This window comes from Ambystoma mexicanum, chromosome 3q, assembly GCF_040938575.1.
Source record: "Ambystoma mexicanum isolate Mex_15411 chromosome 3q, UKY_AmexF1_1, whole genome shotgun sequence".
In the NCBI taxonomy this organism is placed as follows: domain Eukaryota; kingdom Metazoa; phylum Chordata; class Amphibia; order Caudata; family Ambystomatidae; genus Ambystoma; species Ambystoma mexicanum.
Window position 1 is genome coordinate 1,162,656,674 of NC_090926.1, and position 144,179 is coordinate 1,162,800,852.

Genomic DNA, 144,179 nt, shown 5'->3' on the forward strand with positions numbered 1-144,179 from the left:
AGGCTGTTCCAGAGGGAGGCACCTGCAGAGGAGAGAGATCTAACCGCACTTTCCGCTTGGAGAAGCATCTAACGCTCAGAGAGTTAGGGAGCTGAGAAAAGGGCTCTAGAAGGAAGGTATTTAGGAAGAGAGAATTGGATATAGTGAGGGCCCTGGCCCCAGAAAGCCTTGTGAATGATGCAGAGGGTCTTGAACTTGATCCTTGCAGCCACCAGGGGGCAGTGGAGAGATTTCAGGGCTGGAGAGATGCGGCCCCTACGCCTGAGGCCAAGGATAAGTCTTGCAGTCCTGTTCTGGATTAGTTGCAGAGGACGAACAGTAGAGTTAGCAGACTGAGAAGGAAGCTGCTGCAGTAATCCAGCCTGGAGAGAACCAGGGCTCTGGAGGCAGTGAGCTTCGGGGGGTAAGGTGAGAAAAGGTAGAATACCTCTGAGGAGGTGGAGCTTGGAGTTAGCCTTCTTGGCAAGGTCAGAGATGGGAGGAGAGAAGAGAGTGGAGTCAAAGATGACACCAAGGTTTTTTGCCTCACAGGAAGGTGAGGGTAGAAGGCTCAAGGAGGATGGCCAGAGTGAGAGAGGGAAAGCGGGAGCAGGGGTCCCAATGAGAAGGATCTCAGTTTTACTGGTATTAAGGAAGAGATCGTTGGAGACGCACAACTCTTGAATCACGGATAGACAGTCAGGAATGAGTGAGTAAGTTGAGGAGGCTGAGGGAAGCCTGAATTAGAGCTGAGTGTCATCCACATAACACTGAAAGATAGAACAGAAGGTGATCAGGTGGGCAAAAGGGGCCAGATAGACATTCAAAAGCCAGAATGACAGGTTAGAGCTTTCGGGGTCACCATATGTGGAGAGAGAGGTGGTCGAGAGAAAGGACCCAGGTTGGACCTGGGAGGTCGGTCCACGAGGAAGGAGATTAGCCACCCCATGGCCTGATCCGTGGTGCCCAGTTTCTCGCAAAGTTGATTGATCAGGATGGTGTGATTGACCATGTCGAAAGCAGGGGAAAGGTCAAGCAGGACTGAGGGAGAGCTGGAATTAAGATTACCTATGATCACCCTGATCCCACGCTGGTTAATCTTGGCATGCTGACAAACACTTTTGTTACAGTGGCTAATAGCCTGGCACCTTCTAAAAACCTGAGACGCAGAGCACGTCTCTCTGAGCCCTAGTTTTCTGCCATGCTGCGCTCCCTTCCCCTTTTGTATAGCCAAGCGGAATGCAAATGGCATTTGAAATAAAGTTGCAACGACAAAAAAGTCTTACTAGCTGGCCTCGACCACTTACCATAAAGCGATCCAGGCTGCAAAATTTGTTTATATTTCCTCTCGTATTTTTTGTAAGCCTCATTGTCATGATTCCTGCTCCTCATGTCCCCAGCCCTCCAAGATGTCAGGCTGGAGCCAGGCCACGATCACCTACATGGCCCTCAAGGGCCTCAAGGGCCTCTCCATCCCTCCAAAGACCCACTTAGAGTCAGACTTGATGCTTGTGGCACCAGACTCCCTCACTCCCATAGGATAACATTGGGGATTGGACTTGTAGTGCATTGATGGGGACAAGATGGATGCCCCCACATATTTCGGTTCCCTGAACTGCATGTGCAGTCTAGTCTTTTGGGTGTGGTTCAGCCCAGAGACACCTGGAATACCCAGAGACTATTTAAGCCACGCCCAGGCTGAGAAACATGCTTTGTGTTTTCTGCACCTGCAGCGTGACACTCACCGTGTTCGGATCGGTCTCCAGTAGGCCTGCATCTTTCTTCTGCGCTCAGCTCCTGCAAGAACAAGAACACCGTTAGGAACAGCCTTACCTTGCGGCGCTTCTGCCCATCATTCATCGCTCCTTCTGTTCTGCGGGCATCTTCAGCGGGGTCATTCCCATCCCGGCATGCCGCTTCCTAAGGAAAAGGAAAAAGAACAGAAAAAAGGCATTAGTAAGCATTCAGCAAATCTTCGCTTATTTTTAAAGACTGTACAAGCTTCAAACGCTTACCTGAATCCCAGCCGCTCTGGGGGAACTCTGTCTCCGGAACTTCTCATCCACCTGCAAGAGGGAAAAGACACTCCAGGTTAGCGTGGAAACATCTAGAGGCGCCGCATACCGCGCTTACTCACGGCATTTCTTCTTCATAACCGGCATTCACGCTGAAAACGTCGCAGCACCTAAAAGACACAGAAAAATAACTCAGTTTAATACAAATACGAAAGGGTCGCATCACGCATCACGCTCTCACTCACCTTCAGCGCTACTCATCTCAGCAGCACGTCGCCATCCCCGTATGCCGGCCATCATCTAAGGAAGGAAAGGAACGAAGTTAGAGAACTGTTCAAAAGACTCATTATACTTACCTGTCGGACTATTGCCAGTGAAGTAACTAGGCAGCAACGAGCCCGCATCAATCAACGCGCTCCTGCGCTGAAAGCAGGATGGAGAGCACACTTTCCAAGAAAACAAGGTGAGCTGTGGATCAAAGGTAAGGGTTGGACCCCGGGGAACAAGGGGTTCAAGCACACAGAGACAATAGGGAGTTAAACTCTACCAATCCTGTGTTTCAGGCCCAGTCTCCAGTCGAGTAGACTCCAGGGAAGGGTTCGAGGTCGTAAGAGGTAAGAACAGGCTGAGTGACGTCCCTGTGGATACCAGCTGAGCGTTACAGAACACAAAGCCTCACATCAAAATCCACCTGGGCGTCATGGAAACGTCAGAAACCGACCAGTTAGCCCACATGTTGGGGCAGATACGTTCCGAAGTACATGCAGCCAGGCAGGAGACCAACACCCTGAGAAGAGAGCTGATAGTAGCCAAAGAACGCACTGATGATTTAAACCGGCAACTTCTCCAGACAAAAGCAGGGCATGCACCATTGCTGGGAAGCGTGCCCTCGATACCAACACCATCAGCCAATCCCATTCAGCTAACCCTTCCTAGGGCAGTTCCCTTGACCCCGCCCAAATGATTTAGGGGGGATCTCAAGAGGTTTGCAACGTTCATGAACCAGTGCCACCTGCATTTCCTTTGTAGACCTGGGGCCTTTCCGAATGACCAATCACAGGTCGCTTTTGTGCTATCCTACCTGAGTGGTAGTGCCGCGGACTGGTCTGTACCCTTTGTGGCCCAAGACGATCCTTTGCTGCATGACTTCAGGGGCTTTCAGCAGGAGATGGAAAAGCTGTTCTCCCGTTGTACTCATGGGCAGGCATTAGACAACGAACTTCTGTCCCTACGCCAAGGGAATCAAGACCTATTAACATACATAGCCACGTTCAATAGACTCGTAGTTGAAGCAGAATGGCCAGTGGAGAGCAAAAGAATTGGCCTTTCCCGAGACTTGCGCCCACACATGTTATCGCCAAGAGAAACAATTAATAGACACCAGAACCTCCACGCTTGCGACTGTGGCAATCGGCACCCTACCAAGTGAATACCAGGACTTTGAAGATGTCTTTCAGAAAGAACAGGCTAATACCCTGCCACCGCATAGACCATAAGATTGCCAAATCGACCTGATACCTGGTGCACAAATCCCTTGTGGGCGAATTTACGCACTCACGGAACCAGAAAACCAGCACCTGAAGGCCTATCTTGACCAATACCTGGCCAACGGGTTCATCCGTACCTCGAAGTTTCCAGCAGCCAGTCCTCTATTCTTCGTACCGAAAAAGTAGGGGGACTTGAGAACGTGCATCGACTATCGCGCACTGAACCAGATAACCGTAAAAAACCGCTACCCCCTGCCACTGATCCCTGAATTGCTTGATCAAGTCAAAGATGCCCAAATCTACACAAAACTAGACCTGAGGGGGGCATATCACCTTGTTCGCGTAAAACAGGGGGACGAATGGAAAACCGCTTTTCGCACCAAATACGGCTAGTACAAATATCAAGTAATGCCATTTGGCTTTTGCAACGTGCCTGCAGCATTTCAATACTTCATGAACGATGTCCTACGGGAATTGATTGATGTCTGTGCTCTAGTGTACATCGACGATATTCTAGTATATTCCACATCAAAGCAGGACCACGTTAAACACGTCCGATCCGTATTGGAGAAACTCCATCAACACCAGCTCTACACCAAGCTCGAAAAGTGCTCATTCCACGTCTCCGAGGTGGAATTCCTGGGCTTTATTCTCAGCCCGAATGGAATCGGAATGGATGTACACAAGGTAGATGCTATCCTGAACTGGCCATCCCCAAATTCATTCAAGGGGGTTCAAAGTATGCTGGGTTTTGCAAACTTCTACCGCCGGTTCATCCCAGGATGTTCGCAAATCGTGCATCCCATCACGTTATTGCTAAGGAAAAGCAACAAAAAGTTCAAGTGGACAACAGAAGCCGAGGAAGCTTTCCGGGAACTCAAAGCAAGATTCACATCTGCCCCAATCTTACGCCACCCTCGCCCTGATCTCCCATACCTGGTGGAAACGGACGCCTCAAGCATGGCTATGGGAGCCGTCCTCTCACAAAAGGACCCCGAAACGGGCCAGTTACACCCTGTTCCCTTCTGGCAAGTAAATTCACACCCCCTGAACACAATTACGCTATCACAGACAAAGAACTCCTGGCCATTAAGTCAGCCTTTAAGGTATGGCGGCACTACCTCTTGGGCGCCAGACACACAATTACCGTAATAACTGACCACCGGAACCTCCAGTACCTAAAAACGGCCCAATCCTCACGACAACTACGTTGGGCTCTTTTTTTTGCTGAATATGACTACGTGATTACATTTCGACCAGGGGTGAAAAACGGGGAGGCCGATGCCCTTTCCCGTATGGGGGTGGAAGAGCAAGGGTATCAGAACCCTGACCCAGTAGCAATCATCCCGAGTGACAAGCTCCTAGGAATCACAGCAACCATAACTCAGAAAGAATTACATGAAGAAATCCAAAACCTGATGAGTCCGGAGCAATTACAAGCGTGGAGTGCACAAGGAGAACATTACATGATAAAAGATCAGTTGCCCTACTTCAGGAATCGTTTATTCTTACCAAACCAAGAACTACAAGAACAAGTCATGTCCGGTTATCATGATTCCTTTTATCGAGGCCCACCCCAGAATCGCTAAAACCCTAGCCAAGGTAAAACGAAATTATTGGTGGCCCACGTGGCGTAAAGACATTATCCAATTCATCCTATCTTGTGGAGTGTGTGCTCAAAACAAGTCATCCAAGCAGAAACCGACTGGGCTATTGTAAAGGACTGGTGGGGGGTGTCTGTACTTCTGCTCTCTATATGGTAGAGGGGAGGCACAGAGGACCCCAGCCTAGATTCTCTATTCGGTAGCTATGGTCGAGCAATCAAGGCCTAGCTTCTCCGGAGGGGATGCAGGCTGGTTCTTAAGTACAGTGTAGTCCCCAAGCCCCCACAAAGGAATGTCCACACACTGTATTGGTTAGAACACAGTCTTTATATAATCAATATTCAAGGTTATGTACACTTATCATAATAACTCACTTTGTACTTAGGAAAATCAACAATGGCAAATATATACAATTCTAAAGTGGTACCACCCTTTGTATTAGATCTCATTAAAGTGCATGAACAATACTGTAACAATGTCACACAGATCAATAGAGTGAAACCAGCAATAGAGAGAGGAGAGAAAATAAGATGGTTGAGCAATAGGCAGAATACTGGCCCCTACCACTAGACACAGTTCTGTGTGGAGAACCCCCACCTGGGCAACCTGTAAAATAAAGATATAGCACAAGCCCAGTCCATATATTGTTCTGCAAGTCTTATTCCCTCCTATAATGTTTTTACCCCCCCAATGTACCTGGTGGAGTAGAGTTCTTCGAAGAGGTGTCGACAGATCCTTCTTGAGCGACCCCTTTTCAAGCGGGAGTCACGGATCGTCGAGAGGCGTCGAGAAGCGTCGAGGAACTCGGCGTTCGGCGAATCAACGGCCCTTCTTGAATGCCTTCCCTTTCAAGCGGGAGACACGGGGCGTCGAACGTCCGACAACAAACAGGGTAGAACGGCGTCGATGAGGCGGCAGCTTCGATCCAAGCGGTGCTCGTCGACAACGGAGCGTCGGCGTCCTGCAAGGCAGAGGCGTGCGGGGCACCTCGATGACAATTGTTCTGGACCGCAAAGATTGTGGAGACGGGGGCCCAGCAAGGGCGTCGAGTCGTTCGAGTCTTTGTGGTCTTCGGGTGGCGGGAAACCCACCGGTAGGTTTCTCCTCGGCGCGTTGGTCGTCCTCGACTTTCTCCGGCAGGATAAAATGGTCGACGGTGCGGACGAGGGAGTCCTTCGATTCAAATGTTCTTAGGCAAGGAGCGGACGGCTCCGGTTGTCAGCGGCACGGCGTCAAGTGGTTCCCACGGCTAGGCAACACAACTTCGACGGGCCTCCAGCGGTTACACAAACCTGCGAACCCTGGTCGACGGCAATGGACTTCGACGGCGGCGATGTCCGGGTGCTTCACTTCCATCTCCTCGGCGGTCCCGTCTCGGGTCGGCAGCCTTTCGAGGGTCTGACTTCCAGGGCGCTTCGGCGAAGATGGAGCGGTGCTCGATGGTCCCTCGGAGCACGGGAAGAGGGCGCCTTACCAGGTCCTCTCTCGGGTCAGTCTTCGACGATTTCGGCAGCCTTCGGATCGGTCGAAGCAAATGCAACAGCAAGTCTTCTTCTTCCAGTTGGACGTCGAGGATCAGCAGTTCCAGTTACTCTTAGAGTGGAGACTCAACTCCAGAACGCTTCTGAACAATTACCAGTGGTGAGAGGTCCCCAGATATACTATTCTGTCTCTCATCCACACTGCTGGCACACACTCAGCAGCCAATCATACAGAAGGGCATTCATGCAGTCAGTCAGCCAATCAATCAGGCACACAGTGCATTCACGCCACACTCCTCCCTTTCAGACACTCACAACAAGGAATGTGGATTGGGACAAGTACCCAGCCATTCAACACTACACACTGCATTCAGGCCAGTTTCGGGCAGGACTGTCTCAGTCTTTGTCTCTCATGCCAGAAACCAGACAACCACAACAAGGAGTGTATATTGGTCATACACTCCATTCACCCAGGTCCCACCCACAGGAGGTACCCACAACATACAGTCACTGGGAAGGCTCCAGTCAGTCTAGCTGGGCCTTCACAACAACACCATATATGGAACTTCCACCCAACAGCCAGTCAGGGGGAAGGGACAGAGTCAGGGCTTCCCAGGACTTTGGGAAACAAGGTAACAGGCAATAGAAAGCAAGAGGCCACAGGGGCCATCTTGTTTCCTATCAGGAATGAACTTATCCCAATGGCAGGGCCTGGGTATCCCAAAATGGAGGACACCCAGAGCACCTGTCAAATTCAGCATGGAGCTGCCACCAGCCCATACCCTGCTCTGTGGGCCACCCACAGGTGCCCAAAAACATACACTAGGGGCACAGGGTTGTACCCCTACCCATGGGTGCCATAAGGGTATCCCATGGGTCTGTTCACCAAACCAAAAGAGAGAGCTGCACTGCCAGGAGTCCCACATGGACTCCTGGGCAGAAAACATGACAGAACACACGATAAAGAGCAGTAAAGGACAAGGATTCAGAGGCCCTGTCCCTCTGATGCATTTCCAGCATCACAGCTATTACAACCATTGGAAATCCCACCAGCACCCTGGCACACCTTGTCCCTCGATTTTATTACTGACTTACCACCCAGTCAAGGGTTTAACACTATTCTTGTGGTCATGGACCTATTTTCAAAAATGGCATATTTCATTCCTCTTAAGGGGCTCCCAAATGCTTCCACTCTGGCAAAGGTATTTCTTGAAGGCATCGTACGGCTCCATGGTTTCCTTCAGTTTTAGTCTCAGACTGAGGTACTCAATTCGTATCTAACTTCTGGAGAAAATGCTGCTCTATGGCCCAGATCGACATACGGCTATCCACCAGTCACCATCCCCAAACGGATGGTCAAACTGAGAGGACAAATCAGATGCTCGAGCAGTATCTGTGTTGCATGTTACACCAAGCTGAAGGAAGCTGGTTCAACCTATTATGGATAGCTGAATATGCTTATAATAATTCCCTACACACCAGCACTGGGCGACACCCTTTTATACCATGTATGGCAGGCACCCACGTACTTCTGAGTTGGACGTTCCTACAACCCTGGAAATGCCAGCAGTCAAAACCTTGCACACAACCATTTCTCAAACCTTTAAAAGGGCAGCTGAACACCTACTTCAAGCTAAGAATCGCCAAAGAAGTTTGCTGATCAACACCGAACAAAGGCCCCCAACTACCAAGTGGGAGACAAAGTCTGGGTGGCGTCTAAACACGTGTCCATTAAAGGAACCTGAACTTTACATCCAAGATACCTGTGTCCATTCACCGTCACCTCTGTGATAAATCCTGTGGCGGTCAGACTAGCTTTGCCGTCAAATATGCAGACTCATCCTGTGTTCCACTTGTCTCTCCTTAAACCTGTTCAACCTGGGACCCGGGTAGCAATGCCACCACAGCCAGAAGTAGTCGCCGGGGAGCCAAAAATCGAAGTCAAAGACATCCTGGATTCAAAGTACGTCAGATCCAAATTATACTACTTAGTAGACTGGAAGGGTTATGGTCCACAAGACAGGACATGGGAGCCTTGTGAGTACATCCATGCACCTCGCGTGCTTAGAAGATTTCATCAAAACCATCCAAACAAACCAGGACCAGACAGAAGAGCCACCTTGAGAGGGGCCTTGCGGGGAGTGCTGTCATGATTCCTGCCCCTCATGTCCCCAGCCCTCCAAGATGTCAATCTGGAGCCAGACCACGATCACCTACATGGCCCTCAAAGGCCACTCCATCGCTCCAAAGACCCACTTGGAGACAGACTTGGCGCTTGTGGCACCAGACTCACTCGCTCCCATAAGATAACATTGGGGATTGGACTTGTAGTGCATTGATGGGAACAAGATGGATGCCCCCACATATTTCGGTTCCCTAAACTGCATGTGCAGTCTAGTCTTTTGGGTGTGGTTCCGCCCTGAGACAGCTGGGATACCCAGAGACTATTTAAGCCACGCCCAGGCTGAGAAACATGCTTTGTGTTTTCTGCACCTGCAGCGTGACACTCACCGTGTTCGGATCGGTCTCCAGTAGGCCTGCATCTTTCTTCTGAGCTCAGCTCCTGCAAGAACAAGAACACCGTTAGGAACAGCCTTACCTTGCAGCGCTTCTGCCCATCATTCATCGCTCCTTCTGTTCTGTGGGCATCTTCGGCAGTGTCATTCCCATCCCGGCACGCCGCTTCCTAATGAAAAGGGAAAAGAACAGAAAAAAGGCATTAGTAAGCATTCAGCAAATCTTCGCTTATTTTTAAAGACTGTACGAGCTTCAAACGCTTACCCGAATCCGAGCCGCTCTGGGGGAACTCTGTCTCTGGAACTTCTCATCCATCTGCAAGAGGGAAAAGACACTCCAGGTTAGCGTGGAAACATCTAGAAGTGCTGCATACCGCACTTACTCAATGCATTTCTTCTTCATAACCGGCATCCACGCTGAAAACGTCGCGGCAACTAAAAGACACAGAAAAAGAACTCAGTTTAATACAAATACGAAAGGGTTGCATCGCGCATCGCGCTCTCACTCACCTTCAGTACTACTCATCTCAGCAGCACGTTGCCATCCCCGGACGACGGTCATCATCTAAGGAAGGAAAGGAACGAAGTTAGAGAACTTTTTTAAAAGACTCATTATACTTACTTGTCGGACTCTTGCCAGTGAAGTAACTAGGCAGCAATGAGCCCGCATCAATCAACGCGCCCCTGCGCTGAAAGCAGGATGGAGAGCACACTTTCCAAGAAAACAAGGTGAGCTGTGGATCAAAGGGAAGGGTTGGACCCCGGGGAGGAAGGGGTTCAAGCACACAGACAATAGGGAGTTAAACTCTACCAATCCTGTGTTTCAGGCCCAGTCTCCAGTCGAGGTGACTCCAGGGAAGGGTTCGAGGTTGTAAGAGGTCAGAACAGGCTGAATGACGTCCCTGTGGAAACCAGGTGAGCGTTACACTCGTCCATTCCTTACTTTTCAGTCATCCAAACTTCAAATCTCTTCCTTAATTTTTTCTTGAGTTTTCTTTTACTCGTCTGTCCTATTTGGCCTCCCTAAAGCTCATCTTGCCCCACTCAAATCAGTGTTCAACTCTTCTATTCGTCTTTTGTGTCTTCTCTCACCGTGGGACTCTATGAATGCATCTCTTAAAACACTTGGCTGGTTATCTTTTCACTCTCAAATTAAATTTAACTTTCTTTGTCTTGCATTTAAATCTCTTCATGGTCTTGCTCCCGACTATCTTGCTGCACTAATATCTTTCTATGTACCTCCATGCTCTCTTTGCTCTTCTTCTCACTTTTTGCTCTTAGCTCCTCGTCCCCCGTGTGCTCAGTCCCGCTTTCGTTCCTTTGAGCGTCTTGCTCCTCTCCATTGGAACATTCTCCCGCTTTCTCTTTGATCCATTTCTACCTACTCTTTGTTTCGTGGTTCTTTGGAATGCCATTTACTCCAAAACATTTGAGTGATTATTCTTTGGATTTTATTGTTCATACATTTATTTTTGTAACTGTTTTTATCCTATGTAAAGTTCTTTGGCATATGGAGCTAAATAAAATATAAATAAAATACAAGTACAAAAAGAGGGTGCAGATTAAGCTATGGTCACTGAAATAGGACTGCTTAGACGCTGACAGAATTAGAATCTGTGGCCTCACACATGGTGTTACGAGAGTAGCAGTTTCAATGTTTTTTTTTCCTACTGCTATTTAATATATAGAAAAAATAGAGTTCACTTTTCTCACCTCCGTGCCTTTAATAGATTCCTTATTCTCTGCCGTAAACGTCTAGAAACAATTGACATTACGTTCTATGAAAACGTGGTTGCAGGTAAAAGACTGCATCTTGGCAGAAATCTACTTGTCCTATTGTAGCAAAGCCCCTCAACTCTCACACCAGAAAAAATACAATCCACTAGGGAAAAAGGCCCAGCACACCTCTTGCAAGGAAAACACAGTTTTATTTCCAAATATATAGAAATGTACTAGCAAAGGACTCTGCTGCCATGGAACGTTCTGTTGAAATCATTACGAACAATGAAGGCATACAGAGTCATCAGTGATGTAAATTACTTAATGTACAAATTCACGTGGCTGGTTGGTTGAGACCCTATACACAGGCTATTGCTCCATAAGGGATGCCAGGGCATTGGTCCCAGCCCCGTCGGTCCATCTTCTTCTATGTGGCCTCCTCTCTGCACGTCATCAGGCATAAAGCTGCAACTAATTGGCAATTATGTGAAGAAAAAAAACACTGTCTCTATCTCTAACCTGATCTGCACCTGGTACCGCAGGCATGGGCCAAGAGGATACTTTGAGGCCATTGCATGTAAGAAATTACAGCTCGATTCCAGACACGTTGGCGCCCAACCAAAGTTCCCCACACTCGTTTTAGCTATGTTGTTTTACACCCCCCCCCGCACCTCGCAGCACAAACCACACGACCTATGGTGAAGGCAACTGATCCCTGTTTTCAGATCTTGTCCGATCGATTGGAAGTTTAACAGTTTTATGGTTGGTGGTCTGGGACTTGCTGCTATCTCGGAATGCTGGAGGTCTTGGGACTGGGGCTTTCAGTGCTATTACTTAGACCTTGGACAGGAAGGGTCAGAGGCTCGTGCCCTCCTTCTCGTGGGATCGCTTTTCACAGTGAGCTCTCAACACCCTTGTTGTTTTGCAGGGAGCATTCCTTCTGGGAAACGAAATGTTGGCAACATGAGACAATGAAGGGTCTATGAATCTCTGCAGCTCTGGCCTTTCTCACCGATGCCCAAGCAACAACCTATAAAGCATGAAAAAGAAAGGGAGTGTCGCTATGCCAAAAAAAGAGAGCTAAAATGGGGGTCATTTAAATCCTGGATCTCCCCTGAATAGCTCTATATACGAGCAATAAATGCTAGGTTCAATTATTGGAAAGAAGAAAAATATATATAAATACTTTTAATGCAATGTACAATCGTGAGACATTTTTCACATAACAGACATTTTTTTAAAATATATATAGTATAATGTGTATCAAGCATTTAGACAAGTGAACAATCAACAATGAACTAGCAAAAAAGCAACAACACACAATACTTTTTCGTTTATTTTTATTTTTTTTTTTTAACATAAAAAGCAAGTTTGTGCGGGTTGACATACACCGAACTTCGATCTGTTATCTAATCACAGAAGGAAATGCACTAGGGTCAAGAACCGGTGGAGTCAAAAGAGTAACAATTATGTAAACCAATGAGAATTTGAAAGGCTGAAAAGATATAACCGGAAACCCGGATGAGTTGGGCAGCAAAGTGGTAGGGCTTGGATATGTCTGTCTGTCCTACCAGGGTCTCGGGAAAAATTCTATCCGAGATACACACTCTTTAGTTATGCTGCTCTAATCAAGGAGTCTATCCTTAATATTCCCAGTGTACGAACCTGAAAAAATAAGATTTGGACAAAAATGGCCTGGGGTTATTGTTCAGATATGTAGTCTGTTTTCAAGATTTAGCCAACGCAGTGGGGGAAACTGTTTCAATGAGGCGAAAGGATGTGTTGGTAGAAAGGAAAAAAGTCCCAACACTCCCCTCACGTTCTAGCGTTTCGGCGGAGGCTGGTCCCGAAAGGATAAAGGATCAGTTTTAATGTTCCGCCTTCTTCAGGGCTGATGAGTTCTGTAGGAAGAATGAAGAAAAAGAAAGAATTTTGAGTTTAAAGCTAAAAAGGACAGACTATAGACAGGTGAGGTGAGAATTCCCTATCATGAGTGTCCTAATGACTAAGTATGAAGATTATTTAATAAATTAAAAAGATATTTAAAGTGCAGTCGTGAAGGTTGCACTTGGCATAAAATCTCCACAGTCAAAGAAATAAAATGATAATACAACTATTAGAAAATCACCAAACACTTCCACATGTGTCTGCCTAAGACAGGGAAGTTGTGGAAAAGAAGTAATGTGATTCTAATCCAGCATGCTCCCAAATAATGGTGCCCCACAAACCAGGAATTCCCTGCTAGTGCCAAACATGTAATAAAATAAACTGAATACCTGGATGGTAGAAAGAAAAAAACATCCAATATAGACGGCGGAGCCATGGAGCTTCCGGGAGGGAGCGTGAACAGCTACGCTGTCCGGTTCCAGGCGGGTCTGTTTTAGTAAGCCGCAGTCAGCCGCGGGCGAAGCAGCCGTCAGCTGGGAAAAAGCAAGGGGAAAGAAGCAAAAGGTAAGGAAGGGTAAGGGGGGAAGGGTGGGGTGGGGGGGAGAAAGGAAGGGGGCAGAGAAAAGAAGGGGGAGTGGGTGATTGAAGCGTAGCCACAAGGAGAGTTATGCACCGGAGTGGACAGCGTCTTACCTGTGAGTCTAGTGTATCGAGTACGCTTCGAAGGTGAAAAGCTAACTCCGAAAGATGCAGTGTGGTGCCTGTCGGTACCGGAAGTCGTGGAACTGAAATGTGAGCACTCAAAAGTGGGCGGGCCCAAGATGGAGGAAAACGTGTCAAGACACGATTGGTAGTAGATGCCGGGCCCCCACAGCTCGGCATGGCTCAAGCAATGAGTCGGCGCAATGCTACCCCAAGTGAAGCCGTAATATGGCTAGATTACCAAGGACACTAATGAGGTGTGTCCGTGGGCGGGATGGCATCATGACCCAGGGCGTATAGCAGCGCAGGGAATCTGCCTGCAGTCCCACACGGGGGGAAGAAGAAAAAGAGGACTGATTCGAACCCCACATGTGGATATCAAATGGTCATAAGATGGTCTGATATTAAATAATTAATTAACCCACAAGGAAAGGACTATATGCAGTGTGCATATAGGTCAAAGGAACCGTCAATGGAAGGCAATGGGCGTGGATAAATAAGGCTAAGTTTAGAATGTGTCTGTTTTTAGAACTGAGGATTATTAAGTTCATTTAAACCATGTTCGTAAGAGTCCAGACGATGGATCCATCTGGCTTCTAGTGTGAGCAGTCTGGTTTGTACGTTGGGACCAGATTCGACCTTTTCTAGTACCCACCACAGGAGGTCATCTGGTGTGTGTCGATGCTCTAGGTAATGTGTCACCAACGGTGAAGTAGTGAGCTTGCAGCGAATCCTAGAGCGATGTTCAGATATGCGGGTCCCCACTCTACGTGTGGTCTGACCTACATACCTGAAACCACATGGGCATTGAACACAGTAGACTACCTGGTTGCTCTTACAATTCGTGTGGTGTTTCAAAGTCCATGGTCTCCCATTAATCAGGAAGGACTTGGTCTTTACTGTGAATTTGCATACTGAGCATGATCCACATGGGAAATGCCCAGTAATTTTGCGTAAATTCCATGGTCCAGTGGTAAGAACATCCCGTGTGTGCATGGAATGCACTAAATGTTCTTTAATATTCCTCCCTCTCTTAGAGGAAAATCTGGGAAGCGGTTCCTCTGGTAACAGTAGCCTCACTATGGGCCAGAATTTTTGAATGGACCTTTTAATTCGAAATGAGTTAGGTCCATGTGTGGTGACACATGTGATCCTGTCTTCAGTTGTTTGTTCTCGTAATGGCTCAGGTGTCACGAGGCTGTCTCGATTGGTGAACCTGGCTCTTTTCTGGGCATTAGATACCAGTTTTTTGGGATATCCTCTCTGATGAAGTCTTTCCGTCAGTTGACCCGAGTGTGTGTAATAATCTAGTAACGAAGTACAGTTCCTTCTAATGCGAAGGAACTGTCCATATGGTAAATTCTGTTGAACATGATGAGGGTGGTCACTTCTGAAGTGGAGCAGAGTATTTCGGTCTGTTGGTTTCCTGTAGAGGTTACATGCAAGTTTGTTAGTGATATTGGATATTTCTAAATCCAAAAAATGGATAGTCTGGCGATCAGATTCCATTGTGAATCGAATATTGTTATCACAGGCGTTAAGCCATAGTAAAAAGTCCCCTAGGGAAGATTCATCCCCTGACCACAGAAAAATGATGTCATCAATATATCTCTGCCAGTTGTGTATGTGTACCAACCATGGATTAATTTGGTTGTACACATATTTATCTTCGAAGGATGCCATGAATAGGATGGCCAAACTAGGGGCAAATGTTGCCCCCATAGCCGTGCCCTTGATTTGTAGGAAAAATTGTTTGTTGAACATAAAGAAATTTTTACTCAAGGCTAATGTCAGAAGTTCAATGATAAATTCAGCCGGGACCCTAGATTGTGTGCCCCTATGTGTCAGGTGTTCGTAAATACAATCAATGGCAGCCTCTTGGGGTATGGACGTATAGAGAGATTTGATGTCAAGGGTGACTAGATATTGAGAGGTGGGATCAAATGGGAGGCCTTCAAATACTTGGATGGTATGGGTTGTGTCACGAAGGTATGATCTGGTACCTATACTAATGGGTTTCAAAAAATAGTCAATAAATCTACCGATGGGTTCCAATATCGAGCCACATCCCGACACGATAGGGCGCCCTGGTGGGTTCCGGGTATCTTTATGTATTTTAGGAAGCGCGTACAGACATGGAATCCGTTCCTGGGAGGAGGTCAGAAAGGATGCTTCTTTAGGTGTGATCCACTCTCGATCACTCGCGTAAGCTACCATCTCTGCAATCTCTGTTGTAATTTCACGAGTGGGATCTACTTTAAGTGGACGGTAGCTGGTCTTGTCTTCGAGTAGATCCATAATCATGTGACAGTATTGTTCATTAGTCATGATTACGATACCACCCCCCAAGCAACAACCTATTCCCGCCTCCATAAACTTTATTTCTATGTGTGTGGCTCGGGCATGCGGCCCTTTCTTCAATGCAAAACTAGGCCTCAATTCCAATATGGCCGCTACTATCTAAAATGGCGGTTGATTCCCCATGTATACTAGGGCAACAGCATGCACCACCCTCCCTGCACTATGACCCCTAGCGACACACCGCAATTGCTAAAAAGGTCCATGCATGGAAAAGTGGGTAGGCAAATGTATTTAAATGGCTGCTGATAGGTTTTTGTTGTATTTTTTGGGGGGTGAATGTTTTAAATTGTCTCATATTTGCACTGTGGTGACATCTGTCTTTTAAAAATTGCCATATTTTATTGTAAAGCTTATGTTATGATCATGGTAAATGTGAATATGCAGCCTTCTGTTTTCTCTAGTATAAGGTGCAGTGTTGAGACGCCACGTGTTTTTTAATAACGGTCGTATTTTAATACAAATGGGTTTGACGAAACGGAATGTGTTAACACTTTTAATGGTGAAAGCTAAATTACGTTTCTAACAACAAGCGGTCACTGGGATGACCAGAATGTGGCCCTGCTGTACTAACCTACCTGTGGCTGGGCCACATTCCATTAATTTGCGTCTCATAGGGCCTCATTACGAGGTTGGAGGTAGCCTTGCCGGTAAAACCGGCAAGAAAGTCCAGCACCCGCGAATGGGCATTTACCGGGGTATTCCGGCCCCGCCTGACCCGATAATTGCCCTTTCGCGGGTGCTGGAGCCAGTAGATCCCCATTCCCATTTGAGCCCAATAGGGCTCAATGGGAATCGGGAGGCCTGAAGCACCGGCACGGTTCATTACCGTGCCGGTGCTACAGGCTTGCTGTGCTCGCGGATGCCTTTCATTCCGCCAGGTCAGACCTGGCGGAATGAAAGGCACCCGCGAGCACAACTCAGAGTTTACCGGTCCGAATACAATGGTACCGGTATGCTTACTGGTACCGTTGTATCCAGACCGGCAACCTTGTAATGATGCATATAGTCTTCTTGTGCTCCGATGCTTCCTTAAGTGGCAATGCAGGTACACAAAACATTCATGTCCACTCAAAAGTTACCTTGTTTTCCAAAACATGACTAGGTTTGCAAGTACCCAGTGCACATCATTAGTGGAATTCTAGTTATTGACTAGCAAAATAGGTAATTGATCACCTAAGCTGGCAAGGGAGTTCACCAAGTTTCCCATTAAGTGCTGAGGATGACTATGCTCGTCCGATTTGCAAAGACATGCATAATAGCCCAGCAGTTAAGGGGTTAATGCGACCTTGGGACAGACAGCTCAAGCGCATGCACTCACGACTATAACACTCTATAGAACATGTGTTCGATATCGCAGTCGGCCCATGAAACACTACAATCCACACTATGGACTGAGGGAGAGCCAAGAGCTATGTGGGAATACACATTCCAGTGAATCTACATTGCAGTGCCCCCTGGCGGTGGTGCGTTCTCCAAGCGGCAAGAACCTACCTAACACTGTGTGCCTCTCCAGCCATGTGTCTACTAACTCTCCTTCTCCTGGGAGCCAACGCTCAACTTCAATATGCCATCTGACCCGCCAAAGCCTTTGGCACTATCTACCTTCCCCTCACATGAGAAAGGCATAATCTAGAACTATGATAGAACAGGTCTGTTCCATGGGGTATAAGCGGCGCCACAAAAGAGCAGGCCAGCCTTCCAGGATCCATGGTGTTTACTTTATGGTGAGGCCTCAGCAACGGTGTGGGAAGTGAATGCCAAAGTCTGTCCTTTGTTTCTAGTAGGCAAGCAGTATCATATATCCGTTGCTTCCCAAATCTGGGGCCGCTCTCAATAAATATCTTAATAACACTAATAATGATGTCTGCATCTGCACCTACTCCCAGAAATGTAGGACTATATCTAATATTGCTACTGATGAACCGAGGAGCCTGGACCCGGGTCCAATTGCTGCAGACTCCCATAACATAGAAACGCAGAGACGGGAAAACAGTAATAGAAAGTGGCAGGAAACCAGCAGGGCCCTATAATTCCCTGTAATATAAGTCACGAGCCCACCTCAGGTTACACTAGCCAATATGCTAATCGCTCAAGGGAGAAGATGGCTAAGCGGAAAACTAACCTTAAGAATTGAAGGCAGGTTTGGAAATGTGGCTTGATCCTGCCTGTAAATCCCAGGAGACCAGGAAATGCTGCTGCAACGTATGTTGAACCCTCTCTATAATAAGGAACGGGTAAACTACAGAACGAGCAGGCAGGTGCCAGGCTTTGCTTTATGCAGAGAAGCAGACATTAACTCTTTGAGGTTCACTTGAAGTCAAGTCCGTGCTTGCAGCCGCGATAACGTAAAATAGAAGTCTGTGAAATGTTCCTGTATCACTTTCAGAAATCTCTGACAACAAGGTAAAGTAGTCATTAGCTTGATGGCAACAACTGCACATAAAAGATCATGTGAGCACTGCAGCCTGCCGTTCCACAGACAGGCACAATGCCACGTGACCCACGCTGGCTCTCTGTAAACATAGAAGAAGGACGGGACGCAAAGAATAAGTTAAGACGGTTTAACAAAGGAACGTTTTCCACCGCTGCTTGGATCTTCAAAGTTTCTTCTTGTGGCAACCAAAACGCCTACTTGCCGCCTCCGCCTCCATGGCACAAATAAGTGCCCCTCAAAACACTCGTTGCTGTCTGTAGTTCACAGACAATATATCTTATCATAATGTTAACTCTCTAGGAACACTCGTTCTGGCTTCTTTCCCGCAGATCAATGAACGATTCCCGTATCAATCTTTTTTACAAATCCTTTTCCCAATAGGCCTTCCAGGCAAAAAACCTTAACCTGTTCCGCGCCACTGTAATGTCTCTCTTGAACGGATGTGTATTCTGGTTTTGCCACTTTCTGCACCATATTTACTATTGCACATCACCTGGTGTCAAAATATCCTGCAGTAATGTTCTCTCTCCCACTCCCTCGCTTCCTTCTCTATCACTCTGTCTCCGAGTGTGGAGAGACCCATTAACCTGCTCACTTGGCTCTGCTAAAAGCAGTATAGCACACCGCAGCACCTCTTAGTACGGATGCCTGGAAATTTGGAACCCCATCCTATGTCGACTACATTGGCTTCCTTTTGAGGCCAGGATACTGTTTAAGACGGCATGTGTAATCTACAAAGTAATCATGAGAAGCACATCAGTGTACCTGGCAGATAAACTATGCATATTCGGTGGCACACACGCCTCACACAGCAACTCCAAGTCCAACCAGCGCTAATCACAACTCACCACGCAAAAAATAGAACCATCAAATAAGCCTTCTCTTGCCAAGCGCCCACCCTCTGCTCGGAATGCTCGCACAACACTCCAGTTTCACAAATTTCTCAAAATGTTTCTTTTTCAACAACTCCTGACTAAAGTCTAATGCCAGTGGACACACGGACAGACGCACAGAGCGTAACTCACAGTACTGCACTACTGATAAAAGATGGCAGCCCAAACTGTGGCTACCCACACCCTGTACAGCGCTCCACTGCTCTCGAGCTATAGCTGCACTTTAAACAATAAAACAATAAAATGAACATGACAGTGTGCCCTCATTACTCCGGCTTTCATGAAATAAGGCGCATTCCCATTTGAAAATGCAATCTCTCTGTGTGTTACTTCCTTTGAAAGCAGGCAGTTCCTTCTTTCCTTGCACATGGATCTGGTCCTTACCAGATTTCACCTTACACTACCATGTACATTTGACTTTGTTTGGAAACAGAGGATGGCGTTCAGATCAGTGTATACGATATCCTCTTGTCTGCCTTTGATCTCTGACACTGGTCGGCATCACTGTGTCATTCCTTCCAGACTCTTGGACTTTGGCCAATGTGGTAATCCCTAAAGAATTGCTATAAGGCTTTGTTGTTATTGTATGCAATTTTATTACACACCCTTCCATACAGGACAGAAATACACAATAAGTAACTTTCATACTTACAAATAAAGGATAAAAGTACAATATATTCAAAAACAGCCATCTTAAAACATGGCTCGTCGCGTACGAAGAAGATTATGGTGCTCCAAGCACATACATGCTATGATTGGAGGAGCAGATCTACCCTATAAATTGTGGACCCAAAACATATTTAGCTGGCAGAGAAGCAAGATCGCAAGTAAAGTTCCCTATAGTTTCATCTATAGTTCCTGAAGTCTAGGGCACTGGGTTAACACGTGACGGGTGATTTCAAGGGCACTAGTACTTCCACACACTCTACAGCACCCCCATCCTATGTGAAAATCAATTTATAATACACCCTAACCCAGCGGCACCCCCTAAAAATACACAGCAAGAAATGCTGCAAAATGGCAGTGTAGAGGAGCAGGTGTTTTCCCTCCCTCTCACCGCCGTCCTATTGGAATCATCCGAAGAACAGCCCTATGTGGGACCCCATGTGTTGTCCCTATACCGCATCAAGAGTATGAGAGATGATATGCACTCAAGCAACCATACCGAAAGTACCCTCGTACTGAAAGAGTGGAAGGATTTCAGCATGCACCATTGGACATCATAGAGCGTTGAGTGAAATCTGATGAGGGCAGAGTGATGTCATGAAGAAGATATACGAGGGCGTACTGAAACGATATGAAAATACTTAAGAGTAACAATGTAACTGCAGTAACAAGAGAAACAGGTACGAAATAATGAAGTAATCATGAATGCAAAAGACGATAAAGTAACTTGCTGACCAATACATGTAAATACGAAGTAACGCAAGGTAGATGAGACATATAGAAGCTTGCTATAGAGATAAATATCACGTGGCATGGATGGCCATAATAGGAAGATGGACGTTGGCTTGTGCTAAGACTCAATCCAGCTACATCAAAGACAGACCAGGGATGCTGAGTCAGGAGACGTTGGAGAAGTAGCTTTGTGTGCATAATAAAGAGCAGGGAGTGATGGAAGTTTGATCTATAATATGGATGTCATCTGCATAGCCAAGCCATGGCACATGTGTTGTTCCTAGCCTTAAGGGCAACAGGCATATCGGCGACATATAGGTCAAGAAGCATGGGTGCTCGTACCCACCAGTGTTCTGTGTAATTAATAATATGCCTGAGGTATTAAGTCAAATGTTAACAGAAGGGCCTGTGTACATTTGACTTATCATGTTTAGAAGACCAGCAGGCATACCCCAGTAATTATGTTCACACCCCAAAAACTCACCTTCAATTAAAAGCAGCAGTGTAGTCAGTGAACACAACATAAAGAGGGGGAGACACACCCTATTGTGCATGGCGTGCCACCAGCTCTATAGTAAGACGTTGATGATCCCAGTGTTTGGAAGGGATGAAGCCGCTTCTGCTGAGGAGCCCATTCATTTTGAGGACTCTCAGAAGAATAGTGGCAAGTCCTGTGTTAGGTGTATCTATAATGATCCGGATTCGTGCAATCTCCTTCTTCTCCTAAGGACAGGTATCATTAAAGATTCTTTCTACGGTGGTGGAACATAGTTACAGTCCCTGAGGTTTTAAATAGTTGATCCAAAATGGAGTCATTGCCCTTCAGTGCCTTCAACAGGAATTGCCAGTGCACAGCCAGAGAGAGGCGTCATGGGATTCCAACCAATTTATATATTTTGCTTTTGCTCCACATTTGCTGTGTGACTTTAGGACATATTGTCACACAAATACACTGTCTCTTATTTCCTATATGAAATAACTATGAGCTTCATCGACTTAATCTTAATCCTTTTCAATGGCTCCTGGCTTCCGAGCACTGTGTCTTGCAGCCTGTACTTTGTACTGCAGTATTCAGCAATTATTCGCTCTTCAATAATGGTTCAAAGCCTGGCTGAGGTTTGTATTAATAGAACCGAATCACAAAACAAATAATTCAAAACATTCTTGGTGGGACAAGGGTCCCAAGATGCATCACTCTTACTCTTTTTACCATGTTCAGAATGAGTCAAGTCTTTTTTCGTGGGGCAATGGACTACAGATGCCAGCATGCATCAGTCTTTTTTCCCCCCACAATAATTCTCTGATTTGCCTTAGGTTTTACCACCATTATAATGATTTAACCCCTTCTGATGAAGACCATGGGCTACATATCCAAGCAAGCACCAGACTTTCACTCACAAAATTCATAAATCACTCGCCATCGTGACGTTTCTATGATAATGCATTTTAACATTTGGTTGCACATAAGTGCTCTTTGGAATTTAGCTTTACACATTAAAAGACTTTTTGGGCCTCTTCACAAGTTTGGGGGTATCCCAGCGGTAAATGCGCCAGGATACCACCCAACGCTATTAGCTCTCCCGCAACTCAGTCCAGCGCAATTTGCACTAGATCCCGAGTTGCTGTGTGGCCATAATTCCCTATTCCTATTGGGTCCATTAGGACCAACGGGGCTTTCTCGGCGCTATGAGCGCCGGCGCAATTAGTGCCACAGTAACAGTGCCTAAAATGAGCAGCAAAGAGGAGGTTTTCACCTCCTGCAAAAGGCTGGATGTAAACCTCCCACTTTCCGCCCAAACTCTGGATTGGGCGGAGCAGTAATGCAGCGTTACTAGCATGACCGCCGCATGTTTAACGCCCAAACGTATGTGTATTTGTATGAGTATGCTCTTGGGTGAATCTGTGTGATTGTGTCCATGATTACAGCACTTTTTTTGACAGTGTCTTTTGATTAACTGTCCCACTTTTCTATTGCTCATTATTAATTATTTGCTCTACAATTTACATATTATTTCTATGTTCACATTTGTGTGTGCGTGTGTGTGTTTTTATCTAACGGAATTTTAAAAGGTTATCATGGCACAGATGTAACACCTGTGTACTGCAATAACACTGCAAGGCTTCAACTATCTGATTGTTGTTTCTCTTGATCAGAGGGTGCATGTGAATGGTTGAGTCTATATTAAATAGTGAGGGATAGTGTCTGTGTACACATCAGAGAGTTGGTCGATCTGTGAGGGTGTGTGCCATTAATACTCGCTGCATCTGACTGTCCCTTTGATTGGTTGTGCCTTAGCTAAAGATGGCTGTGATTGGTTGCGTTTTAGGTAAAGATGGGTGTGATTGGTTGTGTCTATTTTAAATTGTGAGGGATTGTGTCTGTGTACACATCGGAGTTGGTCGTTCTGTGAGTGTATGTGCAATTGATATTCACTGCATCTGACTGTCCCTTTGATTGGTTGTGTCTTAGCTAAAGATGGCTGTGATTGGTTCTGTTTTAGGTAAAGATGGCTGTGATTGGTTCTGTTTTAGGTAAAGATGGCTGCGATTGGTTCTGTCTTAGGTAAAGATGGGTGTGATTGGTTGTGTCAATTACATTGTGAGGGATTGTGTCTGTGTGCACACCAGAGAGTTGGTCTATCTGTGAGGGTATGTGCCATTGATGTTCACTGCATCTGAAGGTCCCTTTGATTGGTTGTGCCTTGGTGAAACCTGGCTGTGATTGATGGCTTCTGCTTCTAGCATTAATGCATGTAATGTGTTTGCGAATGCATCTGTTTGCACATGGTTGATTGTGCCTCTGTGAGGATGTTGGCTTGATGCATGTGTCTCCATCTGAGAGCCACACTTCCATGGGCATTAGCGTGAGCATTCGGACACATGCACAGTGCCCCGCATTTGCTCTTACTGGACCTGGCAGCCAGCGACTGAGCTCCAGGCCTTTGCCCTACTCTGTAAACTCTCTCGGCGCGAGAGGCCGCCTTCCCGGACACCAAAAGGCTCTGTTCCGTTCCTTTCATGGGTTCCTGCTCAGGGAATGTTTTCAGAACAGGGAGGATGAAAGCGAGGCGGGAGTGAAAGCAGCGCTCAGAGCAGGCTTTATTTAATCAGCAGCTGGGGCCAAATAAACCCAGGCTTGGCTTCAGAACTGACGGGAACGAGAGAAGGAGGCTCAGGTGAGACGAGGATAGGCGGGAAATGAGACAATCATTGGCAATGCCAACAGTTTGGGCTTCTGTGTAGGCATGGCGAAGGCACTTGCCAGCAACTTCCTGGTAGTATTAACTACCCATTGTTGGTAGCAGGTGCAAAATGGTGCGAATACCTGGGCATCTAATAGCACTGACTGACAAAAGCTTGAAACTAATGCACAAGCCACAAATGCTGGCTTTGACAATTATGGTTTTAAACAGGACTTCAGCGCCGTTGCCAATGCTTGTTTTTAACAGGACTACAGTGAAGGAAAGCATAGGGCTTATAAATCGAGTGGCTGAAAGTCACTCTAGTAAGACATTTTTATTACACCAGTAGCCTGTTTACAGCTCCAATGAAAACATTAACTCTCAGAAAACTGATTTGAACAACATTGGCAGGCACTTCGAGTGCACATTTTGATGGCAAGGCTTGATTAAAGCGAGATCAAAGGGTTCCTGTGAGGAGGTGTTTTGGGTGGGCAGAGGCAGGAATGGGTGGGAATGGCCAGATGAAGCATGGCCAAGGGCAGCCAATGTGTGGGCACATAATCTAAGAATAACAGCAGGCTCTGTTCTCTCCCTTATGTCATTACTCCATGTCCGCACTCCCATGCAAAGGTTTCGGCTTATACAGTCCAAACTAAAAGCGTTGCTGAGGAAGACACGCCCTGGAGAAGAATTGGGAAAGGGCAATGCAGCTGTGAAATAGATGGACTGATTGGATGTTATGAAGTAAATGGAGGGTGAAAGAGGAGTAAGAAAGGGTGGCAGGGAGATGGCGAGAGGCAAGACACAGCATTACATTAGCAAAGGATGTCCAGAGAGCAAGGACCCGCAGCAGGCAAGAGGTGATGGCTATATTACAGAAAGGTTCCTCCCAGCAGACAAATAAGAAACCACCCATGGTACTGCCCGCACTACAGTCGCAATGCAAAAGGGGCCCAACGCATGGGCGGAAGCTGGTGGTGGGAATCCATTGCCAACCGTGGAATTTCACCACCTGGCCGAGTGCATCACCACCAGCGCAGCACGCCACCAGTCGAAATGATGGGCACACATGCACGTGCGTTGCATCTGATAGAATGTCACCAGCAGTGTGCACAGATGGTAAAGCTGGCATACCGGTGGCTGTTAAACGATGCACACAATTCAGATGTGGACTATTAGAATGGGGGGAACCCCAAAAAAGTACACCATCAAGTGGAGTACAGCTTGCCAGCCAAAGCATAGAGCCGATAGTGAACGCTGTCCAACACCACCACAAAGCTACAGTACTCCACTGTGCCCAACACAAGCACACAGCTACAGTCCTCTACTTTGCCCAACACCACCACACAGCTACAGTACTCCACTGTGCCCAACACAAGCACAAAGCTACGGTACTCTACTTTGCCCAACACCACCACACAGCTACAGTACTCCACTGTGCCCAACACCAGCACACAGCTACAGTACTCTACTTCGCCCAACACCACCACACAGCTACAGTACTCCACTGTGCCCAACACAAGCACACAGCTACGGTACTCTACTTTGCCCAACACCACCACACAGCTACAGTACTCCAATGTTCCCAACAATACCGCACAGCTACAGTACTCCACTGTGCCCAACCCCACCACACAGTTCCAGTACTCGCTCCGAACTCTCCTTTTGTTCCCCCTTCCATGCACTTCTCCCCCTCCTCCTCTACCCTGCACTTTCGCGTTCTCAATGTCACTGCGCCTAGTAATATCGCTGTTTTGTGCTCCCCTGTGCCCCTTTCCCTTGTCTTGTCGCGCTCTGAAACATGTGTGTATGAGCGGGATATAAATAACATATCAATATCAATATCAATAACTCCACTGTGCCAACAGCACCACACAGTTCCAGTACTCCATTGTGCCCAACACCACCACACAGCAACAGTACACCACTGTGCCCAACTGTCACGCCACTTACCTGGAGACCGGGGTCCTCTGCTCCGACTCGCTCTCCTCCCTCTTGGCGGATCTACCCGCGCTTCCGCTTGCGGGGATCCGCCATGGGGAGAGCTTCTGGGGTTCCCGTCGGGAGTCCTCTGCGCATGCGCGGGAGACCACGGTCTCGATTCCGCGCATGCGCAGTTGATTGGGCTCTCTCCTCAGCAAGGGCTCGCGTTCAGAGCCTCGCTTTGGATGTGCCGGCACCCAGTAACGAGGCGGCTTGCGTTTCAAGCCTCTCTTGGGTGCCGGCCATCCTATAAAGCGAGCCTCGATCAGGAGCAAGTCGCGTCTCAACGCGGTTTGCCCTGATCGTGGTCACGCTCGTTACGCTACTTACCTGTTCTGGCTCTGCTCAGTCTCCAGCTTCAGCCTGCATCCTTCCCTGGGTTCTTGCCCCTGCAGCCTTTCTGGTCCTTCTCCCTTTGGGGTCTTGGGGATCCTGTTGGGCTTTTGAGTTCTCCCTGGGGTTCTGTTTAGTTTTCCCTGGGTTCCCCTTCTCAGTCCTTTCCAGTCCTGTTCTTGGGTTGGCTTTCCAGTCCTGTTCCGGGGTTGGTTTCCCAGTCCTGTTCCTGGTTTGGTTTCCCAGTTCAGTTCCTGGGTTGGGTTCCCAGTCCTGTTCTGGGGGTCAGGTTCCCACACTCTGCCTGAGTCATCGCCTGTTTCCTTTGAAGCATTGAGTCTCCCAGCTGCTTTCAGTCGGATCAACCATCTGCCTGCGATCCCTGTTCCTCCAGTGTTTGCGGAAGTTCGACTCTACCACCAACTTCGGACTTCGCAGTCTTTGGACTTACTACATCTGCCTCTCCTGTCAGTGCTTGCACTGTCCTGACGCCACGCAAATCAGGAGAGTGCGTCCCGTGGCGTTGGGAGTAGGTCCATCTTCCACCCTGTTTAAACCTAGGGTGGCGGAGAGGCCGGTTCCTTGCGTCATACGCTCATCGTCAGTCTGGCTGCCACGTCAAGATCTTCTTCCAAGTCTTCAGGTACGCTTCACTCACGAGATACCCAGCTTAAGAGATTGAGACGCCTACCTTCGGATTTGGAGATGGAAGACGGTCAAGACATCAGAGAAGAACTTCAAGCTCTTCGTGCTGAGATGACGGCTTTACGTCAGGAAAATCAGACTTTACGTCAAATGGTATCGCAGGGGGCTATGAGTGCATCGCAAGGAGAGAGTTCACTGGCACATACTACTCCGATCAAGTTCGATGGAGACCCCCGACGTGTAGCAGAATTCTGCAATCATTGCCGAGTCCATTTTCTCTTCAGACCATCTCATTTTACCAGCGACAAGGCCAAGATTGGATATATCCTGGGGAATCTATCTGGAAACGCTCTTGCTTGGGCCACTCCATTGGTGGCCACCAATAGTCCAATTTTGAATGACTTCATGGCCTTTGAAAAGGCTTTCTTGGAGGTGTTTCGATCACCAAACCTGGCTTCCGTAGCCCAGAACCAGTTGATGGACATGAGCCAAGGAAGTGCTGACATAATAACTTACATAAGCCGCTTCCGTCAACTGGCGACCGACTCCCAATGGCCAGAAGTAACACAAAGTACCTTGTTTCATCGAGGGTTGAGAGATGAATACAAGGACGAGTTACTCCATATTCCCGAGCCCGAGACCCTCCAACGTCTAATTGAACAAGTGCTCCGGATAGACCAGAGACTTACGGAGCGAAGGGCAGAGAGACGTCGGTCTGAGAAGTTTCATTCCAAGATGCCTAACTTACCAGTCGGATCTTTTGGTTCTCCAGAGTCTGGTTCTGAACCTATGCAATTAGGGGCCATGAGAGGACCTCTATTTGAAGAAGAAAGGAGAAGAAGAAGAACCTTGGGCTTATGTCTCTATTGTGGAGCGGCTGGGCATTATCTGGGTTCATGCCCTCTACGACCTCAGAAGAAAAAGGCGGAAAACTAGGAGACCTGTTGCGTAATGGAAGGGCAGCAACAGGTCCAGCCTCTCTCTCAGGCCTTTCCGCATTTTGTTTTTCTTCTCACCCCATGCAACCAGCTGTCTTATTGACCCTGAAGATCTGGAAGTTCACGGACTGCTGGATAGCGGAGCTTCTGGTAATTACATCGACAAATCATTTGCCAACAGCAACGGTATACCCCTGCTCTCCAAACAGGCAGCCCTACCGGTTGAAGTCATCGATGGTTCACCTCTGTCCTCTGGACCCGTCCGTCTTCATACTGTGGGACTGGTACTGAAGATTGATGATCACTTAGAGACTCTGGCCTTGGACGTGATCAAGTCACCCATCTACAAGTTGGTTTTGGGATTACCATGGTTGCAATGCCACAATCCGGTGATTAACTGGAGAGCCTGTACCTTGTCTTTCTCTTCCACCTTCTGTTCCCTGAACTGCAACCTGCCAACCGTGACTCTTGTTTCTTCTACACCTTTGGATTCAATTGGCAGAAGTCCGAGACTTTGTTCCATATCTCATGTTCCTCAGGAATATGCCGATTTTGGTCATGTGTTCTCAGAACCAGGAAATATACCATTGCCCCCACATCGCTCTTTTGATTGTTCAATTGATTTGTTGCCAGACGTTGAAATTCCTCATGGACGGCTGTATGCGTTAACCCAGGAAGAGAGGCAAGTGCTACAAGACTACTTATCGGAATGTTTAAGTAAGGGATATATTGCCCCTTCGAAGTCACCTGCAGGCCTTCCATTATTTTTCATAAAGAAAAAGGAAGGCACTTTACGACCCTGCATAGACTATCGTCAATTGAACGATATAACTATTAAGGACCGCTATCCCTTACCCTTGATTCGTAACATCCTGGAAACCCTCCACACAGCTCGGATCTTCACTAAGCTTGACTTACGAGGGGCTTACCATTTGGTTCGCATTAAAGATGGAGACGAATGGAAAACCGCATTTAAGACCCCCTTGGGACACTTTGAGTACAGGGTGATGCCTTTCGGTCTAAGTAATGCTCCAGCTGTCTTCCAGAGATTCATGGATAAAATCTTCAGTGATTTAATAGGAATTTCGGTTTGGATCTACTTAGACGATATTTTGATTTTTTCAAGATCTCTTGAGGAACATGTGAGACACGTTCGTGAAGTCCTTCTCCGTTTATCCTCTAACCAGCTGTTCGCCAAGGCGGAGAAATGTTCTTTGCATCAACACAGCATAGAATTCCTGGGATATGTGATCAATCATACCGGTATTGAGATGGATCCCAAGAAGGTCCAGGCCGTCCTAGATTGGAAGCAGCCACATGATGTAAAGTCTCTGCAGCGCTTCTTGGGTTTTGCCAATTTTTATAGGCGCTTTATTCCTCATTTTTCCCAAACCACAGCGCCACTCACAAGGTTGACCAGCAACAAGACTGTTTTCAAGTGGGATTCTCTAGCTTCACAGGCCTTTGCCACCTTAAAGACGGCTTTCACCACCGCCCCTATTTTGCGTCACCCCCAGGACGAATTGCCCTATATTGTGGAGGCAGACGCTTCCGATTTCGCCATTGGAGCGGTCCTTCTGCAGTGTGATCCTAAGACCTCTGTTGAACATCCAGTAGCCTATTATTCACGAAAATTGAATTCCAGCGAAAGGAACTATGCGGTTATTGAGCGGGAATTGCTTGCCATAAAGATGGCTTTTGAAGAATGGAGGCATCTCCTGCTTGGGCCACGCTTTTCTGTAGAGGTCCGTACAGATCACCGGAACTTGCAGTATTTACGTTCCTTACAGTGCCGTACGCCTCGCCAGGCTAGATGGGCTTTCTTTTTTTCTCTGTTTCAGTTCCATGTTACTTACATCCCTGGTACTGCCAATCTGAAGGCAGATGCGTTATCTCGTTCTCTGGAGAGGGTGGAGAGAGAGGTTGGTGGGAGTTCCCCATTGATTTCTCCACACCATTTCTTGCTGGCATTGTCTCCTCACCTGCAAGCCATTTTTGATGCTACCCAAGCGGATCCAGAACGAGCGAACCTACTGCAGCAATCATTGGTGTCAGAACGAGACGGTTTGCTGTTTTTCCAGAAGAGGTTGTACATTCCGGTATGGCCAATCCGTGATGGCATACTACATGGTTTTCATGACTCCTTGATTGGGGGACATCGAGGAATTAAAGCTACGCAGGAACTAGTGTCCCGACAGTTCTGGTGGCCGGGTTGGGCCAGTTCTGTCAAGAAGTATGTGGAGAGCTGCCCCGTCTGTGCCCAGACGAAAGTACCGAGAAGAAAGCCTCTAGGACTGCTTCTTCCTACGGAATTGTCACCGTACCCGTGGCACACCATAGCCACAGACTTTATTGTAGACCTACCTCCCTCCGACGGATGTACCTGCATAATGGTGGTAATTGACTGCTTTACTAAATACGCTCATTTCATTCCCTTTAGCAAGATACCCACGGCTTCTCAGATGGCATCAGCCTTCCTGCAGGAAGTATACCGCTTACATGGCCTTCCAGAAAAGATTATTTCTGATCGGGGATCGCAGTTTGTGTCGTCTTTCTGGAGTAGGGTGTGTGGCCATCTTGGCATTCACAGGGCCATGAGCTCTGGTTATCATCCGCAGACCAATGGCCTAACCGACGGACCAATCAGACCCTAGAGGGGTATCTTCGCTGCTTTGCCAACGCTACTCAGTCCAACTGGAAGGCGTGTCTGGATTTTGCCGAAGTTTCATACAATAATTCCATCCATTCCTCTACTGGAATCAGTCCGTTCTACTGTTCTTCTGGCCATCATCCGAAACTGATGCCCTTCCATCCTGTACCCACTAGTAAGGTTCCGTCTGCTGATGACCTGGTGTCTTCCATTCAGAGACAACATGAAGTGGCATGTAAGACTTTGGAGTATACAAGGAGTCGTATGAAGGTTCAGGCTGACAGAAGGCGATGTGTGGAACCAGATCTCCAGGTGGGGGATAAGGTCTGGTTATCATCTAGGAATTTGCCACTTAACAATTTGCCGGTTAAGCTGGCTCCACGTTATTTCGGCCCGTTTAGAATAACCAAGCGCCTGTCCTCCGTAGCTTTTCGCCTTGAGCTCCCACGTTATTGGCATATTCACCCAGTCTTCCATGTTTCCCTTCTGAAACCTCACGTCAATGACACCTTTGGTCGTTCCCCCCTTCGTCCAGCCCCAGTTTTAGTTCAGGGTGTCCCCGAATTTGAGGTTCAGGAGATTTGTGATGCCCGCTATCGTAGAGGGGTACTGCACTTTCTAGTGGATTGGAAGGGATACTCAGCTTGTGACCGCACTTGGGAACCGCAACAGCACGTACACACACCTCGTCTAGTGCGTGCTTTTTACGAGAAGTTCCCTTGGAAGCCTGGGGCCCGGGGTCTTCCTGGGAGGGGGTCATAGTGTCACGCCACTTACCTGGAGATCGGGGTCCTCTGCTCCGACTCGCTCTCCTCCGTCTTGGCGGATCTACCCGCGCTTCTGCTTGCGGGGATCTGCCATGGGGAGAGCTTCTGGGGTTCCCGTCGGGAGTCCTCTGCGCATGCGCGGGAGACCACGGTCTTGATTCCGCGCATGCGCAGTTGATTGGGCTCTCTCCTCAGCAAGGGCTCGCGTTCAGAGCCTCGCTTTGGATGTGCCGGCACCCAGTAACGAGGCGGCTTGCGTTTCAAGCCTCTCTTGGGTGCCGGCCATCCTATAAAGCGAGCCTCGATCAGGAGCAAGTCGCGTCTCAACGCGGTTTGCCCTGATCGGGGTCACGCTTGTTACGCTACTTACCTGTTCTGGCTCTGCTCAGTCTCCAGCTTCAGCCTGCATCCTTCCCTGGGTTCTTGCCCCTGCAGCCTTTCTGGTCCTTCTCCCTTTGGGGTCTTGGGGATCCTGTTGGGCTTCTGAGTTCTCCCTGGGGTTCTGTTTAGTTTTCCCTGGGTTCCCCTTCTCAGTCCTTTCCAGTCCTGTTCTTGGGTTGGCTTTCCAGTCCTGTCCCGGGGTTGGTTTCCCAGTCCTGTTCCTGGTTTGGTTTCCCAGTTCAGTTCCTGGGTTGGGTTCCGAGTCCTGTTCTGGCGGTCAGGTTCCCACACTCTGCCTGAGTCATCGCCTGTTTCCTTTGAAGCATTGAGTCTCCCAGCTGCTTTCAGTCGGATCTACCATCTGCCTGTGATCCCTGTTCCTCCAGTGTTTGCGGAAGTTCGACTCTACCACCAACTTCGGACTTCGCAGTCTTTGGACTTACTACATCTGCCTCTCCTGTCAGTGCTTGCACTGTCCTGACGCCACGCAAATCAGGAGAGTGCGTCCCGTGGCATTGGGAGTAGGTCCATCTTCCACCCTGTTTAAACCTAGGGTGGCGGAGAGGCCGGTTCCTCGCGTCATACGCTCATCGTCAGTCTGGCTGCCACGTCAAGATCTTCTTCCAAGTCTTCAGGTACGCTTCACTCACGAGATACCCAGCTTAACACCAACAACACCACAAAGCTGCAGTACTCCACTGTCCCCAACACCACCACACAACTACAGTACTCCACTATGCCCAACACCACCACACAGTTCCAGTACTCCACCGTGCCCAACACCACCACACAGCTACAGTACACCACCGTGCCCAACAACACCACACAGCTACAGTACTCCACTGAGCCCGACACCACCACAAAGTTGCAGTACTCCACTGAGCCCAACACCACCACAGAGTTGCAGTACTCCACTGTGCCCAACACCACCACACAGCTACAGTACTCCACTGTGCCCAACACCACCACACAGCTACTGTGCTCCACCGTGCTCAACACCACCACACAGTTCCAGTGCTCCACTGTGCCCAACACCACCGCACAGCTACAGTACTCCACCATGCCCAACAACACCGCACAGCTGCAGTACTCCACTGTGCCCAAAACCACCACACAGTTGCAGTACTCCACTGTGCCCAACACCACCACACAGCGACAGTACACCACTGTGCCCAACAACACCACAAAGCTGCAGTACTCCACTGTGCCCAACACCACCACACAGTTCCAGTACTCCACCGTGCCCAACACCACCACACAGCTACAGTACACCACCGTGTCCAACAACACCACACAGCTACAGTAGTCCACTGTGCCCAACACCACCACACAGCTACTGTACTCCACTGTGCCCAACACCAGCACACAGTTCCAGTACTCCACCGTGCCCAACACCACCACACAGCTACAGTACTCCACCATGCCCAACAACACCGCACAGTTCCAGTACTCCACTTTGCCCAACACCACCACACTGCTCCAGTACACCACTGTGCCCAACACCACCACAAAGCTGCAGTACTCCACTGTGCCCAGCACCACCACAGAGCTACAGTACTCCACTGTGCCCAACAACACCACACGGCTACAGTACTCCACTGTCCCTAACACCACCACACAGTTCCAGTACTCCACTGTGCCCAGCACACCACACAGCTACAGTGCTCCACTGTGCCCAAAACTACCACACAGCTACAGTACTACACTGTGGCCAACACGACCACAAAGCTCCAGTACTCCACTGTGGCCAGCACCACCACACAGCTGCAGTACTCCACGGTGCCCAACACCACCAGACAGCTACAGTACTTCACGGTGGCCAGCACCACCACACAGCTGCAGTGCTCCACGGTGCCCAACACCACCAGACAGCTACAGGACTCCACTGTGCCCAACACCACCACAAAGCTGAAGTACTCCACTGTGCCCAGCACCACCACAGAGCTACAGTACTCCACTGTGACAACAACACCACACGGCTACAGTACTCCACTGTGCCCAACACCACCACACAGTTCCAGTACTCCACTGTGCTCAGCACACCACACAGCTACAGTGCTCCACTGTGCCCAACACCACCACACAGCTCCAGTACTCCTCTGTGCCCAAAACTACCACACAGCTACAGTACTCCACTGTGCCCAAAACTACCACACAGCTACAGTACTCCACTGTGCCCAACACCACCACACAGCTCCAGTACTCCACTGTGCCCAACATATCACACAGCTACAGTACTACACTGTGCCCAACACCACCACACAGTTCCAGTACTCCACTGTGCCCAATACCACCACACAGTTCTGGTACTCTACTGTGCCCAACACCACCACACAGCTCCAGTACTCCACTGTGCCCAACACCACCACACAGCTCCAGTACTCCACTTTGTCTAAAACTACCACACAGCTACAGTACTACACTGTGGGCAACACGGTCACAAAGCTCCAGTACTCCACTGTGCCCAGCACCACCACACAGCTACAGTACTCCACTGTGCCCAACACTACCTCACAATTCCAGTTCTCCACCGTGCCCAACACCACCACACAGCTACAGTACTCCACCATGCCCGACAACACCACACAGCTGCAGAAGTCCACTGTGCCCAACACCAGCACACAGTTCCAGTACTCCACTGTGCCCAACACCAGCACACTGTTCCAATACTCCACCGTGCCCAACATCACCGCACAGCTACAGTAGTCCACCATGCCCAACAACACCGCACAGCTGCAGTACTCCGCTGTGCCAAACACCACCACACAGTTCCAGTACTCCACTTTGCCCAACACCACCACACAGCTCGAGTACATCACTGTGCACAGCACAACCACGAAGCTACAGTAATGCACTATGCCCAACACCACCACACAGCTGTAGTTCTCCACTGTGCCCAACACCACCACACTAAAGTACTCCACTTTGCCCAACACCACCACACCGCTACAGTACTCCACTGTGCCCAACACCACCACACAGCTACAGTTCTCCACTCTGCCCAACACCACCACACAGCTACAGTACTCCACTATGCCCAAAACCACCACACAGTTCCAGTACTCCACTGTGCCCAACACACCATACAGCTACAGTACTCCACTGTGCCCAACACCACCACACAGCTGCAGTTCTCCACTGTGCCCAACACCACCACACAGCTACAGTACTCCATTGTGCCCAACACCACCACACAGCTCCAGTACTCCACTGTGCCCAACACCACCACACAGCTCCAGTACTCCACTGTGCCCAGCACCACCACACAGCTACAGTACTCCACTGTGCCCAATACCACCACACAGCTCCAGTACTCCACTGTTCCCAAAATAACACAGCTACAGTACTACACTGTGCCCAACACCCCCACACAGTTCCAGTACTCCACTGTGCCCAACACCACCACAAAGTTCTGGTACTCTACTGTGCCCAACACCACCACACAGCGACAGTACACCACCGTGCCCAACAACACCACACAGTTACAGTACTCCACTGTGCCCAACACCACCACACAGCTACAGTACTCCACCATGCCCTACACCACCACACAGCTACAGTACTCCACTGTGCCCAACACCACCACACAGTTCCAGTACTCCACCTTGCCCAATGCCACAACACAGCTCCAGTACTCCACTGTGCCCAACACCACCATACAGCTCCAGTACTCCACTGTGCCCAAAACTACCACACAGCTACAGTACTACACTGTGGCCAACACGACCACAAAGCTCCAGTACTCCACTGTGGCCAGCACCACCACACAGCTGCAGTACTCCACGGTGCCCAACACCACCAGACAGCTACAGTCTTCACTGTGGCGAGCACCACCACACAGCTACAGTGCTCCACGGTGCCCAACACCACCAGACAGCTACAGGACTCCACTGTACCCAAAACTACCACACAGCTACAGTACTACACTGTGCCCAACAGCACCACACAGTTCCAGTAATCCACTGTGCCCAAAACTACCACACAGCTACAGTACTACACTGTGCCCAACAGCACCACACAGTTCCAGTAATCCACTGTGCTCAACACCACCACACAGTTCCAGTACTCTACTGTTCCCAACACCAACACACAGTGACAGTACACCACCGTGCCCAACAACACCACACAGCTACAGTACTCCACTGTGCCCAAAGCCACCACACAGTTCCAGTACTCCACTGTGTTCAACACCACCACACAATTCCAGTACTCCACTGTGCCCAGAACACCACACAGCTACAGTGCTCCACTGTGCCCAACACCACCACACAGCTCCAGTACTCCACTGTGCCCAAAACTACCACACAGCTACAGTACTACACTGTGCCCAACAGCACCACAGAGTTCCAGTAATCCACTGTGCTCAACACCACCACACAGTTCCAGTACTCTACTGTTCCCAACACCAACACACAGTGACAGTACACCACCGTGCCCAACAACACAACACAGCTACAGTACTCCACTGTGCCCAACACCACCACACAGTTCCAGTACTCCACTGTGCCTAACACCACCACACAATTCCAGTACTCCACTGTGCCCAACACCACCACACAGCTACAGTACACCACCGTGCCCAACAACACCACACAGCTACAATACTCCACTGTGCCAAACACCACCACACAGTTCCAGTACTCCACTGTGCACAACACCACCACACAGCTCCAGTACTCCACTGTGCCCAACACCACCACACAGCTCCAGTACTCCACTGTGCCTAGCACCACCACACAGCTACAGTACTCCACTGTACCCAGCACCACCACACAGCTCCAGTACTCCACTGTGCCCAAAATATCACACAGCTACAGTACTACACTGTGTCCAACACCACCACACAGTTCCAGTACTCCACTGTGCCCAATACCACCACACAGTTCTGGTACTCTACTGTGCCCAACACCACCGCACAGCTACAGTACTCCACCGTGCCCAACACCACCACACAGCTACAGTACTCCACTGTGCCCAACACCACCACACAGATCCAGTACTCCACCGTGCCCAATGCCACCACACAGCTACAGTACTACACTGTGGGCAACATGGCCACAAAGCTCCAGTACTCCACTGTGCCCAGCACCACCACACAGCTACAGTACTCCACTGTGCCCAACACTACCTCACAATTCTAGTACTCCGCCGTGCCCAACACCACCACACAGCTACAGTACTCCACCATGCCCGACAACACCATACAGCTTCAGAAGTCCACTGCGCCCAACACCAGCACACAGTTCCAGGACTCCACTGTGCCCAAAACCAGCACACAGCTCCAGTACTCCACTGTGCCCAAACCCCACACAACTGCAGTACTCCACTGTGCCCAACACCACCACACAGCTTCAGTACTCCACTTTGCCCAACAACACCAAACAGCTACAATACTCCACTGTGCCCAACAGCACCACACAGCTACAGTACACCACTTTGCCCAACACCACCACAAAGCTGCAGTACTCCACTGTGCCCAACACCACCACACAGCTACAGTACTCCACTCTGCCCAACAACACCACACAGATACAGTACTCCACTGTGCCCAACACCACCACACAGTTCCATTACTCCACTGTGCCCAGCACCACCACACAGCTACAGGACTCCACTGTGTCCAACACCACCACACAGCTGCAGTACTCCACTGTGCCCAAAAAAACACAGATACAGTACTCCACCGTGCCCAACACCACCACACAGTTCTAGTACTCCACTGTGCCCAGCACAACCACACAGCTCCAGTACTCCACTGTGCCCAGCACCACCACACAGCTACAGGACTCCACTGTGTCCAACACAGCCCCAGTACTCCACTGTGCCCAAAAAACACAGATACAGTACTCCACTGTGCCCAACACCACCACACAGTTCTAGTACTCCACTGTGCCCAGCACAACCACACAGCACCAGTACTCCACTGTGCCCAACACCACCACACAGCTCCAGTACTCCATTATGCCCAACACCACCACACAGCTACAGTACTCCACTGTGCACAACACCACCATACAGCTCCAGCCCTCCACTGTGCCCAACACCACCACTGTACCCAATCCTGCACAGCTACAGTACTCTGCTGTGCCCAGTACCACCACACAGCTAGAGTACTCCACTGTGCCCAACACCACCACACAGCTCCAGTACTCCACTGTGCCCGAAACTACCACACAGTTCCATTATTACTCCACTGTGTCCAACACCACCATACAGTTCCAGTACTCCACTGTGCCCAACACCACCACACAGCTACAGTACACCACTGTGCCCAACAACACCACACAGCTGCAGTACTCCACTGTGCCCAACACCACCACACAGCTACAGTACTCCACTGTGCCCAACACCATCACACAGCTCCAGTAATCCACTGTGCCCAGCACCACCACACAGATACAGTACTCCACTGTGCCCAACACCACCACACAGCTCCAGCCCTCGCCTGTGCCCAACACCACCACTGTACACAACACCGCACAGCTACAGTACTCTACTGTGCCCAGTACCACCACACAGCTAGAGTACTCCACTGTGCCCAACACCACCACACAGCTCCAGTACTCCACTGTGCACAACACTACCATACAGTTCCAGTATTCCACTGTGCCCAACACCACCATACAGTTCCAGTACTCCACTGTGCAAAGCTACAGTACACCACCGTGCCCAACAACACAACACAGCTGCAATACTCCACTGTGCCCAAAACCACCACACAGCTACAGTACTCCACTGTGCCCCTCACCACCACACAGTTCCAGTACTCCACTGTGCCCAACACCACCACAGAGTTCCACTACTCCCCTTTTTCCAACAACACCACCACACGGCTACAGAACTCCACTGTGCCTAACACCACACAGCTGTGCCCAACACCACCACACAGCTACAGTTCTCCACTCTGCCCAACACCACCACACAGCTACAGTACTCCACTATGCCCACAACCACCACACAGTTCCAGTACTCCACTGTGCCCAACACACCATACAGCTACAGTACTCCACTGTGCCCAACACCACCACACAGCTGCAGTTCTCCACTGTGCCCAATACCACCACACAGCTACAGTACTCCACTGTGCCCAACACCACCACACAGCTCCAGTACTCCACTGTGCCCAGGACCACCACACAGCTACAGTACTCCACTGTGCCCAATACCACCACACAGCTCCAGTACTCCACTGTTCCCAAAATAACACAGCTACAGTACTACACTGTGCCCAACACCCCCACACAGTTCCAGTACTCCACTGTGCCCAACACCACCACAAAGTTCTGGTACTCTACTGTGCCCAACACCACCACACAGCGACAGTACACCACCGTGCCCAACAACACCACACAGTTACAGTACTCCACTGTGCCCAACACCACCACACAGCTACAGTACTCCACCGTGCCCCACACCACCACACAGCTACAGTACTCCACTGTGCCCAACACCACCACACAGTTCCAGTACTCCACCTTGCCCAATGCCACAACACAGCTCCAGTACTCCACTGTGCCCAACACCACCACACAGCTCCAGTACTCCACTGTGCCCAAAACAACCACACAGCTACAGTACTACACTGTGGCCAACACGACCACAAAGCTCCAGTACTCCACTGTGGCCAGCACCACCACACAGCTGCAGTACTCCACAGTGCCCAACACCAACAGACAGCTACAGTCTTCACTGTGGCGAGCACCACCACACAGCTACAGTGCTCCACGGTGCCCAACACCACCAGACAGCTACAGGACTCCACTGTGCCCAAAACTACCACACAGCTACAGTACTACACTGTGCCCAACAGCACCGCACAGTTCCAGTAATCCACTGTGCCCAAAACTACCACACAGCTACAGTACTACACTGTGCCCAACAGCACCACACAGTTCCAGTAATCCACTGTGCTCAACACCACCACACAGTTCCAGTACTCTACTGTTCCCAACACCAACACACAGTGACAGTACACCACCGTGCCCAACAACACCACACAGCTACAGTACTCCACTGTGCCCAAAACCACCACACAGTTCCAGTACTCCACTGTGCCCAACACCACCACACAATTCCAGTACTCTACTGTGCCCAGAACACCACACAGCTACAGTGCTCCACTGTGCCCAACACCACCACACAGCTCCAGTACTCCACTGTGCCCAAAACTACCACACAGCTACAGTACTACACTGTGCCCAAGAGCACCACACAGTTCCAGTAATCCACTGTGCTCAACACCACCACACAGTTCCAGTACTCTACTGTTCCCAACACCAACACACAGTGACAGTACACCACCGTGCCCAACAACACCACACAGCTACAGTACTCCACTGTGCCCAACACCACCACACAGTTCCAGTACTCCACTGTGCCTAACACCACCACACAATTCCAGTACTCCACTGTGCCCAACACCACCACACAGCTACAGTACACCACCGTGCCCAACAACACCACACAGCTACAATACTCCACTGTGCCAAACACCACCACACAGTTCCAGTACTCCACTGTGCACAACACCACCACACAGCTCCAGTACTCCACTGTGCCCAACACCACCACACAGCTCCAGTACTCCACTGTGCCTAGCAACACCACACAGCTACAGTACTCCACTGTACCCAGCACCACCACACAGCTCCAGTACTCCACTGTGCCCAAAATATCACACAGCTACAGTACTACACTGTGTCCAACACCACCACACAGTTCCAGTACTCCACTGTGCCCAATACCACCACACAGTTCTGGTACTCTACTGTGCCCAACACCACCGCACAGCTACAGTACTCCACCGTGCCCAACACCACCACACAGCTACAGTACTCCACTGTGCCCAACACCACCACACAGATCCAGTACTCCACCGTGCCCAATGCCACCACACAGCTACAGTACTACACTGTGGGCAACATGGCCACAAAGCTCCAGTACTCCACTGTGCCCAGCACCACCACACAGCTACAGTACTCCACTGTGCCCAACACTACCTCACAATTCTAGTACTCCGCCGTGCCCAACACCACCACACAGCTACAGTACTCCACCATGCCCGACAACACCATACAGCTTCAGAAGTCCACTGCGCCCAACACCAGCACACAGTTCCAGGACTCCACTGTGCCCAAAACCAGCACACAGCTCCAGTACTCCACTGTGCCCAAACCCCACAAAGCTCCAGTACTCCACTGTGCCCAGCACCACCACACAGCTACAGTACTCCACTGTGCCCAACACTACCTCACAATTCTAGTACTCCGCCGTGCCCAACACCACCACACAGCTACAGTACTCCACCATGCCCGACAACACCATACAGCTTCAGAAGTCCACTGTGCCCAATACCACCACACAGTTCTGGTACTCTACTGTGCCCAACACCACCGCACTGCTACAGTACTCCACCGTGCCCAACACCACCACACAGCTACAGTACTCCACTGTGCTCAACACCACCACACAGATCCAGTACTCCACCGTGCCCAATGCCACCACACAGCTACAGTACTACACTGTGGGCAACATGGCCACAAAGCTCCAGTACTCCACTGTGCCCAGCACCACCACACAGCTACAGTACTCCACTGTGCCCAACACTACCTCACAATTCTAGTACTCCGCCGTGCCCAACACCACCACACAGCTACAGTACTCCACCATGCCCGACAACACCATACAGCTTCAGAAGTCCACTGCGCCCAACACCAGCACACAGTTCCAGGACTCCACTGTGCCCAAAACCAGCACACAGCTCCAGTACTCCACTGTGCCCAAACCCCACACAACTGCAGTACTCCACTGTGCCCAACACCACCACACAGCTACAGTACTCCACTTTGCCCAACAACACCAAACAGCTACAATACTCCACTGTGCCCAACAGCACCACACAGCTACAGTACACCACTTTGCCCAACACCACCACAAAGCTGCAGTACTCCACTGTGCCCAACACCACCACACAGCTACAGTACTCCACTCTGCCCAACAACACCACACAGATACAGTACTCCACTGTGCCCAACACCACCACACAGTTCCATTACTCAACTGTGCCCAGCACCACCACACAGCTACAGGACTCCACTGTGTCCAACACCACCACACAGCTGCAGTACTCCACTGTGCCCAAAAAAACACAGATACAGTACTCCATCGTGCCCAACACCACCACACAGTTCTAGTACTCCACTGTGCCCAGCACAACCACACAGCTCCAGTACTCCACTGTGCCCAGCACCACCACACAGCTACAGGACTCCACTGTGTCCAACACAGCTGCAGTACTCCACTGTGCCCAAAAAACACAGATACAGTACTCCACTGTGCCCAACACCACCACACAGTTCTAGTACTCCACTGTGCCCAGCACAACCACACAGCTCCAGTACTCCACTGTGCCCAACACCACCACACAGCTCCAGTACTCCATTATGCCGAGCACCACCACACAGCTACAGTACTCCACTGTGCACAACACCGCCATACAGCTCCAGCCCTCCACTGTGCCCAACACCACCACTGTACCCAACCCTGCACAGTTACAGTACTCTGCTGTGCCCAGTACCACCACACAGCTAGAGTACTCCACTGTGCCCAACACCACCACACAGCTCCAGTACTCCACTGTGCCCGAAACTACCACACAGTTCCATTACTACTCCACTGTGTCCAACACCACCATACAGTTCCAGTACTCCACTGTGCCCAACACCACCACACAGCTACAGTACACCACCGTGCCCAACAACACCACACAGCTGCAGTACTCTACTGTGCCCAACACCACCACACAGCTACAGTACTCCACTGTGCCCAACACCATCACACAGCTGCAGTACTCCACTGTGCCCAACACCACCACACAGCTACAGTACTCTACTGTGCCCAGTACCACCACACAGCTAGAGTACTCCACTGTGCCCAACACCACCACACAGCTCCAGTACTCCACTGTGCACAACACTACCACACAGTTCCAGTATTCCACTGTGCCCAACACCACCATACAGTTCCAGTACTCCACTGTGCAAAGCTACAGTACACCACCGTGCCCAACAACACAACACAGATGCAGTACTCCACTGTGCCCAAAACCACCACACAGCTACAGTACTCCACTGTGCCCCTCACCACCACACAGTTCCAGTACTCCACTGTGCCCAACACCACCACAGAGTTCCAGTACTCCCCTTTTTCCAACAACACCACCACACAGCTACAGTACTCCACTGTGCCTAACACCACACAGCTGTGCCTAACACCACCACACAGTTCCAGTACTCCACTGTCCCCAACAGCACCACACAGCGACAGTACTCCACTTTGCCCAGCAACACCACACAGCTACAATACTACACTGTGCCCAACAGCACCACACAGCTACAGTACTCCCCTTTGCCCAACACCACCACAAAGCTGCAGTACTCCACTGTTCCCAACACCACCACACAGCTACAGTACTCCACTGTGCCAAACACCACCACACAGCTGCAGTATTCCACTGTGCCCAGCACCGCCACACAGATCCAGTACTCCATTGTGCCCAGCACCACCACACAGCTACAGTACTCCACTGTGCCCAACACCACCACAGAGATCCAGCCCTCCACTGTGCCCAACACCACCACTGTACCCAACTCTGCACAGCTACAGTACTCTACTGTGCCGAATACCACCACACTGCTAGAGTACTCCACTGTGCCCAACACCACCACACAGCTGCAGTACTCCACTGTGCCCAACACCACCACACAGCTACAGTACTCCACTGTGCCCGACACACCACACAGTTCCATTACTACTCCACTGTGTCCAACACCACCATACAGTTCCAGTACTCCACTGTGCCCAACACCACCACACAGCTACAGTACACCACCGTGCCCAACACCACCACACAGCTACAGTACACCACCGTGCCCAACAACACCACACAGCTGCAGTACTCCACTGTGCCCAACACCACCACACAGCTACAGTACACCACTGTGCCCGACACCACCACACAGTTCCAGTACTCCACTGTGTCGAACGCCACCATACAGTTCCAGTACTCCACTGTGCAAAGCTACAGTACACCACCGTGCCTAACACCACACAGCTGTGCCTAACACCACCACACAGCTCCAGTACTCCACTGTACCCAACAGCACCACACAGCGACAGTACTCCACTTTTCCCAACAACACCACACAGCTACAATACTCCCCTGTGCCCAACAGCACCACACAGCTCCAGTACTCCACTGTGCCCAACACCACCACACAGCTCCAGTACTCCACTGTGCCAAACACCACCACACAGCTCCAGTACTCCACTGTGCCCAACACCACCACACAGCTCCAGATATTCACTGTGCCCAGCACAACCACAAAGCTACTGTACTCCACTGTGCCCAACACCAGCACACAGCTGCAGTATTCCCCTGTGCCCAACACCACCACACAGCTACAGTACTCCACTCTGCCCAACACCACCACACAGCTACAGTACTCCACTCTGCCCAAAACCACCACATAGTTCCAGTACTCCATGGTACCCAACACACCACACAGCTACAGTACTCCACTGTGCCCAGCACCTCCACACAGCTACAGTACTCGACTGTGCCCAACACCACCACAGAGCTACAGGACTCTACTGTGCCCAACACCACTACACGGCTGCAGTACTCCACTGATCCCAACACCACCACACAGCTACAGTACTACACTGGGCCCAACAGCACCACACAGTTCCAGTACTCCACTATGCCCAGCACCACCACACATCTACAGTACTCCACTGTGCCCAACACCACCACACAGCTCGAGTACTCCACTGTGCCAAAAACTACCACACCACTATAGTACTACACTGTGCCCAACACCACCACAAAGCTCCAGTACTCCACTGTGCCCAGCACCACCACACAGCTACAATACTCCACTGTGCCCAACACCACCACTATAAATCAACACCGCACAGATGCAGTACTCCACTGTGACCAGCACAACCACACAGCTAGAGTACTCCACTGTGCCTTACACCACCACACAGCTGCAGTACTCCACTGTGACCAGCACCACCACACAGCTACAGTACTCCACTTTGCCCAACAAAACCACACAGCTACAGTAGTCCACTGTGCGCAACAGCACCACAGAGCTACATTACTCCACTGTGCCACACACCAACACAAAGCTGCAGTACTCCACTGTGCCCAACACGACCACACAGGTATAGCGCTCCATTGTGTCAAACACCACCACGCCACACAGCTGCAGTACTCCACTGTGCCCAACACCACCACACAGCTACAGGACTCCACTGTGCCCAACACCACCACAAAACTGCAGTACACCACTGTTCCCAACACCACCACACAGATACAGTACTCCACTGTGCCCAACACCACCATACAGTTCCAGTACTCCACTGTGCCCGACACCACCACACAGCTGCAGTACTCCACTGTGCCCAACACCACCAAACAGTTCCAGTACTCCACTGTGCCCAACACCACCACACAGCTCCAGTACTCCACTGTGCCCAACACCATCAAACAGTTCCAGTACTCCACTGTGCCCAAACCTACCACACAGCTACAGTACTACACTGTGGCCAATAAGACCACAAAGCTCCAGTAATCCACTGTGCCCAGCAGAACCACAAAGCTACAGTACTCCACTTTGCATAACACCACCACACAGCTGCAGTACTCCACTGTGCCCAACACCACCACACAGCTACAGTACTCCACTCTGCCCAACACCACCACACAGCTACAGTACTCCCCTGTGCCCAAAACCACCACATAGTTCCAGTACTCCACGGTGCCCAACACACCACACAGCTACAGTACTCCACTGTGCCCAGCATCTCCACACAGCTACAGTACTTCACTGTGCCCAGCACTACCACACAGCTACAGTACTCCACTGTGCCCAACAACACCACACGGCTGCAGTACTCCACTGATCCCAATACCACCACACAGCTGCAGTACTCCACTGTCCCCAACAACACCACACAGCTACAGTACTCCACTGTGCCCGAAACTACCACACAGTTCCATTACTACTCCACTGTGTCCAACACCACCATACAGTTCCAGTACTCCACTGTGCCCAACACCACCACACAGCTACAGTACTCTACTTTGCCCAACACCACCACAAAGTTCTGGTACTCTACTGTGCCCAACACCACCACACAGCGACAGTACACCACCGTGACCAACAACACCACACAGCGACAGTACACCACCGTGCCCAACAACACCACACAGCGACAGTACACCACCGTGCCCAACAACACCACACAGCTACAGTACTCCACTGTGCCCAACACCACCACACAGCTACAGTACTCCACCGTGCCCTACACCACCACACAGCTACAGTACTCCACTGTGCTCAACACCACGACACAGTTCCAGTACTCCACCGTGCCCAACAACACCATACAGTTCCTGTACTCCACTGTGCCCAACACGACCACACACCTACAGTACACCACCATGCCCAACAACACCACACAGCTGCAGTACTCCACTGTGCCCAACACCACCACACAGCTACAGTACTCCACTGTGCCCAACGCCATCACACAGCTCCAGTACTCCACTGTGGCCAGCACCACCACACAGATACAGTACTCCACTGTGCCCAACACCACCACACAGCTCCAGCCCTTGCCTGTGCCCAACACCACCACTGTACACAACACCGCACAGCTACAGTACTCTACTGTGCCCAGTACCACCACACAGCTAGAGTACTCCACTGTGCCCAACACCACCACACAGCTCCAGTACTCCACTGTGTCCAACACTATCACACAGTTCCAGTATTCCACTGTGCCCAACACCACCATACAGTTCCAGTACTCCACTGTGCAAAGCTACAGTACACCACTCTGCCCAACAACACCACACAGATACAGTACTCCACTGTGCCCAACACCACCACACAGTTCCATTACTCAACTGTGCCCAGCACCACCACACAGCTACAGGACTCCACTGTGTCCAACACCACCACACAGCTGCAGTACTCCACTGTGCCCAAAAAAACACAGATACAGTACTCCATCGTGCCCAACACCACCACACAGTTCTAGTACTCCACTGTGCCCAGCACAACCACACAGCTCCAGTACTCCACTGTGCCTAGCACCACCACACAGCTACAGGACTCCACTGTGTCCAACACAGCTGCAGTACTCCACTGTGCCCAAAAAACACAGATACAGTACTCCACTGTGCCCAACACCACCACACAGTTCTAGTACTCCAGTGTGCCCAGCACAACCACACAGCTCCAGTACTCCACTGTGCCCAACACCACCACACAGCTCCAGTACTCCATTATGCCGAGCACCACCACACAGCTACAGTACTCCACTGTGCACAACACCGCCATACAGCTCCAGCCCTCCACTGTGCCCAACACCACCACTGTACCCAACCCTGCACAGTTACAGTACTCTGCTGTGCCCAGTACCACCACACAGCTAGAGTACTCCACTGTACCCAACACCACCACACAGCTCCAGTACTCCACTGTGCCCGAAACTACCACACAGTTCCATTACTACTCCACTGTGTCCAACACCACCATACAGTTCCAGTACTCCACTGTGCCCAACACCACCACACAGCTACAGTACACCACCGTGCCCAACAACACCACACAGCTGCAGTACTCTACTGTGCCCAACACCACCACACAGCTACAGTACTCCACTGTGCCCAACACCATCACACAGCTGCAGTACTCCACTGTGCCCAACACCACCACACAGCTACAGTACTCTACTGTGCCCAGTACCACCACACAGCTAGAGTACTCCACTGTGCCCAACACCACCACACAGCTCCAGTACTCCACTGTGCACAACACTACCACACAGTTCCAGTATTCCACTGTGCCCAACACCACCATACAGTTCCAGTACTCCACTGTGCAAAGCTACAGTACACCACCGTGCCCAACAACACAACACAGATGCAGTACTCCACTGTGCCCAAAACCACCACACAGCTACAGTACTCCACTGTGCCCCTCACCACCACACAGTTCCAGTACTCCACTGTGCCCAACACCACCACAGAGTTCCAGTACTCCCCTTTTTCCAACAACACCACCACACAGCTACAGTACTCCACTGTGCCTAACACCACACAGCTGTGCCTAACACCACCACACAGTTCCAGTACTCCACTGTCCCCAACAGCACCACACAGCGACAGTACTCCACTTTGCCCAGCAACACCACACAGCTACAATACTACACTGTGCCCAACAGCACCACACAGCTACAGTACTCCCCTTTGCCCAACACCACCACAAAGCTGCAGTACTCCACTGTTCCCAACACCACCACACAGCTACAGTACTCCACTGTGCCAAACACCACCACACAGCTGCAGTATTCCACTGTGCCCAGCACCGCCACACAGATCCAGTACTCCATTGTGCCCAGCACCACCACACAGCTACAGTACTCCACTGTGCCCAACACCACCACAGAGATCCAGCCCTCCACTGTGCCCAACACCACCACTGTACCCAACCCTGCACAGCTACAGTACTCTACTGTGCCGAATACCACCACACAGCTAGAGTACTCCACTGTGCCCAACACCACCACACAGCTGCAGTACTCCACTGTGCCCAACACCACCACACAGCTACAGTACTCCACTGTGCCCGACACACCACACAGTTCCATTACTACTCCACTGTGTCCAACACCACCATACAGTTCCAGTACTCCACTGTGCCCAACACCACCACACAGCTACAGTACACCACCGTGCCCAACACCACCACACAGCTACAGTACACCACCGTGCCCAACAACACTACACAGCTGCAGTACTCCACTGTGCCCAACACCACCACACAGCTACAGTACACCACTGTGCCCGACACCACCACACAGTTCCAGTACTCCACTGTGTCGAACGCCACCATACAGTTCCAGTACTCCACTGTGCAAAGCTACAGTACACCACCGTGCCTAACAACACCACACAGCTGTGCCTAACACCACCACACAGCTCCAGTACTCCACTGTACCCAACAGCACCACACAGCGACAGTACTCCACTTTTCCCAACAACACCACACAGCTACAATACTCCCCTGTGCCCAACAGCACCACACAGCTCCAGTACTCCACTGTGCCCAACACCACCACACAGCTCCAGTACTCCACTGTGCCAAACACCACCACACAGCTCCAGTACTCCACTGTGCCCAACACCACCACACAGCTTCAGATATTCACTGTGCCCAGCACAACCACAAAGCTACTGTACTCCACTGTGCCCAACACCAGCACACAGCTGCAGTATTCCCCTGTGCCCAACACCACCACACAGCTACAGTACTCCACTCTGCCCAACACCACCACACAGCTACAGTACTCCACTCTGCCCAAAACCACCACATAGTTCCAGTACTCCATGGTACCCAACACACCACACAGCTACAGTACTCCACTGTGCCCAGCACCTCCACACAGCTACAGTACTCGACTGTGCCCAACACCACCACAGAGCTACAGGACTCTACTGTGCCCAACACCACCACACGGCTGCAGTACTCCACTGATCCCAACACCACCACACAGCTACAGTACTACACTGGGCCCAACAGCACCACACAGTTCCAGTACTCCACTATGCCCAGCACCACCACACAGCTACAGTACTCCACTGTGCCCAACACCACCACACAGCTCGAGTACTCCACTGTGCCAAAAACTACCACACCACTATAGTACTACACTGTGCCCAACACCACCACAAAGCTCCAGTACTCCACTGTGCCCAGCACCACCACACAGCTACAATACTCCACTGTGCCCAACACCACCACTATAAATCAACACCGCACAGATGCAGTACTCCACTGTGACCAGCACAACCACACAGCTAGAGTACTCCACTGTGCCTTACACCACCACACAGCTGCAGTACTCCACTGTGACCAGCACCACCACACAGCTACAGTACTCCACTTTGCCCAACAAAACCACACAGCTACAGTAGTCCACTGTGCGCAACAGCACCACAGAGCTACATTACTCCACTGTGCCACACACCAACACAAAGCTGCAGTACTCCACTGTGCCCAACACGACCACACAGGTATAGCGCTCCATTGTGTCAAACACCACCACGCCACACAGCTGCAGTACTCCACTGTGCCCAACACCACCACACAGCTACAGGACTCCACTGTGCCCAACACCACCACAAAACTGCAGTACACCACTGTTCCCAACACCACCACACAGATACAGTACTCCACTGTGCCCAACACCACCATACAGTTCCAGTACTCCACTGTGCCCGACACCACCACACAGCTGCAGTACTCCACTGTGCCCAACACCACCAAACAGTTCCAGTACTCCACTGTGCCCAACACCACCACACAGCTCCAGTACTCCACTGTGCCCAACACCATCAAACAGTTCCAGTACTCCACTGTGCCCAAACCTACCACACAGCTACAGTACTACACTGTGGCCAATAAGACCACAAAGCTCCAGTAATCCACTGTGCCCAGCAGAACCACAAAGCTACAGTACTCCACTTTGCATAACACCACCACACAGCTGCAGTACTCCACTGTGCCCAACACCACCACACAGCTACAGTACTCCACTCTGCCCAACACCACCACACAGCTACAGTACTCCCCTGTGCCCAAAACCACCACATAGTTCCAGTACTCCACGGTGCCCAACACACCACACAGCTACAGTACTCCACTGTGCCCAGCATCTCCACACAGCTACAGTACTTCACTGTGCCCAGCACTACCACACAGCTACAGTACTCCACTGTGCCCAACAACACCACAGGGCTGCAGTACTCCACTGATCCCAATACCACCACACAGCTGCAGTACTCCACTGTCCCCAACAACACCACACAGCTACAGTACTCCACTGTGCCCGAAACTACCACACAGTTCCATTACTACTCCACTGTGTCCAACACCACCATACAGTTCCAGTACTCCACTGTGCCCAACACCACCACACAGCTACAGTACTCTACTTTGCCCAACACCACCACAAAGTTCTGGTACTCTACTGTGCCCAACACCACCACACAGCGACAGTACACCACCGTGACCAACAACACCACACAGCGACAGTACACCACCGTGCCCAACAACACCACACAGCGACAGTACACCACCGTGCCCAACAACACCACACAGCTACAGTACTCCACTGTGCCCAACACCACCACACAGCTACAGTACTCCACCGTGCCCTACACCACCACACAGCTACAGTACTCCACTGTGCTCAACACCACGACACAGTTCCAGTACTCCACCGTGCCCAACAACACCATACAGTTCCTGTACTCCACTGTGCCCAACACGACCACACACCTACAGTACACCACCATGCCCAACAACACCACACAGCTGCAGTACTCCACTGTGCCCAACACCACCACACAGCTACAGTACTCCACTGTGCCCAACGCCATCACACAGCTCCAGTACTCCACTGTGGCCAGCACCACCACACAGATACAGTACTCCACTGTGCCCAACACCACCACACAGCTCCAGCCCTTGCCTGTGCCCAACACCACCACTGTACACAACACCGCACAGCTACAGTACTCTACTGTGCCCAGTACCACCACACAGCTAGAGTACTCCACTGTGCCCAACACCACCACACAGCTCCAGTACTCCACTGTGTCCAACACTATCACACAGTTCCAGTATTCCACTGTGCCCAACACCACCATACAGTTCCAGTACTCCACTGTGCAAAGCTACAGTACACCACCGTGCCCAACACCACACAGCTGCAGTACTCCACTGTGCCCAAAACCACCACACAGCTACAGTACTCCACTGTGCCCAAAACCACCACACAGTTCCAGTACTCCACTTTTTCCAACAACACCACACAGCTACAGTACTCCACTGTGCCTAACACCACACAGCTGTGCCTAACACCGCCACACAGCTCCAGTACTCCACTGTCCCCAACAGCACCACACAGCGACAGTACTCCACTTTGCCCAACAACACCACACAGCTACAATACTACACTGTGCCCAACAGCACCACACAGATAAGTGCCCCCTTTGCCCAACACCACCACAAAGCTGCAGTACTCCACTGTGCCCAACACCACCACACAGCTACAGTACTCCACTGTGCCAAACACCACCACACAGCTGCAGTACTCCACTGTGCCAAACACCACCACACAGCTACAGTACTCCACTCTGCCCAACACCACCACACAGATACAGTACTCCACTGTGCCCAACACCACCACACAGCTGCAATACTCCACTGTGCCCAGCACCGCCACACAGATCCAGTACTCCATTGTGCCCAGCACCACCACACAGCTACAGTACTCCACTGTGCCCAACACCACCACAGAGATCCAGCCCTCCACTGTGCCCAACACCACCACTGTACCCAACCCTGCACAGCTACAGTACTCTACTGTGCCGAATACCACCACACAGCTAGAGTACTCCACTGTGCCCAACACCACCACACAGCTGCAGTACTCCACTGTGCCCAACACCACCACACAGCTACAGTACTCCACTGTGCCCGACACACCACACAGTTCCATTACTACTCCACTGTGTCCAACACCACCATACAGTTCCAGTACTCCACTGTGCCCAACACCACCACACAGCTACAGTACACCACCGTGCCCAACACCACCACACAGCTACAGTACACCACCGTGCCCAACAACACCACACAGCTGCAGTACTCCACTGTGCCCAACACCACCACACAGCTACAGTACACCACTGTGCCCGACACCACCACACAGTTCCAGTACTCCACTGTGTCGAACGCCACCATACAGTTCCAGTACTCCACTGTGCAAAGCTACAGTACACCACCGTGCCTAACAACACCACACAGCTGTGCCTAACACCACCACACAGCTCCAGTACTCCACTGTACCCAACAGCACCACACAGCGACAGTACTCCACTTTTCCCAACAACACCACACAGCTACAATACTCCCCTGTGCCCAACAGCACCACACAGCTCCAGTACTCCACTGTGCCCAACACCACCACACAGCTCCAGTACTCCACTGTGCCAAACACCACCACACAGCTCCAGTACTCCACTGTGCCCAACACCACCACACAGCTCCAGATATTCACTGTGCCCAGCACAACCACAAAGCTACTGTACTCCACTGTGCCCAACACCAGCACACAGCTGCAGTATTCCCCTGTGCCCAACACCACCACACAGCTACAGTACTCCACTCTGCCCAACACCACCACACAGCTACAGTACTCCACTCTGCCCAAAACCACCACATAGTTCCAGTACTCCATGGTACCCAACACACCACACAGCTACAGTACTCCACTGTGCCCAGCACCTCCACACAGCTACAGTACTCGACTGTGCCCAACACCACCACAGAGCTACAGGACTCTACTGTGCCCAACACCACCACACGGCTGCAGTACTCCACTGATCCCAACACCACCACACAGCTACAGTACTACACTGGGCCCAACAGCACCACACAGTTCCAGTACTCCACTATGCCCAGCACCACCACACAGCTACAGTACTCCACTGTGCCCAACACCACCACACAGCTCGAGTACTCCACTGTGCCAAAAACTACCACACCACTATAGTACTACACTGTGCCCAACACCACCACAAAGCTCCAGTACTCCACTGTGCCCAGCACCACCACACAGCTACAATACTCCACTGTGCCCAACACCACCACTATAAATCAACACCGCACAGATGCAGTACTCCACTGTGACCAGCACAACCACACAGCTAGAGTACTCCACTGTGCCTTACACCACCACACAGCTGCAGTACTCCACTGTGACCAGCACCACCACACAGCTACAGTACTCCACTTTGCCCAACAAAACCACACAGCTACAGTAGTCCACTGTGCGCAACAGCACCACAGAGCTACATTACTCCACTGTGCCACACACCAACACAAAGCTGCAGTACTCCACTGTGCCCAACACGACCACACAGGTATAGCGCTCCATTGTGTCAAACACCACCACGCCACACAGCTGCAGTACTCCACTGTGCCCAACACCACCACACAGCTACAGGACTCCACTGTGCCCAACACCACCACAAAACTGCAGTACACCACTGTTCCCAACACCACCACACAGATACAGTACTCCACTGTGCCCAACACCACCATACAGTTCCAGTACTCCACTGTGCCCGACACCACCACACAGCTGCAGTACTCCACTGTGCCCAACACCACCAAACAGTTCCAGTACTCCACTGTGCCCAAACCTACCACACAGCTACAGTACTACACTGTGGCCAATAAGACCACAAAGCTCCAGTAATCCACTGTGCCCAGCAGAACCACAAAGCTACAGTACTCCACTTTGCATAACACCACCACACAGCTGCAGTACTCCACTGTGCCCAACACCACCACACAGCTACAGTACTCCACTCTGCCCAACACCACCACACAGCTACAGTACTCCCCTGTGCCCAAAACCACCACATAGTTCCAGTACTCCACGGTGCCCAACACACCACACAGCTACAGTACTCCACTGTGCCCAGCATCTCCACACAGCTACAGTACTTCACTGTTCCCAGCACTACCACACAGCTACAGTACTCCACTGTGCCCAACAACACCACACGGCTGCAGTACTCCACTGATCCCAATACCACCACACAGCTGCAGTACTCCACTGTCCCCAACAACACCACACAGCTACAGTACTCCACTGTGCCCGAAACTACCACACAGTTCCATTACTACTCCACTGTGTCCAACACCACCATACAGTTCCAGTACTCCACTGTGCCCAACACCACCACCCAGCTACAGTACTCTACTTTGCCCAACACCACCACAAAGTTCTGGTACTCTACTGTGCCCAACACCACCACACAGCGACAGTACACCACCGTGACCAACAACACCACACAGCGACAGTACACCACCGTGCCCAACAACACCACACAGCGACAGTACACCACCGTGCCCAACAACACCACACAGCTACAGTACTCCACTGTGCCCAACACCACCACACAGCTACAGTACTCCACCGTGCCCTACACCACCACACAGCTACAGTACTCCACTGTGCTCAACACCACGACACAGTTCCAGTACTCCACCGTGCCCAACAACACCATACAGTTCCTGTACTCCACTGTGCCCAACACGACCACACACCTACAGTACACCACCATGCCCAACAACACCACACAGCTGCAGTACTCCACTGTGCCCAACACCACCACACAGCTACAGTACTCCACTGTGCCCAACGCCATCACACAGCTCCAGTACTCCACTGTGGCCAGCACCACCACACAGATACAGTACTCCACTGTGCCCAACACCACCACACAGCTCCAGCCCTTGCCTGTGCCCAACACCACCACTGTACACAACACCGCACAGCTACAGTACTCTACTGTGCCCAGTACCACCACACAGCTAGAGTACTCCACTGTGCCCAACACCACCACACAGCTCCAGTACTCCACTGTGTCCAACACTATCACACAGTTCCAGTATTCCACTGTGCCCAACACCACCATACAGTTCCAGTACTCCACTGTGCAAAGCTACAGTACACCACCGTGCCCAACACCACACAGCTGCAGTACTCCACTGTGCCCAAAACCACCACACAGCTACAGTACTCCACTGTGCCCAAAACCACCACACAGTTCCAGTACTCCACTTTTTCCAACAACACCACACAGCTACAGTACTCCACTGTGCCTAACACCACACAGCTGTGCCTAACACCGCCACACAGCTCCAGTACTCCACTGTCCCCAACAGCACCACACAGCGACAGTACTCCACTTTGCCCAACAACACCACACAGCTACAATACTACACTGTGCCCAACAGCACCACACAGCTAAGTGCCCCCTTTGCCCAACACCACCACAAAGCTGCAGTACTCCACTGTGCCCAACACCACCACACAGCTACAGTACTCCACTGTGCCAAACACCACCACACAGCTGCAGTACTCCACTGTGCCAAACACCACCACACAGCTACAGTACTCCACTCTGCCCAACACCACCACACAGATACAGTACTCCACTGTGCCCAACACCACCACACAGCTGCAGTACTCCACTGTGCCCAGCACTACCACACAGCTCCAGTACTCCACTGTGCCCAACACCACCACACAGCTCCAGTACTCCATTGTGCCCAGCACCACCCCACAGCTACAGTACTCCACTGTGCCCAACACCACCACACAGCTCCAGCCCTTCACTGTGCCCAACACCACCACTGTACCCAACCCTGCACAGCTACAGTACTCTACTGTGCCCAGTACCACCACACAGATAGAGTACTCCACTGTGCCCAAAACCACCACACAGCTACAGTACTCCACTGTGCCCAACACCACCACACAGCGCCAGTACTCCACTGTGCCCGAAACTACCACACAGTTCCATTACTACTCCACTGTGTCCAACAAGACCATACAGTTCCAGTACTCCACTGTGCCCAACACCACCACACAGCTACAGTACACCACCGTGCCCAACAACACCACACAGCTGCAGTACTCCACTGTGCCCAACACCACCACACAGCTACAGTACTCCACTGTGCCCGACACCACCACACAGTTCCAGTACTCCACTGTGTCAAACACCACCACACAGTTCCTGTACTCCACTGTGCCCATCACCACCCCACAGCTGCAGTGCTCCACTGTGCACAACACCACCACACAGTTCCAGTACTCCACTGTGCCCAACACCACCACACAGCTCCAGTACTCCACTGTGCCCAACACCACCACACAGCTCCAGATCCTCACTGTGCCCAGCACAACCACAAAGGTACAGTACTCCACTGTGCCCAACACCACCACACAGCTGCAGTACTCCACTTTGCACAACACCACCACACAGCTGCAGTACTCCACTGTGCCCAACACCACCACACAGCAACAGTACTCCACTGTGCCCAACACCACCACACAGCTGCAATACTCCACTGTGCCCAGCACCGCCACACAGATCCAGTACTCCATTGTGCCCAGCACCACCACACAGCTACAGTACTCCACTGTGCCCAACACCACCACAGAGATCCAGCCCTCCACTGTGCCCAACACCACCACTGTACCCAACCCTGCACAGCTACAGTACTCTACTGTGCCGAATACCACCACACAGCTAGAGTACTCCACTGTGCCCAACACCACCACACAGCTGCAGTACTCCACTGTGCCCAACACCACCACACAGCTACAGTACTCCACTGTGCCCGACACACCACACAGTTCCATTACTACTCCACTGTGTCCAACACCACCATACAGTTCCAGTACTCCACTGTGCCCAACACCACCACACAGCTACAGTACACCACCGTGCCCAACACCACCACACAGCTACAGTACACCACCGTGCCCAACAACACCACACAGCTGCAGTACTCCACTGTGCCCAACACCACCACACAGCTACAGTACACCACTGTGCCCGACACCACCACACAGTTCCAGTACTCCACTGTGTCGAACGCCACCATACAGTTCCAGTACTCCACTGTGCAAAGCTACAGTACACCACCGTGCCTAACAACACCACACAGCTGTGCCTAACACCACCACACAGCTCCAGTACTCCACTGTACCCAACAGCACCACACAGCGACAGTACTCCACTTTTCCCAACAACACCACACAGCTACAATACTCCCCTGTGCCCAACAGCACCACACAGCTCCAGTACTCCACTGTGCCCAACACCACCACACAGCTCCAGTACTCCACTGTGCCAAACACCACCACACAGCTCCAGTACTCCACTGTGCCCAACACCACCACACAGCTCCAGATATTCACTGTGCCCAGCACAACCACAAAGCTACTGTACTCCACTGTGCCCAACACCAGCACACAGCTGCAGTATTCCCCTGTGCCCAACACCACCACACAGCTACAGTACTCCACTCTGCCCAACACCACCACACAGCTACAGTACTCCACTCTGCCCAAAACCACCACATAGTTCCAGTACTCCATGGTACCCAACACACCACACAGCTACAGTACTCCACTGTGCCCAGCACCTCCACACAGCTACAGTACTCGACTGTGCCCAACACCACCACAGAGCTACAGGACTCTACTGTGCCCAACACCACCACACGGCTGCAGTACTCCACTGATCCCAACACCACCACACAGCTACAGTACTACACTGGGCCCAACAGCACCACACAGTTCCAGTACTCCACTATGCCCAGCACCACCACACAGCTACAGTACTCCACTGTGCCCAACACCACCACACAGCTCGAGTACTCCACTGTGCCAAAAACTACCACACCACTATAGTACTACACTGTGCCCAACACCACCACAAAGCTCCAGTACTCCACTGTGCCCAGCACCACCACACAGCTACAATACTCCACTGTGCCCAACACCACCACTATAAATCAACACCGCACAGATGCAGTACTCCACTGTGACCAGCACAACCACACAGCTAGAGTACTCCACTGTGCCTTACACCACCACACAGCTGCAGTACTCCACTGTGACCAGCACCACCACACAGCTACAGTACTCCACTTTGCCCAACAAAACCACACAGCTACAGTAGTCCACTGTGCGCAACAGCACCACAGAGCTACATTACTCCACTGTGCCACACACCAACACAAAGCTGCAGTACTCCACTGTGCCCAACACGACCACACAGGTATAGCGCTCCATTGTGTCAAACACCACCACGCCACACAGCTGCAGTACTCCACTGTGCCCAACACCACCACACAGCTACAGGACTCCACTGTGCCCAACACCACCACAAAACTGCAGTACACCACTGTTCCCAACACCACCACACAGATACAGTACTCCACTGTGCCCAACACCACCATACAGTTCCAGTACTCCACTGTGCCCGACACCACCACACAGCTGCAGTACTCCACTGTGCCCAACACCACCAAACAGTTCCAGTACTCCACTGTGCCCAAACCTACCACACAGCTACAGTACTACACTGTGGCCAATAAGACCACAAAGCTCCAGTAATCCACTGTGCCCAGCAGAACCACAAAGCTACAGTACTCCACTTTGCATAACACCACCACACAGCTGCAGTACTCCACTGTGCCCAACACCACCACACAGCTACAGTACTCCACTCTGCCCAACACCACCACACAGCTACAGTACTCCCCTGTGCCCAAAACCACCACATAGTTCCAGTACTCCACGGTGCCCAACACACCACACAGCTACAGTACTCCACTGTGCCCAGCATCTCCACACAGCTACAGTACTTCACTGTTCCCAGCACTACCACACAGCTACAGTACTCCACTGTGCCCAACAACACCACACGGCTGCAGTACTCCACTGATCCCAATACCACCACACAGCTGCAGTACTCCACTGTCCCCAACAACACCACACAGCTACAGTACTCCACTGTGCCCGAAACTACCACACAGTTCCATTACTACTCCACTGTGTCCAACACCACCATACAGTTCCAGTACTCCACTGTGCCCAACACCACCACCCAGCTACAGTACTCTACTTTGCCCAACACCACCACAAAGTTCTGGTACTCTACTGTGCCCAACACCACCACACAGCGACAGTACACCACCGTGACCAACAACACCACACAGCGACAGTACACCACCGTGCCCAACAACACCACACAGCGACAGTACACCACCGTGCCCAACAACACCACACAGCTACAGTACTCCACTGTGCCCAACACCACCACACAGCTACAGTACTCCACCGTGCCCTACACCACCACACAGCTACAGTACTCCACTGTGCTCAACACCACGACACAGTTCCAGTACTCCACCGTGCCCAACAACACCATACAGTTCCTGTACTCCACTGTGCCCAACACGACCACACACCTACAGTACACCACCATGCCCAACAACACCACACAGCTGCAGTACTCCACTGTGCCCAACACCACCACACAGCTACAGTACTCCACTGTGCCCAACGCCATCACACAGCTCCAGTACTCCACTGTGGCCAGCACCACCACACAGATACAGTACTCCACTGTGCCCAACACCACCACACAGCTCCAGCCCTTGCCTGTGCCCAACACCACCACTGTACACAACACCGCACAGCTACAGTACTCTACTGTGCCCAGTACCACCACACAGCTAGAGTACTCCACTGTGCCCAACACCACCACACAGCTCCAGTACTCCACTGTGTCCAACACTATCACACAGTTCCAGTATTCCACTGTGCCCAACACCACCATACAGTTCCAGTACTCCACTGTGCAAAGCTACAGTACACCACCGTGCCCAACACCACACAGCTGCAGTACTCCACTGTGCCCAAAACCACCACACAGCTACAGTACTCCACTGTGCCCAAAACCACCACACAGTTCCAGTACTCCACTTTTTCCAACAACACCACACAGCTACAGTACTCCACTGTGCCTAACACCACACAGCTGTGCCTAACACCGCCACACAGCTCCAGTACTCCACTGTCCCCAACAGCACCACACAGCGACAGTACTCCACTTTGCCCAACAACACCACACAGCTACAATACTACACTGTGCCCAACAGCACCACACAGCTAAGTGCCCCCTTTGCCCAACACCACCACAAAGCTGCAGTACTCCACTGTGCCCAACACCACCACACAGCTACAGTACTCCACTGTGCCAAACACCACCACACAGCTGCAGTACTCCACTGTGCCAAACACCACCACACAGCTACAGTACTCCACTCTGCCCAACACCACCACACAGATACAGTACTCCACTGTGCCCAACACCACCACACAGCTGCAGTACTCCACTGTGCCCAGCACTACCACACAGCTCCAGTACTCCACTGTGCCCAACACCACCACACAGCTCCAGTACTCCATTGTGCCCAGCACCACCCCACAGCTACAGTACTCCACTGTGCCCAACACCACCACACAGCTCCAGCCCTTCACTGTGCCCAACACCACCACTGTACCCAACCCTGCACAGCTACAGTACTCTACTGTGCCCAGTACCACCACACAGATAGAGTACTCCACTGTGCCCAAAACCACCACACAGCTACAGTACTCCACTGTGCCCAACACCACCACACAGCGCCAGTACTCCACTGTGCCCGAAACTACCACACAGTTCCATTACTACTCCACTGTGTCCAACAAGACCATACAGTTCCAGTACTCCACTGTGCCCAACACCACCACACAGCTACAGTACACCACCGTGCCCAACAACACCACACAGCTGCAGTACTCCACTGTGCCCAACACCACCACACAGCTACAGTACTCCACTGTGCCCGACACCACCACACAGTTCCAGTACTCCACTGTGTCAAACACCACCACACAGTTCCTGTACTCCACTGTGCCCATCACCACCCCACAGCTGCAGTGCTCCACTGTGCACAACACCACCACACAGTTCCAGTACTCCACTGTGCCCAACACCACCACACAGCTCCAGTACTCCACTGTGCCCAACACCACCACACAGCTCCAGATCCTCACTGTGCCCAGCACAACCACAAAGGTACAGTACTCCACTGTGCCCAACACCACCACACAGCTGCAGTACTCCACTTTGCACAACACCACCACACAGCTGCAGTACTCCACTGTGCCCAACACCACCACACAGCAACAGTACTCCACTGTGCCCAACACCACCACACAGCAACAGTACTCCACTCTGCCCAACACCACCACACAGCTACTGTACTCCACTGTGCCCAAAACCACCACATAGTTCCAGTACTCCACGGTACCCAACACACCCCACTGCTACATTACTCCACTGTGCCCAGCACCTCCACACAGCTACAGTACTTCACTGTGCCCAGCACCACCACACAGCTACAGTACTCCACTGTGCCCAACACCACCACATAGCTACAGGACTCTACTGCGCCCAAAACCACCACACGGCTGCAGTACTCCACTGATCCCAACACCACACACAGCTGCAGTACTCCACTGTAACCAACAACACCACACAGCTACAGTACTCCACTGGGCCCAACAGCACCACACAGTTCCAGTACTCCATTGTGCCCAGCACCACCACACAGCTACAGTACTCCACTGTGCCCAACCCCACCACACAGCTCGGGTACTCCACTGTGCCCAACACCACCACACAGCTCCAGTACTCTACTGTGCCCAACACTACCATACAGGTCAAGTATTCCACTGTGCCCAACATCACCATACAGTTCCAGTACTCCACTGTGCAAAGCTACAGTACACCACCGTGCCCAACAACACCACACAGCTACAGTACTCCACTGTGCCCAACACCACCACACAGTTCCAGTACTCCACTGTGGCCAACACCACCACAGAGTACCAGTACTCCACTTTGTCCAACAACACCACACAGCTACAGTACTCCACTGTGCCTAACACCACACAGCTGTGCCTAACACCACCACACAGCTCCAGTACTCCACTGTGCCCAACAGCACCACACAGCGACAGTACTCCACTTTGCCCAACACCACCACAAAGCTGCAGCACTCCACTGTGCCCAACACCACCACACAGATACAGTACTCCACTGTGCCCAACACCACCACACAGTTCCAGTAATCCACTGTGCCCAGCACCACCACACAGCTACAGGACTCCACTGTGCCCAACACCACCACACAGCTGCAGTACTCCACTGTGCCCAAAAAAAGCACACAGATACAGTACTCCACAGTGCCCAACACCACCACACAGTTCCAGTACTCCACTGTGCCCAGCACAACCACACAGCTCCAGTACTCCATTCACCCAGCACCACCACACAGCTACAGTACTCCACTGTGCCCAACACCACCACACAGATACAGTACTCCACTGTGCCCAACACCACCACACAGCTGCAGTACTCCACTGTGCCCAACACCACCACACAGCTCCAGTACTTCACTATGCCCAGCACAACCACAAAGCTACAGTACTCCACTGTGCCCAACACCACCACACAGCTACAGGACTCCACTGTGCCCAACACCACCACACAGCTGCAGTACTCCACTGTGCCCAACACCACCACACAGCTACAGTACTCCACTGTGCCCAAAAACACCACACAGCTAGAGTACTCCACTGTGCCCAAAACTACCACACAGCTGCAGTACTCCACTGTGCCCAACACCACCACACAGCTACAGTACTCCACTGTGCCCAAAAACACCACACAGCTAGAGTACTCCACTGTGCCCAAAACTACCACACAGCTACGGTACTCCATTGTGCCCAGCACAACCACAAAGCTACAGTACTCCACTGTGCCCAACACCACCACACAGCTGCAGTACTCCACTTTGCACAACACCACCACACAGCTGCAGTACTCCACTGTGCCCAACACCACCACACAGCTGCAGTACTCCACTTTGCACAACACCACCACACAGCTGCAGTACTCCACGGTGCCCAAAACACCACACAGCTACACTACTCCACTGTGCCCAGCATCTCCACACAGCTACAGTACTTCACTGTGCCCAGCACCACCACACGGCTGCAGTACTCCACTGATCCCAACACCACCACACAGCTGCAGTACTCCACTGTACCCAACAACACCACACAGCTACAGTACTCCACTGGGCCCAACAGCACCACACAGTTCCAGTACTCCACTGTGCTCAGCACCACCACACAGCTACAGTACTCCACTGTGCCCAACACCACCACACAGCTTCTGTACTCCACTGTGCCCAAAACTACCACACCGCTACAGTACTACACTGTGCTCAACACCACCACAAAGCTCCAGTACTCCACTGTGCCCAGCACCACCACACAGCTACAATACTCCACTGTGCCCAACACCACCACACAGCTCCCGTACTCCACTGTGCCCAACACCACCACTATACCCAACAACACCGCACAGCTGCAGTACTCCACTGTGACCAGCACCACCACACAGCTAGAGTACTCCACTGTGCCTTACACCACCACACAGCTACAGTACTCCCCTGTGCCCAAAACCACCACATAGTTCCAGTACTCCACTGTGCCCAACACCACCACTTAGCTCCAGTACTCCACTGTGCCCAACACCATCAAACAGTTCCAGTACTCCACTGTGCCCAAACCTACCACACAGTTACAGTACTACACTGTGGCCAACAAGACCACAAGGCTCCAGTACTCCACTGTGCCCAGCAGAACCACAAAGCTACAGTACTCCACTGTGCCCAACACCACCACACAGCTGCAGTACTCCACTTTGCATAACACCACCACACAGCTGCAGTACTCCACTGTGCCCAACACCACCACACAGCTACAGTACTCCACTCTGCCCAACACCACCACACAGCTACAGTACTCCCCTGTGCCCAAAACCACCACATAGTTCCACTACTCCACGGTGCCCAACACACCACACAGCTACAGTACTTCACTGTGCCCAGCATCTCCACACAGCTACAGTACTTCACTGTGCCCAGCATCTCCACACAGCTACAGTACTTCACTGTACCCAGCACTACCACACAGCTACAGTACTCCACTGTGCCCAACAACACCACACGGCTGCAGTACTCCACTGATCCCAATACCACCACACAGCTGCAGTACTCCACTGTCCCCAACAACACCACACAGCTACAGTACTCCACTGTGCCCGAAACTACCACACAGTTCCATTACTACTCCACTGTGTCCAACACCACCATACAGTTCCAGTACTCCACTGTGCCCAACACCACCACACAGCTACAGTACTCCACTTTGCCCAACACCACCACAAAGTTCTGGTACTCTACTGTGCCCAACACCACCACACAGCGACAGTACACCACCGTGACCAACAACACCACACAGCGACAGTACACCACCGTGCCCAACAACACCACACAGCGACAGTACACCACCGTGCCCAACAACACCACACAGCTACAGTACTCCACTGTGCCCAACACCACCACACAGCTACAGTACTCCACCGTGCCCTACACCACCACACAGCTACAGTACTCCACTGTGCTCAACACCACGACACAGTTCCAGTACTCCACCGTGCCCAACACCACCATACAGTTCCAGTACTCCACTGTGCCCAACACCACCACATAGCTACAGTACACCACCGTGCCCAACAACACCACACAGCTGCAGTACTCCACTGTGCCCAACACCACCACACAGCTACAGTACTCCACTGTGCCCAACACCATCACACAGCTCCAGTACTCCACTGTGCCCAGCACCACCACACAGATACAGTACTCCACTGTGCCCAACACCACCACACAGCTCCAGCCCTTGCCTGTGCCCAACACCACCACTGTACACAACACCGCACAGCTACAATACTCCACTGTGCCCAACACCACCACACAGCTCCAGTACTCCACTGTGTCCAACACTACCACACAGTTCCAGTAGTCCACTGTGCCCAACACCACCATACAGTTCCAGTACTCCACTGTGCAAAGCTACAGTACACCACCGTGCCCAACACCACACAGCTGCAGTACTCCACTGTGCCCAAAACCACCACACAGCTACAGTACTCCACTGTGCCCCTCACCACCACACAGTTCCAGTACTCCACTTTTTCCAACAACACCACACAGCTACAGTACTCCACTGTGCCTAACACCACACAGCTGTGCCTAACACCGCCACACAGCTCCAGTACTCCACTGTCCCCAACAGCACCACACAGCGACAGTACTCCACTTTGCCCAACAACACCACACAGCTACAATACTACACTGTGCCCAACAGCACCACACAGCTAAGTACTCCCCTTTGCCCAACACCACCACAAAGCTGCAGTACTCCACTGTGCCCAACACCACCACACAGCTACAGTACTCCACTGTGCCAAACACCACCACACAGCTGCAGTACTCCACTGTGCCAAACACCACCACACAGCTACAGTACTCCACTCTGCCCAACAACACCACACAGATACAGTACTCCACTGTGCCCAACACCACCACACAGCTGCAGTACTCCACTGTGCCCAGCACCACCACACAGCTACAGTACTACACTGGGCCCAACAGCACCACACAGTTCCAGTACTCCACTGTGCCCAGCACCACCACACAGCTACAGTACTCCACTGTGCCCACCACCACCACACAGCTCGAGTACTCCACTGTGCCAAAAACTACCCCACCACTATAGTACTACACTGTGCCCAACACCACCACAAAGCTCCAGTACTCCACTGTGCCCAGCACCACCACACAGCTACAATACTCCACTGTGCCCAACACCACCACACAGCTCCCGTACTCCACTGTGCCCAACACCACCACTATAAATCAACACCGCACAGATGCAGTACTCCACTGTGACCAGCACAACCACACAGCTACAGTACTCCACTGTGCGCAACAGCACCACAGAGCTACATTACTCCACTGTGCCACACACCAACACAAAGCTGCAGTACTCCACTGTGCCCAACACGACCACACAGGTATAGCGCTCCACTGTGTCAAACACCACCACGCCACACAGCTGCAGTACTCCACTGTGCCCAACACCACCACACAGCTACAGGACTCCACTGTGCCCAACACCACCACAAAACTGCAGTACACCACTGTTCCCAACACCACCACACAGATACAGTACTCCACTGTGCCCAACACCACCATACAGTTCCAGTACTCCACTGTGCCCGACACCACCACACAGCTGCAGTACTCCACTGTGCCCAACACCACCACACAACTACAGTACTCCACTGTAACCAACACCACCACACAGCTGCAGTACTCCACTGATCCCAACACCACACACAGCTGCAGTACTCCACTGTAACCAACAACACCACACAGCTACAGTACTCCACTGGGCCCAACAGCACCACACAGTTCCAGTACTCCATTGTGCCCAGCACCACCACACAACTACAGTACTCCACTGTGCCCAACACCACCACACAGCTCGAGTACTCCACTGTGCCCAGCACCACCACACAGCTAAAGTACTCCACTGTGCACCACCACCACCACACAGCTCCAGCCCTCGCCTGTGCCCAACACCACCACTGTACACAACACCGCACAGCTACAGTACTCTACTGTGCCCAGTACCACCACACAGCTAGAGTACTCCACTGTGCCCAACACCACCACACAGCTCCAGTACTCTACTGTGCCCAACACTACCACACAGGTCCAGTATTCCACTGTGCCCAACATCACCATACAGTTCCAGTAATCCACTGTGCAAAGCTACAGTACACCACTGTGCCCAACAACACCACACAGCTGCAGTACTCCACTGTGCCCAAAACCACCACACAGCTACAGTACTCCACTGTGCCCAACACCACCACAGAGTACCAGTACTCGACTGTGCCCAACAACACCACACAGCTACAATACTCCACTGTGCCCAACAGCACCACACAGCTACAGTACTCCACTTTGCCCAACACCACCACAAAGCTGCAGCACTCCACTGTGCCCAACACCACCACACAGATACAGTACTCCACTGTGCCCAACACCACCACACAGTTCCAGTACTCCACTGTGCCCAGCACCACCACACAGCTACAGGACTCCACTGTGCCCAACACCACCACACAGCTGCAGTACTCCACTTTGCATAACACCACCACACAGCTGCAGTATTCCACTGTGCCCAGCACCGCCACACAGATCCAGTACTCCATTGTGCCCAGCACCACCACACAGCTACAGTACTCCACTGTGAACAACACCACCGCAGAGATCCAGCCCTCCACTGTGCCCAACACCACCACTGTACCCAACCCTGCACAGCTACAGTACTCTACTGTGCCGAATACCACCACACAGCTAGAGTACTCCACTGTGCCCAACACCACCACACAGCTGCAGTACTCCACTGTGCCCAACACCACCACACAGTTCCAGTAGTCCACTGTGCCCAACACCACCATACAGTTCCAGTACTCCACTGTGCAAAGCTACAGTACACAGCTCCAGTACTCCACTGTGTCCAACACTACCACACAGTTCCAGTAGTCCACTGTGCCCAACACCACCATACAGTTCCAGTACTCCACTGTGCAAAGCTACAGTACACCACCGTGCCCAACACCACACAGCTGCAGTACTCCACTGTGCCCAAAACCACCACACAGCTACAGTACTCCACTGTGCCCCTCACCACCACACAGTTCCAGTACTCCACTTTTTCCAACAACACCACACAGCTACAGTACTCCACTGTGCCTAACACCACACAGCTGTGCCTAACACCGCCACACAGCTCCAGTACTCCACTGTCCCCAACAGCACCACACAGCGACAGTACTCCACTTTGCCCAACAACACCACACAGCTACAATACTACACTGTGCCCAACAGCACCACACAGCTAAGTACTCCCCTTTGCCCAACACCACCACAAAGCTGCAGTACTCCACTGTGCCCAACACCACCACACAGCTACAGTACTCCACTGTGCCAAACACCACCACACAGCTGCAGTACTCCACTGTGCCAAACACCACCACACAGCTACAGTACTCCACTCTGCCCAACAACACCACACAGATACAGTACTCCACTGTGCCCAACACCACCACACAGCTGCAGTACTCCACTGTGCCCAGCACCACCACACAGCTACAGTACTACACTGGGCCCAACAGCACCACACAGTTCCAGTACTCCACTGTGCCCAGCACCACCACACAGCTACAGTACTCCACTGTGCCCACCACCACCACACAGCTCGAGTACTCCACTGTGCCAAAAACTACCCCACCACTATAGTACTACACTGTGCCCAACACCACCACAAAGCTCCAGTACTCCACTGTGCCCAGCACCACCACACAGCTACAATACTCCACTGTGCCCAACACCACCACACAGCTCCCGTACTCCACTGTGCCCAACACCACCACTATAAATCAACACCGCACAGATGCAGTACTCCACTGTGACCAGCACAACCACACAGCTACAGTACTCCACTGTGCGCAACAGCACCACAGAGCTACATTACTCCACTGTGCCACACACCAACACAAAGCTGCAGTACTCCACTGTGCCCAACACGACCACACAGGTATAGCGCTCCACTGTGTCAAACACCACCACGCCACACAGCTGCAGTACTCCACTGTGCCCAACACCACCACACAGCTACAGGACTCCACTGTGCCCAACACCACCACAAAACTGCAGTACACCACTGTTCCCAACACCACCACACAGATACAGTACTCCACTGTGCCCAACACCACCATACAGTTCCAGTACTCCACTGTGCCCGACACCACCACACAGCTGCAGTACTCCACTGTGCCCAACACCACCACACAACTACAGTACTCCACTGTAACCAACACCACCACACAGCTGCAGTACTCCACTGATCCCAACACCACACACAGCTGCAGTACTCCACTGTAACCAACAACACCACACAGCTACAGTACTCCACTGGGCCCAACAGCACCACACAGTTCCAGTACTCCATTGTGCCCAGCACCACCACACAACTACAGTACTCCACTGTGCCCAACACCACCACACAGCTCGAGTACTCCACTGTGCCCAGCACCACCACACAGCTAAAGTACTCCACTGTGCACCACCACCACCACACAGCTCCAGCCCTCGCCTGTGCCCAACACCACCACTGTACACAACACCGCACAGCTACAGTACTCTACTGTGCCCAGTACCACCACACAGCTAGAGTACTCCACTGTGCCCAACACCACCACACAGCTCCAGTACTCTACTGTGCCCAACACTACCACACAGGTCCAGTATTCCACTGTGCCCAACATCACCATACAGTTCCAGTAATCCACTGTGCAAAGCTACAGTACACCACTGTGCCCAACAACACCACACAGCTGCAGTACTCCACTGTGCCCAAAACCACCACACAGCTACAGTACTCCACTGTGCCCAACACCACCACAGAGTACCAGTACTCGACTGTGCCCAACAACACCACACAGCTACAATACTCCACTGTGCCCAACAGCACCACACAGCTACAGTACTCCACTTTGCCCAACACCACCACAAAGCTGCAGCACTCCACTGTGCCCAACACCACCACACAGATACAGTACTCCACTGTGCCCAACACCACCACACAGTTCCAGTACTCCACTGTGCCCAGCACCACCACACAGCTACAGGACTCCACTGTGCCCAACACCACCACACAGCTGCAGTACTCCACTTTGCATAACACCACCACACAGCTGCAGTATTCCACTGTGCCCAGCACCGCCACACAGATCCAGTACTCCATTGTGCCCAGCACCACCACACAGCTACAGTACTCCACTGTGAACAACACCACCGCAGAGATCCAGCCCTCCACTGTGCCCAACACCACCACTGTACCCAACCCTGCACAGCTACAGTACTCTACTGTGCCGAATACCACCACACAGCTAGAGTACTCCACTGTGCCCAACACCACCACACAGCTGCAGTACTCCACTGTGCCCAACACCACCACACAGCTACAGTACTCCACTGTGCCCGACACACCACACAGTTCCATTACTACTCCACTGTGTCCAACACCACCATACAGTTCCAGTACTCCACTGTGCCCAACACCACCACACAGCTACAGTACACCACCGTGCCCAACACCACCACACAGCTACAGTACACCACCGTGCCCAACAACACCACACAGCTGCAGTACTCCACTGTGCCCAACACCACCACACAGCTACAGTACACCACTGTGCCCGACACCACCACACAGTTCCAGTACTCCACTGTGTCGAACGCCACCATACAGTTCCAGTACTCCACTGTGCAAAGCTACAGTACACCACCGTGCCTAACAACACCACACAGCTGTGCCTAACACCACCACACAGCTCCAGTACTCCACTGTACCCAACAGCACCACACAGCGACAGTACTCCACTTTTCCCAACAACACCACACAGCTACAATACTCCCCTGTGCCCAACAGCACCACACAGCTCCAGTACTCCACTGTGCCCAACACCACCACACAGCTCCAGTACTCCACTGTGCCAAACACCACCACACAGCTCCAGTACTCCACTGTGCCCAACACCACCACACAGCTCCAGATATTCACTGTGCCCAGCACAACCACAAAGCTACTGTACTCCACTGTGCCCAACACCAGCACACAGCTGCAGTATTCCCCTGTGCCCAACACCACCACACAGCTACAGTACTCCACTCTGCCCAACACCACCACACAGCTACAGTACTCCACTCTGCCCAAAACCACCACATAGTTCCAGTACTCCATGGTACCCAACACACCACACAGCTACAGTACTCCACTGTGCCCAGCACCTCCACACAGCTACAGTACTTCACTGTGCCCAGCACCACCACACAGTTACAGTACTCGACTGTGCCCAACACCACCACAGAGCTACAGGACTCTACTGTGCCCAACACCACCACACGGCTGCAGTACTCCACTGATCCCAACACCACCACACAGCTACAGTACTACACTGGGCCCAACAGCACCACACAGTTCCAGTACTCCACTATGCCCAGCACCACCACACAGCTACAGTACTCCACTGTGCCCAACACCACCACACAGCTCGAGTACTCCACTGTGCCAAAAACTACCACACCACTATAGTACTACACTGTGCCCAACACCACCACAAAGCTCCAGTACTCCACTGTGCCCAGCACCACCACACAGCTACAATACTCCACTGTGCCCAACACCACCACTATAAATCAACACCGCACAGATGCAGTACTCCACTGTGACCAGCACAACCACACAGCTAGAGTACTCCACTGTGCCTTACACCACCACACAGCTGCAGTACTCCACTGTGACCAGCACCACCACACAGCTACAGTACTCCACTTTGCCCAACAAAACCACACAGCTACAGTAGTCCACTGTGCGCAACAGCACCACAGAGCTACATTACTCCACTGTGCCACACACCAACACAAAGCTGCACTACTCCACTGTGCCCAACACGACCACACAGGTATAGCGCTCCATTGTGTCAAACACCACCACGCCACACAGCTGCAGTACTCCACTGTGCCCAACACCACCACACAGCTACAGGACTCCACTGTGCCCAACACCACCACAAAACTGCAGTACACCACTGTTCCCAACACCACCACACAGATACAGTACTCCACTGTGCCCAACACCACCATACAGTTCCAGTACTCCACTGTGCCCGACACCACCACACAGCTGCAGTACTCCACTGTGCCCAACACCACCAAACAGTTCCAGTACTCCACTGTGCCCAACACCACCACACAGCTCCAGTACTCCACTGTGCCCAACACCATCAAACAGTTCCAGTACTCCACTGTGCCCAAACCTACCACACAGCTACAGTACTACACTGTGGCCAATAAGACCACAAAGCTCCAGTAATCCACTGTGCCCAGCAGAACCACAAAGCTACAGTACTCCACTTTGCATAACACCACCACACAGCTGCAGTACTCCACTGTGCCCAACACCACCACACAGCTACAGTACTCCACTCTGCCCAACACCACCACACAGCTACAGTACTCCCCTGTGCCCAAAACCACCACATAGTTCCAGTACTCCACGGTGCCCAACACACCACACAGCTACAGTACTCCACTGTGCCCAGCATCTCCACACAGCTACAGTACTTCACTGTGCCCAGCACTACCACACAGCTACAGTACTCCACTGTGCCCAACAACACCACACGGCTGCAGTACTCCACTGATCCCAATACCACCACACAGCTGCAGTACTCCACTGTCCCCAACAACACCACACAGCTACAGTACTCCACTGTGCCCGAAACTACCACACAGTTCCATTACTACTCCACTGTGTCCAACACCACCATACAGTTCCAGTACTCCACTGTGCCCAACACCACCACACAGCTACAGTACTCTACTTTGCCCAACACCACCACAAAGTTCTGGTACTCTACTGTGCCCAACACCACCACACAGCGACAGTACACCACCGTGACCAACAACACCACACAGCGACAGTACACCACCGTGCCCAACAACACCACACAGCGACAGTACACCACCGTGCCCAACAACACCACACAGCTACAGTACTCCACTGTGCCCAACACCACCACACAGCTACAGTACTCCACCGTGCCCTACACCACCACACAGCTACAGTACTCCACTGTGCTCAACACCACGACACAGTTCCAGTACTCCACCGTGCCCAACAACACCATACAGTTCCTGTACTCCACTGTGCCCAACACGACCACACACCTACAGTACACCACCATGCCCAACAACACCACACAGCTGCAGTACTCCACTGTGCCCAACACCACCACACAGCTACAGTACTCCACTGTGCCCAACGCCATCACACAGCTCCAGTACTCCACTGTGGCCAGCACCACCACACAGATACAGTACTCCACTGTGCCCAACACCACCACACAGCTCCAGCCCTTGCCTGTGCCCAACACCACCACTGTACACAACACCGCACAGCTACAGTACTCTACTGTGCCCAGTACCACCACACAGCTAGAGTACTCCACTGTGCCCAACACCACCACACAGCTCCAGTACTCCACTGTGTCCAACACTATCACACAGTTGCAGTATTCCACTGTGCCCAACACCACCATACAGTTCCAGTACTCCACTGTGCAAAGCTACAGTACACCACCGTGCCCAACACCACACAGCTGCAGTACTCCACTGTGCCCAAAACCACCACACAGCTACAGTACTCCACTGTGCCCAAAACCACCACACAGTTCCAGTACTCCACTTTTTCCAACAACACCACACAGCTACAGTACTCCACTGTGCCTAACACCACACAGCTGTGCCTAACACCGCCACACAGCTCCAGTACTCCACTGTCCCCAACAGCACCACACAGCGACAGTACTCCACTTTGCCCAACAACACCACACAGCTACAATACTACACTGTGCCCAACAGCACCACACAGCTAAGTGCCCCCTTTGCCCAACACCACCACAAAGCTGCAGTACTCCACTGTGCCCAACACCACCACACAGCTACAGTACTCCACTGTGCCAAACACCACCACACAGCTGCAGTACTCCACTGTGCCAAACACCACCACACAGCTACAGTACTCCACTCTGCCCAACACCACCACACAGATACAGTACTCCACTGTGCCCAACACCACCACACAGCTGCAGTACTCCACTGTGCCCAGCACTACCACACAGCTCCAGTACTCCACTGTGCCCAACACCACCACACAGCTCCAGTACTCCATTGTGCCCAGCACCACCCCACAGCTACAGTACTCCACTGTGCCCAACACCACCACACAGCTCCAGCCCTTCACTGTGCCCAACACCACCACTGTACCCAACCCTGCACAGCTACAGTACTCTACTGTGCCCAGTACCACCACACAGATAGAGTACTCCACTGTGCCCAAAACCACCACACAGCTACAGTACTCCACTGTGCCCAACACCACCACACAGCGCCAGTACTCCACTGTGCCCGAAACTACCACACAGTTCCATTACTACTCCACTGTGTCCAACAAGACCATACAGTTCCAGTACTCCACTGTGCCCAACACCACCACACAGCTACAGTACACCACCGTGCCCAACAACACCACACAGCTGCAGTACTCCACTGTGCCCAACACCACCACACAGCTACAGTACTCCACTGTGCCCGACACCACCACACAGTTCCAGTACTCCACTGTGTCAAACACCACCACACAGTTCCTGTACTCCACTGTGCCCATCACCACCCCACAGCTGCAGTGCTCCACTGTGCACAACACCACCACACAGTTCCAGTACTCCACTGTGCCCAACACCACCACACAGCTCCAGTACTCCACTGTGCCCAACACCACCACACAGCTCCAGATCTTCACTGTGCCCAGCACAACCACAAAGGTACAGTACTCCACTGTGCCCAACACCACCACACAGCTGCAGTACTCCACTTTGCACAACACCACCACACAGCTGCAGTACTCCACTGTGCCCAACACCACCACACAGCAACAGTACTCCACTGTGCCCAACACCACCACACAGCAACAGTACTCCACTCTGCCCAACACCACCACACAGCTACTGTACTCCACTGTGCCCAAAACCACCACATAGTTCCAGTACTCCACGGTACCCAACACACCCCACTGCTACATTACTCCACTGTGCCCAGCACCTCCACACAGCTACAGTACTTCACTGTGCCCAGCACCACCACACAGCTACAGTACTCCACTGTGCCCAACACCACCACATAGCTACAGGACTCTACTGCGCCCAAAACCACCACACGGCTGCAGTACTCCACTGATCCCAACACCACACACAGCTGCAGTACTCCACTGTAACCAACAACACCACACAGCTACAGTACTCCACTGGGCCCAACAGCACCACACAGTTCCAGTACTCCATTGTGCCCAGCACCACCACACAGCTACAGTACTCCACTGTGCCCAAGCCCACCACACAGCTCGGGTACTCCACTGTGCCCAACACCACCACACAGCTCCAGTACTCTACTGTGCCCAACACTACCATACAGGTCAAGTATTCCACTGTGCCCAACATCACCATACAGTTCCAGTACTCCACTGTGCAAAGCTACAGTACACCACCGTGCCCAACAACACCACACAGCTACAGTACTCCACTGTGCCCAACACCACCACACAGTTCCAGTACTCCACTGTGGCCAACACCACCACAGAGTACCAGTACTCCACTTTGTCCAACAACACCACACAGCTACAGTACTCCACTGTGCCTAACACCACACAGCTGTGCCTAACACCACCACACAGCTCCAGTGCTCCACTGTGCCCAACAGCACCACACAGCGACAGTACTCCACTTTGCCCAACACCACCACAAAGCTGCAGCACTCCACTGTGCCCAACACCACCACACAGATACAGTACTCCACTGTGCCCAACACCACCACACAGTTCCAGTAATCCACTGTGCCCAGCACCACCACACAGCTACAGGACTCCACTGTGCCCAACACCACCACACAGCTGCAGTACTCCACTGTGCCCAAAAAAAGCACACAGATACAGTACTCCACAGTGCCCAACACCACCACACAGTTCCAGTACTCCACTGTGCCCAGCACAACCACACAGCTCCAGTACTCCATTCACCCAGCACCACCACACAGCTACAGTACTCCACTGTGCCCAACACCACCACACAGCTCCAGCCCTCCACTGTGCCCAACAACACCACACAGATACAGTACTCCACTGTGCCCAACACCACCACACAGCTGCAGTACTCCACTGTGCCCAACACCACCACACAGCTCCAGTACTTCACTATGCCCAGCACAACCACAAAGCTACAGTACTCCACTGTGCCCAACACCACCACACAGCTACAGGACTCCACTGTGCCCAACACCACCACACAGCTGCAGTACTCCACTGTGCCCAACACCACCACACAGCTACAGTATTCCACTGTGCCCAAAAACACCACACAGCTAGAGTACTCCACTGTGCCCAAAACTACCACACAGCTGCAGTACTCCACTGTGCCCAACACCACCACACAGCTACAGTACTCCACTGTGCCCAAAAACACCACACAGCTAGAGTACTCCACTGTGCCCAAAACTACCACACAGCTACGGTACTCCATTGTGCCCAGCACAACCACAAAGCTACAGTACTCCACTGTGCCCAACACCACCACACAGCTGCAGTACTCCACTTTGCACAACACCACCACACAGCTGCAGTACTCCACTGTGCCCAACACCACCACACAGCTGCAGTACTCCACTTTGCACAACACCACCACACAGCTGCAGTACTCCACGGTGCCCAAAACACCACACAGCTACAGTACTCCACTGTGCCCAGCATCTCCACACAGCTACAGTACTTCACTGTGCCCAGCACCACCACACGGCTGCAGTACTCCACTGATCCCAACACCACCACACAGCTGCAGTACTCCACTGTACCCAACAACACCACACAGCTACAGTACTCCACTGGGCCCAACAGCACCACACAGTTCCAGTACTCCACTGTGCTCAGCACCACCACACAGCTACAGTACTCCACTGTGCCCAACACCACCACACAGCTTCTGTACTCCACTGTGCCCAAAACTACCACACCGCTACAGTACTACACTGTGCCCAACACCACCACAAAGCTCCAGTACTCCACTGTGCCCAGCACCACCACACAGCTACAATACTCCACTGTGCCCAACACCACCACACAGCTCCCGTACTCCACTGTGCCCAACACCACCACTATACCCAACAACACCGCACAGCTGCAGTACTCCACTGTGACCAGCACCACCACACAGCTAGAGTACTCCACTGTGCCTTACACCACCACACAGCTACAGTACTCCCCTGTGCCCAAAACCACCACATAGTTCCAGTACTCCACTGTGCCCAACACCACCACTTAGCTCCAGTACTCCACTGTGCCCAACACCATCAAACAGTTCCAGTACTCCACTGTGCCCAAACCTACCACACAGTTACAGTACTACACTGTGGCCAACAAGACCACAAGGCTCCAGTACTCCACTGTGCCCAGCAGAACCACAAAGCTACAGTACTCCACTGTGCCCAACACCACCACACAGCTACAGTACTCCACTCTGCCCAACACCACCACACAGCTACAGTACTCCCCTGTGCCCAAAACCACCACATAGTTCCACTACTCCACGGTGCCCAACACACCACACAGCTACAGTACTTCACTGTGCCCAGCATCTCCACACAGCTACAGTACTTCACTGTGCCCAGCATCTCCACACAGCTACAGTACTTCACTGTACCCAGCACTACCACACAGCTACAGTACTCCACTGTGCCCAACAACACCACACGGCTGCAGTACTCCACTGATCCCAATACCACCACACAGCTGCAGTACTCCACTGTCCCCAACAACACCACACAGCTACAGTACTCCACTGTGCCCGAAACTACCACACAGTTCCATTACTACTCCACTGTGTCCAACACCACCATACAGTTCCAGTACTCCACTGTGCCCAACACCACCACACAGCTACAGTACTCCACTTTGCCCAACACCACCACAAAGTTCTGGTACTCTACTGTGCCCAACACCACCACACAGCGACAGTACACCACCGTGACCAACAACACCACACAGCGACAGTACACCACCGTGCCCAACAACACCACACAGCGACAGTACACCACCGTGCCCAACAACACCACACAGCTACAGTACTCCACTGTGCCCAACACCACCACACAGCTACAGTACTCCACCGTGCCCTACACCACCACACAGCTACAGTACTCCACTGTGCTCAACACCACGACACAGTTCCAGTACTCCACCGTGCCCAACACCACCATACAGTTCCAGTACTCCACTGTGCCCAACACCACCACATAGCTACAGTACACCACCGTGCCCAACAACACCACACAGCTGCAGTACTCCACTGTGCCCAACACCACCACACAGCTACAGTACTCCACTGTGCCCAACACCATCACACAGCTCCAGTACTCCACTGTGCCCAGCACCACCACACAGATACAGTACTCCACTGTGCCCAACACCACCACACAGCTCCAGCCCTTGCCTGTGCCCAACACCACCACTGTACACAACACCGCACAGCTACAATACTCCACTGTGCCCAACACCACCACACAGCTCCAGTACTCCACTGTGTCCAACACTACCACACAGTTCCAGTAGTCCACTGTGCCCAACACCACCATACAGTTCCAGTACTCCACTGTGCAAAGCTACAGTACACCACCGTGCCCAACACCACACAGCTGCAGTACTCCACTGTGCCCAAAACCACCACACAGCTACAGTATTCCACTGTGCCCCTCACCACCACACAGTTCCAGTACTCCACTTTTTCCAACAACACCACACAGCTACAGTACTCCACTGTGCCTAACACCACACAGCTGTGCCTAACACCGCCACACAGCTCCAGTACTCCACTGTCCCCAACAGCACCACACAGCGACAGTACTCCACTTTGCCCAACAACACCACACAGCTACAATACTACACTGTGCCCAACAGCACCACACAGCTAAGTACTCCCCTTTGCCCAACACCACCACAAAGCTGCAGTACTCCACTGTGCCCAACACCACCACACAGCTACAGTACTCCACTGTGCCAAACACCACCACACGGCTGCAGTACTCCACTGTGCCAAACACCACCACACAGCTACAGTACTCCACTCTGCCCAACAACACCACACAGATACAGTACTCCACTGTGCCCAACACCACCACACAGCTGCAGTACTCCACTGTGCCCAGCACCACCACACAGCTACAGTACTACACTGGGCCCAACAGCACCACACAGTTCCAGTACTCCACTGTGCCCAGCACCACCACACAGCTACAGTACTCCACTGTGCCCACCACCACCACACAGCTCGAGTACTCCACTGTGCCAAAAACTACCCCACCACTATAGTACTACACTGTGCCCAACACCACCACAAAGCTCCAGTACTCCACTGTGCCCAGCACCACCACACAGCTACAATACTCCACTGTGCCCAACACCACCACACAGCTCCCGTACTCCACTGTGCCCAACACCACCACTATAAATCAACACCGCACAAATGCAGTACTCCACTGTGACCAGCACAACCACACAGCTACAGTACTCCACTGTGCGCAACAGCACCACAGAGCTACATTACTCCACTGTGCCACACACCAACACAAAGCTGCAGTACTCCACTGTGCCCAACACGACCACACAGGTATAGCGCTCCACTGTGTCAAACACCACCACGCCACACAGCTGCAGTACTCCACTGTGCCCAACACCACCACACAGCTACAGGACTCCACTGTGCCCAACACCACCACAAAACTGCAGTACACCACTGTTCCCAACACCACCACACAGATACAGTACTCCACTGTGCCCAACACCACCATACAGTTCCAGTACTCCACTGTGCCTGACACCACCACACAGCTGCAGTACTCCACGTGCCCAACACCACCAAACAGTTCCAGTACTCCACTGTGCCCAACACCACCACACAGCTCCAGTACTCCACTGTGCCCAACACCATCAAACAGTTCCAGTACTCCACTGTGCCCAAACCTACCACACAGCTACAGTACTGCACTGTGGCCAACAAGACCACAAAGCTCCAGTACTCCACTATGCCCAGCAGAACCACAAAGCTACAGTACTCCACTGTGCCCAACACCACCACACAGCTGCAGTACTCCACTTTGCATAACACCACCACACAGCTGCAGTACTCCACTGTGCCCAACACCACCACACAGCTACAGTACTCCACTCTGCCCAACACCACCACACACCTACAGTACTCCCCTGTGCCCAAAACCACCACATAGTTCCAGTACTCCACGGTGCCCAACACACCACACAGCTACAGTACTCCACTGTGCCCAGCATCTCCACACAGCTACAGTACTTCACTGTGCCCAGCACTACCACAGAGCTACAGTACTCCACTGTGCCCAACAACACCACACGGCTGCAGTACTCCACTGATCCCAATACCACCACATAGCTGCAGTACTCCACTGTCCCCAACAACACCACACAGCTACAGTACTCCACTGTGCCCGAAACTACCACACAGTTCCATTACTACTCCACTGTGTCCAACACCACCATACAGTTCCAGTACTCCACTGTGCCCAACACCACCACACAGCTACAGTACTCCACTTTGCCCAACACCACCACAATGTTCTGGTACTCTACTGTGCCCAAAACCATCACACAGTGACAGTACACCACCGTGACCAACAACACCACACAGCGACAGTACACCACCGTGCCCAACAACACCACACAGGGACAGTACACCACCGTGCCCAACAACACCACACAGCTACAGTACTCCACTGTGCCCAACACCACCACACAGCTACAGTACTCCACCGTGCCCTACACCACCACACAGCTACAGTACTCCACTGTGCTCAACACCACGACACAGTTCCAGTACTCCACCGTGCCCAACACCACCATACAGTTCCAGTACTCCACTGTGCCCAACACCACCACACAGCTACAGTACACCACCGTGCCCAACAACACCACACAGCTGCAGTACTCCACTGTGCCCAACACCACCACACAGCTACAGTACTCCACTGTGCCCAACGCCATCACACAGCTCCAGTAATCCACTGTGCCCAGCACCACCACACAGATACAGTACTCCACTGTGCCCAACACCACCACACAGCTCCAGCCCTTGCCTGTGCCCAACACCACCACTGTACACAACACCGCACAGCTACAGTACTCTACTGTGCCCAGTACCACCACACAGCTAGAGTACTCCACTGTGCCCAACACCACCACACAGCTCCAGTACTCCACTGTGTCCAACACTACCACACAGTTCCAGCATTCCACTGTGCCCAACACCACCATACAGTTCCAGTACTCCACTGTGCAAAGCTACAGTACACCACAGTGCCCAACACCACACAGCTGCAGTACTCCACTGTGCCCAAAACCACCACACAGCTACAGTACTCCACTGTGCCCCTCACCACCACACAGTTCGAGTACTCCACTTTTTCCAACAACACCACACAGCTACAATACTACACTGTGCCCAATAGCACCACACAGCTAAGTACCCCCTTTGCCCAACACCACCACAAAGCTGCAGTACTCCACTGTGCCCAACACCACCACACAGCTACAGTACTCCACTGTGCCAAACACCACCACACAGCTGCAGTACTCCACTGTGCCAAACACCACCACACAGCTACAGTACTCCACTCTGCCCAACAACACCACACAGATACAGTACTCCACTGTGCCCAACACCACCACACAGCTGCAGTACTCCACTGTGCCCGGCACTACCACACAGCTCCAGTACTCCACTGTGCCCAACACCACCACACAGCTCCAGTACTCCATTGTGCCCAGCACCACCCCACAGCTACAGTACTCCACTGTGCCCAACACCACCACACAGCTCCAGCCCTTCACTGTGCCCAACACCACCACTGTACCCAACCCTGCACAGCTACAGTACTCTACTGTGCCAAGTACCACCACACAGATAGAGTACTCCACTGTGCCCAAAACCACCACACAGCTACAGTACTCCACTGTGCCCAACACCACCACACAGCGCCAGTACTCCACTGTGCCCGAAACTACCACACAGTTCCATTACTACTCCACTGTGTCCAACACCACCATACAGTTCCAGTACTCCACTGTGCCCAACACCACCACACAGCTACAGTACACCACCGTGCCCAACAACACCACACAGCTGCAGTACTCCACTGTGCCCAACACCACCACACAGCTACAGTACTCCACTGTGCCCGACACCACCACACAGTTCCAGTACTCCACTGTGTCAAACACCACCACACAGTTCCTGTACTCCACTGTGCCCATCACCACCCCACAGCTGCAGTGCTCCACTGTGCACAACACCACCACACAGTTCCAGTACTCCATTGTGCCCAACACCACCACACAGCTCCAGTACTCCACTGTGCCCAACACCACCACACAGCTCCAGATCTTCAATGTGCCCAGCACAACCACAAAGGAACAGTACTCCACTGTGCCCAACACCACCACACAGCTGCAGTACTCCACTTTGCACAACACCACCACACAGCTGCAGTACTCCACTGTGCCCAACACCACCACACAGCAACAGTACTCCACTGTGCCCAACACCACCACACAGCTACAGTACTCCACTCTGCCCAACACCACCACACAGCTACAGTACTCCACTGTGCCCAAAACCACCACATAGTTCCAGTACTACACGGTACCCAACACACCACACAGCTACATTACTCCACTGTGCCCAGCACCTCCACACAGCTACAGTACTTCACTGTGCCCAGCACCACCACACAGCTACAGTACTCCACTGTGCCCAACACCACCACATAGCTACAGGACTCTACTGCGCCCAAAACCACCACACGGCTGCAGTACTCCACTGATCCCAACAACACACACAGCTGCAGTACTCCACTGTAACCAACAACACCACACAGCTACAGTACTCCACTGGGCCCAACAGCACCACACAGTTCCAGTACTCCATTGTGCCCAGCACCACCACACAGCTACAGTACTCCACTGTGCCCAACCCCACAACACAGCTCGAGTACTCCACTGTGCCCAACACCACCACACAGCTCCAGTACTCTACTGTGCCCAACACTACCATACAGGTCCAGTATTCCACTGTGCCCAACATCACCATACAGTTCCAGTACTCCACTGTGCAAAGCTACAGTACACCACCGTGCCCAACAACACCACACAGCTACAGTACTCCACTGTGCCCAACACCACCACACAGTTCCAGTACTCCACTGTGCCCAACACCACCACAGAGTACCAGTACTCCACTTTGTCCAACAACACCACACAGCTACAGTACTCCACTGTGCCTAACACCACACAGCTGTGCCTAACACCACCACACAGCTCCAGTACTCCACTGTGCCCAACAGCACCACACAGCGACAGTACTCCACTGTGCCCAACACCACCACACAGATACAGTACTCCACTGTGCCCAACACCACCACACAGTTCCAATACTCCACTGTGCCCAGCACCACCACACAGCTACAGGACTCCACTGTGCCCAACACCACCACACAGCTGCAGTACTCCACTGTGCCCAAAAAAAAGCACACAGATACAGTACTCCACAGTGCCCAACACCACCACACAGTTCCAGTACTCCACTGTGCCCAACACCACCACAGAGTACCAGTACTCCACTTTGTCCAACACCACCACACAGCTACAGTACTCCACTGTGCCTAACACCACACAGCTGTGCCTAACACCACCACACAGCTCCAGTACTCCACTGTGCCCAACAGCACCACACAGCGACAGTACTCCACTTTGCCCAACACCAACACAAAGCTGCAGCACTCCACTGTGCCCAACACCACCACACAGATACAGTACTCCACTGTGCCCAACACCACCACACAGCTACAGGACTCCACTGTGCCCAACACCACCACACAGCTGCAGTACTCCACTGTGCCAAAAAAAAGCACAGATACAGTACTCCACAGTGCCCAACACCACCACACAGTTCCAGTACTCCACTGTGCCCAGCACAACCACACAGCTCCAGTACTCCATTGTGCCCAGCACCACCACACAGCTACAGTACTCCACTGTGCCCAACAACACCACACAGATACAGTACTCCACTGTGCCCAACACCACCACACAGCTGCAGTACTCCACTGTGCCCAACACCACCACACAGCTCCAGTACTTCACTATGCCCAGCACAACCACAAAGCTACAGTACTCCACCGTGCCCAACACCACCACACAGCTACAGGACTCCACTGTGCCCAACACCACCACACAGCTGCAGTACTCCACTGTGCCCAACACCACCACACAGCTACAGTACTCCACTGTGCCCAAAAACACCACACAGCTACAGTACTCCACTGTGCCCAAAACTACCACACAGCTACAGTACTCCATTGTGCCCAGCACAACCACAAAGCTACAGTACTCCACTGTGCCCAACACCACCACACAGCTCCAGTACTTTACTATGCCCAGCACAACCGCAAAGCTACAGCACTCCACTGTGCCCAACACCACCACACAGCTACAAGACTCCACTGTGCCCAACACCACCACACAGCTGCAGTACTCCACTGTGCCCAACACCACCACACAGCTACAGTACTCCACTGTGCCCAAAAACACCACACAGCTACAGTACTCCACTGTGCCCAGGAAACCACAAAGCTACAGTACTCCACTGTGCCCAACACCACCACACAGCTGCAGTACTCCACTTTGCACAACACCACCACACAGCTGCAGTACTCCACTGTGCCCAACACCACCACACAGCTGCAGTACTCCACTTTGCACAACACCACCACACAGCTGCAGTACTCCACGGTGCCCAAAACACCACACAGCTACAGTACTCCACTGTGCCCAGCATCTCCACACAGCTACAGTACTTCACTGTGCCCAGCACCACCACACGGCTGCAGTACTCCACTGATTCCAACACCACCACACAGCTGCAGTACTCCACTGTACCCAACAACACCACACAGCTACAGTACTCCACTGGGCCCAACAGCACCACACAGTTCCAGTACTCCACTGTGCTCAGCACCACCACACAGCTACAGTACTCCACTGTGCCCAACACCACCACCACAGCTTCAGTACTCCACTGTGCCCAAAACTACCACACCGCTACAGTACTACGCTGTGCCCAACACCACCACAAAGTTCCAGTACTCCACTGTAACCCAGCAGCACTACACAGCTACAATACTCCACTGTGCCCAACACCACCACACAGCTCCCGTACTCCACTGTGCCCAACACCACCACTATACCCAACAACACCGCACAGCTGCAATACTCCACTGTGACCAGCACCACCACACAGCTAGAGTACTCCACTGTGCCTTACACCACCACACAGCTACAGTACTCCCCTATGCCCAAAACCACCACATAGTTCCAGTACTCCACTGTGCCCAACACCACCACACAGCTCCAGTACTCCACTGTGCCCAACACCATCAAACAGTTCCAGTACTCCACTGTGCCCAAACCTACCACACAGCTACAGTACTACACTGTGGCCAACAAGACCACAAAGCTCCAGTACTCCACTGTGCCCAGCAGAACCACAAAGCTACAGTACTCCACTGTGCCCAACACCACCACACAGCTGCAGTACTCCACTTTGCATAACACCACCACACAGCTGCAGTACTCCACGGTGCCCAACACACCACACAGCTACAGTACTCCACTGTGCCCAGCATCTCCACACAGCTACAGTACTTCACTGTGCCCAGCACTACCACACAGCTACAGTACTCCACTGTGCCCAACAACACCACACGGCTGCAGTACTCCACTGATCCCAATACCACCACACAGCTGCAGTACTCCACTGTCCCAAACAACACCACACAGCTACAGTACTCCACTGTGCCCGAAACTACCATACAGTTCCATTACTACTCCACTGTGTCCAACAGCACCATACAGTTCCAGTACTCCACTGTGCCCAACACCACCACACAGCTACAGTACTCCACTTTGCCCAACACCACCACAAAGTTCTGGTACTCTACTGTGCCCAAACCACCACACAGCGACAGTACACCACCGTGACCAACAACACCACACAGCGACAGTACACCACCGTGCCCAACAACACCACACAGCGACAGTACACCACCGTGCCCAACAACACCACACAGCTACAGTACTCCACTGTGCCCAACACCACCACACAGCTACAGTACTCCACCGTGCCCTACACCACCACACAGCTGCAGTACTCCACTGTGCTCAACACCACGACACAGTTCCAGTACTCCACCGTGCCCAACACCACCATACAGTTCCAGTACTCCACTGTGCCCAACACCACCACACAGCTACAATACACCACCGTGCCCAACAACACCACACAGCTGCAGTACTCCACTGTGCCCAACACCACCACACAGCTACAGTACTCCACTGTGCCCAACACCATCACACAGCTCCAGTACTCCACTGTGCCCAGCACCACCACACAGCTCCAGCCCTTGCCTGTGCCCAACACCACCACTGTACACAACACCGCACAGCTACAGTACTCTACTGTGCCCAGTACCACCACACAGCTAGAGTACTCCACTGTGCCCAACACCACCACACAGCTCCAGTACTCCACTGTGCAAAGCTACAGTACACCACCGTGCCCAACACCACACAGCTGCAGTACTCCACTGTGCCCAAAACCACCACACAGCTACAGTACTCCACTGTGCCCCTCACCACCACACAGTTCCAGTACTCCACTTTTTCCAACAACACCACACAGCTACAGTACTCCACTGTGCCTAACACCACACAGCTGTGCCTAACACCGCCACAAAGCTCCAGTACTCCACTGTCCCCAACAGCACCACACAGCGACAGTACTCCACTTTGCCCAACAACACCACACAGCTACAATACTACACTGTGCCCAACAGCACCACACAGCTAAGTACTCCCCTTTGCCCAACACCACCACAAAGCTGCAGTACTCCACTGTGCCCAACACCACCACACAGCTACAGTACTCCACTGTGCCAAACACCACCACACAGCTGCATTACTCCACTGTGCCAAACACCACCACACAGCTACAGTACTCCATTCTGCCCAACAACACCACACAGATACAGTACTCCACTGTGCCCAACACCACCACACAGCTGCAGTACTCCACTGTGCCCAGCACTACCACACAGCTCCAGTACTCCACTGTGCCCAACACCACCACACAGCTCCAGTACTCCATTGTGCCCAGCACCACCACACAGCTACAGTACTCCACTGTGCCCAACACCACCACACAGCTCCAGCCCTTCACTGTGCCCAACACCACCACTGTACCCAACCCTGCACAGCTACAGTACTCTACTGTGCCCAGTACCACCACACAGATAGAGTACTCCACTGTGCCCAAAACCACCACACAGCTACAGTACTCCACTGTGCCCAACACCACCACACAGCGCCAGTACTCCACTGTACCCGAAACTACCACACAGTTCCATTACTACTCCACTGTGTCCAACACCACCATACAGTTCCAGTACTCCACTGTGCCCAACACCACCACACAGCTACATTACACCACCGTGCCCAACAACACCACACAGCTGCAGTACTCCACTGTGCCCAACACCACCACACAGCTACAGTACTCCACTGTGCCCGACACCACCACACAGTTCCAGTACTCCACTGTGTCAAACACCACCACACAGATCCTGTACTCCACTGTGCCCATCACCACCCCACAGCTGCAGTGCTCCACTGTGCACAACACCACCACACAGTTCCAGTACTCCACTGTGCCCAACACCACCACACAGCTCCAGTACTCCACTGTGCCCAACACCACCACACAGCTCCAGATCTTCACTGTGCCCAGCACAACCACAAAGGTACAGTACTCCACTGTGCCCAACACCACCACACAGCTGCAGTACTCCACTTTGCACAACACCACCACACAGCTGCAGTACTCCACTGTGCCCAACACCACCACCACACAGCAACAGTACTCCACTGTGCCCAACACCACCACACAGCAACAGTACTCCACTGTGCCCAACACCACCACACAGCTACAGTACTCCACTGTGCCCAAAACCATCACATAGTTCCAGTACTCCACGGTACCCAACACACCACACAGCTACATGACTCCACTGTGCCCAGCACCTCCACACAGCTACAGTACTTCACTGTGCCCAGCACCACCACACAGCTACAGTACTCCACTGTGCCCAACACCTCCACATAGCTACAGGACTCTACTGCGCCCAAAACCACCACACGGCTGCAGTACTCCACTGATCCCAACACCACACACAGCTGCAGTACTCCACTGTAACCAACAACACCACACAGCTACAGTACTCCACTGGGCCCAGCACCTCCACACAGCTACAGTACTTCACTGTGCCCAGCACCACCACACAGCTACAGTACTCCACTGTGCCCAACACACCACACAGCTACATGACTCCACTGTGCCCAGCACCTCCACACAGCTACAGTACTTCACTGTGCCCAGCACCACCACACAGCTACAGTACTCCACTGTGCCCAACACCACCACATAGCTACAGGACTCTACTGCGCCCAAAACCACCACACGGCTGCAGTACTCCACTGATCCCAACACCACACACAGCTGCAGTACTCCACTGTAACCAACAACACCACACAGCTACAGTACTCCACTGGGCCCAACAGCACCACACAGCTCGAGTACTCCACTGTGCCCAACACCACCACACAGCTCCAGTACTCTACTGTGCCCAACACTACCATACAGGTCCAGTATTCCACTGTGCCCAACATCACCATACAGTTCCAGTACTCCACTGTGCAAAGCTACAGTACACCACCGTGCCCAACAACACCACACAGCTACAGTACTCCACTGTGCCCAACACCACCATACAGTTCCAGTACTCCACTTTGTCCAACAACACCACACAGCTACAGTACTCCACTGTGCCTAACACCACACAGCTGTGCCTAACACCACCACACAGCTCCAGTACTCTACTGTGCCCAACAGCACCACACAGCGACAGTACTCCACTTTGCCCAACACCACCACAAAGCTGCAGCACTCCACTGTGCCCAACACCACCACACAGATACAGTACTCCACTGTGCACAACACCACCACACAGTTCCAGTACTCCACTGTGCCCAGCACCACCACACAGCTACAGGACTCCACTGTGCCCAACACCACCACACAGCTGCAGTACTCCACTGTGCCCAAAAAAAGCACACAGATACAGTACTCCACAGTGCCCAACACCACCACACAGTTCCAGTACTCCACTGTGCCCAGCACAACCACACAGCTCCAGGACTCCATTGTGCCCAGCACCACCACACAGCTACAGTACTCCACTGTGCCCAACACCACCACACAGCTCCAGCCCTCCACTGTGCCCAAAAACACCACACAGATACAGTACTCCACTGTGCCCAACACCACCACACAGATACAGTACTCCACTGTGCCCAACACCACCACACAATTCCAGTACTCCACTGTGCCCAGCACCATCACACAGCTACAGGACTCCACTGTGCCCAACACCACCACACAGCTACAGTACTCCACTGTACCCAACACCACCACACAGCTCCAGCCCTCCACTGTGCCCAACACCACCATTGTACCCAACCCTGCACAGCTACAGTACTCTACTGTGCCGAGTACCACCACACAGCTAGAGTACTCCACTGTGCCCGAAACTACCACACAGTTCCATTACTACTCCACTGTGTCCAACACACCATACAGTTCCAGTACTCCACTGTGCCCAACACCACCACACAGCTACAGTACACCACCGTGCCAAACAACACCACACAGCTGCAGTACTCCACTGTGCCCAACACCACCACACAGCTACAGTACTCCACTGTGCCCGACACCACCACACAGTTCCAGTACTCCACTGTGTCAAACGCCACCATACAGTTCCAGTACTCCACTGTGCAAAGCTACAGTACACCACTGTGCCCAACAACACCACACAGCTGCAGTATTCCACTGTGCCCAAAACCACCACACAGCTACAGTACTCCACTGTGCCCAACACCACCACACAGTTCCAGTACTCCACTGTGCCTGACACCACCACACAGCTGCAGTACTCCACTGTGCCCAACACCACCACACAGCTCCAGTACTTCACTATGCCCAGCACAACCACAAAGCTACAGTACTCCACTGTGCCCAACACCACCACACAGCTACAGGACTCCACTGTGCCCAACACCACCACACAGCTGCAGTACTCCACTGTGCCCAACACCACCACACAGCTCCAGTACTTCACTATGCCCAGCACAACCACAAATCTACAGTACTCCACTGTGCCCAACACCACCACACAGCTACAGGACTCCACTGTGCCCAACACCACCACACAGCTGCAGTACTCCACTGTGCCCAACACCACCACACAGCTGCAGTACTCCACTGTGCCCAAAAACACCACACAGCTACAGTACTCCACTGTGCCCAAAACTACCACACAGCTACAGTACTCCATTGTGCCCAGCACAATCACAAAGCTACAGTACTCCACTTTGCCCAACACCACCACACAGCTCCAGTACTTCACTATGCCCAGCACAACCACAAAGCTACAGTACTCCACTGTGCCCAACACCACCACACAGCTACAAGACTCCACTGTGCCCAACACCACCACACAGCTGCAGTACTCCACTGTGCCCAACACCACCACACAGCTACAGTACTCCACTGTGCCCAAAAACACCACACAGCTACAGTACTCCACTGTGCCCAAAACTACCACACAGCTACAGTACTCCATTGTGCCCAGCACAACCCCAAAGCTACAGTACTCCACTGTGCCCAACACCACCACACAGCTGCAGTACTCCACTTTGCACAACACCGCCACACAGCTGCAGTACTCAACTGTGCCCAACACCACCACACAGCTGCAGTACTCCACTTTGCACAACACCACCACACAGCTGCAGTACTCCACGGTGCCCAAAACACCACACAGCTACAGTACTCCACTGTGCCCAGCATCTCCACACAGCTACAGTACTTCACTGTGCCCAGCACCACCACACGGCTGCAGTACTCCACTGATCCCAACACCACCACACAGCTGCAGTACTCCACTGTACCCAACAACACCACACAGCTACAGTACTCCACTGGGCCCAACAGCACCACACAGTTCCAGTACTCCACTGTGCTCAGCACCACCACACAGCTACAGTACTCCACTGTGCCCAACACCACCACACAGCTCCCGTACTCCACTGTGCCCAACACCACCACTATACCCAACAACACCGCACACCTGCAGTACTCCACTGTGACCAGCACCACCACACAGCTAGAGTACTCCACTGTGCCTTACACCACCACACAGCTGCAGTACTCCACTGTGACCAGCACCACCACACAGCTACAGTACTCCACTTTGCCCAACAAAACCACACAGCTACAGTACTCCACTGTGCCCAACAGCATCACAGAGCTACATTACTCCACTGTGCCCAACACCACCACAAAGCTGCAGTACTCCACTGTGCCCAACACCACCACACAGCTACAGGACTCCACTGTGCCCAACACCACCACAAAGCTGCAGTACACCACTGTGCCCACCACCACCACACAGCTACAGTACTCCACTGTGCCCAACACCACCACACAGCTACAGTACTCCACTGTGCCCAACACCACCACACAGCTACAGTACTCCACTGTGCCAAACACCACCACGCCACAAAGCTGCAGTACACCACTGTGCCCAACACCACCACACAGCTACAGTACTCCACTGTGCCCAACACCACCACACAGCTACAGTACTCCACTGTGCCCAGCACCACCACACAGCTACAGTACTTGTTAGGGAGAATTCTCTGTTTAGGCTGAATTTCCTAACCTAGTGAGTCCCCCAGCAGCTTTGCTGGATTTCTGGAGTTTGTTTTTTTCCATCCTGCCAAGAGTGAGACTCTTTTCTCCCACTCTTGGGCATGAATGTAGTTGATTTCTGTGAATGTCAATGTGTTCTATGGGTTATGGGGTCTTTTACTCCATAGGGTCTCATTTGTTTTTGCTATGTGTGTAACACCGCACCCTCCGTGCCGTAACACAGGGGCGTCCTAGAGGATCCCCACCATAGACTACATACCCTGGGACTGACTACTGTCTCCCAGGGCATGTAAAGTCACTATTGGCTTTACTAGACCTAAATTTACTAACATAACTAGTACAAACCATCCTATTGTGGACGTACTAGTAGGGGTAATTCGAATACCCCTGGGTCTGTTATTCGAGGGGGCACTGTCCCGTCCCCCTTCATCGAGTTTTGGCTGTGGCAGTGGAAACTACTTGTTATATTCGGCCCTGAATATAACTCTATGGGATTCTTCCCATTGTTGGAGGCTAATACTTTTTCCCGTTAGTCTCTAACATACCGCCGGTTTATTTGTCTTAAATAAATCTACCGGTCGGTATTTCCTGCCAGAACTCGGTTTTTAAAATGGCGTCTGTGTTCACCTCTGTAACTACGAACCAAAGGTTGAGACCTTTGTTCCACGTTTGGCGGGCTTCTACACAGAGGCCCTCCAGAGTGGTGCCATTCTGTCTGGGTACCGCAGAGGGTGAGGGAGGGGGTTTAGGCACCCTGGCCTGAGTTGCCTTGCCAACTCAAGTCGCACTCTGGTGTGATTGGCCCAAGTGGTGTTTTGATTGACAGCTAGGCTGACTGAATGGGGTTTTGCTGCATAAAAGCAGGGCTTTTGGGACTGGATCTTCAGAAGTCGCCACAGGACCTAAGGATCCGATGAGGGTAAAGCTGAGCCGACCTGCAACGACGACACCTCCGGTGGTGCCCTGCTGAACCGACTCACCACTTCCCAACGACAGAGGAGATCTCCCGGCTGGAGAGTCTTCTTCCCCTGATTGGTGGGAACAACCAGTCCCTTTGCTTTTTCTTTGCTTCCAGGGCGTAGTGGTCGAATTTCCCATGCTGAGGACCCCGGCAACCGGATAGCCACTAGCCCATACCGCGACCAAAAGGTGATGCCTTGTGACGGAGCACTCCGCGGCTGGTCTCTTCCCTGGTGGTGCAACGATCTTCAACTTTCCTTCGACGACGAGATCATCTCATCTCTTGGCAAAGCTCCGACTTGCATCCACCACCAGGAACAACTACCCCCGCCGGAGCTGTCTCTCCACATACAAGGTACCGTGTCCGCCTGGCTTCCCTGGTGACGGTTAGCGTGAGGTGTCTTAATCCTTGCCTCTCCATCGGGTCGCCTCCAGACCTTTTTAACTTTTTGTTCTAAACTGGTCCAACCTTTCTGTGACAATTTGCTACAACGACTCGAAGTGCATTTCCACTGTGATACTTTTTGGGACATATCGCCTTGCCTCTCTCCGAGTGGGCCTGGCCTCTGAACTTTGTGATCCACAGTAGACTCTGCCTTACTTGCCTTGCATTTGCTTCGTAAAAGAGTTGGTACCGAGTTGGTTTCATACCCTGCCTTTTCTCTCCCGTTCTAACGAATATTAGAGTGCCATCTATGTTAAAGCATTCACCTCTGTCTGCAAATAAGTGGTGCCGTTGAACCTAGACTTGTCGAAATATTGTTAGAGGAGTGAGATACTTATAGTAATTGTAATTGAAGTTGTTTGCCGTATTAGTGCTAGTGTGTTTTTCATAGTTGTGTTTTTATAAATAAATAACTATATATCTTTACACCCAAGCTCTGTTCTGTGTCTGCTTGTTCTACTGTGTAAATTGCCCTATTTTGTATACTCCACATACTGCCTAACTCTTCTTGAGGGAAGTCTGACTGCTCAGCCACAGCTACCAAGTGAATCTGTGTGGTACAGACTGCTACCAAGTGGGTTTACTGCCAAACACCTGTAGGCCTAAATCTTTTGCAGTGGTCCCAGAGGGAACTGCACAGGTTTCCGCTTAACACTGGTGGCAGCGGTGGGATTTGTATCGAATATACAGTTTAGAGTGCTTTTCAACACTTTACGATAACTAACCACAAAGCTTAGCACTAAAAAGCAACTTTCAAAAACATGTCTACTATGGAAGTTTACAGTCAAGAGTCCTTGTCAGGTGAAAATACTTAGAGTTTGAGAGCTCTCTGTAGATAAGAGAATCTTTCTGTAAGAGTCAAGAAAGTAGAACTGATAGCGAGATTGCTGGAAAACCAAAGTCTGGGTACTGGTTCAGAGGAACCAACTTCTCCAGCGAATGTAGAAAACAGTGATGGTATTGATCTGAATCAAAGTCTTGATAATGAGTCAGAAGAGGAAAGTGAACCTAATGAAGTTAGCCACTCCGAGCCTCTGTCTGCCTTACCTACTGTACCTACGGGGCCCATACCAGGTCCCACATGTAACCGTGCTTATTTTGAACTTGAAAAAATGAAGCTCGAATTAGAGTACAAACCGTTTTTAGCCCAATCTGAAACAAACCAAGAGCTAGAGTTCAGACTAATGAATGCCCAGGCTGAGCAGAAGCAAGCTGAGTTAAGACTCAGAGAAATAGAACTTAATCATGAGTTAGAGATGAAAAAGTTGTCTGTGGAAAATGCTTCTCTCTCCTGTGGTTCCTCTAGAAGTTCCAGTCCCAAAAGACCCCGGATGCCTAAGGAATTAGTGGGTATGTATGAACCGAGATTGGATGTGTTGGATTGGTTAAAACTGTTTGAATATAATCATGGGCTCCAGGACATCACAGGGAATGAGTTACTTCCCTGGTTGTTCTCTAGGCTTCCCCCTGTTGCGACTGATGTGGTAATGGAGTTGTGGGAGGTGGATAAGAAGGATTACGAAAGTGTGAAACTAGCTTTGATAGCTAGGTTCGGGAAGACCCCTTCCCAGTATCTTAAGAGGTTTAGAACCCTCAAAAAGCATGATGGTACCCCTTGGGCTACCTGGGTGAGTTAAGGGTTGGAAAACTTAGAGGGATGGATTAAGGGTTACAAGGTGAACACTTACAAGGGTATGAAGAATCTTTTTATGTTGGAGTCTATTTATGATGCCTGAACTCCTGAGCTCAGACAGCACTTGGCTGATTCGAAGGAATTGGATTCCAAGGAGCTAGCTAAGGCTGCTGACTTGTGGGTTGCCAACAGGGCTACTCATAAGGATTCTGGGGCAACTCAGAAGAAGGATGAGGGAAAACAGCCTAAAAAAGACTCAAAGGATAATTCTAATAACTCACATTCCAAAGAGGGCCCCAAACAAAACCATAAGGGTAAGCCACAAGGAAAACCACAGCAGAATAGTGTACCTTCTGGTGCCAAACTAGAGGGAGGCCAGAACAAGCCACCATTCCAGAACGCATTCGGTAAATGCTTTGTTTGTGGCTCGACTGACCATATGAAAGGAGATCCCAGATGCAAGGGTAAACCTTCAGGGGTCCAGCTTGTCTCCTCAGCCTTCGCTCCAGAGGAGAGAGTCCAAATGGCAAGTGGAAACTTTCTACTACTGGCTGATGAACCCACTGGAGTCTCAGCCAGTGTTTCTTTAGTGTCTCTGGGTTTGTGGGAACAACAGAATTTAGATGTGTATAATTCTATCCCAGATAATACTAAAGAGTATTATAAGGACAGTGTCCAGGTGAATGGTCAGGAGACTCCTACCATTAGGGACACTGGGGCCAGCATAACTGTGGTGAATAAATCTTTTTTTCAGGCTGAGGATGTTGCTAAGGCACCCAAACGCCTCACCAAGTTAGCTGGAGGGCCTGTGCAGATGCTTCCCCAATTACCAGTTCTCATCCAGTGTAACGACATGACTGTGAAGATACCTGTCAGCATACAGAGTGAGGTACCAGGACGAGTTCTGTTGGGTAACGATTTAAAAACTCTCGGAGTTGTGTCTCATACCCCCAGACCTCCTAGTAAACTGTTACAGGAGCTAACCATACCTGCAAGGGAGAGAACCATGAGAGGTACTCCCCAGGAGATCACTCCTGCTCCACTGGAATTGTCAGCTGCTGTCTCAAAGAAATCAGAAGCGAAAGGGAAACCTAAGACTTCTATCCCAAAACCAGCAGCCAGCATTCCAGTGCAGCCAACAAGGACTTCCCCGCGGTTGTCCAAAAGTTACACCCGTAACTCCCCCTCCAGCTGAGGCTGAGAGGGTGGTACAACCCTGTGTGGTAGAATTAGACTGAGGAAGAGCTAATGGAAGGCCAGGAACTCATTGGAGATCTGGATCCTGTTGACCATCCAGAGCTGCAGTCTTTACTGGCAGAAGGTGGACCCAGCAGGGCAGACTTCAGTAAGGGACAGAGGGAATGTCCAACTCTGGGAGGTCTTCGCCACCAGGCAGAATCTCAGGCTGAAGGGCAAGAGCCTGGGAAATACAGGTTGCACTGGGAAGATGGCCTCTTCTACAGTGAGCCGACAGAGTCTGCACCTGGAGACTACAAACGACTTGTAGTACCCCAAGAGAACAGACCACAGTTCTTGCAGTTAGCCCACGAGATTCCTTTGGCTGGTCACTTGAGTTTTAAGAAGACTAAGGAAAGGCTCTCTCTCTACTTTTATTGGCTGAAGATGGGGGCCGAAGTAGAAAATCACTGCAGGAGCTGCCACACCTGCCAGACCTCTGGTAAGGTAGGCTCCAGGAATGTGGCACCTTTAGTGCCTTTCCCAGTTGTGGGAGTCCCATTTGAGAGAGTAGGGATTGACATTGTTGGTCCCATTGATCCTCCAACCTCCTCAGGCAACAGGTTTATACTTGTGGGTTGGTAGAAAGGTTCAACCGAACCATGAAGAGCATGATAGGTGCTTTAGAAGAACCCCTTAAACGAAAGCAGGACCTTCTACTGCCATGCCTTCTCTTTGCTTATAGAGAAGTCCCTCAGGAGGGAGTAGGTCATTCTCCCTTTGAGCTTCTCTATGGTCATCCCGTCAGAGGTCCATTGGCCCTGATTAAGGAGGGGTTGGAGAGTGCTCCTTCCCCCAAGCCAGTCAGAGAGACTGACTACGAGCTAGGTCTCCGGAGGAGAATGTCGCACATGATGACAGAAGCAAGTGATAACTTGAAAGCTGGACAAGCATTGGTAAAGCACTGGCATGATCAAAAGGCTAACGTGGTTGAGTTCACTCAAGACCAGCTAGTTCTCGTTATGATCCCAACAAGGCAGAGGACCTTGCAAGACAAATTGATGGGACCCTTCAGAGTTGTGGGTAAACTTGGAGAGGTCAACTATCTGGTGGACTTGGGCAATCCCAAGGAGGCTCCGACAGTCTTCCACACCAACCGACTCAAAGCGTATGTCTCGAGACCTGATGTAGGAGCGTTGCTTCTAGCATCATCAGAGGAATAAGAAGAGAGTGAAGCTCTTCCGGATCTCCTCAGAGGCTTACCTTTAGATGAAAAAATTGAAGGAGTGAATCTCTCTTCAAATCTGACACCTGAGCAACAAGAAGAGTGCAAATCTATGTTGAATCAGTTTGCCTCTCTGTTCTCACTTTCACCAGGCTTGACCCCTTGGAGCCAGCATGACATACTCACTGGTGACTGTCTGCCAGTCAAAAGCAGAGGATACCGAATGTCAGAAAACGTACGAACCCACATTAAAGGTGAGGTCAGCAAGATGCTTGATCTCGGGGTAATAGAGCCCTCTACTAGTCCATGGTCTAGCCCAGTTGTGTTAGTACCAAAGGCAGGATCTAAAGAACTTAGATTCTGCGTGGATTATAGAGCTCTTAATGCAGTCACCAAGACTGATGCCCACCCTTTGCCAAGAACAGCTGAGTTGGTGGATAAACTTGGTTAAGCCAAGTTCCTCAGCACATTTGACTTGACGTCAGGCTATTGGCAAATAGCCCTGACAGACGATGCCAAGGAGATAACTGCATTTTCTACCCCCGTTGGCTTATACCAGTTTAAGGTGATGCCTTTCGGATTGAAAAATGCACCTGCTACATTTCAACGGATGGTAAACCAGGTTCTGAATGGGATGGAGGACTTCTGCATGGCATACTTGGATGACATAGCAGTGTTCAGCAATTCCTGGGAAGAACATGTGACCCACCTAAGAGATGTTTTGCAGGCTCTTGGACGAGCCAATCTGACCATAAAGGCGAGTAAATGCCAAATTGGACAGAGTAAGGTAGTCTATCTTGGACATGAGGTGGGAGGTGGAGAAATAAGGCCTTTGCTCAGTAAGATTGAAGCTGTGCAAAATTGGACAACACCTACTACTCAGACCCAGGTGAGAGCCTTCTTAGGTCTCACTGGGTATTACAGGAATTTCATTGAGAACTATGGGACCATAGCTTCTCCTCTGAATGTCATCTCCTCTCCAAAATTTCCTAAAAAGGTTAGATGGAACGAGGAGTTTAATCAGGCTTTTTAAAACCTTAAAAAGGCTCTTTGCCAAGCCCCAGTACTCAGAGCTCCTGATTACCACCAAACTTTCATTGTGCAGACAGATGCTTCTAATGTAGGAATAGGTGCCGTACTCAGTCAACTGGATGGGAAAGGTAGGGAGCACCCCGTTTGCTTCATCAGCCGCAAGCTGAAGGATCCTGAAACAAGGTGGGCAACAATCAAAAGAGAATGCTTTGCTATCGTGTGGGCTCTGAAGAAGTTTAGGCCATACTTCTATGGTTCTACTTTTGTCATTCAGACTGACCACCAACCCTTGAGTTGGTTAATGCAAATGAAAGGGGAAAACCCAAAACTACTGAGATGGTCAATCTGCCTGCAAGGGTTTGATTTCACCATTGAGCACAGGTCAGGATGTCACCACCAAAATGCTGCTGGTCTCTCTAGGATGTATGTCATCGACTAGAGGTATGAGATTCATCCAGGAGTGGATTAAATCCTCCTGTCCCTTAGTCTGGGGGAGGGAGGGCGAGTGTTAGGGCGAATTCTCTGTTTAGGCTGATTTTCCTAACCTAGTGAGTCCCCCAGCAGCTTTGCTGGATTTCTGGAGTTTGTTTTTTTCCATCCTGCCAAGAGTGAGACTCTTTTCTCCCACTCTTGGGCATGAATGTAGTTGATTTCTGTGAATGTCAATGTGTTCTATGGGTTATGGGGTCTTTTACTCCATAGGGTCTCATGTGTTTTTGCCATGTGTGTTACACCGCACCCTCCGTGCCGTAACACAGGGGCGTCCTAGAGGATCCCCACCATAGACTACATACCCTGGGACTGACTACTGTCTCCCAGGGCATGTAAAGTCACTATTGGCTTTACTAGACCTAAATTAACTAACATAACTAGTACAAACCATCCTATTGTGGACGTACTAGTAGGGGTAATTCGAATACCCCTGGGTCTGTTATTCGAGGGGGCACTGTCCCGTCCCCCCTCATCGAGTTTTGGCTGGTGGCAGTGGAAACTACTTGTTATATTCGGCCCCGAATATAACTCTATGGGATTCTTCCCATTGTTGGAGGCTAATACTTTTTCCCGTTAGTCTCTAACATACCGCCGGTTTATTTGTCTTAAATAAATCTACCGGTCGGTATTTTCTGCCAGAACTCAGTTTTTAAAATGGCATCTGTGTTCACCTCTGTAACTCCGAACCAAAGGTTGAGCCCTTTGTTCCACTTTTGGCGGGCTTCTACACAGAGGCCCTCCAGAGTGGTGCCATTCTGTCTGGGTACCACAGGGGGAGTGGGAGGGGGTTTAGGCACCCTGGACTGAGTTGCCTTGCCAACTCAAGTCGCACTCTGGTGTGATTGGCCCAAGTGGTGTTTTGATTGACAGCTAGGCTGACTGAATGGGGGCTTGCTGCATAAAAGCAGGGCTTTTGGGACTGGATCTTCAGAAGTCGCCACAGGACCTAAGAATCCGACGAGGGTAAAGCTGAGCCGACCTGCAACGACGACACCTCCGGTGGAGCCCTGCTGAACCGACTCACCACTTCCCAACGACAGAGGAGATCTCCCGGCTGGAGAGTCTTCTTCCCCTGACTGGTGGGAACAACCAGTCCCTTTGCTTTTTCTTCGCTTCCAGGGCGTAGTGGTCGAATTGCCTTGCTGAGCACCCCTGCAACCGGATAGCCACTAGCCCATACCGCGACCAAAAGGTGGTGCCTTGTGATGGAGCACTCCGCGGCTGGTCTCTTCCCTGGTGGTGCAACGATCTTCAACTTTCCTTCGACGACGAGATCATCTCATCTCTTGGCAAAGCCCCGACTTGCATCCATCACCAGGAACAACTGCCCCCGCCGGAGCTGTCTCTCCACATACAAGGTACCGTGTCCGCCTGGCTTCCCTGGTGACGGTTAGCGTGAGGTGTCTTAATCCTTGCCTCTCCATCGGGTCGCCTCCAGACCTTCTTAACTTTTTGTTCTAAACTGGTCCAACCTTTCTGTGACAATTTGCTACAAAGACTCGAAGTGCATTTCCACTGTGATACTTTTTGGGACATATCGCCTTGCCTCTCTCCGAGTGGGCCTGGCCTCTGAACTTTGCGATCCACAGTAGACTCTGCCTTACTTGCCTTGCATTTGCTTTGTAAAAGAGTTGGTACCGAGTTGGTTTCATACCCTGCCTTTTCTCTCCCGTTCTAACGAATATTAGAGTGCCATCTAGGTTAAAGCATTCACCTCTGTCTGCAAATAAGTGGTGCCGTTGAACCTAGACTTGTCGAAATATTGTTAGAGGAGTGAGATACTTATAGTAATTGTAATTGAAGTTGTTTGCCGTATTAGTGCCAGTGTGTTTTTCATAGATGTGTTTTTATAAATAAATAACTATATATCTTTACACCCAAGCTCTGTTCCGTGTCTGCTTGTTCTACTGTGTAAATTGCCCTATTTTGTATACTCCACATACTGCCTAACTCTTCTTGAGTGAAGTCTGACTGCTCAGCCACAGCTACCAAGTGAATCTGTGTGGTACAGACTGCTACCAAGTGGGTTTACTGCCAAACACCTGTAGGCCTAAATCTTTTGCAGTGGTCCCAGAGAGAACTGCACAGTTTCCGCTTAACAGTACTCCACTGTGCCCAACACCACCACACAGTTCCAGTACTCCACTTTGCCCAACACCACCACACAGCTGCAGTACTTCACTGTGCCCAGCACCACCACACAGCTATAGTACTCCACTGTGCCCAACACCACCACAGAGCTACAGGACTCTACTAGCAACCCTAGCAAGTTAGTTGAATCATTTAACAATTCCATAACCAAAGCGCTAGATTCGATCGCCCCTATCAAACTCCATAAAAGTAAACGCGAAACTCACCTTAACTCTTGGTTCACCCCCCATCTCAAAGAAATGCGCATCCACAAACGCAAACTCCAAGCTATTTGGAGGCATACCCCTTCTGATGACAATAAAACCACACTTGCCAACTTTGCCAAAAAATACAAAAAGGAAATAATCCAAACTAAAAAAGATTCATTCAATGATAGAATTAGTAAAGCCAACTAAGACTCCAAAGAGCTCTTCACCATTCTCCGTGAATTGGAAAATCCTATTGCCCCTATAGACAATGGGCCTTATTACACGGTAGGCGTTAAGGGAATACCGTTACCGGGTAACGGAATACCGGTAACGGAATTTTCCCGAGCCGATCACGACCCGGACCCACCGCTATTAGCGGACCCGTAAAGTACGCCGACATCAATAGCGGCGTGCCCGCTTGCGCGCGACCCCCACACAGTAAATAGCGCCATGGCGCTAATAGCACGCAATCACAACCCATGCGTACACGGCAATACCGGCATCCCAAAGACCCAAAAAGCATGTACCGGCATGGCGCTAATAACAGCATCGAAAACCACACGTTAAGAGTCCTGAGCAGTGTTCCCATCTGCCCCAGGTGGACACAACCAGCACAGGTGGAGTCAATGGAGACAGCCAGCACTAAAGAGCACACCACACCCCTTCCCACACCCCTTCCCACAGCAAGATGGTCCCAACACCAGCAGCATGACATAGGCCTGCGTACATGACTGCAGTGCAGCACCAACAACAACAGGCAGCACCGAAGAGACGTAGGAGTAGCAGGAGGAGGATGAGGCCGAGACTTGCGCAGCAAGCACCACCGGGGCACCCAGAAACACCACAAGGGCAGCCAACAAACCCCCGGAATGAAGGCGAAGATGACCATGGTATGTGTAAGGCACAACTAAATGTGCATCTGATAGAATGTGCCCATGGCACCATGCAAACACCAGATGAGCATGATGTGGATGTGGATGAGTATTGTCGAAATGGCCAGCCCGGACATGCAAGAGGCGATGGCATGGCGGGACAGGATCCGCGTCAGCATCGGAATCAGGAATAGCATCAGGAACAAAGGTGGAATATCATGCATGGAGAGATGTGCATTGTTGCCCTTGTGGCCGTCTGGAGGCCCACAAAGGGCCCTCTCCCAAAGAAATTCACACATACACAATGATGGAGACCATGCCTGTTTTTCAACTGCAGAAGAGTGTATTTTCAACATAACGTGTACAGAAAGTGCATAACCCCAACTGTGCAAACACCCTCCCTCCCCTCCCCCCACAACACCCCCGAACACACCCTCCCCCCTGCCCCCACAACACCCCCGAACACACCCTCCCCCCCCTTCCCCCACAACACTCCCACGTGAGTCCCAAGGAGTGAACATGTCCTTCCCCAAATGTGGCCGATATTCCTTGTTGGCCCTATTTGTCTGCTCCTTCTTCGGGTGTTTGAGATGTTGTGCGCCTGAGGTTGCGCATAGAGCGGCGTAGGGGGCTTGTCTGCCGTGAACTCCCAGAGGAGGCTGGGCCTGTTTCCTCCTGGGTAGGGAGTGGACATCTGTGCTCAATCGCATCCGCAATGCGGATCATGGCCTGCCTGAGTTGCCCCATCTCATTGCATATGCGATTAGTGCATGCCTCCATGGCCTCCCTCGTCTGGCGTGCGAATGCACCAATGTCCTCCCTCAGGTGCCCTGTCTCAACCACATGTTGACCTACCAGACCAGCCATTTCGGTCTGCCTCTGGTAGATGGCTGATAGGTCAAGTTCCACGGTGTCTGCCGGTGGAATGGCTGATGCGCCTGGATGAATAGCGCTGGCATCAGGCGTAGGTTCCAGGGGGCTCCATGACACATCATGTGTGTGGGCGGGCGATCCGCCTTGGCTGAACGGACCTGGTGAAAACATTGGGGATGAGAGTAAGTGGCGTGTGGGGATGGGGCTCTGACTCAGATCCTCATTCACCGGTGCTTCCTCCGCATCGGAAAGTGGCCCAGTGGCTGCTGCCTCACCCGTAGAGCTGGTGGCAGCAGAGTGCACTCCCTCCATGCTGCCTTCAATTGATGGGAGACACACTCCCGTGGTTACAACAGCAGCAGGCATTGCCTCTGGCTGCGTGGCACTGCTGCTCCTGCTGCCTTTGTCCCGGTCACTACTCTTGGGTCCCCTAGAGGTTGATGCGTGGTCCCCGGTGGCATCCCTCCTGGCTTTCTTCATGGGTGTGGGAGTGGGTGCTGACGTGCGTGGCTCCTCATTTTCCGTGTGTGATCCTGCAGGGGTGATAAGAAGGGTAAATCATCATCTATGGGTCTACCTGCATCATGGCAGATGTATACGTCATGCAGTTTGATGCATTTTGTGGTCATCATTATGGAGGCATGGAATGGGGATGTTGGCTGGCTCATGCATGATTGGCCCTGTGTTGGTGGGTATGTGATGATGCATGCATGTCTGTTTGTGGCTGGATCCACGGCATTCATACACATGATTGTGGGACCCCTCACCCTTCACTGCGCATTTTTGGGTGCATACACTCACCTCCATCCGATGAAACGGCCACGCCATGCTCCATATCGCCGACCCCCTCTATTGACTCGACTCCTATTGTAGAGGCACATATCTCCTCCCACTCCTTCATCTTCAAGGGGGACTCTGCACCACCTCCTGTGGCCATTGCCATGTTTCGGTTCACAGATAGAATGTTGCGCACACGCACCCAGAGGTCGTCCCACCTTTTGCGGCATTCCCTGACACTCCGGGTGGTGGTGCCCACCGCACTGACTTTTAGCGCAACTTCGGCCCAGATGGCCTTCTTCTTCAGGAGGGCCTCCCGCCGCATATCGTTCACAAATACCACTCCTGCATTTGCAGCAAGTGTGGTGGTCAGCATCATTAGTTCCTCATTGGTGAACTTTTCTTTGCGCTGGCGATCAGCAGTTTTTTTAAGCGCCTTCGGCATCCTCGAGCTACCCGGTGTGGTTCCAGGTCGGTGTTGCCTGGATATATGTCCTGGATGCAGTGGCTGGCAATGGATTGTGTTTTTGAAGATGGCCGCTGTGCTCTTTCCCGTGCGACGACGTAATTTCCGGTTCCGCTTTTTAACGGTGTGCGGTAATGGCGGTGTCCGCTATTTACGGGTAGCGGGAGGGCGGAGGCGCAATCGCCGGTTTTGCGGGTGCCGGTAAGGGGCTTTTTGGGGTATTTAGCGGCAGGGCGGAACGGTCATTTACGGCATGGCGCTATGCTCGTGTCCGCGTACTCGTGATGGGACGCTATTAGCGGCCTCTTGCGAGGGCGGACACGCTAATGGCACCATGCCGTAAAATTCCGATTTTTACCGCCTACCGTGTAATGAGGCCCAATGTCCCCAAAGACAAATCTTGGTGCACCAGCATCCAAAATGCCCTAGCTAACAAAATCACAACCCTTCAATCTAAAATTGCTAAGAAAAAAGCCTCCTTGAACCCTATTGGAACTCATACCACCCCACTGAAGGAGATACCCAGCATATCCACCCAAAGTAACTGTAAACCCTTCAGGTTTACCAATATTTCCATATTGGAAACTGAAAAAGTCATTCTATCCCTTAAACCGTCGAACTGCCAAGGTGACAGCTGCCCTGCGCAAATCATCAAGGATGCAGCCAGAGATCTAGCACCCTTCATCTCGAAACTCATCAACGCCTCCTTCAACACGAGTACTGTACCCACTAACCTTAAAGAATCTTGGGTTCTGCCCCTACTTAAAAAACAGACACTCGACCCAGCAATCCCTACTAACTACAGGCCTATTACTACGGTCCCATTTCTCCTTCAAATCATTGATAGAGTAGCCTACCTCCAAATCCAAAACTATTTGGAGACACACCAACTATTAGGTTCTCGGCAATCTGGCTTCAGACCATTGCACGGTACTGAAACGGCCCTCATTGACCTCAAGACACAAATCGACGAGTTGAAGGATAAAGGTACTACAGCTATGCTCCTCCTCCTTGACTTATCAGCGGCCTTTGACCTGGTGGATCATGCAGTATTATGCAACCACTTAGCGTCTGCCGCTCACTTCTCAAGTGAAGCTATAGCATGGGTACAATCCTTCCTAGCTAACCGTACGATGAGAGTGTTCTCCCCTGTAGCGGCAGCGGACCCAATCCAGATCACTTGTGGTGTCCCACAAGGCTCATGTGTCTCCCCGACAATGTATATCTTTACTAAGCCTCTCTTTGACAAACTTGACAAATTAGGGGTAACCTATACGAATTATGCGGGCGATACGCAGATTCTCATACCACTATCAGGCAACTTTGTCAAAGACACAGCTTTAGTAAACAAAATTTACCTCCTCATTCAGGCATGGATGGCCTCCCATGGCCTCTGCCTAAATGACGAAAAAACTGAGATATTGATCTTGGGTTCCGACTCCAACCTAAAAAAAACTGAGTCCCAACTATCGCAACTTCAACATAGATGGTAACACAATCAAGGTGGCTATTGAGGTAAAAACTCTAGGCTTTTACCTCGATTCCACTCTATCTCTCAAAAAACAAGTTAACACCCTGGCATCCTCTACAGCGTACACCTGTAAATTAATCAGGACCTGTAGACCTTACCTCTCTAAAACTAACTGCATCTTGCTAGCCAACGCATTAGTAATGTCCAAACTGGACTATTGCAATGCCCTCTATGCAGGTGTCAACAAATCCATTATCAATAAAATGCAAATCCTCCAAAATAATGCTCTTAGAGCAGCCCTTGACATACCCCGCAGAGCACATATTTCTAACGTTAGGAAAGATCACCACTGGTTCAAAATCAGTGACAGAGTCTTGCTCAAGACACTATCACTTACCCACAAAGGGCTCAACAACACAGCACCCCCCTACATCTCAGCCAGATTGACTAGAAAATCATCCAGCCACCACACTAGGGCCACCAACCACTACCTGCTCGAAACACCTAGATTCAGACGATCCAAAGCAGGCGGAGCAAGCTTCCCTGTCAGAGCTGCCCAGGCCTGGAACGCATTGCCCATCGCACTGAGAGCTAACCTACCCTACTCCAACTTCAGATGCAAGGTAAAAAATTGGCTTTGGTCGAACGACAACAAATTCTAGTGGCACCCAACGGCCATGACACCCTTGTAATACAGTCCAAGATGATTCTGCTTTCTTAATACTGTAACGTGTTAGTGTCTCATTCCAACTGCTTGCATTGACATGTATGTACCGCACTGTTATGTACTTTTATACTCTGTATGCAACCCAAGCTTAAGTAACCTTGTACCTGCTGCGCCCGGCTACCCCTGGGTTTTGTGCGCATTATCAAATAATAAACAAACATAAACTGTGCCCAACACCACCACACACTGCAGTACTCCACTGATCCCAACACCACCACACAGCTGCAGTAATCCACTGTACCCAACAACACCACACAGCTACAGTACTCCACTGTGCCCAACAGCACCACACAGTTTCAGTACTCCACTGTGCCCAGCACCACCACACAGCTACAGTACTCCACTGTGCCCAGCACCACCACACAGCTACAGTACTCCACTGTGCCCAACACCACCACACAGCTGCAGTACTCCACTTTGCCCAACACCACCACACAGCTACAGTACTCCACTGTGCCCAACACCACCACACAGCTACAGTACTCCACTGTGCCCAACACCACCACAAAGCTCCAGTACTCCACTGTGCCCAACACCACCACAAAGCTCCAGTACTCCACTGTGCCCAGCACCACCACACAGCTACAGTACTCCACTGTGCCCAACACCACCACACAGCTCTCGTACTCCACTGTGCCCAACACCACCACTATACCCAACAACTCCGCACAGCTGCAGTACTCCACTGTGACCAGCACCACCACACAGCTAGAGTACTCCACTGTGCCTAACACCACCACACAGCTGCAGTAGTCCACTGTGACCAGCACCACACAGCTACACTACTCCACTGTGCCCAACAGCACCACAGAGCTACATTACTCCACTGTGACCAACACCACCACAAAGCTGCAGTACCCCACTGTATGTAACATTACCATTGTTCTGTTTTGTTCTTCTGTTATAATATAAAGATTGTACTTACCCACTGTCTGTATCTACACTGTGATGCCCCCAGGTTTCGGCGTATAATAAATGTAATTAATAAATGAATAAATAAATTACGTATTGGCACATTGTACAAGCAGGCAAAACGCCTAGTAGGACCACTGTTTCTCTAAAATGATTGCTGTTTTGTTTGATTTTGTATGGGGCCTAGCTGATGAAGTTTATTCAAATGGTCTTGGGTAAGTTTTGTCCTTCAAGAGTCCTATATTACTTGGTTTTCTAGAGTGTTTTGGATAAAACCTCTAGTTATCAGCTTTTGTGAGCACAACTATTTTCATCATTATAACTGAGGACTCTGCTTTTGAATCAGGGAGGATTAGGGTGGGCACCACTTTCAGATTAGGTGTATATTTCTCATATAGATAATTATAGAAATCTGAGCATACCTTAGGGCCTTGGCACAAGGTTGCATACATTCACAGAAAAAAGAGAACTAGAAAAAAGTCTAGTCCGAGGTGGGCTCCCACTGTGCTCTCGTAACGAGCTCCTGCTGTTCTTTGTATTCGCTTATCTCCTGTGTTTCAGATATTGGAACATGAAGTGTGTAAGGTTTTCATTGCACGAGAAGGCAAAAATGCATCCAGATATCAAGCGTCCAAGTCCTTCTTCGGGGCTAGGGCACTTAGTAATGTGACAATAAATGGTAACAATATGTATATAAAAGTCAAGAAAATAAATGTTTACATACCGTGTGGAGTTCACATCATAGCATAAATGAGATAAAACACAATTGAGCAAGACATTCATAGAAGCCCATTGGAATTAGAAAATGGCTCGGGCGGATAGCTGAGGGGGAACATGATCTCTTTGGAAGCCGGACGACACGGAGCAACACAAGTTCGATCCCCAGGTCTGCGCTTAGAAACCTCTGGGTATTAAGCGTGTTATAAATAACCCATCATATCATTTCATATCATAAAATGAAACGGTGCGAATACATGGTTTGAGGGAGTGTCCTTGCTTAGCGCATGATAATTACCTTGATATGAGGTCATATGGCATATCGGAAATAAATAAGTATTGGCCTTATGATATATCTAAAATAAATAAGGCTTAGATTAGGGATGCCTTTAGTGTGCCACTTTCTAAAGAATTGTGAGTCTGAATAAGAGTGTTAAAAGTTATCTGGAAAGGGATATTCGCCCTTAAAGAGTTAGTGACTTTCACCTGAAAGCAAAAGATAAGATTTTCCCCGGTGTGGGAGTGCGGGAGTGCTATTGAAAAGAAGTTCAGGTGGCCAGGCGCTGTGATCTTACCTAAATCAGGCGAGTGAACGCGCACCGAATGGATGAAGCTAAGCGACCGCGTCTGCCGTCAGGTATGTATGCTGTGCTGTGGTAGCTGTTAGGCGACGTGACGCCATGCGTCGGGGAACGCAATGACGTCATGTCGCACCATCCCTGTTTCCAGGGACAACGGGAAGACGGCCATGTAATACATGGCAAAAACTGGTACTGACAGTACATAAGTAGGTAATACTTTATGCACACGCAGTACTTACTGCCCAATTTAAATATTCGTAAGGACTGCTCTGTGGGGCTGAACATATACATAAAGTAAATCAATCAGTGAAGGAGGTATCAGCCACTCGCGATGGGCGGGCCATCATAATGATAATGATTAATCAAAAGAAATTACGTTTAATCATCATTTGAGATACAAAGGTTGTAGAAGACAAACAGACAATGAGTGTTAGAACTCGGTGTACAATTCATACATAAACAGATTCACTGCGAGAAAGTTCCATGTGTACATATAGAACTAAGTTGTATACTAATCACATCTACGGTCGAAACCATGGCTATGCTTTACCGTAACACAAGTCCTTTTCAATACCTACCAAATTGCGCCCCAACATATTTTTGTAGGTTTGTATCGGGAAGATTGTCAGGTCCGACCCTGAGTTGGCCATTACTCAGGTTTCATTGCCGTTCACTTTCAGAGTGCAATGGGGTTTTTCCCTCTTGCTGCGGGTCAAGTTTACCATGACCACTGGGGGTTTGTCTTCCGCTTCCTCTTCATCGCTCGTGCCTTTTCTTTCCGCGTGCAGGCAACGCCAATGCCATGTGCCGGATTCCCCCACACTTCATGGTAAGTGCCTGGTGCTGGGAGGTCTCTTCACTTGGGGCCTCTCTCTTTGTTGGAGTCTTGAGGCTGTTTATCCCAGCATCCCCTCCATTGGACACTTGCATTTTGGGGGCTGGTGTGGACCCCCCATCTCCTTTGATGTCTCCTCATCAGCTCTTGCTCTCTGTATTGCCTTGTCCAGGTGCAGCTCCTTCTCCTGGATGAATTTGTCCTGAACTTTGCAGGAATTGGTATGGACCACCAACATGTCATATATGGCATGCTCTATATTATCCCCAAATTTGCATAGGGCCGGCATCTCTCTCATGCGGATGACATAGTCATCAACTGGCTCACCGCTTTCTTGTTTCCTCATGTACATTTTGAGTCTGTGCAGGACCATGTTTTCTTTGTTGGAAAAACGCTTTATGATGCGACAAACAGCTTTTTTGTACACATCGTCCTCTTCGCCGGCAGCAGGCTCAGTCTTTAAGCACACAGAAATGCGTTGTCCTTCGACACCCATGGTGATTTACAAGCATGGCTTTCTTCCTGGCAGCTGAATAACTGTAATAACCAGTACCACCCAAAGCCTCCAAATAAGTGGTAAATAACGGCTCGCACTGTTGCCAGGGAATAGCAAGCTTGCCTGGGGACTGGAGGAACGCGGGAGGCAGTGTGGCTGCGCAGGTACGTCACAGGTCCTCGTCGTCAATGGTGAAGTAAGGAACACAGGACACAAGTATAATGAGAAGGTGGTTTATTAGCACCTTCTAACTAGCAGAACTTAGACTGTACTCACGGCTTGGCTCTCACAACTGATCAGCGCAGTTGGCTTCACTGCACTGATGCATCAGTCTCTGTCACAATGTCCCAATATAAATATACATGAGCTCCCACGAGGCTTCAGTTGGCTGCCATGGAATTCTGCTCCTTTACTGATGTATGCAAGACCAGGGTGCCAGGCTGCATTATGTCCACGACTGTAGCCCTCACTCTCCATTCAACGTCTGCCCCTTCGGTTCTCCTGTTGCGCTTCTCGCACGAGATCTCGCGAGATCTCAGGTTGCCAAGATCTCGCAGTGACAAGTCCTCACACAGTCCTCCTTTTATCATTTCTGGGCTGTGTTCTCTACCTGATCTTCCATTGCACACCCTTTGCATAAAACATGCCCTTTGTTATTACCTAGGTAGAAGGAACTTCATCAGGGTCTCCATGAAACACGTTATGTCCTGCATCAATCAGTGTGGAAACTGCTATCTAAGCTGACAATTTCCAGGTGGATTGTATGACCCCTGGGAGACATTGTTATTGAAATTACCCTATCTGGTAATAACCTTTTGTAATTATTTTTTCCAATTATTTCTTCATCCCAAATATTTTTATGTATTTTATGCATTGATTTAGAAATTATTTGTTTTGACTAATTACTTTCATAACAATTGAATACACCCCTTTTTTGTCAGCACCAAGACACCCCCAGGTCTAAGTTGCGCTCTATAAATTCCAAGTTCATTCATTCATTCTTACACATTCTCTTAACATAGTTTGGTGTGTCTCCTTTGTGGCCACCCTTTTCTCAAGGGTATTTGCTCTGTGGATTATTGTTGCTCCCATGAGGGTTGTATTGGCCCGAGGCCTTATGGATGTTGCCCCGTCAGGCTCATGCAGCTGAAAAATTTCCGAATGCTGTGTCTTGGCTGGTCAGATAGCTCAGCGAGTTGAGCCCTTTTTTATGACATCTGTGCGCAGCCTGCTGAAGCAGGTTCGAATCCTGGCAGGGCCGATTCAGTACCATGCAGTAGGTGATAATTTCAACTGCCATTACAGTGCTTTGATGCCCTCCGGTGAGCTAGTGCTATATAAAAACTAGATATTATTATTTTTGTGGGGGATCGTTGCAGCAAAATAGCCAACTACAACTGCAGGGGGTTTGATGTGGGGGATTTATGTTGTGCACCAATAAGACCAACTGCATGTAGGCACAGATGGAAAATGTAATGTGCAAAAATCAGAAACGTGGGCAGACTACTGGAAAAACGTGACTTTAACTCCTTTCAAAAGATCCCATTCCTTATATGCAACACAGATAAAGAGGCAATGGGGGGCATTTTAAATTAAATGGTAATTACATGGGGGGTCCTCCCAACACTTGCACGTACGTGCTGTTTGGTCCCCTGCATGCAATTTTAAAAACTCCCAAAACGGAGTGTAACGGTAGAGAGTAAATCAAGGCAACACGAGCTTTACTCTTCTCTTTTACCCTCTGCTTTGAGAGAAATAAAACATTGCCTGCAAATATCCTTTGCAGGCAGTGTTTTATAATGGCTTCTGTTGGAATCCCCTGCTCATTAGCAGGTGCTAACGAGAGGCGTATTCCATTGGAATCCTGTGGTTTTACACCTGCATGAAAATCTCATGCAGGCGTAACACCAACGACCTCATGTTGCGGCAAAACCTAAATTGACGGCAGGGCCCTGGTACGTTTGCACTCATGCGTAATCAGGTCCCTGACACCATATTTTCATCACGTGTACGCTGCCTCTTGTCCTGAACTTTTCTGCTCTGCCATGCACAGTGAGCAAAAGCTGCCTGGCATGCTTGCATGTCAGGCAGCGTTTACTTTTAAGTGTACACGCTGCCCGGCATGCTCACATGGTAGGCAGCGAATGATATGGATCCCTATGGGGTCCGCCTGCTTTATGCTTATGCACAGGGATCTCCAGCAATGCGCTGGCATGAACGTCATGCCGGCGCAAATGCTGGAGCATTTGTATGGCGGAGAGGAAGGTAGGCGGCAGAAACGCAAATGGAGCGTCACGTTAATGGAAGGATTGAAATCCTTACTCAGGGCTTTTACGCCTTCCATTAACATTACGCGCTATAGAACATGAGCTCCCACATGTTCTCCCGAGTAGGAGAAAGGCAAAGCTGCAAAGCGGCAAAGCTTTCTGTGCTTTGATGCCCTCTAAATTCCTCACAACTATCCAATGAAATAGATTGTTAAAGGAAAGCGTAAACTGCTTTTACAATTTGTGATCACCTCTTCAATTGCTGTTGGAAGCTGGGAATGCCAAAAAGAAAGTTATTTTGGGAGCAAAGTGGCCAGCAGGGGCATAATGCTGGGTTTTGTGGATAAGATACTGCGGCTTATAAGGCTTAGAGTTGAACTAAGGGCTGACTACCCTGGGAATAAGTTAATACATTCGCATAATCAGCTCAGAGTTGATCAAAGGGCTGACTACCCTTGGAATAAGTTAATGTATTCACGTAATCAAGCTCAGAGTTGATCAAAGGGCTAACTACCCTGGGAATAAGTGAATGCATTTATGTATTCGAGCTCAGTGTTCATCAAAGGACTGACGACACTGGGAATAAGTGAATGCATTCACGTCTTCAAGCACAGAGTTGATGAAAGGGCTGACTACCCTGGGAATAAGTGCATGTATTCACTTAATCGAGCTCAGAGTTGATCAAAGGGCTGACGACCCTGGGAATACGTGAATGCATTCATGTAATCGAGCTCAGAGTTGATCAAAGGGCTGACGACCCTGGGAATGAGTGAATGCATTCACGTATTCGAGCACAGAGTTGATCAAAGGGCTGACTACCCTTGGAAGAAGTGAATGCATTCGCGTAATCAAGCTCAGAGTGGATCAAAGGGCTAATGACCCTGGGAATAAGTGAATGCATTTGTGTAATCAAGCTCGGAGTTGATCAAAGGGCTAACTACCCTGGGAATAAGTGAATGCATTTATGTATTCGAGCTCAGAGTTCATCAAAGGACTGACGACCCTGGGAATAAGTGAATGCATTTGCATCATCAAGTTCAGAGTTGATCAAAGGGCTGATGACCCTGGGAATGAGTGAATGCATTCACGTATTCGAGCACAGAGTTGATCAAAGGGCTGACTACCCTTGGAAGAAGTGAATGCATTCGCGTAATCAAGCTCAGAGTTTGATCAATGGGCTGACGACCCTGGGAATAAGTGAATGCATTCACTTAATCGAGCTCAGAGTTGATCAAAGGGCTGACGACCCTGGGAATACGTGAATGCATTCATGTAATCGAGCTCAGAGTTGATCAAAGGGCTGACGACCCTGGGAATGAGTGAATGCATTCACGTATTCGAGCACAGAGTTGATCAAAGGGCTGACTACCCTTGGAAGAAGTGAATGCATTCGCGTAATCAAGCTCAGAGTGGATCAAAGGGCTAATGACCCTGGGAATAAGTGAATGCATTTGTGTAATCAAGCTCGGAGTTGATCAAAGGGCTAACTACCCTGGGAATAAGTGAATGCATTTATGTATTCGAGCTCAGAGTTCATCAAAGGACTGACGACCCTGGGAATAAGTGAATGCATTTGCATCATCAAGTTCAGAGTTGATCAAAGGGCTGATGACCCTGGGAATGAGTGAATGCATTCACGTATTCGAGCACAGAGTTGATCAAAGGGCTGACTACCCTTGGAAGAAGTGAATGCATTCGCGTAATCAAGCTCAGAGTTTGATCAATGGGCTGACGACCCTGGGAATAAGTGAATGCATTCACTTAATCGAGCTCAGAGTTGTTCAAAGGGCTGACGACCCTGGGAATAAGTGAATGCATTTACGTATTCGAGCTCTGACTTCATGAAAGGGCTGACGACCCTGGGAATAAGTGAATGCATTTACGTATTCGAGCTCAGACTTCATGAAAGGGCTGACGACCCTGGGAATAAGTGCATGTATTCACTTAATTGAGCTCAGAGTTGATCAAAGGGCTGACGACCCTGGGAATACGTGAATGCATTCATGTAATTGAGCTCAGAGTTGATCAAAGGGCTGACGACTCTGGGAATAAGTGCATGTATTCACTTAATCGAGCTCAGAGTTGATCAAAGGGCTGACGATCCTGGGAAAACGTGAATGCATTCATGTAATTGAGCTCAGAGTTGATCAAAGGGCTGACGACCCTGGGAATACGTGAATGTATTACTTAATCGAGCTCAGAGTTGACCAAAGGGCTGACGACCCTGGGAATACGTGAATGCATTCATGTAATCGAGCTCAGAGTTGATCAAAGGGCTGACGACCCTGGGAATACGTGAATGCATTCACATATTCGAGCACAGAGTTGATCAAAGGGCTGACTACCCTTGGAAGAAGTGAATGCATTCGCGTAATCAAGCTCAGAGTGAATCAAAGGGCTAATGACCCTGGGAATAAGTGGCAGGAGACCCGCTATAGCAGGTGCATTCTAAAATATGAGTCTTTCACTGCTGCATTGATGGGTTTATTCAGACCCAGGTAGGAATGTCAAGTTAATTCAAATTTCTTGACTTTATCAGTATATGAGGTTGGTAAACTGAGCAATAGGAGGCGCTAAGAGCCCTCTGAGGATCTTGTAGCAGATGTCTAGGACCCAGGAGGATTCGCTCAGTTTAGGTAGGATTTAATTGTAGCCTATTCATAGGCATCCAGTCACCCACTTCACTTAGACCAACACTAAGATCTCTAATCCTGGTGCCAGTTACTTAAAGTAGACATGTGTCTCATTGGCGTGTGAGTCATAGTTAAGTTTAAACCTGCCAAATAATGTTATGCAGGCATTAACATAGCCATTAAGCAGCATGTGAGCAACAATCAGGTTACGTGAAAAAGGACTCAATTTCACTCACTGCAACCTCTTTGACAAAAAACACCTAAACCAATCAAAGGTCATATCTGACTAGCCAACTAGTGTTCTGAGACGTGATAGGAGTGTCTCATGGTCGACCAGGTCGAAGATCCGCGAATGAAGAAGAGAGAGATACCCACCCTCAGCATTGGCCAATATATCATCCCATACTATGGTGAGGGCAGTCTCTGTGCCAGGTCGGGATCGCAAACCCAATTGAAAGGCATCCAAGAACTTGGAAGATTCCATGAAGGTCTGGAGCTACTGAAGTGAGAGAGATGGATTGAGAGAGAGGGAGAGCGAGATGCATAGAGTACAGCTACTTGCTTCTAAATCCTATTGTTTTTTGTTTGGAGATTCTGACTACATGCATTAGGCATGGTTGCATTTCTTCCATTCAGACCACTACTATTCAACCAAACATGGCTCATTCACTTCAGGGAAATCAGCCTTACACTGTGGTGTCCCCCAAGGGTCCTACCTATCCCCTACTCTTTTCAACATTAATGTCAAATGTCTGGCTGACCTAATTCACACTCCTATGCCGATGACATTGTCTCTGCCCTAATGGCTCCAAATCTGAAATCTCTGACCCAGCAATCGGCCCCCACCTTTCACTAAACCTTGGCACATTAACCTGTGCGAGGCCCCTTCTTCTACCTCTAAAGTCCGTAGCCTAAGAGCCACCTCCGATAGCAAACTTTCAGTAGCCTTCCGCATCGCCATGATCTCACCCAGTGCAATCTTCAAAATTAAATGCATCAAAAGCGTCTTACTGGTTTTCTCTATAGATCAAAAGGTCACGATTATATCCGCCACTCCACTCTGTAGACAGGACTAATGCAGCCCACTCTTCTCTGGATTGCCTTCATCATCACTGCATATACTGCACATTGCCCAAAGCCGTGCCGCCAGAATCATCCGGGGATGACCCCCTGGGAACATATCAGACAGGCCTTCAGCCACCCCCACTGGCTGCCCAAAAGAGAGCTATTCTAATTGAAATCCTCTGACTGAGCCACAAATCCAGCGATGGCTCCGCTCCAGAATACCTAAAGGCCAAATGAACTTCTTACCAACCTGCTCGCAGCCTCTACTGTTCTTCACAAGACCACATCTCTGGTCCTGCTTTCTGGTAGTCCCACCTAAGATCAAGAGGACCCTCAGAATCAGGAATCACCCTTGGGAACTGAATGCCACCAAACCTTCCCTCTGCGGTCATTCATCTGGAATTCATAAAGCTACTCAACACTCAGCTTTTTTTCCTACAATGCCTTCCACTCATTTCCCTTGCCCCTCTTCTCGAGAGGCCTGGAACTGCTGCCCATGCAGAGTGTCTGGTGCTGTCCCAGGAGGATAGCTCAGTGGCAACGTGCTCACCTTGGACCGGGGTCCGCGCTTAGAAACCTCTGGGTATTTAAGCGTGTTATAAATATGCAACTAAGACAACAACAAACAAAAACATTCTATAACAGCACCTCGATGCCCCCGGGTTGTGTGAGCACTTTAAAAAAAATGCAAATAAATAAAATAAAAACCCAAAACAAATAAAAAAAGAGTGTGTTGTAGATTGTTGTGCCAATGATGTGTGGAGATGCTTTGTCTACATGGCATTGTTGTATTGTAGGAGGCTGGTGTACTCATTGATTATTGGTGCAGGTTAATTTAGTAAAACTAAGTAGGGGATGGCTGGAAAGTTTGGAATTAATATTAACCTCTGGCATTGTTCCGGGCGACCCCTTTTGTAATGGCTTGACAGGTGGAGAACGATGGTCTGGAGGGTTGCCCAGAGCAATGCCAGAGGTTAGGATTCAGTCTAAACCTTCCAGCCATCCCCTCTTTTGTGTGGCTGTTGTTACTCCGAGTAGGACGGGCATGCTCAGGCGTGGGCCCCGTGCCTGCTGGTCCTGAAGACCCAAGCTAATCCTCACTGAGGAAGCCCAACGAGGCCGAAACATGTTTGGGGATGCTTCTGGGCTTGTGCAGAAGGGTTGTGACCAAGCAGTTCGGGCTGCACTGCCCCTTTTGGGGTGGGACCAAGCCTGATTTGCATATGGTATCTCCCCTTTTGCAATGGCTTGGCAGGCAGAGAACGCTGTTCTAGAGGTTTGCCCAGAGCAGTGCCAGAGGTTAAGATTAATTCTAAACCTTCCACCCATCAACTCTTGTTTTTCTGCAGGATATTGTAGTTCCTTGGGATTGTTGGATTGGTTAGACACTGTTGATCCTTGTACTGTTGCTGTGGGGAAATGGTAACATTTAATAGCTTTGTAGCAATGGTTGGAGACTGTTGTCACCGTGGGCTTTTGCCTTGGGGAAACTTGAATTTGTAGTTCCATAGGTCGGAGTCTGCGGTCATGATGGCTTGTTTCTATGGGAGTTTATTGTATCTCTCTGGGAGGGTTATATTACTTGTTTCCTGTTGTCACAACACAGGGTTTCTTATACAGAGATGTTGTAGCTTTTATTTTTCCTACATCTTAGTTTTTTTGGGAGATTATTGTATCTTCCAATAATTATTTTATTGATTTTAGGCTTTTTTCCAGTTGATGGTTGCTGTAGTGGGTCAGTGTAGCTCCTTATTAATGTGATTACTATTTATTGTTATAGGGACTCTTTTCTGATCCCTTATTGTTAAATCAGATAGTTGCTGCTTTCTGAATGATTTCTTGATGTACGGATCTAGCATAGAAACAATGTGTATTTGATGGATTGGAGACTGTTGCCCTGGCCGGTTGTCTTATATTGTAACTCCCTAGATTGTTGCATTGGTTAGGAGGCTGGCATACTTCGTGACTGCTGCAGTGGGGTTATTGCACCTCCGCAGTATTGGTTTATTGATTGCAGGCTGTTGTTCTGATTGTTTCTGTGGGAGATAGTATATATCCTCAGTGCCGTTGTAAAAACCTTTGTTCCGTGTATTGCTGCTGTGGGGGTTTCTTGGCTCTCCTTGGGACTTTGGTTTGGTTGGAGGCTGTTGTCAGGTTGACTGTTGCTGAGTGGAAGGTGATGGCGGGGCTCAGATTTTGGAGATCCCTGAGGTGGTTGTTCTCCTAGGAGTGTGCTTGCTCTGTGTCTTATTAATGTGGGTGTCTGGGAGTTTTACATCCCTATGATTGTTGTATAGTTAGATGCTCCTATAGTATGGCTTGATGTTGTTGTTTCAACTGGTTGTGCCTGGAGGAGATTATTGTGATTATCTACTGTTCTTGCATTGTTTAAGGGATTGGCATACCTATTGATATGTATGTGTGTTGGGGATTATTGTAGTACTCTAGGATTGTTTTATTGGTTGTCGGCTGATGGTCTGTAGACTTGTTAACATTCGTCTAGCTCTGTCAACTGATAATGGGATGGTTCTTATGGTGAATTGCTGCTGTGGGGGCTATTGTACTTCCCAGAGATTTTTGGTTGTCAGCTGCTGGCTCGGGGGCTGTTGCCTGGCTGACACTGTAGATCCCAGGTATTGTTGTGTTGGTAGGTGACTGCTGTCCACTTGGGTCGTCGCTCGGAGAGAATTAACAGTGTGGTTTACTGGTAATGTTGTATTGTTGAGACCCTTAGATCCATGAATAGTGTTCTTTGGGAGGGCATTGTGGGTCGCTAGTATTGGTGAGTTGGTAGGTGGCTGTAGCTTTCCTGGACTATTGCTATGGGGATTGTTGTCTTTTCCCCTTTGCCTACTTGTTTTGAGATGAGTGCCCTGCTGAGGACATAGCTACCCAATGAGTTCAAACTAAATGGTTGTTCTCACGTAGGTGCTTCTTCTCGACCAGGAAGACTGAGCCCCATGGACAGCTATGTGCATTCAGAGGGAACGGTCGGTGGAGGCCGTGTCACCACAGAATCACTTTGAACATCAGAGAGCCACAATGAACACCCTGTGCTACCGTGCTACCACCTGCCCTTCAAAGCTCAGGTTGTCCTTCAGCCTAGGATCACAGGCTATGGAATTACTTCCAGGATGAAAGTGGAGGCTGCCCAAAGAACATACGTTAGCGACTGTGTATACCTGTGCGGCCGCAGCCCAAAGAGTGAGCGCCAACACCGGATCTACGGGTGCCGTTACTTCTCAAAGAGGTGGGATGCTGTAAATATTCCTCTTTGCCCCCCAGCCCTTGGAGTTAGTTTCCTTCGATCCAGAGAGACCTGAGTTTCAGGTGTGCTTGTGGTCGCGCAGGGCTCTGCGCACTGCTGACTATATGTTTTCATACGTGCCCAAAATTTCTCCTGTATGCCTGTTGATCTTGCCGCTTTGTACCCTCCCCAACTGGATGCACAAGGAGTCGTTGTAGGCGCACCCTGCGGTCAGGACTTTCAGCCTGCTTTTGATTCGCCGGCCCTGGACACATCCTGCCAAGGACCAGGTGGGGGGAGGTGCCCGGAGCCACCAGGGCCTCCAGACAGAGCTGATCTTTGTCCCCCCCCCTCGCAGCTGAGGAAACTGACCCAAAGTTTGTCAAATATTCCTGGAATCAGCTACCCCTTGAGGCCCTGTGCTGTCCTTCGCGCCTTGTTATTGAACTTGTGTTGTGTGTGAGCGTTTGGAATGTGAGAAAGGGTGGGGGCGCGGGGTGCAAGCATTAGCGGGTAGGTGAACAGGATATTTTAAGTAAGTGGTATTGGAATGTTTAGATGTCGGGTCGCATATAGCTCCGAATCTCTCCAAGCGAAGCTCTCGGTCTCAGTTCTGAGGCCTCGGTCGGGAAGTACATGAGGGCACACGAGGCATTCGCCAGCCGGCTCGCAAATGATAAAAGCAAAACGATATTTACCACAAATTACTTGGGACCTGGGAAATGCACTTTTAGTTGAGTTGATGAGGAAGGATTAAACCTAAAGTTGTAACCCTAATAGGGTTGAGCTAAGGGCAATGAGGCACCTCGGGCAATGGTGACTGGGAATATTGTTTTCAGGAGAAAATGTGATACCCCCTAAACCATCTTGCACGTGGTATATTCCAACACTGGAGCAGCTGTTCTGTGAACGCAGGGCGTTCAGAGGCGAGGAAGCGCCCCCTAGGGGAACAGCAGGAAGGAAACAAAGCAAGCCGTACCCTAAATGTCACGAATGCCGCCGAGGGCAGCGCTGCCACAGCACTCGTGTATGCGTGCCTCGCAGTCGCCACCTCTGGCCAACTCCAGAAACTGCAACCATTTCTGTAAGAACAAGCTTGTGCTTGAAGAGGAAGACACGTTTAGTCCGGAGGGTCATGCCTGTGCATTATATGCGCATGAACGCCTTGCTCTTCCGCGTTATGCCCCAGCGGGTCCAACCTTTCCCTGCACCGCCTGGCCTCCCGACCTCCCCTCCCCTGCAGCCTTTCTTTCCCATGCAGTCCTGGCCCCATTTTCCAGTGATGCCTGAGCCGGGTTTTCAAGCACTTGCACCATCTTCCCCTGCAGCCACAGTCCTGCTCTCCACAGCACCCCTTGCGCCATCTTCCCCTGCAGCCACAGTCCTGCCCTGCACAGCATCCCTTGCGCCATCTTCCCCTGCAGCCACAGTCCTGCCCTCCACAGCACCCCTTGCGCCATCTTCCCCTGCAGCCACAGTCCTGCTCTCCACAGCACCCCTTGCGCCATCTTCCCCTTCAGCCACAGTCCTGCTCTCCACAGCACCCCTTGCGCCATCTTCCCCTGCAGCCACAGTCCTGCCCTCCACAGCACCCCTTGCACCATCTTCCCCTGCGGCCACAGTCCTGCCCTCCACAGCACCCCTTGCACAATCTTCCCCTGCGGCCACAGTCCTGCCCTCCACAGCACCACTTGCACCATCTTCCCCTGCGGCCACAGTGCTGCTCTCCACATCACCCCTTGCACCATCTTCCCCTGCGGCCACAGTCCTGCTCTCCACAGCACCCCTTGCACCATCTTCCCCTGCAGCCACAGTCCTGCCCTCCACATCACCCCTTGCACTATCTTCCCGTGCGGCCACAGTCCTGCTCTCCACATCACTCCTTGCACCATCTTCCCCTGCAGCCACAGTCCTGCCCTTCACTGCACCCCTTGCACCATCTTCCCCTGCAGCCACAGTCCTGCTCTCCACAGCACCCCTTGCACCATCTTCCCCTGCAGCCACAGTCCTGCTCTCCACACCACCCCTTGCACCATCTTCCCCTGCAGCCACAGTCCTGCCCTCCACAGCACCCCTTGCACCATCTTCCCCTGCAGCCACAGTCCTGCCCTCCCAGCACCCCTTGCACCATCTTCCCCTGCAGCCACAGTCCTGCTCTCCACAGCACCCCTTGCACCATCTTCCCCTGCAGCCACAGTCCTGCCCTCCACAGCACCCCTTGCACCATCTTCCCCTGCAGCTCCGGCCCTGCTCTCCACAGCACCCCTTGCACCATCCTCCCCTGAAGCCACAGTCCTGCTCTCCACAGCACCCCTTGCACCATCTTCCCCTGCAGCCACAGTCCTGCTCTCCACAGCACCCCTTGCACCATCTTCCCCTGCAGCCACAGCCCTGCTCTCCACAGCACCCCTTGCACCATCTTCCCCTGCAGCCACAGTCCTGCCCTCCACAGCACCCCATGCACCATCTTCCCCTGCAGCCACAGTCCTGCCCTCCACAGCACCCCTTGCACCATCTTCCCCTGCAGCCACAGCCCTGCCCTCCACAGCACCCCTTGCACCATCTTCCCCTGCAGCCACAGTCCTGCCCTCTTGTCGCCTCGTCCTTTTCCTGCCTTACTCTTGTGGCACTTGCACTGATTTTCTAAGCAGCACCACCTCTGCCTTCCAGTGCATCCCTCTCCGCGACCAATGTGCCTGTACGAGTGTAGCCTCTACCATGACTTTGCCTTCTGATGCACCCCTGGACATGTCTTCTAATGCAGCCCTTTCCCTGGCACCCATGCAACCCTTGCCTGACGCTTCCATGCACCTCTTGCCTGAACTACCAGTGTAGCCTTTTCTTGTATCACACCTTTTTATGTCACCCCAACCTTGCCTTCTCATGCAGCCCTGAACATCTCTAACATCTCCTCTCATGCATCCCTTTCCCTGGCACCCATGCAGCCCTCGCCTGACGCTTCCATGCACCTCTTGCCTGGACAACCAGTGTAGCCTCTTCTTGTATCACACCTTTTTATGTCACCCCACCCTTGCCTTCTCATGCAGCCCTGAACATCTCTTCTCATGCATCCCTTTCCCTGGCACCCATGCAGCCCTCGCCTAACGCTTCCATGCACCTCTTTCATGGACTACCAGTGTAGCCTCTTCTTATGCCACACCTTTTGATGTAAGCCTGACCCTGCTGTCCGATGCAGCCCTGGACATGTATTTTCATACAGCCCCTTTTCTGGTATCAATGCAGCCATGTGGTGCTTTCTAATGCAGCTCTAGACCATCCATTCCATGCACGCTTTGCCTGGCCTACCCATATAAATCTCTCTGTAGCCACACATTCTGGTGCCAGACTGGACTTGCATTTCTGTAAATTTCTAGCCCTTTTGCACAGTACTTACCCCGAGACCCATGCATCCATGAGGCTGCTTTCTAGTGGAACCATGAATTTTACCTATCATGCAGCAGTTGATTGGCCTACCTGTGTAGCTCTTCAATTGCTCACGTCGACCGATGGAGCTATTTTTAATCCTACCTCCTCAAACAGTCTTTTCTGTGGTTCCTCTTCATGCCCTGTCTTCCAAGTAGCCCTTTCCTTAGCTCCTACAGCTCTGCTCCTGCCTTCTCTTGCAGCCCTTCTCTGTATCCCAGGAAAGCCCTTTCCCTGGCTGCACCTCTCAATGCAGCCCTGCACGTGCCTTCCCATGACCTATCACACAGCCCGTCACTGGCCACACATTCACATAACCCCCGCCCCAGCCTTATTATACAGGCCCTCTACAGATCCCGTGCACCTCTTGTCCTGGCCACACTTCTCCAAAACTGATTCATGGGTTGGAGTTGGTTGAGCCTGGTATCTTTAGGGTTCTATAAGTTATGAAAGCAAAGGGTTGCCACACAATTTGAGTATACCCATTGCAATACCTCTTGCAGCTATTAGATTCGATTTATGGTTGGTTTCGATGAAGGCATGGGTGGAATGGAACGCACTTGCATTCTTTGCCAAATTAGTTGATCCAATTCCAGAATCTCTTCCCGATTTACTAGGAAAACAGTTATCTGTGTTAAAGAATACAATTCACTTTCTCTCTCAGCTCGAGGAGAGGGCTCTCTTGATTTTGAATAATCTGGGGTTGGATACTGCTTCCTTGTTTTCCAAACCATTGAGAGTGCAGCAAGCCCTCTTTGATTATGAATGGGTCTGTACTTCGGACGCTCTTCACTCATATCCTTCGATGCATAATCTGGCATGGGGCCATAGAAGGCTGGGTGCCCCAACAATGATTCTTTTGCAGTTTCCAAATACATTTTATCGTAATATTTAGTTGTGAATAAACTGGAATCTTCTACTGACTAAGGAGATTCTGGTGACAAGAGGAAGGCTGCAAACTGCGGACACTAATTGCAGATTCTGTAAACCTGGCCGGATTGAGCCTGCCCGACACTTCGTTCTAGAATGCGCAGTTCTAAATTCAATGAGAATGCAGTATTATTTTAACGCGATGACTCAAGCTAGTCATTGGTGTTCGATAAACTGAGAGAATATTTGGAAAAGATGTGTCAACATCAATTCCATCAGAGAGGGTTTGGCAGTGGCAGGATTTATTAAAGCCCTGAGCCTGAGAAATCCTACCTGATGAATTGCTGAAGTCTTTTTTGTAACACCATGATGGCAGCTTGTGTGCTTTTCTTGTAACACCATGATGGCAGCTTGTGTGCTTTTCTTGTAACACCATGATGGCAGCTTGTGTGCTTTCCTTGTAACACCATGATGGCAGCTTGTGTGCTTTTCTTGTAACACCATGATGGCAGCTTGTGTGCTTTTCTTGTAACTCCATGATGGCAGCTTCTGTGCTTTTCTTGTAACACCATGATGGCAGCTTGTGTGCTTTTCTTGTAACACCATGATGGCAGCTTGTGTGCTTTTCTTGTAACACCATTATGGCAGCTTGTGTGCTTTTCTTGTAACACCATGATGGCAGCTTGTGTGCTTTTGTGCTTATCTCCTTCTGCTTTCTATTGTACATATGAAGGTTATTTGAAGTGTTACCGAATAGTACTGGAAGGTTTTTGTGAATATTATTTGATGAATTGCTGAAAGGCAATTTTGAATGACTTACTCAATAGTTTGTTTTTTTTCTGTATAACATTAAGTACATTTGATGAACTACTGTATAATTATGTGTTTTTACCTTTTTTCTATCAGCGAGATTCCTATCCTTTTCTTTTAATTATATTGTGTCATTATCTAGGTATCTTTTGCTCAATATGTTTGCCTCTTGGACTTTCATTGGCTGTTTTGTGTTATCGAAGGATGTATTGATTGTATTTTTGTTTTTGTTTTTGTAAAGGTGTGTTGTAAACCAATTGCAAATAAATAAATAAATAAAACGGATTACAGAATTGCATGAGTATACCTCCATTAATGTCCGCCTTAATGGCAACTCCATCTTTTCACGTACAATTAAAACATGGATGGAGGCTGTGTGCCTCTTTGCTTTTTAATGGACACATGGAGGACTTACTGGCTCTAGCAGCAGTACAAGCCGACCTGACAAACATAGGAAGGGGGGCTTATAGCCTGGACAGTCTACGCAGGCCACATGGAGAGAGAGGTGCAATCTTTACTGAACGTAATCATCCACTTGTCTACGAATAACTAACTCATCCAAAAGTAAAATCGTGATGTTTCATAGGCGTAGAACAGGAAAAGATGCACTTGGCCACTCAGCCCTAATCCTCTCGAGGTAGTTTCTGAATTTCGATATTTGGGATGGATTTTAATTATAGGGGTTCAGACTCCTTTGCAATTATAAAAAAAAAAAGGAACACAATTAGAAATGATTGGCGCAAGGTCAAAGCTGAATAAGCACCCACAGGTGTTATGTAATATGTAAAGTTCAAAGTGTGGTCTTGATAGACTTTATTCCATTGGAATCAGGCAGAACAGAGTTTTCTGGGACATTTGAATGTAAAGAGGAACAGTTTGACACTGAGGCGCTTAGGAATGGCAGGCGAATAAGCCCGGCAATCGCGTTAACGCAATAATGGGGATTTATCAAGAAAGAGATGTTATCCCCAATGAAACACTGATGTTTCCCATCTTCCTTAGATGTTTTGTAAAAGAATGCAAACTGTTATCATAGTTTAATCTAAGCTTTATAGTGTAATATATTGCCGTGTTTATACAGTGTATTAGGTTTTCTTTGTACACCAGACACTATAATAACAAATAAAGTAAATACTGGTCACAGTTTACAGTGTAGGGGAACAATCATAAACAGGGTAGGGATAAAGCGCCCTTGAAATGTCAAGATTGGTCGATGGCCTTGACTAAAAGTTCAGTGAAGCTAAAAGTTCAAAAATGGCTTCTCTCCAGACTTAGCCGGTTCCCCCGGTTCCCTTTCTAGTTGCAAGAAAGTCTCTGGTTTCAGGACTTGCCTTATTCCCAGCCCCCTGGTGATTTCCCGCGAGTTCTGTTTTCACGGGGACGCCGCACTTCCTTTCTCCTACTCTTCTGCGACCTGGTCTTACTGGTCTGTGGTGGGTTGTATTGCTGTGGGATTCCCTCTTTCTGCTCCTTCAGTTTCTTTTAGTGGAATCTTCTGTCCCGTACAAAAGAAATAGACAGCCTGCGTAGCTAGCGTGGCTCCTCCCACAATCCTAGACGTGAACAGGGAAGCGTAGCAGGGTGAGCGGCCTGGCAACTTCTCTGCCTAGGTCACCTACCCTTAAGGTCCCGGCTCCTAGGCTCTGCAAGCTAATTGCTCCTCCCTTGATTCCATTAGCCACCCCCTTTTGTTGGCTGCCGGCTCAACATCACCAGCTTGTACCTTCCTGTTCAAGGTGTACATCCTTCAATTCATTTTTCAATAAACTCCAGAGCTCCCTCTTCCAGTTTTCCCACCTTTTGTGACCATCCCTGACCTATTTACTCTTCTTCACAAACCACAAACTCATTTTCACCCTTTTGGGCTATGTTTATTTATTTATGTTATTGTATTTTTGTTTCAAGCTTCTTATATAGAGCCTCTATCCAAAGCGCTTTACAATTACACATCAAATGATACAATATTAATGAATAACTTCAAGAATAATTCCACAAAATGTATTGACAGACATAAAAAAGGGTGTGACCATAAATACATTCCTGATCATTATACAGTTGTAATTGGTTATTTATAACGCGCTTAATACACAGAGGTTTCGAAGCGCCGACCAAGGAATCGGTCCTGTGCTGCTCTGTGTCGTCTTGCTTCCAAGACACCACGTTGCACCTGAGCTATCCTCCCGAGACATGTCAAAGACAACATGGGCAAGTTCCCAGTGATCCTTGAGGCACTTCTTAAACAGAGCTACAGTAGGAGAAGAGCGAATCTCCACCTTTTTGGAGCTAATCAGAAAGAACGCAATCTAGAGGAAGCACACGTGGGACGTCGAGAGGAAAGAAGAAACTGAGAAGCAGAAGTAAGTGAACTCATAGGATGATGAAAAGAGACACGCCCACAGAGGTGGAAAAGAGCTTGTCTTCAATTTCAAATCCTCTACTACATTCTCTCCCGTCTTCTTCACCCCTTTTCTTAAAGCTTTCCAGATCTTGCCTCTTCATCTCAGCTTCTTCACCACTTTCCCCCACCTTCTGCAGACCTCTGGGCACTGTGTCACTGTTCTCTGCATCTCACTTCTCTTGTCCTCCTTCTTCCCCCCTTTGGACCATACACCTCTGAGCAACACTCGTTCCCTCTCCCTTTTCAGCCTTAATAACCTCTGTGTCTAATTCATCTTCTCCACCCCCTGAGAAACACCCTCCTTCTTGCAGCTTTCATCCCCTACTTCTCCATTCAGTGGGCATCACTCTTTTCCTGGCTACTTGCAATCAGCCCTTCTTGACCCCTTTGCACACCACCCTCCTGTGCTTCACTTTCACATTCATGGATGTCGAGGTGTATCCCAGCTTCTTCACCATTCTGGGCACTTTTATTTTGCTCCTTTGGGCATCCCCCCTCTCTCTCGCTCTACTTGCCCGCTCAACGGTTTCCTGACCTCTCTCACCTTCCCTGCCGCAATGGGTAACTTTTCCTACTCTTGACGCATTACCTTCTTGCTCAATAATTTCGCCCTCAGGCTCTATCCTTCTCCCTCTCTTTGCCTCTAGTTCCAACTCTCACGGCTCCTTGCTCTAATCTCTTGAGTCTCTCCTCCAGCTCCCTGGTTCCATTGTTGCCAAGCCTCCTAGATTTCTCCTCCAGTCTTTGGTCTCTTGGTTCTCTCCTCCAGCTCCCTCGTTCCCTTGTTGCCACGCCGCCTGGATTCCTGCTCCAGTCTTTGGTCTTTTAGGTCTCTCCTCCAGCTCCCTGGCTCCCTTGTTGCGAGGCCTCCTGGATTTCTCCTCCAGTCTGTGGTCTCTTGGGTCTCTCCGCCAGCTCCCTCGTTCCATTGTTGCCAGGCCTCCTGGATTTATCCTCCAGTCTTTGGTCGCTTGCGTCTCTCCTCCAAGCTCCCTGGTTCCATTGTTGCCAAGCCTCTTAGATTTCTCCTCCAGTCTTTGGTCTCTTGGGTCTCTCCTTCAGTTCCCTGGTTCTAGTGTTGCCAAGCCTCCTGGATTTCTCCTCAAGATTTCTAGGTCTTGTTCACTCTCTTGATCTCTCCTCCAACCTCCAACCTTCTACAAAGACACTCCTGGCTCCAGCTCCTACTCCAAACACCTGAACTACCAGATTGAACTTGCAGGCTCTTATAGTCTTATAGTTATACTTTCTGAAGAAAGGTGACTCAGGTGTGTGTGCTGGGATGAGGATTAGTTGTTGGGCTCCCCCCTGCGTATGACTAACAGACATAATGTATAATGGTTAGTCCTCTATCTGTCTTGCACACCTTGGACCTGCCTTCCAGCTTCTCTCTGGTTTAAGGGAACAATGGTGTGCCTCTTCAGGCAGCTGTCGTGAGATTGGCCAGTGGACCCTAACGTTGTGGTTGGCTTCCATTTCTTTGGGATGGCAAGCTCCTCCTATTAAGTGGTCCTCTCTCTGGTTTTTACGGACTGGCCCTTCCTCAATGGTTAACTCCCTTTCTCTGTCTGTTCTTAAGTGCAAAAGAGTGGAAGCCTTCTGCGATTAATGGCTGGCTGGCTTTGATGTTTCCCGTCCTAAATCTGGTCCCTCCCTTCCCTTCTGATACATCATTGCAATGCTCAACAACACACTTATACATCTAGGTGTCCTTTGTTGGTCTGAAACATGACTGAGGTTGTGGCAATATAAATGGGGCTGCAGGACTTCACTGACCCATGATATGATAAGTAATTTATAGCGCGCCTGTAAACAAGTGTTTCCAGGTGCGAAACACTTGCAGTAACTGTGACTTTGGGGTATTTTGAAGCTCTAGGATCGAAATAGCTGTTTGTGCATCAGTGCCTGAGCTACAATAAGGCAATCCTTGGTGGTCGCCGAGGGCACCACCAACGGATTGGCATAGTTGCCAGCATGATCCAATCGAATCTCTAGGTGCTTATCCAGTCCTGGAATTTTCTTTGCATTCTGGGACGTGTAGTCTGAGGTATATAATGGGCAAAGCAGAACTACAAGTCCCAGCATATAAAGAAAAAATACATGACTGGATAAGCACCTACTGACCGGAATGGATCATATTGGCAACCATGGACCAGCACCATGTAACTCTGGCCCCATTGTACAGAGAGGCGGTGGGGCCACAATGGCAATTTGCCTGTGCCAGCATAAAGTTTTGCACCTGCCAAGGTTAGGATACACTGAAAGAAAATTGACCCACGTGTAGAGCGGGTGCTGGCATGTGCTTCCTAGTCAAGAAGAGCTAATATAGCAATGGCATGAGATCATGGAGCTTTTTAACTGGAAAATCCATCAAGCACGTATCTCTGCGGGAAGCAATTGTTTGGGCTACTTTTTGCCACCAGAAAACCAAGATGTCATCTTCCTTTCTACCTGAGACACCCGCCACACCTGCGCCAAGCAATTAGACCCTCAGGTGACCCTTTGCGTTACTGAACTTCAGCTTTCACAAAAAGGCACTAACCTTTCTAACCTACTAATCAGAGGACCTTCCACGAGCCTGCACCTATCAGCAGCTTGAACTAAACATAGCACTACAACCAGGTGGATGGTAATTATGCAGGTCTAGCTGTCCAGAATGAGGGTCATAAATTGGCTATTAACTTAGGAAATATGGCACCATTGTTACTCCATTACTCCTTCCACAATTTGTTACTGGTTGTACTAATGATTCCAAACAGGGTCCTTTTCTTGGGAAGCACAGACATATCTGATTTGATGCTCACATTCAGGAGAGAAAGAGATTACTGAGGGTAGAACTTAGGCGGCGGAGGGCCTTCAGTTTGCGAATGAATTGGAATACACACTGGCAGGAAAACAAACAAAATCTTCCTATAGAAAATTGGATTCGCGCGATGAAATTTGAAAGAAAGCAAAGGGAGGGGGAAATGGCGCTTCAGAGAATTGATACAAAGAACTCAAAAATGTTCTGGTCGATAGTGAATGGCGAGCAGCCTCGCAGGAAGATATGCAAACAAATGCAGTGAGTGAGTATGACTGGGACACTCATATTGCCCATTTTTATAGGCCCTCTAATACTCTAATGAAAATCTTACCATCGGACGGTCAGTGGTCTCTCTCTCTCTCTCTCTCCGTTGAGGATATATAAAATCGTACAAGAACGACCTCAAATTCGTCTGCATGTGGCCAAAATGGGCTGACAATAGCCATTTTAAAAAACGACCCCCTGCTCTAGGCCACAATTCTGCATATAGTATTTGACAACATAATGCAGGAAAGAGCAATACCACGCTCATGGCAGAAATCAGTGATGATGTCGATTTATAAATGGGGGGATAGAACTGCACCTACTAGTTACCGTCCATTAGCCCTGCTTGACCCGAAAAGCAATGTATTTTCATCTTTGCTACTAGAGAAGTCGATTTCATCAGCTGGTATCCATAATCATATGCAGACTGGGTTTCGCAGGGGGATGGGAACCAATATTGTAGAGAAGCAATGGGATGCATTTTCCCTAGTTCCCGCTCCCTCGCCACCTTCATACTCGAACAGCGGGAGAAAGGCCCTAGATGGGACTCCATGTGTTATGCTTCTACCACACAGAGTATACGAGAGACAATGTGCACTCAGACGACCGTATAGAATGTACCCTCACACTGAAAGTGTGGAAGGGTGTGATGTGGAAGGATGTCAGCACGCACCATTGAAAATCATGGAGCGCTGCGTGAAATCTGACGTGGGCAGAGTGATGTCATGAGGAATATATACGAGGACATACTGAAACAATATGAAAATGCCGAAGAGTTATGATGTAACTGAAGTGATAAGAGAAACATGTACGAAGCAGTAAAGTAATCCTGAATGCAAAAGAAGACATACTAACTTTCTGACCAATAAGTGCAAATATGCAGCAAAATAAGGCAGATGCGATACATAGAAGCTTGCTATGGAGGAATATATAACGTGGCAAGAACGACCACAATTGGAAAATGGATGCCGGCGCGTGCAAAGATTCAATTCAGCTACCTCAGAAACAGATCAGGGTTGCAGAGTCAGGAAACACTGGAAGAACAGGTTTGTGTGCAAAACAAAGAGGGGTCTATGTTGGCCTGGGATCAAGGATGCTATTTTTAAGGAATAGCTGCAAAGCACGCAGGGAGGCAGACGGTTAAGCCATGGATGAGATATATTTCTCTTAGCTTAAAGAAGAAGAAAACATCTGCAAGAGCCGAGTATTTGATAATTAAATTGCATAAAGTCTATACAAGGTAGAGCGAGCAAGTCTCTAGAGTCCAAGAAGGGCAATGACACTAAGTATAATCAAATCAAATAGCAGTAAATAAGAGGCTGAAATGGACACATTCGTGGTCTCTTCACATGTGACTCAGTTGTCGAATACAAGGGCTGTTCTTTAAGCCTTAGATGAAGATAGTGATGTGCTTACACTCCCTTGAATGTCCCAGATCAGAGAGCAGTCTACAAGGTCAGCTACAGATGGGAAACTTTGGCTCAAGGCCAGACTGATGAGAGATGATGGACTAATTGGAAAAGTGGGGAGAAATCTGACATGATTCAAGCACCTGGGATTCATTTAGCTTACGTGCTGCTATCCAAGTCAAAAATCCGAGGTTGGGTGGGATTGCCAACCAATCAGTGGGTCTATGGGGCAACCTGCTATACAATGTTGCATAGACCAATCCGCTGCAATTTTGTTTGCTACTATCAGTATCATACGTATTTAGAGGTAGTTTGAGGCGTGTCTTACAGATAAGAGACAGCCAATGGTGTACTTATCCTGATGAATTCTATTAGTAGACATGTTCCCCTAACCAATTCCTCCCATTAATAGGTTTTATGGTTTGCCACGTAGGATGATGTCATGAATGACGGATATTGGGGTATAAGAACTCTGTGTAATCAAGTTTGTATGTGAGTTTGTAAACAACCGTCCGATGTCTGCCAGTTGACCCTGCTTTTTTAAATTGAGAATAAAGTAGTACTTTGCCATATTCTTTAATTCTATCCGGTTATTTGGTCTGAGATCTTTATTTGTAATTCCATCTAGCACAACAGATGCTTCAAGGCAGCGGTGCAGATGGTTCAGGTCTAAATGAGCTAGGCCCAGATCCAGATCTTCAGACTTTTGGCTACTCCCGCCATTAGCCAGAAGACCACAGAGCTTCCAGTGGTGAATGATGCACAACAAAACATGTGTAAAAAGGTATGGTTGGCAGGTCCACCTTTGACGATATTCTTGTTCGGTCCCCGCCAGTACCCGTGGATGGAAGGCGAACTGGTCGTTGAGTTGAGGAAGAGTCAATAACGAGGGACTCAAGTTGAGCCATGGACGTAAGTAGAACATTAAAAGTGGCAAAAATAGGGGGAGGGACTGTGTCGTATATATATATATATATATATATGCAGATTACACAGCCTGCAGTAGCAGCCGTGTAGTTATGGTTAAGTTGCTAAACCCATACGAAGACCACTTTTTCGGTGGCTTATAACTTCGTCACCCTGGAGGAATTCTCACCAAACTCTGATTCTTTTCTGCACGTTTGGTGAGGTTTTGTGAAGGGGGGCCAAAGTTATAGGGGGGGTCCCCTAAAAAGCAGGGGCTTGGTTCAGAAACCATGGCTTTGTGTGTTTGGTGGAATTCCGACCAGTACCTTTGTTGCAAAGAACTGAAATGTACGTCTCAAAAAATTAGTGATATCTGGATCTGTTCTGTAGACCCATTTCCCTGTTTGCTCCGCGGACAGAAGGTTCATTGGCTTGCAGTACGCTGTGATGTCGGCAGACATTGGACGCGGCTGGTGGTTAGCTGGAGGGAAGCATGCTGTGTGTGAAAGTTTTTGGAAAACGCTATCATGGTGTAACGGAGGATAGTGTTGTGGTGTGCGTGCCAAGCCCCAAAGGCATTGTGTGGATGGATGGGGCTCTTTACGTAACAGTGTGGGCACTAAAATTAGTCATATCTGGCGCCGCTCCGGCGTCCCATTTCCCTGTTCATTGCACAGTCAAAAATTTGATTGCAGTGCAGTGTGCGGTGACGTGATGTGCGTCATAAGTTTTCATTATAGCATGTTGTATCCAAGAACAATGCAGCGGCAAAAGGACCTGGAAAAGATACTTTATGGCATCAGGTGGTGGGAAGAAGGGATGGAAAGGGTGGGGGAGTGAGAAGTGCTTCATCTGAAATATCTCATTAAAAGAAGACGGTGGTGTGGCAGCTGTATCCGTGCACGTAAATATAGATGTATCTCACCCTACATGTAAACAGTCTAAGCAGAAAAAGTATATTCAGGAATGATCACTCGATAATTACTTTCCGGGTGACCTCTAAATTGCATCAATCCTCTAATACAATTATTTATAGACGTTCTTAGCAGAATTGAGCTAGTTAGAGAGAAAAAAACAATCTTGTAATTACATGCATTCTTTAATTCATATTAATCATAATAGAAAAGTGATTTATATAAAGACAGTTAGAAATCCACATTGACATCTGTGTTCCATTCCATAATCAACATATCATAATCAAAGAAAAACCATTAATCTTCATAGTACTTTATAGAAAAACAAAACATTGAACAACATGACAAACAAAATTAGAGTTTCAACATGTAAACTTCGAAATGAGTTCTACAGAAGGGAAACTTGAATGTAGTTCCCGTATTCGCACACCCTGTTTATAGGTGTTTTTTGAAAGAACTCCCTATATCTTCCCTTGGTAATTACTTATAATTTGGTAAAAGTGACAGGAGTAGGTGAAAATTCCAAAGAGTTGTCTTTAGGGCTGGACTATAGCCCGGTATCTGGGTCTTTTGTGGTAAAAGAATTCTTTGCCAAAATCCGTGCATACTACGTCAATTCGCGGTTACCGGCACAGGAAACAACCTTGTGTGGTGATTGCAGACAGCCTTTGTTATGGCATGCCAGCTCCAACTCTTTCTGTGATGAGTGGTGGCAGACTGAATTGCAGAAGGGGAGTGCATTCCACATTTCATGAACATTTAAACATAGCGTGTACTATGGTGTGTTGTGTGTGGTAACTCTGTAGCCCCTTTGATGCATGGCTGGCGCCCTTGCACAGGAAAATATGTCCACTGTTTGAAAAGGTATGTCCACTGGTTGCAAGTAGGTGTCACAATGTTGCTTTGTGTGTGGTGCGGCTGCGTTCCACACATTGTTGGTTCCATGGGTGTGGTGATTGTTAGAACATCCTACAGTTGTTGGGGTATGGGTGCAGATGCTGCAGTGAGCAGTCCTGTAGTGTGTCCACTGGGTACAGTGTTGGAGTAGTGTGCATATAGAAGAGGGTACGGTTAAACTGGTTCTTATGTGCTTGGGTAGTCTGCATTGCGCAGATTAGTACGTGTTGTAGTGCACTATGCAGTATTCGTTCTATGTACATACTACAGTGTTGGGAGCAGGACCAATGTTGTGAAGATTTTGGTGTATGGTTGCCATTAATACCATGGTTTGTGAATGGAAGTGGGTCGCGGTGCCAAACACTGTGGTATGTTTGCGCATAACGGTAAGTGGAACATGTGTGCTTGCATCCCTGCTTTATGGTGCGTCAGTTGGGTAGAAGTGCTGCTCCCTATGTTGCCTTTGTGAATTGTGGCACATGGCTACATGTTCGCCTGCATGGCTCTGTTATGTTGTGGTGGGTGTGGGCAAGGCCTAGACTGTTGGGTGCATTGCCGAAGGCTGTAGGCCATAGGCCATGCACCCAACCGTCTAGGCCTAGGTCTCCACAGCCACCACAACATAATGCAGCAATGCAGTTGTAACTCTACATGTCTTCGAAGGTGGGGACCTTTACACAATGGCTGTGGAGGTCATTGTAGACTTGGTAGAACAGCAGAAGTGAGCTGTTATGCATACATTAGCATATGGTGTAGGTGATTGCATGTGTTGCACATTAGGGAGTCACATGTGACCATTTGTGTTTGCTAGGGTTTGCCCTTTATAAGACCCTTCAAATGTTGCATTGGATGCATGGCTGGAGCCCTTGCACAGACAAGTATGTCCACTGGTTGCAAATAGGTTTGACATTGTTGCTTTGTGTGTGTGTATCTTTGCCTGCATTGCATGCATTGTTGGATCCATAGGTGTGGTGAGTTTTAGAACATCTTACAGTTGTCGGTGCATGGCTGCGGATTCTGCAGTGAGCAGTGATGCAGCGTGTCCAGTGGGTGCACAGTTGGAATACTGTCCGTATAGAAGAGGGTATGGTTGAAGTGGTTGTAATCTGTGCTTGGGTAATTAGCGTTGAGCAGATTAGTAAATGTTGTACTGCACTCTGCACTATTGCTTGTATGCAGTTTCTTCTTACAGTTGTCGCTGCATGGGTGGAGATGCTGTAGTGTGCAGTGCTATAGCATGTCCACTGGGTGCAATGTTGGAATAGTGTTCATATAGAAGATGGTACGATTAGTAAGTGTTGTTGTACACTATGCAGTATTGGTCCTATGCACTTAGTAGAGTGTTGGGAGCAGGACCAATGTTGTCAAGATCTTGTTGTTTGGTTGTCAGTAATAGAATGCTTTGTGAATGGAAGTGGGTAGGGGTACCAACCAGTGTGGTATGTTTGTGGATTATGGTAACTCGAACATATTTGCATGCATCACTGTATTATGGGGCGGCGGTTGGGTAGAAGTGCCGGTGCCTAAGTTGCCTTTCTGAATTGTGGAACCTGGCTACATGTTCGCCTGCATAGCTCTGTTATGTTGTGGTGGGTGTGTGCAAGGCCTAGACTGTTGGGTTCATGGCCAAAGGGCGTAGGACGTAGGCCATGCACCCAACAGCCTAGGCCGTTGCCACAACCACCACAACATAATGCAGGCATGCAGTTGTACATCTGCATGTATTTGAAGTTGGTGACTTTTACACAATGGTTGTGGAGGACATTGAAGACTTGGTAGAACAGCAGAAGTGAGATGCTATGCGTAGATTAGCAAATGCTGTAGATCATTGCACCTGTTGCACAATAGGGAGCCACATGTGACTATTTGCGTTTGCTATGTGTAGGCCCTTGCTTTAGGAAGTGCTTTAAGATATTGCGGCATGAAAGTAAGTGCTCAGCAGCACACATGTAAAATATGGCCAATGTACACAGGCACCTACATACTGTTCAGCACACCCAACGCAACGTCATGCAGCCATGCATTCAAATATGTGGCCAGGGTGAAAGCTGGCAGGCTGAATTCCAGATGGGGAGTGCATTGCACATAGCATGAACATTTAAACATATGGGCCCTCATTACGACCCTGGCGGAAATCGGAAAACGATGGCGGAGATGCAATACCGCCATCGATCAGCGCTCGGTGCGACTATGACCCGCCACCGCAAAGTACGAAGTCATTAGCGACACCGTAGTGAACGCCAACGCTAACTGCACCAAGCACGCGCGCGCGCGCCATGCCAAACCGTAAATACCACCATGGCGCAAGGGTACGCCAATTCCGACCCTAGCGGACATGTACCTAACGCCATCAAGCATGGCGGAAAGCACCATTCCGCCATGGTGAGAAGTACGGCATCGCGAATCAACCGTAAACGGCCCCACTGAGTGCCTGTACACCGCTCCCTGCCCACAAAGCACAACTCCTCGTAGGTGCAATGATGCCACAATGCTACCAGTGAAATGTACAAGTCACCCATGCATGCAAACGAACAAAAGATCCACAAGAGTGGCCAATGGGAGCAGCAGGGCACAGATGGCACGAATACAGAAGCCATTCCAATGGACATGACCACAGTCCCCCCCCCCGAAACGCACGCAAACACAGGCACCTGTGACCAGCAATATTCCGAAAATCACAACATTCCACCAGTCCACCTGGCTGACCGTCGTCTGTCACACAAAACCCAATCCCCCGCCCCTGAGCATGACAACATCCAAACAGTCATATTGGCATCCCCCATCCCTGACCTCACTGGGCTCCGTAGGCAAACGCGCCCAGCACAGTACCACGCGACCATACTCCGAAACCGGAACCCAATGCAGATCTCCTCACAAAACATCGCTCCCCAAATAGGAATATGCCACATCACTCGCAAAGAAGAACGCTACACGGCCCATATCAGAATAGTAATTTAATGCACAACTAAATCACCAAGCTCATACAGCCATCAGTCCATGAACTCCAAAACACATATCACCATCGTGGGCTGCATCCGCAAGGAATGACCAGCTACTACTTGTGTGACGCCCTGTCCCATCATGGTACACAGAGCCACATTCACGTACGAAAAGGCAACATGGAAGCGCACAGAACCGCAGGCCCGTCCCTATGGGGAGGCACTAGTCCAACTGAAAGGCCGAAATGTTGCTCCGAGCCACTAGTACTGCGTAAGGGCATGTGGGCCATTGGCGATCGTCCCATAAGATCGTAATGCTGCTCCACTGATTAACACGAAGCAGCAGGTGTCGGGAGTAAACGCCATCTGCAGGAGTGGCATACAGATGGCAGTGGCAAAAGGGTAGGAGATACCTGTCAACAAAAAGAAAAGAAAAAGAACAGAATGGCCATCAGAACTACTTTCGAAGAACTCACTCCAATGACCACACTAAATCCACAGCCATATGCATGCTAGCCCACTCCAAAGGATCATCACCACCCCAAAACCACTTGCCACTCATAACTATCTATATCGAGGTGTAAACACCATCCCAAACGAGTGTACCTGTGCATGCGTCTGTCAAAACAGATTCCATCAGATGGGAATATCAACGTGCATGGACACAAGTGTCTGAAGGCGCCTCGAGACAGGGAGGGCTCAACAAGGCCAGATAGACGATGGTGCCACTATGGCAGCCCTGCATCACATAGCGCAGGGGAGGCGGATAGATTCCAACAAGCCCCGTACATGGCAAACCCTGTATCAAATCAGCTGGCCATGCATCCATTCATCATTCCCTCATCCTGCAATTAATACACCGGAATATTTACTCACAAGACATTCGGGATTTCCATTGAGTCTGTGCGTTATGCAGCCTGCAAAATCCACAGTGTCCCAGCCCGTAATTCCTGTGTTGTGAAGTTACATGATTTTGGGGACGTCCGGCCTCATCGCCCACGTCAATATAGCGCATCCCAAACTATTCATATCAATCATTGCTTCCTCGCCATGGCCTCTGTCTCAAGGACATCGAACAATAGAACATTATACTTGCAGTCAGACCTGTGGGCAACTCCTCTCAGCTAGCCGAAGACCGAAAGCGGCCTTCGAATTCCTCATTTGCAACATCACGTCGAAAAGGCATCTGTGGCCGTTTGAAATCACAAAATAATCCAGCTAGTGCAGCTGTGTGTGAAAATGTCAACTGCCATCACCCACTAATGGGACGCCCCGCCCGTCGTTGCAACCCTGTACAGTGATGCATGAGGGCCCACCGTTACTCGAGTACTACGTTCCACTGACCCATCACAAGTCTGTTCGCGACTGCAAAGATTGTATGTGAAACAATGGGACCATAGCCGAATGTACATATCAACTAATGTCACACGGCCATCGGGTACAAATACATGATTGCAATAGCAAGATGCCGTTCCTCGATTAGCAGCGTTGTGTGCGGGACGTGCTCGCCCAAAGGGGAGAGCAGCTTGCACAGGTGGAATGAATCACCACAGGTGGAGGCCATACAGCCTGAAAACACATAAAGTGCACACCCAGTCTCCTCCCACAACCACACCCACTCCGAAATGCTACCGGCAGGACTCGCGACGTTGGCCCTGGGGGACCTGATAGCACTGCAAGTACTGCAACTCCAAGAAGAAGACGAACACCAACTACAACCGGCCGCACGGAGGAGACGCAGGAGGAGGAGGAGGCCAAGGCAGGGCCAGCAAGGGCCGCCAGCACAGCCACTACCACCACGCAGGCAGCCCGCAATCCCACGCCTCCGAGCACATCCGTTCAACCTCACTGATGAGCAGATCCACACCCTCTACCGTTTGGACCGGAACACCATAGCCGCAATAGTGGACATGACACAGGCCGACCTTGTCAGCATGATAGACAGCCCAACCGCCATCCCACCCCTACTGAAGGTGGTGTCTGTACTCCACTTCCTGGCCACGGGCACCTACCAGCACACAGTCGGACAGTTGCATGGCATTTCTCAGCCACTGTTCTCACGGACACTATTGCAAGTGCTCGATGCCCTCCTGAAGCACGCAGACGACTACATCTCTCTACCACGCTCGGAGCAGGACATTACCAACACAAAAGTGGGATTCCATGCACTTGCCGGCATACCGGGTTGCATTGGTGCCATCGACTGCACCCATGTGGAATTGGTCGTCCCACATGCCATGGAGGCCCAGTACCGCAACCGAAAACAATATCATTCCCTGAATGTACAGATGGTGTGTGACTCCAACAGGATCATTACACATTGTTGTGCCAGATTCCCTGGATCAACCCATGATTCTATGGTCTTGAGGAACTCCACTATACCACGCTACATGGAGCGACACGCAGGGAACAGATCCTGGCTACTCGGTGAGTCTCTTTTCATGCATGATGATGTGGGGTATGTGATGCGGCAATGACCTGGCAGGAAGGGGGGGGGGGGTGTGCGTACGTAGCAATGGCATTCCACATCATACGTTTTTCTTCCACATACAGGTGATGCTGGGTATCCACTGAAGAGATGGCTCCTCACACCAGTCCGGAACCCACGGGACCAGCATGAGGAGGACTACAACCATGCCCACTCACGTACCCGTGTAGTCATTGAACAGGCATTCGGCCTACTGAAGACTCGTTTCCGCTGCCTCAGCAGGTCTGGCGGGGCACTCCTGTACCGCCATGAGAAGGTTGCAAAGATGGTGATGGCATGTGTCATGCTCCACAACATGTGCGTACGTAGAAATGTGCCCATGCCCCCAGACGCAGAACTGCAAGCACCTGATGATGGTCATGATGAGGGTGGAGATGTGGCAGCACCTCAAGGAGTCTGCGAGGCACCGGAGGGCCGTGACATTCGTCAGCATGTCATTGATGCATGCTTCTAGCACTCACGCCTGGTGGCTGATACATGGACACGGGACTCGTGGCACTGTGTGTGTCTGGTACATGCACAATATGGACTATACGCCTAGGATGGCCTCGTACATAATGATCATTGTCGACACTTCTCATTGGTTGATCGTGCACTTGTTTATGGCATATGTGATATCATATTGAACACCCTATCGACCCGCCACCCAAGTGAGCCCAACACACCCCCTCCACCCTCCTACCTCCCCCCCGAACACCAGTGTCCAAAGATGCTCATTGTCAGTGGACTGTCGCTATTGCAAGCCCCCTCTGCGGGTGTCAGGGGCGCCCCTGCCTGTGGAGCGCAGGTTCCTCCCAGATCTACGTTGGGGGCTGCCCTGGACGGAACTAGCAACGGAAGATGTCTCTGCCTGCTCACGTCCATGCATGTCCCTAAGGGTTTGTGAGAGCTCCGTGAGCACACGGCGCACTGCAGCAAGTTCGGCACATACGTCTTTGGACGTCGCATGCAGTTCCCCCCTCAGGCTCTCGGTGCTTCTCTCCATTTGGACTCTCAGGCTCTCGGTGCTTTTCTCCATTTGGACTCTCAGGCTCTCGGTGCTACTCTCAATTTGTGCCCTTAGTGTCTCTGTACCTCTCTCCATTTCTGCCCTGAGTGTCTCAGTTGATGTTTCTATGTCTGCCTTAGTGCCCCCACATTCATCGGCATGGTCCTTGAGGAGCGTGGCCAGTTGCTGCTGTTGCCCGATTAACTTGTCGAGGGACTGTTGCCTCTGCTGGGCCATGGCCATTTGCGGGGGGGTCACAGAGGGGCTGTTGACCTCATGTTGCCTTGCCACAGGGCTTGTGGGGGATGGCCAGTCGTCGTCTTGTGGGTGCCCCTGCGTGGTATTCTCATGTTGTACGGGAGGGAACAGACAGGGGGATTGGGACAGGTCATGGATGGATCGGACTTCGACATCTCCGTCTTCTGTGTCGGAGCATGCTGCCATCATTGGGGTGTCACCTATGGTGCTGCTGCCACCAGAGCCAGTGCCTTCTGTGGCATCCGTTGGGGGGAGCTGTGGTGGTGGTGTAGTGGGCATGCTGGCTGCTGGGGTGCCTGTTGATGTTCCCTCCTCTGTGCTGCCACCTGATTTGTGCTGCTGCCGTGTCTTGATGCGTGCAGCTGAGGTGGAGGGTCTTTGGCCGTTGGTCTTGGCCCTCTTTGCAGGTGTGCTGGTAGGGGTGTCCTGATGCTCGTCGTTAGGATCGGACCCTGTGGTGGAGTAAAGGAGGGCGAGGGTTATTAATGGGTCTGTGGGTATTGGAATGGCATTGTATCACATGCATTGGGGTGGTACATGAGGGTGATTTGGGTCGGGGCCTTAGAGGTGCTTTCATTTGTGTGTGGGGTGAGGGTGCAGTTGTTTGGCAGCCTGCAGTTAGGGTGTGCCTGCTGGACGTGTGGTGGGTGTTTTAGGGGTTTTTAATTATTTATGTATTTATTGTGTTTTTAAGGTGCGCTATGAGGGCGATGTGTGTGGACGTTCTCCTGGACATGTGTTCCTGTTGCACTATGTGGACACATGGTACTTCACATGATTGGACATTGTGGTTTTAGCATTATTTTATCTGGCCCACCTACCTGATTCTTCTGATGTCTGCACTCCTTTCTCCATCCCTCCGACTCCCTCAATGCTCTCCATTCCGATGGTGGAGGCACAGATTTCTTCCCAGGGGGTCAACTTGATGGGTGATTCAGGACCTCCCCCGGTGGCTGTGGCAATGTTGCGGTTGGCAGAGAGTATGCTGCGGACGCGTATACGCAGGTCGTCCCAACGCTTTCGGCATTGTTGTGGTGTGCGGGGTGCGGTCCCCACCGCGCTTACCCGCTGTGCTACCAGAGCCCATATGGCCTTCTTGTTCGCAAGTGCCGTCCTGGTCATTTGCGTGGAGAAGACGACGGCAGCATTCTCCTGGAGGGTCTCTGTTAGCACGGTGAGTTCCTCGCGGGAGAAGTGGACCTGCCGCTTGCGGTCGCACGCTTTCTTCGCTGCTTTTCCCATTTTTCTAGGTTTCGCTAGGGTGGATGACGGGTTGGGGTGTGTCTCAGGGTTGTGTTTTTAGTGGTAGTGTTGTTTTAGTGGTTTTATAGGTGTACGGCGGGTTGTTTCCCGTTCCGGGCCCATGTTTTTACTTCCGTTTCCGTATATTTCCGGTCACCGTACTTTCCGGTAGGCGCACTCTGCGGTGTCCGCTGTGATGGGTGGCGGTATTGCACCTAGGGCGACGTACGGCGGCGGTGTGGGCCGTTTTGGGGACATTTGCGCCATCGCGGACTTTGCACTTCCGCCATGGCGTGGTGCTCGTGCCCGATGGGTCGTAATGGACCGCTCTTTGCTCCTTCGTGCAATGGCGGAAACGCTATTTACGCTGTTGCGGTCCGGTCAGTCAATTTCCGCCAGGGTCGTAATGAGGGCCCTGGTGTACTATGGGGGTGTACTATGGTGTGTTCTCTGTGATGAGGGCCTAAAGCCTTGGATGCATGGCTGGAGTGCAAAGAGAAGAAGGACTGTCCCTGCTTTACTGGGGCGCGGCTCTCACTGTAGCTGGTTAAACGCACATGCCACATCCTGCACTTTTAAGCATGGTGGGCATGGAAATGGAACTGTGGGAATTAGCCAATGAGGTGTCGAGGGTGTGCCTCATAAGAAGGGTCGGTACAATTTTTCCCCATCAGTCTGTGTAATGAGGATGGCAGGCTGTGATGTAGGGATGCAGAATAGTGGATGATACCTTTGTGCAAGATCTGTACAGGTATACGGCACAAAGAGGCATGGCTGCTAATTTTGCATTTGAAGGAGGACAGGCTTTCTGGGGCATTGTCTACGAGGGCAGTTTCGGCGGTATGGTTGACCTTTGCAGATGTGTGGCCATTGTTGGTACTGTTAAGGTTGTCGTATTGCATTATGGAGCCTACATTTGGGGCACATGTCATGTGAATGTTTGCTCAGTCGCCTAAAGAAGTTGATGGAAGAAGTGATGCAGATTTCTCCCTCTCCCAAGGTGGTTTTCTCAAGCATACCACCAAGAGGTGCATGGGACCATGCCGGTGTAATTTGTCCACAGTCAGAGGTTGGAAGGTGTTTTGTTCACAGAAGCATGTGTCTATTTATGTCCACTGCTGGGATGTTCTCCACTGACTATGACATAATTAATGAGTAAAGTTACCACTGGTGCCATGCAAATTCCATGAAAATTCCATTTTTTTACCAACATTGGCAATGCTGTTTTGTTTTACACTGTGCAAAAACTGTTGAAGACAATCCTGTAACAGTGTAAAGAGGCAAGCAAAAGAGAAAGATGAAGACCAAAAACAAAGGACCAATAAAGAACCAATCCACTAACCTGTTTCACACTTTTTTCCCCCCGACCCCCTGCTTCCTAGCACGATAACTCCACGATTCCACAGTAGTTTCAGGATTAAATGTGCCACATCCGGCCCTTTTCAGGGTAGTAGCCATGGAAAAGGGATGTGGAGGCAAAGGAATTGCTCAATAAGGTTTCTGGTTGTGGTGTGTATGCAGAAAAACTGTGGCAGAAGGTTTCTTTGCAAACAAAAAAAGGGGGAGTTGGACCAGTGGATCGGGGTGACACAACTCACTGTCTGAATCAATACAAATGTTATTAAATGAATCACAAATAAACATCTATCTGTATGTTTCCTTTAAAACAACATTTTCATTTTTACAGGAAAAAAGACACAAATCTTTCACAACTCAGGGATCTAAACTCTTATCTAAACCCTCAATCCCTAATTCATACTTTCATACATAAAACCATAATGGCCTACTATATGAAGTGTAGCAAAAATGTAATCATACACCAATATTCACAAATCACTATTCAGCATCTATTTTCTCTGACCCTGTCTTTATTAATAGTGTCATATACAGTTTGTTTTATCATTTTCAAACAGTTTGTGTGGCGTCGACACGTTTTTCGGTCACGTTGGACAAAACATACTGTCATTTTCTTCTTAGGACCTTCCTCAGGACGTAAGGCAAAATCAAGGTGTCTTGCCTCTCTCATGGACTGGAGTAAGCCATACCAAAGCCCTGTATACCAACTCCGGGGATGTAGATGAAAATGTTTTGAAGGAAACATACAGATAGATGTTTATTTGTGATTCATTTAATAAAATTGTATTGATTTAGACAGTGAGTTTTGTCACCAGATCCACTGGTCCAACCCCCCTTTTTTGTTTGCCATGTATTCTATCTGAAGGACCAGGGTTTATGTTGCAGGTATATCCCCTCTTTGTATAGATAGAAGGTCTCTTTGTACAGAGAAATACAGAAGAGTATGGTGGAAGTGTGCAAGCTAAGGGGCAGGCATCCTGATATATGCATGCATTGTATGTACTTGTTTGAAGTTTCTGACATACACACATTGTTGCTTTTCTGCAATCATTTTTCCTAAGTTTGCAGTAAGTGGGGTGCTGCAGGAAAAAATGTGTGAAGTGTACAAGGTAAGTGGCAGGCATGCTGTTGTAATGAATGCAATGGGCTTCATTATGAGTAGTGCGGTAAAAACGGGGTCATTACCGGCATGGAGGTACGAGCGGGTCCGTGCTTGTATGACACCGCTAATAGCGGGTGATTACGAGTGTGCGAGAACGCACGAACCCCCGCTAAAGGGGGTTGCCACTAAAGGCCCTTCAACCCTGCTATAGCACCATCACGGCACCCGCCGATACCGCCACCGCCTAGGAGGAACCCCTTAATACCGACCCGGTAATAACAACATGCTAATACGGGGCTCGTAATACCGGACCCGGA

The 144,179-nt window shown here is 50.5% G+C and overlaps 6 protein-coding genes across 6 annotated transcripts; all 6 read left to right on the plus strand.

Moving 5' to 3' along the window:
• Positions 1 to 37,316: 37,316 nt before the first annotated feature.
• LOC138448083 (uncharacterized) lies at positions 37,317 to 40,367 on the plus strand. Its single transcript, XM_069604624.1, has 3 exons — positions 37,317 to 37,720; positions 37,862 to 39,575; positions 40,038 to 40,367. Exons 1-3 carry the CDS (start codon positions 37,317 to 37,319, stop codon positions 40,365 to 40,367), a joined length of 2,448 nt encoding a protein of 815 aa, XP_069460725.1.
• Positions 40,368 to 41,797: 1,430 nt separating this feature from the next.
• Positions 41,798 to 61,221, plus strand: LOC138448084 (uncharacterized). Its single transcript, XM_069604625.1, has 11 exons — positions 41,798 to 42,404; positions 42,616 to 43,439; positions 45,202 to 46,644; positions 46,704 to 47,325; positions 47,537 to 48,360; positions 50,126 to 51,166; positions 51,658 to 52,278; positions 53,972 to 55,012; positions 55,504 to 57,006; positions 58,700 to 59,740; positions 60,232 to 61,221. The coding sequence occupies exons 1-11, from the start codon at positions 41,798 to 41,800 to the stop codon at positions 61,219 to 61,221; spliced, it is 10,557 nt and encodes a 3,518-aa protein (XP_069460726.1).
• A 1,171-nt stretch (positions 61,222 to 62,392) lies between these two features.
• LOC138448085 (uncharacterized) lies at positions 62,393 to 64,556 on the plus strand. Its single transcript, XM_069604627.1, has 3 exons — positions 62,393 to 62,778; positions 62,940 to 63,443; positions 63,893 to 64,556. The coding sequence occupies exons 1-3, from the start codon at positions 62,393 to 62,395 to the stop codon at positions 64,554 to 64,556; spliced, it is 1,554 nt and encodes a 517-aa protein (XP_069460728.1).
• Positions 64,557 to 68,375: 3,819 nt separating this feature from the next.
• Positions 68,376 to 74,586, plus strand: LOC138448086 (uncharacterized). The gene is made up of 5 exons (XM_069604628.1): positions 68,376 to 68,519; positions 68,848 to 69,549; positions 69,679 to 70,263; positions 72,065 to 73,105; positions 73,597 to 74,586. The coding sequence occupies exons 1-5, from the start codon at positions 68,376 to 68,378 to the stop codon at positions 74,584 to 74,586; spliced, it is 3,462 nt and encodes a 1,153-aa protein (XP_069460729.1).
• A 1,207-nt stretch (positions 74,587 to 75,793) lies between these two features.
• LOC138448087 (uncharacterized) lies at positions 75,794 to 77,885 on the plus strand. The gene is made up of 3 exons (XM_069604629.1): positions 75,794 to 76,179; positions 76,341 to 76,844; positions 77,222 to 77,885. Exons 1-3 carry the CDS (start codon positions 75,794 to 75,796, stop codon positions 77,883 to 77,885), a joined length of 1,554 nt encoding a protein of 517 aa, XP_069460730.1.
• Positions 77,886 to 79,107: 1,222 nt separating this feature from the next.
• LOC138448088 (uncharacterized) lies at positions 79,108 to 107,624 on the plus strand. The gene is made up of 10 exons (XM_069604630.1): positions 79,108 to 79,251; positions 81,307 to 82,121; positions 84,502 to 84,736; positions 85,039 to 85,305; positions 85,688 to 86,270; positions 86,535 to 87,523; positions 88,826 to 89,495; positions 89,599 to 90,032; positions 90,665 to 91,371; positions 107,516 to 107,624. The coding sequence occupies exons 1-10, from the start codon at positions 79,108 to 79,110 to the stop codon at positions 107,622 to 107,624; spliced, it is 4,953 nt and encodes a 1,650-aa protein (XP_069460731.1).
• Positions 107,625 to 144,179: the final 36,555 nt, after the last annotated feature.

What these genes read in the sequence shown, in the direction of transcription:
- LOC138448088 (XM_069604630.1), top strand. Translation starts at nt 79,108, where the DNA reads ATGCAGTACTCCACTGTGACCAGCACAACCACACAGCTACAGTACTCC. An exon ending in CTCCACTGTGCAAAGCTACA is followed by an intron (nt 86,271 to 86,534) that starts GTACACCACCGT and finishes AACACCACACAG; the next exon opens with CTACAATACTACACTGTGCC. An exon ending in AACAACACCACACAGCTGCA is followed by an intron (nt 89,496 to 89,598) that starts GTACTCCACTGT and finishes GCCACCATACAG; the next exon opens with TTCCAGTACTCCACTGTGCA.
- LOC138448087 (XM_069604629.1), top strand. Translation starts at nt 75,794, where the DNA reads ATGCCCAGCACAACCACAAAGCTACAGTACTCCACTGTGCCCAACACC. An exon ending in AACACCACCACACAGCTGCA is followed by an intron (nt 76,180 to 76,340) that starts GTACTCCACTTT and finishes CACTGTGCCCAG; the next exon opens with CATCTCCACACAGCTACAGT. An exon ending in TACACCACCACACAGCTACA is followed by an intron (nt 76,845 to 77,221) that starts GTACTCCCCTGT and finishes CACTGTGCCCAG; the next exon opens with CATCTCCACACAGCTACAGT.
- LOC138448086 (XM_069604628.1), top strand. Translation starts at nt 68,376, where the DNA reads ATGCAGTACTCCACTGTGACCAGCACAACCACACAGCTACAGTACTCC. An exon ending in CACAGATACAGTACTCCACT is followed by an intron (nt 69,550 to 69,678) that starts GTGCCCAACACC and finishes ACCACCACACAG; the next exon opens with CTGCAGTATTCCACTGTGCC. An exon ending in TACAGTTCCAGTACTCCACT is followed by an intron (nt 73,106 to 73,596) that starts GTGCAAAGCTAC and finishes ACCACCACACAG; the next exon opens with ATACAGTACTCCACTGTGCC.
- LOC138448083 (XM_069604624.1), top strand. Translation starts at nt 37,317, where the DNA reads ATGCCCAACACCACCACACAGCTACAGTACTCCACTGTGCACAACACC. An exon ending in AACACCATCACACAGCTCCA is followed by an intron (nt 37,721 to 37,861) that starts GTAATCCACTGT and finishes TACTGTGCCCAG; the next exon opens with TACCACCACACAGCTAGAGT. An exon ending in AAGAGCACCACACAGTTCCA is followed by an intron (nt 39,576 to 40,037) that starts GTAATCCACTGT and finishes AATATCACACAG; the next exon opens with CTACAGTACTACACTGTGTC.
- LOC138448084 (XM_069604625.1), top strand. Translation starts at nt 41,798, where the DNA reads ATGCCGAGCACCACCACACAGCTACAGTACTCCACTGTGCACAACACC. An exon ending in CTCCACTGTGCAAAGCTACA is followed by an intron (nt 43,440 to 45,201) that starts GTACACCACCGT and finishes CACACCACACAG; the next exon opens with CTACAGTACTCCACTGTGCC. An exon ending in CACACAGTTCTAGTACTCCA is followed by an intron (nt 46,645 to 46,703) that starts GTGTGCCCAGCA and finishes ACCACCACACAG; the next exon opens with CTCCAGTACTCCATTATGCC.
- LOC138448085 (XM_069604627.1), top strand. Translation starts at nt 62,393, where the DNA reads ATGCCCAGCACAACCACAAAGCTACAGTACTCCACTGTGCCCAACACC. An exon ending in AACACCACCACACAGCTGCA is followed by an intron (nt 62,779 to 62,939) that starts GTACTCCACTTT and finishes CACTGTGCCCAG; the next exon opens with CATCTCCACACAGCTACAGT. An exon ending in TACACCACCACACAGCTACA is followed by an intron (nt 63,444 to 63,892) that starts GTACTCCCCTGT and finishes CACTGTGCCCAG; the next exon opens with CATCTCCACACAGCTACAGT.